The sequence below is a fragment of the Coenobita brevimanus genome, chromosome 36, assembly GCF_032717465.1.
Source record: "Coenobita brevimanus isolate Jiangsu-jjx chromosome 36, ASM3271746v2, whole genome shotgun sequence".
Taxonomy (NCBI): domain Eukaryota; kingdom Metazoa; phylum Arthropoda; class Malacostraca; order Decapoda; family Coenobitidae; genus Coenobita; species Coenobita brevimanus.
Genome location: NC_136989.1, coordinates 2,823,421 through 2,957,407, shown reverse-complemented (window position 1 = coordinate 2,957,407; position 133,987 = coordinate 2,823,421). Strand labels below are relative to the sequence as shown.

Here is a 133,987-nt window from a genome sequence, read left to right as displayed (position 1 = left end):
ACCACCAAGACGACGATCACGACGACCACAACGACCACCACCAAGATGACGACCACGCCGACCACGAGCACCAGGACCACGACCACGACCACGACCACGACCACGACGATGACGACGACCACGACGACCACGACCACGACGACGACCACGACGACGACCACCACCACCACGACCACGACGACGACGACGACGACCACGACGACCACGACCACGACGACCACGACCACGACCACGACCACGACGACCACGACCACGACCACGACGACGACGACGACCACGACCACGACGACGACCACGACGACCACGACCACGACGACCACGACCACGACCACGACCACGACCACGACCATGACGACGACCACGACCACGACGACCACGACCACGACCACGATGACGACGACCACGACCACGACCACGACCACGACCACGACCACGACCACGACCACGACCACGATGACCACGACCACGACCACGACGACCACGACGACCACGACCACGACGACCACGACCACGATGACCACGACCACGATGACCACGACCACGATGACCACCACCACGACGACCACGACCACGACGACCACGACCACGACGACCACGACCACGACGACCACGACGACCACGACCACGACGACCACGACGACCACGACCACGACCACGACGACGACGACCACGACGACCACGACCACGACGACCACGACCACGACCACGACGACCACGACCACGACCACGACGACGACCACGACCACGACCACGACGACGACCACGACCACGACCACGACGACCACGACCACGACCACGACCACGACGACCACGACCACGACGACCACGACCACGACCACCACGACCACGACCACGACCACCACGACCACGACCACGACCACGACCACCACGACGACCACGACCACAACCACGACCACGACGACGACGACCACGACCACGACCACGACGACCACGACCACGACGACCACGACCACGACGACGACCACGACGACCACGACCACGACCACCACGACCACGACCACGACAACGACCACGACCACGACGACCACGACGACGACCACGACGACGACGACCACGACGACCACGACCACGACGACCACGACCACGACCACGACGACGACCACGACGACGACCAGAACGACCACGACCACGACGACCACGACCACGACGACCACGACCACGACCACGACCACGACCACGACCACGACCACGACCACGACCACAACCACGACGACCACGACCACGACGACCACGACCACGACGACCACGACCACGACGACCACGACCACGACGACCACGACCACGACGACCACGACCACGACGACCACGACCACGACGACCACGACGACCACGACCACGACCACGACCACGACCACGACGACCACGACCACGACGACGACCACGACCACGACCACGACGATGACGACCACGACCACGACGACCACGACCACGACGACTATGACCACGACCACGACGACCATGACCACGACGACCACGACCACAACGACCACGACCACAACGACCACGACCACAACGACCACGACCACAACGACCACGACCACGACCACGACCACGACCACAACGACCACGACCACAACGACCACGACCACGACCACGACCACAACGACCACGACCACAACGACCACGACCACGACGACCACGACCACGACGACCACGACCACAACGACCACGACCACAACGACCACGACCACGATGACCACGACCACGACGACCACGACCACGACGACCACGACCACGATGACCACGACCACAACGACCACGACCACGACGACCACGACCACGACGACCACGACCACGACGACCACGACCACGACGACCACGACCACGACGACCACGACCACAACGACCACGACCACAACGACCACGACCACGACGACCACGACCACGACGACCACGACCACAATGACCACGACCACGACGACCACGACCACGACGACCACGACGACCACGACCACGACCACGACGACCACGACCACGACGACCACGACCACGACGACGACGACGACGACCACGACCACGACCACGACCACGACCACGACGACCACGACCACGACGACCACGACCACGACGACCACGACCACAATGACCACGACCACAACGACCACGACCACGACGACCACGACCACGACGACCACGACCACGACCACCACCACGACCACGACCACGACCACGACCACGACGACCACGACCACGACGACCACGACCACGACCACGACCACGACCACGACGACCACGACCACGACCACGACGACGACCACGACCACGACCACGACCACGACGATGACCACGACGACGACGACGACCACGACCACGACCACGACGATGACGACCACGACGACCACGACGACCACGACCACGACGACCACGACGACCACGACCACGACGACCACGACGACAACGACGACCACGACCACGACCACGACCACGACCACGACGATGACGACCTCCATGACGACGACCACGACCACGACGACGACCACCACCACGACGACGACCACCACCACGACGACGACCACCACCACCACGACGACCACCACCACGACCACGACCACCACCACGACCACGACCACCACCACCACCACGACCACCACCACCACCACGAAGACGACCACCACGAAGATGACCACCACCACGACGACGACGACCACCACCACGACGACGACGACCACCACGACAACCACCACGACGACCACGACCACGACCACCACGACGACGACGACCACCACGACGACCACGACCACGACGACAACGACCACAATGACCATGACGACCACGACCACGACCACGACCACGACGACCACGACCACGACGACCACGACCACGACCACGACCACGACCACGACCACGACGACGACCACCACGACGACGACCACCACCACCACGACCACCACCACCACCACGACCACCACCACCACCACCACCACCACCACCACCACCACCACCACCACCACCACCACCACCACCACGACCACGACGACCACAACAACGATGACCACGACGACGATGACCACGACAACAATGACCACCACGACAACGACAACGACCACGACGATGACGGTGACCACGATGACAACCACGACGACGACCACGACCACCACAACGACGACGACGACCACGACGACGACGACGACCACGACCACGACGACGACCACGACCACGACCACGACCACGACGACGACGATGACTACGACCACGACCACGACGACGACCACGACCACGACCACGACGACCACGACCACGACCACGACCACGACGACCACGACCACGACGACCACGACCACGACGACCACGACCACGACGACCACGACCACGACGACCACGACGACCACGACCACGACCACGACCACGACGACCACGACCACGACCACGACGACCACGACCACGACCACGACCACGACGACCACGACCACGACCACGACGACCACGACCACGACCACAACGACCACGACCACGACGACGACCACGACGACCACGACGACGACGACCACGACCACGACGATGACGACGACCACGACCACGACCACGACCACGACCACGACCACGACCACGACGACCACGACCACGACGACGACCACCACCACGACGACGACCACCACCACAACGACGACCACGACCACTACCACCACGACCACGACGACCACCACCACGACGACCACCACCACGACGACCACGACCACGACCACGACGACCACGACCACGACCACGACGACCACGACCACGATGACCACGACCACGACGACCACGACCACGACCACGACCACGACCACGATGACCACGACGACCACGACCACGACCACGACGACCACCACGACCACGACCACGACGACGACCACGACCACGACCACGACCACGACCACGACGACCACGACCACGACCACCACCACCACCACCACCACGACCACCACCACCACGACCACGACGACGACCACGACGACGACCACGACCATGACCATGACGAGGACGACGACCACCACCACCACCACGACGACGACAATGACCACGACGACGACCACGACGACCACGACCACGACGATGACCACCACCACGACCACGACCACGACCACGACCACGACCACGACCACGACCACGACGATGACGACCACGACCACGACCACGACCACGACCAAGACCATGACCACGACCACGACCACGACCACGACGACGACCACGACCACGACGACGACCACGACCACAACCACGACGACAACCACGACCACGACGACCGCCACGACCACGACGACGACCACGACCACGACCACGACGACCACGACCACGACGACCACGACGACGACCACCACCACGACCACGACCACGACCACGACCACGGCCAAGACCACGACGACCACGACCACAACCACGACGACGACCACGACCACGACCACGACGACCACGACCACGACGACCACGACCACGACGACCACGACGACCACGACCACGACGACCACCACCACGACGACCACCACCACGACGACGACCACCACCACGACGACGACCACCACGACGACGACCACCACCATGACGACGACGACCACGACCACGACGACCACGACCACGACGACCACAATGACGTTGACCACGACCACGACGACGACCACGACGACCACGACGACGACCACGACCACGATGACCACGACGACAACCACGATGACCACGACAATGACGAAGACCACGACGACCACGATCACGACGACCACGACGACGACGACCACGACCACGACGACCACGACCACGACGACCACGACCACGACGACGACGACGACGACCACGACCACGACCACGACCACGACGACCACGACCACGACGACCACGACCACGACCACGACCACGACGACCACGACCACGACAACGACCACGACGACCACGACCACGACCACGACGACGATGACCACGCCGACAACGACAACGACGACGACCACGACCACGACCACGACGACCACGACCACGACCACGACCACGACGACCACGACCACGACCACGACGACCACGACGACCACGACCACGACGACGACGACCACGACCACGACCACGACGACCACGACCACGACCACGACCACGACGACAACGACCACGACCACGACGACCATGACCACCACGACCACAACCACGACCACGACCACCACGACCACGACGACCACAACGACCACGACGACCACGACCACGACCACGACGACCACGACCACGACCACGACGACGACCACGACCACGACCACGACGACCACGACCACGACGACGACCACGACCACAACGACGACGACCACGACCACGACCACGACCACGACCACGACCACGACGACGACCACGACCACGACGACCACGACGACGACGACGACCACGACCACGACGACGACCACGACCACGACCACGACGACGACGACCACGACCACGACGACCACGACCACCACCACGACCACGACCACGACCACGACCACGACCACGACCACGACGACAACGACCACGACCACGACCATTACCACAACGACAACCACAATGACCACGACGACCACGACGATGATGACCACGACCACAACGACGACCACGACCACGACCACGACCACGACCACGACGATGACGACCACCATGACGACGACCACCACCACGACCACGACCACCACCACGACCACGACCACCACCACGACCACGACCACGACCACCACCACGACCACGACCACCACCACGACCACGACCACCACCACGACCACAACCACGACCACGACGACCACCACCACGACGACCACCACCAAGACGAGGAGCACCACCACGAAGACGACTACGACCAAGACGACCACAACGATGATGACCACGACGACGATGACCACCACGACGACGACCACGACCACAACGATGACGACGACCACGATGGCGACCACGACGACGACCACGACAACCACAACGATGACGACGACCACGACGACCACGACCACGACCACGACGACCACGACCACGACGACCACGACCACAACGACCACGACCACGACGACCACGACGACCACGACGACCACGACCACCACGACGACCACGACCACGACCACGACCACGACGACCACGACCACGACGACCACGACCACGACGACGACCATGACGACCACGACCACGACGACCACGACGACCACGACCACAACGACGACGACCACGACGACCACGACGACCACGACGACCACGACCACGACGACCACGACCACGACCACGACCACCACGACGACCACGACCACGACCACGACCACGACCACGACCACGACGACCACGACCACGACGACCACGACCACGACGACCACGACCACGACGACCACGACCACGACGACCACGACCACGACCACGACGACCACGACCACGACGACCACGACCACGACCACGACCACGACCACGACCACGACCACGACGACCACGACGATGACCACGACCACGACGACCACGACCACGACGACCACGACCACGACGACGACCACGACCACGACCACGACGACGACCACGACCACGACCACGACGACCACGACCACGACGACCACGACCACGACGACGACCACGACCACGACCACGACGATGACCACGACCACGACAACCACGACCACGACGACGACCACGACAACCACGACCACGACGACGACCACGACGACCACAATGACGTCGACAACGACCACGACGACGACCACGACCACGACGACCACGACCACGACCACGACGACCACGACCACGACCACGACCACGACCACGACCACGACGACCACGACCACGACCACGACGACCACGACCACGACCACGACCACGACCACCACGACCACGACGACCACGACCACGACCACGACCACGACCACGACCACGACCACGACCACGACCACGACCACGACGACCACGACCACGACGACCACGACCACCACGACCACAACCACGACCACGACGACCACGACGACCACGACGATGACGACGACCACGACGACGACCACGACGACCACGACCACGACCACGACCACGACCACGACGACCACGACCACGACGACCACGACCACGACCACGACGACCACGACCACGACCACGACGAACACGTCGACGACGAACACGACGACGACGATGACCACGACGACCACGACGACCACGACGACCACGACCACGACGACCACGACCACGACCACGACCACGACCACGACCACGACCACGACCACGACGACCACGACGACCACGACCACGACCACGACCACGACCACGACGACCACGACCACGACGACGACCACGACCACGATGACCACCACCACGATGACGACCACGACCACGACCACGACGAGCACGACCACGACCAAGACGATGAGGACGACGACCACCACGATCATGAAAACGACGACGTCCACGACGACGACCACCACCACCACCACGACAACCACGATGACGACGACCACGACGACGATGACCACGACGACCACGACGACCAAGACGATGACGACCACGACCACGACCACGACGACCACGACCACGACGACCACGACCACGACAACCACGACCACGACGACCACGACGACCACGACCACGACCACGACGACCACGACCACGACCACGACGACCACGACCACGACGACGACGACCACGACCACGACGACCATGACGACGACGACGACGACCACGACGACGACCACGACGACCACGACGACCACGACGACCACGACGACCACGACCACGACCACGACGACCACGACCACCACGACCACCACGACCACGACCACGACCACCACGACCACGACCACCACCACGACCACGACCACCACGACCACGACCACCACGACCACGACCACCACGACCACGACCACCACGACCACGACCACCACGACCACGACCACGACGACAACGACCACGACGACCACGACCACGACTACGACCACGACGACCATGACGACCACGACGACCACGACCACGACCACGATGACCACGACGACCACGACGACAACCACCACGACCACGACCACGACCACCACAACGACCATGACCTCGACCACGACCACGACGACCACGACCACGACGACCACGACCACGACCACGACCACGACGACCACGACCACAACGACCACGACCATGACCACCACAACAACGACCACGACCACGACCACGTCGACAACGACGACCACAACGAAGACGACCACAACGAAGACGACCACGACGATGACGACGACCACGGCGACAACGACCACGACGACAACGACGACCACGATGACGACGACCACGACCATGACGACGACGACCACGACGACCACAACGACGACGACGACCACAACGACGACGATGACCACTTCGACAACGACCACGACGACGACGACGACCACAACGACCTCGAGCACGACCACGACCACGACCATGACCACGACGACCACGACCACGACCACGACCATGACCACGACGACCACGACCACGACCACGACCACGACGACCACGACGACCACGACCACGACGACCACGACCACGACCACCACCACAACGACGACAACGACGACCACGACGACGACCACGACCACGACTACGACAACCACGACTACGACGACCACGACCACGACGACCACGACCACAACGACCACGACCACGACCATGACGACGACCACGACCACGACCACGACGACCACGACCACGACGACCACGACCACGACCACGACCACGACCACGACCACGACCACGACCACGACGACCACCACGACGACCACGACCACGACCACGACGACGACCACGACCACGACGACGACCACGACGACCACGACCACGACGACCACGACGACCACGACCACGACGACCACGACCACGACGACCACGACCACGGCGACTACGACCACGACGACGACCACGACCACAACGACGACCACGACGAAAACCACGACCATGACCACGACCACAACGACCACGACCATGACCACAACCACGACCACGACCACGACGACCACGACCACAACCACGACCACAACGACAATGACGACAGCGACCACGACGACCACGACCACAACCACGACCACCACCACGACCACGACCACGACCACGACCACGACGACCACGACCACGACCACGACGACCACGACCACGACGACCACGACCACGATGACCACGACCACGACGACGACCACCACCACGACGACGACCACGAGCACCACAACGACCACGACCACGACGACCACGACCACGACGACCACGACCACGACCACGACGATGACGACCACGACCACGACGACCACGACCACCACGACGACGACCACCACCACCACCACGACCACGACCACGACGACCACCACCACCACGACCACGACCACGACGACGACCACGACGACGACCACGACGACCACGACGACGATGACCACGACGACGACCACGACCACGACGACGACCACGACCACGACGACGATGACGACGACCACCATGATGATGACAATGACCACGACGACGACAACGACGACCACGACCACGACGACGACAACCACGACGACCACGACCACGACCACGACGACCACGACCACGACCACGACCACGACCACGACCACGACCACGACCACGACGACGACCACGACCACGACGACGACCACGACCACGACGACCGCCACGACCACGACGACGGCCACGACCACGACCACGACCACGACGACGACGACCACGACGACGACCACCACCACGACCACGACGACGACCAAGACCACGACCACGACCACGACGACGACCACGACCACAACCACGACGACGACCACGACCACGACCACGACGACCACGACCACGACGACGACCACGACGACCACGACCACGACGACCACCACCACCACGACGACCACCACCACGACCACCACCACGACGACGACCACCACCATGACGACAACGACCACGACCACGACGACCACGACCACGACGACCACGACGACCACGACCACGACGACGACCACGACGACGACCACGACCACGACGACCACGACGACGACCACGACCACGACGACCACGACCACGATGACCACGACGACAACCACGATGACCACGACAATGACGAAGACCACGACGACCACGATGACGACGACCACGACGACGACCACGACCACGACCACGACGACCACGACGACGACCACGACCACGACCACGACCACGACGACCACGACCACGACGACAACGACCACGACGACCACGACCACGACGACCACGACCACGACGACCACGACCACGACCACGACCACGACGACCACGACCACGACCACGACCACGACGACCACGACCACGACCACGACCACGACGACCACGACCATGACCACGACCACGACGACCACGACCATGACCACGACCACGACGACCACGACCACGACAACGACCACGACCACGACCACGACCACGACGACAATGACCACGACAACCACGACCATGACGACGACCACGACGACCACGACCACGACGACAACGACCACGACCACGACGACCACGACGACCACGACGACCATGACCACCACGACCACAACCACGACCACGACCACCACGACCTCGACGACCACAATGACGACGACGACCACGACCACGACCACGACCACGACCACGACCACGACGACCACGACCACGACGACGACCACGACCACGACCACGACCACGACGACCACGACCACGACGACGACCACGACCACAACAACGACAACGACCACGACGATGACCACGACCACGACGACGACCACGACCACGACGACGATGACGACGACGACCACGACCACGACAATGACCACGACGACGACCACGACCACGACGACCATGACGACGACGACGACGTCGACAACCACTACGACCACGACGACCACAACGACGACCACCACAACGACGACCACCACAACGACGACCACCACAACGACGACCACCACAACGACGACCACCACGACGACCACGACCATGACGACCACGACCACAACGACGACCACGACCACGACCACGACCACGACCACGACGATGACGACCACCATGACGACGACCACGACCACGACGACCACCACCACGACCACGACCACCACCACGACCACGACCACCACCACGACCACGACCACCACCACGACCACCACCACGACCACCACCACGACGACCACGACCACGACCACCACAACGACCACGACCACGACCACGACGATGACCACCACGACGACGACCACGACCACAACGATGACGACGACCACGATGGCGACCACGATGACGACCACGACGACGACCATGACGACCACAACGATGACGACGACCAGGACGACCATGACGACCACGACCACGACGACCACGACCACGACGACCACGACCACGACGACCACGACCACGACGACCACGACCACGACGACGACGACCACGACGACCACGACCACGACGACCACGACCACGACGACCACGACCACGACCACGACGACCACGACCACGACCACCACGACGACAACGACGACGACCACGACCACGACGACGACCACGACGACCATGACCACGACGACCACGACCATGACGACGACCACGACCACGACCACGACCACGACCACGACCACGACGACGACCACGACGACCACGACGACCACGACGACCACGACCACAACGACGACCACGACCACGACCACGACGACCACGACCACGACGACGACCACGACCACGACCACGACCACGACCACCACGACCACCACGACCACGACGACCACGACCACGACCACGACCACGACCACGACCACGACCACGACGACCACGACCACGACGACCACGACCACGACGACCACGACCACGACCACGACCACGACGACGGCCACGACCACGACCACGACGATGACCACGACCACGACAACCACGACCACGACGACGACCACGACGACCACAATGACGTCGACAACGACCACGACGACGACCACGACGACGACCACGACCACGACCACGACCACGACGACCACGACCACGACCACGACGATGACCACGACCACGACAACCACGACCACGACGACGACCACGACAACCACGACCACGACGACGACCACGACAACCACGACGACCACGACCACGACCACGACGACCACGACCACGACCACGACGACAACGACCACGACGACCACGACCACGACGACGACCACGACCACGACCACGACGACCACGACCACGACGACCACGACCACGACCACGACCACGACCACGACGACAACCACGATGACCACAACAACAAACACCACGACGACCAAGATCACGACGACCACGACCACGACGACCACGACCACGACCACGACCACGACCACGACGACCACGACCACGACGACCACGACGACCACGACCACCACGACCACAACCACGACCACGACCACCACGACCTCGACGACCATGACCACCACGACTACAACCACGACCACGACGACCTCGACGACCACAATGACGACGACGACGACCACGACTACGACCACGACGACCACAACCACGACCAAGACCACGACCACGACGACAACGACCACGACCACGACCACGACGACAACCACAACGACGACGATGACGATGACAACGGCGACCACGACGACGACGACAATGACGACCACGACGACGACGACCACGACGACGACCACGACCACGGCGGCCACGACGACCACGACCACGACGCCTACCACCACCACCACGACGACCACGACCACGATGACCACCACCACGACGACCACGACCACGACCACGACGACCACGACCACAACGACCACGACGATGACGACGACGACCAACACCACGACCACGACCACGACGACGGCCACGACGACGACGACCACCACGATCATGAAAACGACGACGTCCACGACGACGACCACCACCACCACCACGACAACGACGACGACGACCACGACGACCACGACGACCAAGACGATGACGACCACGACCACGACCACGACGACGACCACCACCACGACCACGACCACGACAACCACGACCACGACGACCACGACGACCACGACGACCACGACGACCACGACCACGACCACGACCACGACGACGACCAAGACCATGACGACGACCACGACCACGACGACCACGACCACGACGACGACCACGACCACGACCACGACGACCACGACGACGACGACGACGATCACGACGACGACGACGACGACGACGACGACCATGATGACGACAACGACCACGACGACGACGACGACGACCACGACGACCACGACCACGACTACGACGATGACGACCACGACCTCGACCACGACCACGACGACCACGACCACGACCACGACCACGACCACCACGACCACGACCACCACGACCACGACCACCACGACCACAACCACCACGACCACGACGACCACGACCACGACCACGACGACCACGACGACCATGACGACCACGACGACCACGACCACGATGACCACGACGACCACGACGACAACCACCACGACCACGACAACGACCACGACGACGACAACGACCACGACCACGACCACGACGACCACGACCACGACGACCACGACCACGACCACGACAACGACGACCACGACGACCACGACCATGACCACCACAACAACGACCACGACCACGTCGACAATGACGACCACAACGAAGACGACCACGACGATGACGACGACCACAGCGAGAACGACCACGACGTCAACGACGACCACGACGACAACGACGACCACGACGACAACGACGACCACGACGACAACGACGACCACGATGACGACGACCACGACCATGACGACGACGACCACGACCATGATGACGACGACCACAACGACGACGACCACAACGACGACGATGACCACGGCGACAACGACGACGATGACCACGGCGAAAACGACCATGACGACGACGACCACGACGACCACGACCACGACGACCACGACCACGACGACCACGACGACCACGACGACCACGACGACCACGACCACGACCACGACGACCACGACGACCACGACCACGACCACGACCACGACCACGACCACGACGACCACGACCACGACCACGACCACGACCACGACGACCACGACCACGACCACGACCACAACGACCACGACGACCACGACCACGACCACAACCACCACCACAACGACCACGACCACGACGACCACGACCACGACCACGACCACGATGACCACGACTACGACAACCACGACTACGACAACCACGACCACAACGACCACGACCACGACCATGACGACGACCACGACCACGACGACCACGACGACCACGACGACCACGACCACGACGACCACCACGACGACCACGACCACGACCAAGACCACGACCACGACCACGACGCCCACGACCACGACGACGACGCCCACGACCATGACGACGACGACCACGAAGACAACGACCACGACGACGACCACAACGACGACGACCACGACGACGACGACGACCACGGCGACAACGACCACGACGACGACCACGACTACAACGACGACCACGACGACCTCGAGCACAACCACGACTACGACTATGACCACGACGACCACGACCACGACCACAACCAAGACCACGACCACGACCACGACGACCACGACCACGACCACGACCACGACGACCATGACGACCACGACCACGACGACCACGACCACGACCACGACCACGACGACCACGACCACAACGACAACGACCACGACGACCACGACCACGACCACGACGACCACGACCACGACAACCACGACCACGACCACCACGACCACGACGACCACGACCACGATGACCACGACCACGACGCCGACCACCACCAAGACGACGACCACGACCACGACGACCACCACCAAGACGACGACCACGACGACCACCACCAAGACGACGACCACGAGCACCACTACGACCACGACCACGACGACCACCACCAAGATGACGACCACGCCGACCACGACCACCAGGACCATGACGACCACGACCACGACCACGACCACGACCACGACCACGACGACCACGATGACCACGACCACGACGACCACGACCACGACGACCACGACCACGACGACCACGACCACGATGACCACGACCACAACGACCACGACCACGACGACCACGACCACGACGAGCACGACCATGACGACCACGACCACGATGACCACGACCACAACCACCACGACCACGACGACCACGACCACGACCACGACGACCACGACGACCACGACCACGACCACGACGACCACGACCACGACGACCACGACGACGACCACGACCACGACGACCACGACCACGACGACCACGACGACCACGACCACCACCACGACGACCACGACCACGACGACCACCACCACAACGACCACCACCACGACCACGACCACGACCACGACGACGACCACGACGACGACCACGACCACGACGACCACGACCACGACGACCACGACCACGACCACGACCACGACGACGACCACGACGACCACGACCACGACCACGACGACCATGACCACGACGACCACGACCACAACGACCACGACCACAACGACCACGACCACAACGACCACGACCACAACGACCACGACCACAACGACCACGACCACAACGACCACGACCACAACGACCACGACCACAACGACCACGACCACAACGACCACGACCACAACGACCACGACCACAACGACCACGACCACAACGACCACGACCACAACGACCACGACCACAACGACCACGACCACAACGACCACGACCACAACGACCACGACCACGACGACCACGACCACGACGACCACGACCACAACGACCACGACCACGACGACCACGACCACGACCACGACCACGACGACCACGACCACGACCACGACCACGACGACCACGACCACGACCACGACCACAACGACCACGACCACGACCACGACCACGACGACCACGACCACGACCACGACCACGACGACCACGACCACGACCACGACCACGACGACCACGACGACCACGACAACGACCACGACCACGACGATGACCACGACCACGACCACGACGATGACCACGACCACGACCACGACCACGACGACGACCATGACGACCACGACCACGACGACCACGACCACGACCACGACGACCACGACCACGACGACCACGACCACAACGACCACGACCACGACCACGACGACCACGACCACGACCATGACGACGACCACGACCACGACCACGACCACGACGACCACGACCACGACCACGACGACCACGACCACGACGACGACCACGACCACGACCACGACCACGATGACGACCACGACCACGACCACGACCACGACCACGACCACGACCACGACGATGACATCGACGACGACCACGACCACGACGACGATGACCACGACGACGACGACGACGACAACCACGACGACCATGACGACCACGACCACGACGACCACGACCACGACGACCACGACCACGACGACCACGACCACGACGACCACGACCACGACGACAACGGCGACCACGACCACGACCACGACCACGACGATGACGACCTCCATGACGACGACCACCACCATGACGACGACCACCACCACGACGACGACCACCACCACCACGACCACCACCACGACCACCACCACCACCACCACCACGACCACAACCAAGACGACGAGGACCACCACGAAGATGACTACGACCACGACGACGATGACCACCACGACGACGACGACGACCACGACCACGACGACCACGACCACGACCACGACCACGACAACGATGACCATGATGACGACGACGACGACCACGACCACGACGACCACGACGACCACGACCACGACGACCACGACCACGACGACCACGACCACGACGACCACGACCACGACCACGACCACGACGACAACGACGACCACGACCACGACCACGACGATGACGACCACCACGACGACGACCACGACCACGACGACCACCACCACCACGACGACGACCACCACCACCACCACGACCACCACCACCACCACGACCACCACCACCACCACGACCACCACCACCACCACGACCACCACCACCACGACGACCACGACCACGACGACGATGACCACGACGACCACGACCACGACGACGATGACCACGACGACCACGACGACGACCACGACCACGACGACCACGACCACAACGACCACGACCACAACGACCACGACCACGACGACCACGACCACGACCACGACGACCATGACCACGACCACGACCACGACGACCACGACCACAACCACGACCACGACGACCACGACCACGACCACGACCACGACGACCACGACCACAACCACGACCACGACGACCACGACCACGACCACGACCACGACGACCACGACCACAACCACGACCACGACGACCACGACCACAACCAAGACCACGATGACGACGACGACGACGACCATGACGACGATGACGACCACAACGACGACCACGACCACGACCACGATCACGACGACGACCATGGCGACCACGACCACGACGACTACGACCACGACCACGACGACCATGACCACGACGACCACGACCACGACGACCACGACCACGACCACGACCACGACCACGACCACGACCACGATGACCACGACCACGACCACGACCACGACGACCACGACCACGACGACGACGACGACCACGACGACGACCACGACCACGACCACGACCACGACCACGACCACGACGATGACCACGACGACGACCACGACCATGACGACGATGACCATGATGACGACGACGACGACGACAACCACGACGACCATGACGACCACGACCACGACGACAACCACGACCACGACCACGACGACCACGACCACGACCACGACCACGACGATGACGACCTCCATGACGACGACCACCACCATGACGACGACCACCACCACGACGACGACCACCACCACGACGACGACCACCACCACCACGACGACGACCACCACCACCACCACGACCACCACCACCACCACGACCACCACCACCACCACCACCACGACCACAACCAAGACGACGAGGACCACCACGAAGATGACTACGACCACGACGACGATGACCACCACGACGACGACGACGACCACGACCACGACGACCACGACCACGATGACAACGACGACCACGACCACGACCACGACAACGATGACCATGATGACGACGACGACGACCACGACCACGACGACCACGACCACGACGACAACGACGACCACGACCACGACCACGACGATGACGACCACCATGACGACGACCACCACCACGACGACGACCACCACCACCACCACGACCACCACCACCACCACGACCACCACCACCACCACGACCACCACCACCACCACGACCACCACCACCACCACGACCACCACCACCACCACGACCACCACCACCACCACCACCACCACCACCACCACCACCACCACCACCACCACGACCACCACCACCACCACCACCACCACCACCACCACGACCACCACCACCACCACGACCACCACCACCACCACGACCACCACCACCACGACCACCACCACCACGACCACCACCACCACGACCACCACCACCACGACCACCACCACCACGACCACCACCTCCACGACGACCACGACCAAAACGACGAGGACCACCACGAAGATGACTACGACCACGACGACGATGACCTTCACGACGACGACCACCACCACGACGATGACGACGACTACGATGACAACCACGACGACGACCACGACAACCACAATGACGACGACAACCACGACGACCACGACCACGACCACGACGACGACCACCACCACGACGACGACCACCACCAAGACCACGACCACGACGACGACGATGAAGACGACGACGACCCCGACCACGTCGACGACCACGACGACCGCGACCACGACAACGAATACGACAACGACCACAACCACAACCACAAAGACGGCCACGACCACGACGACGGCCACAACGACGACCACGACGACGACCACCACCACCACCACCACCACCACCACCATGACCAAGGCCACGACCCCGACCACGACGAGCACGACCACGACCACGACGACAACCACGACGACAACGACGAAGACGACGACGACCACAACGACGACCACGACGACGATGGCGACAACGACCACGACGATGACGACGACCACGACGACGACGACCACGACCACGACGATGACGACGACCACGACGACGACCACGACGACGACCACGACCACGACCACGACCACGACCACGACCACGACCACGACGACGACCACCACCACGACGCCGACCACCACCACAAAGACGATCACGACCACTACCACCACGACCACGACCACCACCACCACGACGACGACCACGACCACGACCACGACGACCACGACGACCACGACGACCACGACGACCACGACCACGATGACCACGACCACGATGACCACGACCACGACGACCACGACCACGACGACCACGACCACGACGACCACGACCACGACGACCACGAGTACGACCACGACCACGACGATGATGACGACGACGACCACGATCACGAAAACGACGACCTCCACGACGACGACCCCCACCACCACCACGACCACGACCACGACGACCACCATCACCACGACGACGACCACGACGACCACGACGACGACCACGACGACGACCAAGACGACGATGACCACGACGACGTCCATGACCTCGACGACGACCACGAAGACGACGACGACGACCACCACCACCACCACCATGATGACAATGACCACGACGACGACAACGACGACTACTACCACGACGATGACAACAACGACGACCACGACCACGACCACGACCACGACCACGACCACGACCACGACGACCACGACCACGACCACGACGACCACGACCACGACCACGACCACGACGACCACGACCACGACGACCACGACGACGACCACGACCACGACGACGACCACCACCACCACGACGACCACGACGACCACGACGACGACGACCACGACCACGATGACGACCACGACCACGACGACGACCACGACCACGACGACGACCACGACCACGACGACGACGACCACGACGACCACGACGACGACCACCACCACGACCACGACGACGACCACGACCACGACCACGGCCACGACCACGACGACCACGACCACGACCACGACGACGACCACGACCACGACCACGACGACGACCACGACCACGACCACGACGACCACGACCACGACGACCACGACCACGACGACCACGACCACGACCACGACGACCACGACCACGACGACGACCACCACCACGACGACGACCACCACCACGACGATGACCACCACCACCACGACGACCACCACCACCACGACGACCACGACCACGACGACGACGACCACGACCACGACGACCACGACGACGACGACCACCACGACGACGACCACGACCACGACGACCACGACCACGACCACGACGACCACGACCACGACGACCACGACCACGACCACGACCACGACCACGATGACCACGACGACAACCACGATGACCACGACCACGACGACCACGACGACCACGACCACGACGACCACGACCACGACGATGACGACCACGACCACGACCACGACCACGACCACGACCACGACCACGACGACAACGACCACGACCACGACCACGACCACGACGATCACGACCACGACCACGATGACGACCACGACCACGACCACGACCACGACAACGACAACGACGACAACCACGACCAGGACGAGCGACCACGACGACGAAAATGACCACGACCACGACCACGACCACCACCACTACGGCGACCACCACCACGACCACCACCACGACCACGATCACGACCACCACCACGACCACGATCACGACCACGACGATGACCAAGACCACGACGACCACAACCATGACCAAAACCACTACCACGACGACCACAACCACGACCACGACAACCACGACCACGACAACCACGACCACGACCACGACCACGACAACCACGACCACGACGACCACGACCACGACCACGACCACGACAACCAAGACCACGATTACCAAGAACACGACGACAACAACCATGACCAAAACCACGACCACAACCACGACGACGACCACGACCACAACCACGACCACGACCACAACCACGACCACGACAACCACGACCACGACAACCACGACAACCACAACCATGACCACGACCACGATGACCACGACTACGACCACGACCACAACCACGATGACGACCACAACCACGACCACGACCACGACACCACCACACGACGACCACAACCACAACGATGACGACCACGACCACAACGACCACGACCACGACGACCACGACAACCATGACAACGACCACGACAACGACGATGACCACGACAACGACGACGACCACGACCACGACCGACAACGACCACGACCACGACCACGACGATGACGACAACCACGACCACCACCACCACGACCACTCCCACGACCACGACCACGACGACCACGACCACGACCACCACGACCACGACGATGACGACGACCACGACGACGACCACGACCACAACCACGACCACGACGACGACGACCACGACCACGACCACGACCACGACGACGACCACCACGACCACGACCACCACGACGACCACGACCACGACCACCACGACAACGACCACGACCACAACGACGACCATGACGACGACCACGACGACCACGACCACGACCACGACCACGACCACGACCACGACGATGACCATGATGACGGCCACGACCACGACGACGACGATGAATACGACGACGACGAATACAACAACGACCATGACGACCACGACGACCACGACGACGACCACCACGACGACCACGACCACAACGACGATGACCACGCCGACAACGACAACGACGACGACCACAACCTCGACCACGACGACCACGACCACGACCACCACGACGACCACGACCACGACCACAACGACGACAACGACCACAACGACGACAATGACCACGACTACGACCAAGACAACGACCACGACGACGACTACGACGACGACCACGACCACGACCACGACGACCACGACCACGACCACAACGACGATGATGACAACGATGACGACGAAGACGACCACGACCACGACGACGACCACGACGACCACGACCATGACGACGACCACGATGACCAAGACCACGACCACGACCACGACCACGACGACCACGACCACGACCACCACCACGACCATGACCACGACCATGACCATGACTACCACGACCACGACCACCACCACGACGACGACAACGACGACCACGACGACGACGACGACCACGACCACGACGACGACCACGACGATGACGACCACGACCACGACAACGACAACGATGACGACCACGACCACGACAACGACAACGATGACGACCACGACCACGACCACGACGACGACCACCACCACAACGATGACCACCACCACAAAGCCGACCACAACGACGACCACGACCACGACCACGACAACCACGACGACGACCACGACCACAACGACCACGACGACGACCACGACCACGACAACGACCACGACGACGACCACGACCACGACGACCACGACCATAACCACCACCACGACGACCACGACCACGACCACGACCACAATGACGACCACGACCACGACACGACCACCAACCACGACGACCTACGACCACGACCACGACGACCAACGACCCGACCACGACCACGACGACCACCCGACGACAGACTACGACCACGACGAACGACGACCGATGATGACCACACGACCACGACCAACGACAACGGATGACGCGACCACGACCACCGACGACCACGACGACGACCACCACCACATGACCACGACCACCACCACGAACGAAGACCACCGACGACCACGACCACGACGACCACGACCACAACGACGACCACGACAACCACGACGACGATGACCACGCCGACAACGACAACGACCACGACCACGACCACGACGACCACGACCATGACCACGACTACGACGACCACGACCACGACCACAACGACCACGACCACGACCACAACGACGACGACAACGACCACAACCACGACGATGACCACGACTATGACCAAGAGAACGACCACGACAACGACTACGACCACGACCACGACCACGACGACCACGACCACGACGACGATTATGACAACGATGACGACGAAGACCACAACGACGAAGACGACCACGACCACCACCACGACCACGACGACGACCATGACGACGACCACGACGACGATGATGACAACCATGACGACCACGACCACGACGACCACGACCACGACCACGACCACGACCACCACGACGACGACCACGACCACGACCACCACGACCACGACCACCACCACGACCACCACCACGACCACCACCACGACGACCACCACCACCACCACCACCACGACGACGACGACGACGACCACGACCACCACGACCACGACCACGACGACGACGACCATGACCAAAACCACGACCACGACAACGATACGACCACGACCACGACGAACCACCACGACCACCACGACCACCGACCATGACCAACCACGACCACGACACGACCACGACCACGACACGACCACGACGACGCCAACGACGACGACACCACGACCACGACAACCGCCACGACAACGACCACGACCACGACCACGACGACCACGATCACGACGACCACAACCACGACCACGACCATGACGACCACGACCACGACGACCACGACCATGACGACCACGACCACGACGACAACGACCACGACCACCACCACCGAGACGTACGCGCGACCACGACCACGCCACGATGACAACGACGACGACCACTACCACGACCACGACGACGACCACTACCACGACCACGAAAACGACCACGACAACGATGACGACCACGAGCACGACCACGACAAAGACCACGACCACGACGACAACCACCACCACAACGACGACCACCACCACAACGACGACCACCAACGAGAACACCATGACGACCACGACACCGACCGACAGACGACCACCACCATGACCACCATCACCACAACCACAACGACGATGACCAACGACCACCACCACCACGATGACCACGACCACGACCGACCACGACAACGACCACCACACCACCACGACCACGACCCACGGCGACCACGCGATCACGACATGACGACCACGATCACGACCACGACGATGACCAAGACCACGACGACCACAACCACGACCACGACCACGACCACAACCACGACCACGACGACCACGACCACGACAACCACGACCACGACCACGACGACCACGACCAAGACCACGACGACAACGACCACGACCACGACCACGACGATGACCAAGACCACAACGACCACAACCATGACCAAAACCACGACCACAACCACGACGACGACCACGACCACGACCACGACCACGACCACGACCACGACCACGACAACCACGACCACGACAACCACGACCACGACAACCACGACAACCACAACCACGACAACCACAACCATGACCACGACCACGATGACCACGACCACAACCACGACCACGACACGACCACAACCACGGCACAACCACGACTACGACCACGACCACGACTACGACCACGACCACGACCACGACGACCACGACCACGATCACAACGACCACGATCACAACGACCACGATCACAACGACAACCACGACCACAACAACCACGACCACGACAACCACGACCACGACAACCACGACCACAACGACCACGACCACACGACCACCACGACCAAGACCACGACCACACCACTGAACCACGACCACGCACGACCAAACGACAACCACGACCACCACGACAACGACTACCACGACCACAACCACCACGACCACGACCACAACAACAATGACGACCACGACGACGACGACGACCACGACGACCACGACCACTACCACGACCTGAATACCGACAACGACCACGACCATGACCACGGCGACGATGACCACGATGGCCACGACGACCACGACGGGCCACGACCGCGACCATGACCACCACGACCACGATGACCACGACGACCCACGGCGGCGACCACGACTACACGACAAGACCACGACCACCGACCACGACCACTGACCACGCCACCAAGACCACGACGACGACCACACCCATGACCACGACCACGACCACGACGATGACCACGACTACGACCACGACCATGACCACGACAACGACGACCACGACCACGACGACCACGACCACGACTCGACCACGACAACGACCACCACCGACGACGGACGCACGACCACGATCATGACGGCCACGACCACGACGACGATGATGGCACCACGACGACGATGACGACCACAACGACAACGACCACATCACGACGACGCACGAATGACCACGACCATAAGACGACCACGACGACCACGACCACGACCACGACCACGACGACCACGACAGCTAATGACGACAACCACCTAACGACCATGACCACGACCAACGACCATGACTACCACGTCCGACAACCACGACTACCGACCACGACCACGAAACGACCACGGCGGCACGACCACGACGACCACGCACGACGACCACCGACCACTACCGACCACCACCACGACAACGACGACGACGATCGATCCGCGACGACCCCACGACCCGCGACCATGACGACCACCACCACGGCGACGACCACCACCACGATCACGCACGACCATAGACGACCACGACCACCACCCACGAACCAAGACGACGACAACGACCACGATGACCACGACACGACTACGACCCACCACGATGACGACCACGACCACCACCACGACAACGACGACCACGACGACGACCACCACCACGAAGACAACGACCACCACAACGACGACAACGACCACCACAACGACGACAACGACCACCACAACGACGACGACCACGACCACGACGACGACCACGACCACAACCACGACGACCACGACCACGACCACGACGACGATTATGACAACGATGACGACGAAGACCACAACGACGAAGACGACCACCACCACCACCACGACCACGACGACGACCACGACGACGACCACAACGACCACGATGACCACGACCACGACCACCACCACGACCACCACCACGACCATAACCACGACTACCACGACCACGACCACCACCACGACGACGACAACGACGACGACCACGACCACGACAACTACGACCACCACGACCACGACCACGACAACGCAACGGACGACGACAAACCACCACGACCACGACAACGACCACGACCACGACGACAACCACCACCACAACGACGACCACCACCACAACGACGACCACCACCACAACGACCACGACCACGACCACGAACCACGACCACGACCACGACCACGACCACCAAAACGACCACGACGACGGCAACGACCTCGACGACAACCACGACCACGACGACCGCCACGACCACGACCACGACCACGACGACCACGATCACGACGACCACAACCACGACCACGACGACCACGACCACCAAGACCACGACCACGACCACCACCACGACCGAGACGACCACCACCACCACGACCACGACCACGACCACCACACCACGACCACGACGACGACCACCACCACGACCACGACGACGACCACCACCACGACCACGACGATGACGACGACTACGACCACGACGACGACCACGACCACCACCACGATGATGACGACCACCACCACCACGACGATGACGACCACCACCACCACGACGACCACCACCACCACCACGACCACCACCACCACCACGACCACCACCACCACCACCACCACGACGACCACCACCACCACCACCACCACCACCACCACCACCACCACCACCACCACCACCACCACGACCACCACGACCACGACCACGACCACGACCACGATGACGAACACGGCCATGACCAAGACCATGGCCACGACCACGACCACGGCCACGACCACGGCCACGACCACGACCACGACCACGACCACCACCACCACCACCACCACCACCACGACCATGACCACGACCACGACGACGACCACGATGACGAACGGCGACCACCATGACCACACGACCACGACCACGACTACGACGACCACGACAATGACCACGACGACGACGACCACGATGTACGACCAACCACGACCACGCAATGCACCACGACCACCACCATACCACGACGACGACCACCACCACCACGACGATGACAACGACGACGACTACCACCACCACGACGATGACCACGACCACGACCACGGCCACGACGACCACGACGACGGACCAATTACCAATGACGACATTTACGACCACGACCACGACGACCACGACGATCGACCACGGCCACGACCACGACGACGACGACGACGACGAACATGGCCACGACCAAGACCACGGCCACGACCATGACCACGGCCACGACCAAGACGACGACTACGACGACGAACACGACCACGACCATGACCACGACCACGACCAAGACCACGACCACGACGGCCACGACCGACCACGACGACGACCACCACCACCACGATGATGACGACCACCACCACCACGACGACCACCACCACGATGACCACCACCACGATAACGACCACCACCACCACCACGACTACGACCACCACCACGACCACGGCGACGACCACGACGATGAAGACCACGACCACGACGACCACGACCACTGACCACCACACGACCGAACACCACGACCACGACGACCACGGCCACCACACGACCACGACCAACGACCACGACCATACTACGGCCACGAAGACCCACCGACCACCATGACCACGACCACGACCACCGACCAACCACGACGACGACCACGATGACCACGACCACGCACGACCACGACCACGACCACGACCACGATGGCGAACACGGCGACCACGACCACGACCACGACGACCACGACCACGACGGCCACGACCACCACACCGACCACCCACCCGACGACATGGCCACTGACCACGGCGACACCACGACGACCACGGCCACCACGGCGATGACCACCACGACAACGACGACCATGACCACGACCACCACCAATGACCATGACCACGACCACCATACGACCACCACCACGACCACGACCACGACCACGACCAGGAAGACCACGACCACGACCACGAACCTGACGACACGACCACGACCCGACCACGACGACCACCGACCACGACGACCACCACGGCACGACGAACACACGACCACACCACGACCACGACTGACCAACGACCACGACCACGGCGATGATGACGACACGACCACGACCACGACCACGACAACCACGACCACGGTAGCGACGAACCACGACACCACCACGACGACGACGACCACGACCACCACCACGACTACGACCACCGACCACCACGACCACGGCACCACCACGAATACACCACCAACGACCACACCACCACGGCGACCACCACGACCACGACCACCCCGACCACGACGACCACAACGACCACCACGACGACCACCACGACCACCACGATGACCACGACGACGACCACGACGACCACGACGACCACGACCACGACGATGACCACCAAGACCACGACCACGACCACGATGATGACCACCACGACGACGACGACCACGACGACGACGACCACCACCACCACGACCACCACCACCACCACCACCACCACCACCACCACCACCAAGACCACCACGACCACCACCACCACGACCACGATGACCACCACGACCACCACGACGACCACCACCACACCACCACCACCACCACGACGACCACGACCATGACCACGACCACGACCACGACCACGACCACGACCACGACGACGTCCACGACCACGACGACGATGACGACAACGACCACGACCACGACCACGAAGACCACGACCACGACCACGACCACGATGACGACGACCACGACCACGCACGACCGACCACGACCACGACGAGCGACCTATACCACTACCACGACCACGACCACGACCACGACCACCACGACCACCACGACTACCAGGACGACCACGACCACGACCACGACGACCACGACCACGACCACGACGACATCACGACGACTGCCACACGACGACAACCGACGACGACGACCACGACCACAATGACGGCCAAGACAACGAGGACGACGAACACGACGATGACGACCACAACCACGACCACGACGATGACGACGCACAACGGCGACCACCACGACCACGACCACCACCGACCACGACCAACCACGACCACCACCGACGACCACCACCACCACCACCACCACAACCACCACGACCACCACCACCGACCACCACACCACCACGGACCGACCACCACCACCATACACCACCACCACACGATGACCACGACCACTACCACCATCACCACCACCACGACCACCACCACCACCACGACCACGCACACCCACACACGACTACGACCACGACGACAACCACGGCCACGACCACCATGACGACGACCACGACCATGACCACAACCACGACGACCACGACGACGGGACCACGACGACCACGACCACGACCACGACCACGACCACGACCACCACCGACGGCGATGATGACCACGACCAGACGACCACGACCATGACGACGACCACTACCGACCACGACGGCACGTGACGACCACGACAACCGAATGACCACTAACGCACGACCATGACCACGACCAGACGACATGACCAAGACGACGACAATGACCACAACGACCCACGGCGACGACCACGACCACAACGACCACGACCAACACGACCACGATACGCATGACCACGACCAAGGACCACGACCACGACCACGACCGACCATGGCCACGACGACCAAGACCACGACCACGACGACCACGACCACGACGACCACGACCAAGACTACGACGACCACGACCACGACAACCACGACCACGACCACCACGACCACGACCACGACGACGACCACGACCACGACCACGACCACCACGACCACGACGACGACCACGACCACGACGACCGCCACGACCACGACGACGACCACGACCACGACCACGACGACGACGACCACGACGACCACCACCACGACCACGACGACGACCAAGACCACGACCACGGCCAAGACCACGACGACCACGACCACAACCACGACGACGACCATGACCACGACCACGACGACCATGACCACGACGGCCACGACGAAAACGACCACGACGACGACCACCACCACGACGACGACCACCACCACGACGATGACCACCACCATGACGACGACCACCACGACGACGACCACCACCATGACGACGACCACGACCACGACCACGACGACCACAATGACGTTGACCACGACCACGACGACGACCACGACGACGACGACGACCACGACCACGACGACAACCACAATGACCACGACAATGACGACGACCACGACGACCACGACCACGACCACGACCACGACCACGACCACGACGACCACGACCACGACGACCACGACCACGACGACGACCACGACCACGACCACGACCACGACCACGATGACGACCACGACCACGACGACCACGACCACGACGACGATGACGACGACGACCACGACCACGACAATGACCACGACGACGACGACGACCATGACGACGACGACGACGTCGACAACCACTACGACCACGACGACCACAACGACGACGACCACGACGACCATGACGACGACCACCACCACGACGATGACGACCACCACGACGACGACCACCACCACCACGACGACCACCACCACCACGACGACCACCACCACGACGACGACCACCACCATCACGAAGACAACTACGACCACAACGACCACGACGACGATGACCACGACGACTACGACGACGACTACGACACTGATGACGACCACAATGACGACCACGAGGACGACCACGACGACCACAACGACGACAACGACCACGCCGACAACAACGACCACGACGACCACAACGACCACGACGACCACTACGACCACGACGACCACTACGACCACGACGACCACGACCACGACCACGACGACGACCACCACCACCACGACGACCACCACCACGACCACGACCACGACGATGACCACGACCACGACGACGAAGACAACGACGACCATGACCACGACGATGACCACGACGACGACCACGACGACGACGACCACGACCACGACGATGACGACGACGACGACCACGACCACGACGATGACGACGACGACGACCACGACCACGACCACGACCACGACCACGACCACAACCACGACCACAAAGACGGCCACGACCACGACAACGGCCACTACCACGACGACGGCCACAACGACGACGATGGCCACGACAACAACGACGACAACGACGACCACCACCACCACCACGACCACGACCACCTCGACCGCAATGACCATGACGACGACGACCACGACGACCACGACCACGACCACGACCACGACGACCACGACCACGACGACCACGACCACGACCACGACCACGACGACCACAACCACGACCACGACCACGACGACCACGACCACCACGACCACGACGACGACCACGACCACGACCACGACCACGACGACCCTGACCACGACGACCACGATGACAACGACCACGACCACGACCATGACGACGACCACGACCACGACGACCACGACGACGACCACGACGACCACGACCACGACGACCACGACCACGACGACCACGACCACGACGACCACGACCACGACCACGACGACCACGACCATGACGACCACGACCACGACGACCACGACCACGACGACCACGACCACGACGACCACGACCACGACGACCACGACCACGACGACCACGACCACGACCACGACCATGACCACGACCACGACGACGACCACGACCATGACCACGACCACGACCACGACCACTAAGACAACGACGACCACGACGACGACGACGACGACGACCATGACCACGACGACGACGACCACGATGACGGCCACGACCACGACGACGACCACGACGACCACGACGACCACGACGACCACGACCACCACGACGACCACGACGACCACGACGACGACCACGACCATGACCACGACCACGACGACGCACGACGACCACGACCACGACGACCACCACGACGACCACCACGACGACCACGACCACGACGACCACCACCACGACGACCACCACCACGACCACGACCACCACCACGACGACCACGACCACGACGACGACCACGACGACGACCACGACCACGACGACGACGACCACGACCACGACGACCACGACGACGACGACGACCACGACGACGACAACGACAATGACCACGACCACAACGACGACAACGACAATGACCACGACCACGACGACCACCACGACGACCACGACCACGACGACCACCACCACCACGACGACCACCACCACGACGACCACCACCACGACGACCACGACCACGACGACGACCACCACCACGACCACCACCACGACGACCACCACCACGACGACCACAACCATGATGATGACAACGACCATGACGACGACGACGACGACGACGACCACGACGACGACCACGACGACGACGACCTCGACCACAACCAAGACCACGGCAACGACCACGACGACGACCACAACCACGACGACGAAGATGACGACGACCACGACCACGACCATGACGACCACGACCACGACGACAATGACCACAACCACGACGACCACGACCACGACGACCACGACCACGACGACCACGACCACGACGACCACGACCACGACGACCACGACCACGACGACCACGACCACAACGACCACGACCACAACGACCACGACCACAACGACCACGACCACAACGACCACGACCACAACGACCACGACCACAACGACCACGACCACGACCACGACGACCACGACCACGACCACGACCACGACCACGACCACGACCACGACCACGACGACAACCACGACCACGACGACGACCACGACCACGACGACGACCACGACCACGACGACGACCACGACCACGACGATGACCACGACAACGACGACGACCACGACGACGATGACCATGACGACGACGACAACCACGACGACGACAACCACGACGACCACGACGACCACGACCACGACGACCATGACGACGACCACGACCACGACGATGACGACCACCATGACGACGACCACCACCACGACGACGACCACCACCACGATGACGACCACCACCACCACGACTACGACCACAACGACCACGACCACAACGACCACGACCACGACGACGACGACCACGACACTGATGACGACCACAACGACGACCACGATGACCACAACGACGACGACGACCACGACGACCACGACGACCATGACCACGACCACGACGACCACCACCACCACGACCACGACCACCACCACGACCACGACCACGACCACGACCACGACGACGACGACCACGACCACGACGATGACAACGACGACGACCACGACGGCGACGACGACAACGACCACGACCACGACGATGACGACGACGACGACCACGACCATGACCACGACCACGACGACGACCACGACCACGACCACTACTACAAAGACGGGCACGACCTCGATGACGGCCACGACCATGACGACGACCACGATGACGACGACGTCCACGACGACAACGACGACAACCACGACGACCACCACCACGACGACCACCACCACGACGACCACCACCACGACGACCACCACCACGACCACCACCACGACGACCACCACCACGACCACCACCACCACGACCACGACCACCACCACCACGACTACAATGACCACGACGACGACGACCACGACCACGACTACGACCACGACGACCATGACCACGACGCCCACGACCACAAAAACTACGACCACGATGACCATGACCACAACCACGACCACGACCACGACTACCACGACGACAACGATGACGACGACCACCACCACTACGACGACCACGACCACGACGACCACGACGACAACGACGACCACGACGACCACGACCACCACGACGACCACGACCACGACCACGACCACGACGACAACGACCACGACCACGACCATGACGACGACCACGACCACGACGACCACGACCACGACCACGACGACAACCACGACCACGACCACGACGACCACGACCACCACGACGACGACGACCACCACCACGAAGACGACCACGACCACGACGACGACCACGACCACGACGATGACGACGACCACGACGACGATGACGACGACCACGACGACGATGACGACGACCACGACGACGATGACGACGACCACGACGATGACGACAACGACGACCACCACGACGACGACGACCACCACGACGACGACGACGACGACCACGACCACGACCACGACCACGACGACGAAGATGACGACGACCACGACGACGAAGACGACGACGACCACGACCACGACCACGACCACGACCACGACCACGACGACGACCACCACCACGACGACCACCACGACGACGACCACGACCACGACGACCACCACCACCACGACGACCACCACCACCACGACGACCACCACCACCACGACGACCACCACCACCACCACCACGACGACCACCACCACCACGACCACCACCACCACGACCACCACCACCACGACCACCACCACCACGACCACCACCACCACGACCACCACCACGACCACCACCACGACCACCACCACCACGACCACCACCACCACCACCACCACCACGACCACCACCACCACCACCACCACCACCACGACCACCACCACCATGACCACCATCACCACGACCACCACCACCACGACCACCACCACCACGACCACCACCACCACGACCACCACCATGATGACGACCACGACCACGACCACGACGACGGTGACGACCACGACCACGACCACGACCACGACGACCACGACGACGACGACCACGACCACGACCACGACGACGATTACGACCACGACCACGACCACTACCACGACGACGACGACCACGACCACGACGACAGCCACGACCACGACGACGACCACGACCACGACCACGACCACGACGACGACCACGACGACGACCACGACCACGACCACGACCACGACGATGACCTTGACCTCGACCACGACGACCACGACCACGACGGCCACGACGACCACGACCACGACGGCCGCCACGACCACGACGACGACCACGACGACGACCACGACCACGACGACGACCACGACCACGACGACGACCACGACCACGACGATGACCTTGACCTCGACCACGACGACCACGACCACGACGGCCACGACGACCACGACCACGACGACAACCACCACCATGATGATGACCACCACCACCACGACGACCACGACGACCACGATCACCACCACGACGACGACGACCACGACGACGACCACGACGACGACGATGACCACGACCACGACGACGACCACGACCACGACGACAGCCACGACCACGATGACGGCCACGACCACGACGACGGCCACGACCACAACGACGACGACGATGACGACCACGACAACCACCACGACGACAACGACCACGACGACCACAATGACATCGACCACGACCACGACGACGACCACTACGACGACTACGACCACGACCACGATGACCACGACGACAACCACGACGACCACGACAACGACGAAGACCATGACGACCACGACCACGACGACGACGACGACGACGACGACCACGACCACGACGACCACGACCACGACGATGACGACCACGACCACGACCACGACGACGACCACGACGATGACCACGACGACCACGACCACGACCAAGACCACGACCACGACCACGACCACGACCACGACCACGACCAAGACCACGACCACGACGACGACCACGACCACGACGACCACGACGACCATGACGACGACCACAACGACGACGACGACAACGACCACGATGACGACGACCACGACGACCACGACCACGACCACGACAACGACCACGACCATGACCACGACCACGACGACGACGGCGACTACCACCACCACCACAACCACTACCACAACCACGACCATGACCACGACCACGACGACGACAACGACCACGACCACGACGACGACAACGACCACGACCACGACGACTACCACCACGACCACGACCACGACCACGACCACCACCACGACCACGACGACGACGATGAAGACGATCACGACGATGACGACGACCACAACGAGGACGACAACTACAACCACGACCACGACCACGACGACGACCACGGCTATGACCACGACGACGACCACGACCACGACCACTACGACGACGACCACCACCACCACGACGACCACCACCACCACCACGACGACCACCACCACCACCACGACGACCACCACCACCACCACCACCAGAACGACCACGACGACCACGACGACGACGACGACGACGACGATCACGACTACGACGATGACGATGACGACGACCACCACCACCACGACCACGACCACGACCACGACCACGACCACGACCACGACGACCACGACCACAACCAAGACCACGACCACGACCACAACCAAGACCACGACCACGACCACAACCAAGACCACGACCACGACCACGACCACAACCACGACAACGAAGATGACGACGACCACGATCACGACGACGACCATGACGACGACGACCACGACGACCATGACCACGACGACCACGACCACAACGACCACGACCACAACGACCACGACCACAACGACCACGACCACAACGACCACGACCACAACGACCACGACCACGACGACCACGACCACGACGACCACGACCACAACGACCACGACCACGACCATGACGACCACGACCACGACCACGACCACGACGACCACGACCACGACGACCACGACCACGACCACGACGACAACCACGACCACGACGAAGACCATGCCCACGACGACGACCACGACCAAGACGACGACCACGACCACGACGACGACCACGACCACGACGACGACCACGACCACGACGACGACCACGACCACGACGACGACCACGACCACGACGACGACCACGACCACGACGACAACGACGACCACGACGACGACCATGACCACGACGACGACCACGACCACGACGACGACCACGACCACGACGACGACCACGACCACGAAGACGACCACGACCAAGACGACGACCACGACCAAGACGACGACCACGACCACGACGACGACCATGACGACGATGACCATGACGATGACGACAACCACGACGACCACGACGACGACGACCACGACGACCATGACGACGACCACCACCACGACGATGACGACCACAATGACGACGACCACCACCACGACGACGACCACCACCACGACGACCACCACCACCACCACCACGACCACCACCACCACGACCACCACCACCATCACGAAGACAACTACGACCACAACGACCACGACGACGATGACCACGACGACGACGACCACCACCACGACGACGACCACCACCACCACCACGACCACCACCACCACGACCACGACCACCACCACGAAGACGACTTTGACCACGACGACCACGACGACGATAACCACGACGACGACGACGACGACCACGATGATGACGACCACAACGACGACGACGACCACGACGACCACAACGACCACGACGACCACAACGACCACGACGACCATGACCACGACCACGACCACGACCACCACCACCACCACGACCACCACCACCACCACCACGACCACCACCACCACCACGACCACCACCACCACCACGACCACCACCACGACCACCACCACGACCACTATGACGAAGACGACGACGACCACGACGATGACCACGACGACGACCACGACCACGACGACGTGATGACGACCACGACCACGACCACGACGATGACGACGACAACGACCACGACCATGACCACGACCACGACCACGACCACGACTACAAAGACGACCACGACAACGATGACGGCCACGACCATGACGACGACCCGACGACGACGACGCCCACGACAACAACGACGACAACGACGACCACCACCACCACGACCGCAATGACCATGACGACGACGACACGACGACGACGAAGACGACCACGACCACGACCACGACGACCATGACCACGACGACCACGACCAAAACGACTACGACCACGACGACCACAACCACGACCACGACGACCACGACCACGACGACCACGACCACGACGACCACGACCACGACGACCACGACCACGACGACCACGACCACGACGACCACGACCACGACCATGACGACGACCACGACCACGACGACCACGACCACGACCACGACCACGACGACCACGACCAAGACGACCACGACGACGACCACGACCACGACGACCACGACCACGACGACCATGACCACGACGACCACGACCACGACGACCACGACCACAACAACCACGACCACTACGACCACGACCACGACCACGACGATGACCACGACCACGACGACGACCACGACCACGACCACGACCACGACGACCACGACGACCACGACCACAACGACCACGACCACAACGACCACGACCACAACGACCACGACCACGACGACCACGACCACGACCACGACCACGACCACGACCACGACCACGACCACGACGACCACGACCACGACGACCACGACCACGACCACGACGACCACGACGACCACGACCACGACCACGACGACCACGACCACGACGACGACCACGACCACGACCACAACGACCACGACGACGACCACGACGACGACCACGACGACCACGACCACGACGACCACGACCACGACGACGACCACGACCACGACGACCACCACCACCACGACCACCACCACGTCGACCACCACCAACACGACGACGACCACCACCACCACGATGACCACAACCATGATGATGACAACGACCATCACGACGACGACGACGACCACGACGACCACGACCACGACCACGACGACCACGACCACGACCACGACCACGACCACGACCACGACGACCACGACGACCACGACCACGACGACCACGACCACAACCAAGACCATGACCACGACCACAACGACGACCACGACGACGACCACAACCACGACGACGAAGACGACGACGACCACGAAAACGACGACTACGACCATGACCACGACCACCACGACCACGACCACAACCACGACGACCACGACCACGACGACCACGACCACAACGACCACCACGACCACGACCACGACCATGACGACCACGACCACGACCACGACCACGACGACCACGACCACGACGACCACGACCACGACGACCACGACCACGACGACCACGACCACGACGACCACGACCACGACGACGACCACGACGACGACCACGACGACAACCACGACCACGACGAAGACCACGACCACGACGACGACCACGACCACGACCACGACCACGATCACAACGACGACCACGACCACGACGATGACCACGACGACGACGACGACCATGACGACGATGACCATGACGACGTCGACAACCATGACGACCACGACGACCACAACGACGACGACCACGACGACGACGACGACCAGCACCACGACGATGACGACGACCAGCACCACGACGATGACGACCACCATGACGACGACCACCACCACGACGACGACCACCACCACGATGACGACCACCACCACCACGAAAACAACTACGACCACAACGACCACGACGACGACGGCGACGACCACGACACTGATGACGACCACAATGACGACCACGACGACGACCACGATGACCACAACGACGACGACGACCACGACGACCACGACGACCACGACGACTATGACCACGACCACGACGACCACCACCACCACGACCACGACCACCACCATGACCACGACCACCACCACGACCACGACCACGACAACGATCACGACCACGACGACGATGACAACGACGACGACCACGACGACGATGACCACGACCACGACCACGACCACGACCACGACGATGAGGACGACGACGACCACGACCACGACTACAAAGACGGCCACGACCACGATGACGGCCAGGACTATGACGACGACCACGATGACGACGACGGCCACGACGACAATGACGACCACCACCACCACGACGACCACCACCACCACGACTACAATGACCACGAAGACGACGACACGACGACGACCACGACCACGACCACGACCACGACCACGACGACCATGACCACGACGACCACGACCACGACGACCATGACCACGACGACGACGATGACGACCACGACCACGACCACGACCACGACGACCACGACGACCACGACGACGACGACCACGACCACGACCACGACGACCATGACCACGACGACCACGACCACGACCACGACGACCATGACCACGACGCCCACGACCACGACGACCATGACCACGACGCAAACGACCATGATGACTACGACCACAACCACGACCACGACTACCACGACGTCAACGACGACGACGACCAAGACCACCACCACGACGACCCTGACCACGACGACCACGACCACGACCATGACGACGACTACGACCACGACGACCACGACCACGACCACGACGGCCATGACCAAGACGACCACGACGACCACGACCACGACCACTACGACCACGACCACGACCAAGACCATGACCACGACCACGACGACCACGACGACGACCACGACCACGACGACCACGACCACGATGACCACGACCATAACCACGACGACGACGACGACCACGACGACGAAGACGACGACGACGACCACGACGACGATGACGACGACCACGACGATGACGACGACCACGACGATGACGACAACGACGACCACCACGACGACGACGACAGCCACGACGACGACGACGACGACGACTACGACCACGACCACGACGACGACGATCACCACGACGAGGACGATCACCACGACGACGACGACCACCACGACCACGACCACGACGACCACCACCACGACCACGACCACCACCACGACCACCACCACCACGACCACGACCACCACCACCACGACCACCACCACCACGACCACCACCACCACGACCACCACCACCACGACCACCACCACCACCACCACCACGACAACCACCACCACCACGACGACCACCACCATGATGACGACCACGACCACGACGACGATGACGACCACGACCACAACCACTACCACGTCGACGACGACGGCCGCCACGACCACGAGGACGGCCACGACGACGACGACGACGACGACGACGACGACGACCACGACGACGACCACGACTACGACGACGACCACGACCACGACGACCACGACCACAACCTCGACGATAACCTTGACCAAGACCACGACAACCACGACCACGACGGCCACGACGACCACGACCACGACGACAACCACCACCATGACGATGACCACCACCACGACGACGACCACGACGACGACCACCACGACGACGACGACGACGACGACGACCACGACCACGACGACGGCCACGACCACGACGATGGCCACGACCACGATGTTGGCCACGACCACGACGACGGCCACGACCACGACGACGGCCACGACCACGACGACGACCACGACCACGACGACGGCCACGACGACGACGACCACGACGACCACAACGACGGCCACGACCACGACGACGACGACGACTACGACGACTACGACCACGACCACGACGACCACGACCACGATGACCACGACGACCACGACCACGATGACCACGACGACAACCACGACGACCACGACAACGACGAAGACCATGACGACCACGACCACGATGACGACGACGACGACGACGACCACGACCACGACGACCACGACGACGACGATGACGACCACGACCACGACCACGACCACGACGACGACCACGACGACGACCACGACGACCACGACCACGACCACGACCACGACCACGACCAAGACCACGACCACGGCCACGAAGACGAACACGACCACGACGACCACGACTACGACGAAAACGACCACGACGACCACTACCACGACCACGACCACGACGACCACGAAGACGACCACGACAACGACGACGACGACGAGCACGACCACGACGTCGACAACGACCACGACCATGACCACGACCACGACCACGACTACCACCACGACCACAACCACTACCACAACCACGACCACGACCACGACCACGACGACGACAATGACCACGACCACGACGACGACGAGTACCACCACGACCACGACCACGACGACCACCACCACTACGACTACGACGACGAAGACGATCACGACGATGACGACGACCACGACGTGGACGACGACTACGACCACGACCACGACCACGACAACGACCACGACCACGACCACGACCACGACCACGACCACGACCACGACCACGACGACCACCACCACCACGACGACCACCACCACCACCACGACGACGACCACCACCACCACCACGACGACCACCACCACGACGATGACGACGACGACGACCACCACCACCACCACCAGAACGACCACGACGACGACGACCACCACGACGACGACCACGACCACGACGATGACGACGACAACCATGACGACGACGACGACGACGACGATGACCACGACCACGACCACGACCACGGCCACGACGACCACGACGACGATGATGACGACCACGACCACGACCACGACGACGGCCACGACCACGACCACGACGACGGCCTCGACAACGACGACGATGACGACGACGACGATGACGACCACGACGACGACCACGACGACGACGACGACGACGACGACGACGACCACGACGACCACGACCACGACGACGACGACCACGACGAAGACGACGACGACCACAACGACGAAAACGACGACCACGACCACGACGACCACGACGACGACGACGACCACGACGACGACGACGACCACGACCACGACCACGACCACGACCACGACCGCGGCCACGACCATGGCGACGACGACGACCACGACCACGAATACGACGACGACGACGACGACCACGACGACGACCACGACCACGACGACGACCAACACCACGACGACGACCAACACCACGACCACGATGACAACGACGACCACGACGACGACGACGACCACGACGACGACGACGACCACGACCACGACCACGACGACGACGACAACCACGACGACGACGACGACGACGACGACCACGACCACGACATTGACGACGAAGACGACGACGACGACCAGGACCACGACGACGACGACGACCACGACGACGAAGACGACGACGACCACGACTACGACTACGACCACGACGACGACGACCACCACGACCACGACGACCACCACGACGACCACCATGACGACGACCACCACCACCACGACGACGACCACCACCAAGACCACGACCACCACCAAGACGACGAAGTAGACTCCGTCTTGTCAATCTCTGATTTTTATCTTTAAACTTACTAAGGAATTTCAGTGGGTTATGATCGGTATAAATGACTATGGGGTCAAAACCAGAACACAAATAAAATGAAAAATGCTGTAAACCCAAAATCAAGGCCAAAAGCTCTTTCTCAATAGTTGAGTAGTTCTTTTGAGGTGGAGTGAACTTCTTACTGTAATAAGATACAGGATGTTCAATACCCTGATCATCCTCTTGCAAGAATTGAAAAGTTAAGAACAAATCTCCTGTAATAACCTACCATTCCCAAAAATCTTTGTAGCTCTTTCATACTTTTAGGTCTGGGAAGATCACTTATAACCTGAACCTTAGCTGCTGGTGGTGCAACATGTCCATCACGAATTACGTACCCAAGGTACTGAACTTTAGCTTGACCAAACTCACACTTTGATAAATTAGCTACAAGATTAGCCTGAACCAAACGCTCAAGAAATTTACTGACATGGCATAGGTGATCTTTCCAGTTGTCACTGAAGATTAATACATCATCAATATAAACAACACACCCTGCCAAACCCTCTGTTACAACATTCATGAGCTTCTGAAAGGTGGCTGGTGCATTCTTCATACCATATGGCATTACAGAACATGCAAAAGTCTTTTCCTAGTGTTACAAAACATGAGATCTCCCTAGCACGTTCAGTCATAGGTACTTGCCAGTATCCCTTTAACAAATCAAACTTGCTCATGTACCTAGCCTTTCCGATCTTGTCTATGTAATCTTCCACGCGAGGGAGAGGGTAAGTGTTTGTTTTGGTTATCTGATTAACACGTCTGTAGTCGATGCAAAGCCGCTGTGACCCACCTGGCTTAGGGACTAGAGTGACAGGAGAACTCCACTCGCTCTGACAGGGCTCAATCATCTTGTGGTCCAACAGGTAGCCAAGCTCCTTCTGGATGAGAGGAACTTTCACTGGGTTCACACGGTAAGGAGGCAATTTAATTGGCTTTGCGTCTCCAACATCGACATCATGCATCAACACAGTGGTTCTTCCTGGAGTGGCACGGAACACTTGCGGGTACTCCTGCAGTAATGCCGAAAACTCCTGCCTTTCCTCGGGAGGTAGATGAGAAAGCTTAGTCTGGAGATCATTCATGATATCAGGATTCTTCCCCAAACTATCACTCAGGCTCATACTGCATGGGAGAACTTCACTTGCAAACTCGGGTGGAACAGCTACAGTGCAGACTGGGTTACTTTCGTCCCGCCTGTGATATAACTTTAGCATGTTGATGTGACAAAGTTGCTTGTTCTTTCTACGATCTGGTGTGGCGATGACATAGTTGACATCACTGAGTTTCTTCTCCACGAAATAAGGACCACTAAACTTGGCTTGAAGAGGTTGCCCATGCACTGGTAGCAGAATCAAAACCTGATCTGGCTGAAAGTGGCGTAACCTGGACTTCTTATCATACCAAGTCTTCATCTTCTCCTGGGCAGCTCCTAAATTCTCTCTTTCCAGCTGTAAAGCAGTGGACAGCCGTTCTTTGAACTTCATCACATACTCCAGCAGGTTGACGTCATCTTCCTCCGACAGCCAGCATTCCTTGAGTAACTTAAGGGGTCCTCTTACTTCATGGCCAAACAGTAGTTCAAAGGGTGAGAAGCCAGTGATTCATTTGGAGATTCTCTTGCGGCAAACACAACGAATGGAAGACCTTTATCCCACTCTTTCTGATGTTCCAAACAGTATTTCTTGAGCATCGATTTGAGTGTTTGATGATATCTCTCCAACGCGCCTTGGGTCTGAGGATGGTAAGCTGAAGACGTGATCTGGGTGATGCCCAACTCTTTCAGAGACTGCTTGAAAACATTTGACATGAAATTACTTCTCCGGTCTGACTGTACCTCCTTGGGCAGACCAAACTTTGTGAAGAACCCTAGCATTTCCTTAACCACGTTCTTTGCTGAGATATTTCTAAGTGGAATGGCTTCAGGATAACGAGTAACCATATCAATCAGGGTCAACACATAAGAAAATCCTGAAGAAGTCTGAATAAGAGGGCCCACAATATCCACCAACACACGGGTGAATGGCGCCTCAAAAGGAGGAATGGGAACTAGAGGTGCAACCTTTTCGGTCTGATTACACTTCCCCACAACTTGACAGGTGTGACAAGACTTACAATACCAGGAAACATCCCTGAAGATACCTGGCCAGTAGAAGTGTTTCAAAATGCGTGCCACAGTCTTCCTCACTCCAAGGTGTGCCAAACTGGAATCATGAGCCACTCTAATGATATCCTGCCTATAAACACGAGGGATGACAACTTGATGTACAGACGTCGGAATAAGTTCGTTTCATTTTCCGTGGACTAAGGCGTTTGTAACACTGCTCGATGGAGAGATATCCCCTCCTCCTCCCTTCCTCATAGTCCCACTCTCCCACCCAACCCCCCCACTTTTCTCTCCGACCCCATAGCCCCACCCGGTACCTTCCCTACTTTCGCTCACAGCTAGCTAGGGGTTTCTTTACTTCAAGCACCTAATTACGTGGTCCGAACAATTAATAAAGGAATAATACAGTATACATCGTAAACCAAGTTAGGAAAAGGTTTACTATACTGTGTGTGTGTGTGTGTGTGTGTGTGTGTGTGTGTGTGTTTGAGAGAGAGAGAGAGAGAGAGAGAGAGAGAGAGAGAGAGAATAAATCTGCTGTGATTAAATGTTGCAGTAGTAGACACCTCTTTCACGCGCACACACACACACACACAGAAAGAGAGAGAGAGAGAGAGAGAGAGAGAGAGAGAGAGAGAGAAATAAATAAATAAATAAATAGCAGTAGTAGACACCTCTTTTACACACACACACACACACACACACACACACACACACAGTGAGAGAGAGGAGTTACAGGGAAAAGTTAGGATGTTAATGAATATGCAGCCCATACTGTGGAGATACTTCTTGTTGCCTGGGAATGCATATCCAATTCACATTTATTCTAGTGTAAGATCCTGCCGATGAATCCCTTAAACTTCTCTACTGTAGTGTTAACATCGTCCATGTTGAGTCAGTTCCACATGTGGAGCAGATCTTGCACGTGAAAAAGTTTTCACGTAATTCTGCTGGTAATTTTTTTTTTTTTCATTTACATCTTCCAACCATGGTTGTGTGCCGAGTCCGTGTTAAGAGTAAGCAACTTTCTATGTAATGATTGTGAAACCCATTCAGATTTTAAAAACTTTAATGAGCTGACCTAGTAGTCTACGAGTTTCTACTAAAAAAGTCCCACAGCCCTCAGGCGAGCCTGATACCATAGTGTCCTGAACGTCGACTAAGATGTATGCCTTTTTCAGGCGACCAAAATTCCACAGCAATGCAGGAAGTGGCCGTATTAAGAAGATACAGACTGTGAGAACAATCTCTTTATTCCTAGAAAGAGAGAGAGAGAGAGAGAGAGAGAGAGAGAGTAAAATGTGTATGATGGGGAAGAGAAAGAGAGATGGAAAGAAGAGTGAGAAGGAAAGTAGAAGAGAATACTGCAAGAGAGAGAGAGAGAGAGAGAGAGAGAGAGAGAGACTTGGAATGGTAAGAACAATCAGGAGAAATACTGATAAAAAAAAGTGACTGAGAGAAGAAGCTGAAGCAGAGAGGAAGTGAACACGCAGGTGAAAAAAATGGAACAATGTTATAGGAGTGACACAGGGACGGCAGCACACACACACACACACACACACACACACACACACACACTTTCTGAATATTTGTCGACCTATCTGTCTGTGCCTGTCTGTGTACTCCCTCTCTCTCTCTCTCTCTCTCTCTCTCTCTCTCTCTCTCTCTCTCTGGATCCTTTGTCTCATCCCCAGTTTCCTTTTCCTTCTTTTCCCCTTCTTTATAGCTATCCGCTCAGTCCCTACCTTCCTCCCTCTCTCTTTCCTTTCCTTCGTCTCTCTTCCCCTTTGTCACTCCCTCCTTACCTCACTCGTCTTTTCTTTCTCCCTCCCTGTTTCACAACTTTTACTTTTTTCGTCTGTCACGTCTTACCTTTTTTTCTCCATTACTCTCTCCGTATTTCTTTACTTGTACTAAATCCATTTCCTTTACTGTTTTCTTCCCTCAGTAGTAACTGCATGCTCTTTTTCTCTTCTCTCTGCCTCTCCCTGTCATCCAAAATCTCTTCTTTCATTCCGCTCTTCCCACTGTCTTTCCCGTCCTCTCTCCCTCTCTCTCCCCTTGTCTTCCCTTCGTAACATCCCCCTCCTCTTTCTTGGCCCCCAAATTAATCTATTTTCTTCCCACCCTTAATCTCTACTTTCTCTCCGCAAATTTCTCTAATTACTCTGTTTCTCTTCCTCCCTTTTTACTTGAATGTTACATTGTTTCTACTCAGCCTCAGTGCTTTCATCTTATCCTGCTTAGTTCCTTCCCTGCATCATTGCCAGAAAAACACACTTTCTTCCTCCTCCCTGTTACCTTGCCTCCTTCTCTAATTTTTCTCATTATCGTTCTCAGTATTCCGTTCCGTAGCTCTCTTTCCCACTTTCTCCTTTTGTTTTTCCTATTTCTATGTTTGCTCCATTCCATTTTCTCTCAGCTGTCTCTCCTTTTTCTCTACTTTCCTGTCTCCCAGTCTTTCCATTCACATCTCCCTTTTCTCTCTCCCTTTCACACTGCTTGTATATCATTTCACCTCTCAGTGTCTCTTCCTCTCACTCTCCATCTCCTTTCTTAGCTCTCGTTGTTCTCTCCTTGCCTCTCCCCTTCTTATTTTCTCCTTAACTGTCCTCTCATTCTCATTTTTCCACTTCCTGTCCCTCTCCGCCTGTCGCTCCTTGTCTTTTAACTCTCTCTCTCTCTCTCTCTCTCTCTCTCTCTCTCTCTCTCTCTCTCTCTCTCATACACACACACACACACACACACACACACAGTGTAGTACACCTTTTCCTAATTTGGTTTATGATATAATTATACTGTACTATTCCTTTACTAGTTGTTCAGAATACATGTAATTAGAGAGGTGCTTGAAGTACTGAAACCCCTAGTTGGCTGTGAGCGAGAGTATGGAGGGTACCGGGTGGGGCTATGGGGTTGGAGAGAAAAGTAGGGGGGTTGGGTGGGAGTGTGGGACTATGAGGAAGGGAGGAGGAGGGGATATCTCTCCAATCGATCAGTGTTACAAACACCTTAGTCCACGGAAAAGGAAACGAACTTATTCCGACGTCTGTACACCCGAAAGCACTAATCTCTCTCCCCTGGTAGCCGGAGCCGCGGCCAGTGAGCGACCAGGCGATCGATCACCCCACATTCACGGCCCCTCCCCAACCCAGTGAAAGCTTTGGTGGATTGATGTGGAACGGCTAAAGCTTTGATGTTATAGTGTCATGGTCGTTTATATAGACAATCAGAACCAGTAGGGGTAAGTGTAAAAAGGCATTTAATGTGTAATACTGTGCTGTTATCCACAATATATGAGAACGGCACGAAAATGAAAGAATATTTACGATGTATTGTATTATTGTCTATATACTTACATACTATATTATAATATTAAAAATAGGTCTAGGACAGTGAACAGCCCCTGATAAAGGATACGATGTTTCTCATACATTCTCGCTCCCACCCCCTCCATTCTTCTCTCAGGGTTGCTGTCTCCACCAAACGCCTCCCGTACCCTCTCATAGCCCACTCCCACCCATTGTTAACCAACATCAACAATGATAATGATAAAATGATCAGTCAGTTATTGGTCATATTGATATTATCATACAGCTTTGTACTAAGCACCAATAAATCAAAAACATACAATACTCCGGTATACCTGCCAGCTATTTCATCCTGTTGAAAGCTGTCTCATGACAAACGCACTGCAAGTTGGACCTTGTGTTTCAAGGACATACGTTTGTTTATTGCTAATACAGGTTGTGTGGTTTTGAACGTCCATTAACTCATATGAACGTAGCAGTTTAAGCCTTACAGTATAATCACATAAGGTTTATGTTCCTTTCATTACTGGCTGAAGGAAACGAATCAGAGATCGGCTCCGACGAACCACAAGTTCTCTGTTTTAACGAAAATGTATGGACCTCTTGACACAACAGTGATACAGTGTCATTATTATACGACTGACCCACATTCAGTCATATACCTAGTGATATTGTGTCACTGTTGTGACAAGAGGTCGGTATACTTTCGTTAAAACAGAGAGTTTGTGGTTCGTCAGAGCCGATCCCAGAGTCGTTTCGTTCATCTAATAATGACAGGAACATAAGCTTACGTGTTCATAACGTAAGGCTTAAATTGCCACGCTCATAATTATGAATTATTGGACGTCCAAAACCACACAACCTGTATTAACGATATACTAACTTATGTCCTTGTTACACAAGGTCCAACTTGCAGTGTGTATGTCACGTAACAGCTTACAACATAAAGAAATGGTTGGCAGGTATACCGGAGAATTATGTTATTTATTTGCTTCTGCTTCATACAGAGGTGTATGATAATATATGATCAATACCTGACGGATCATTTCATCATTATGCTGGTTAACAATGGGTGGGGGTGGGGGATAATAGGGTATGACAGGCATTTGGTGGAGACAGCAACCCAGAAAGAAGGATGGTGGAGGTTGGAGCGAGAATGCATGAGAAAAGACCATATCTTTCAACAGATGCTGTTCACTATTCTATACTCATTTGTATACTCATAAGTATATAGTACATTTTCGTGCCATTCTCATATGCTGTGGATAATAGCACAGTATTACACATTAAATGCACTTGTATACTTACCCTGACTGGTTCTGATTGTCAGTAAAAACGATCATGACTAACATCACACGCTTTAGCCGTTCCACATCTTTCCAACAAAGCTTTCTCTGAGTTGGGGAGGGGCTATGGATGTGGGGTGTTCGATCGCCTGGTAGCTCATTGGCCGCGGCTCCGGCTACCAGGGGGGGAGAGATTAGTGCTTCCGGGTGTACAACCTCCCACTCACAGTCTGCTGATGCTGTTGGGAGTCTCCACTTCCTCAAGTACTCCTGACTTTACATAATAACAAGTAGAAGAACCAGCTGACTCTTCCTCACTGCAAGCAGAGTTAGCTAGACCTTTCAACTCAGGGTCAGCAACCTGCAACCCAACCAACTCTTGACGAGACAAATTATCAACACTACGGGGTACTGCCTCATCTGGTGAGTGGTCCAAATTAGCAAGAAAAGTGTCAGCTAGGATTACATCATCATCATCATTATCCTCTAAGTCACCAGTAACTTTAGACTTATCCCTAGTTACAGCACATGCAGGGAACACATCAGGGACATCACAATCCTGGGCCGCAGCCACTGGCTCACTAGACAGCTGAGGAGCTGGACACACGACTTCCACCAATATCATTTCCAAGTAAGAAAGTTACACTTGACATTGGGAACGTCTCAACCAACTCAACCATAACGGAACCATTAACAAAACCAGACTCTAAATTCACTCTGCACAGAGGGACAGAAGTAATTATTCCCTACACCTTGAAAGATTACAGTTTCATCAGAGGAATTAACATTAGAGCCTAGAACACTGGTCAGCATAAGGGATTGGCAAGCACCTGTATCACGATATATTTTAACTGATTTCCTGTCATTACTGTCCAGAGGACTGACAAAACCATCAGACAGGAAATTAACACATGAACTCTTGAGAGTGTCACCCACGTTACTGCTCAAAAGAGGAGCTCCATCATGAGAATTTAGGTTACACCTCAAAGCAGGTTCAGTTAACTCAGTTAAGGAATTCTGGGAACTCTCAAGGGTGGACACTAGACCAATTGACTGAATATTCAAAGACTCCTTTTTGTTCACATCACGCTGTCTCCTGAAACATTTCTCCATAGTATGACCAAGCTTACTACAATAAGTACATTTACTTTTCTTAAATCTAGAGGTGAAGCTGGTATTTACTTCCTGAGAAACATCATCTTTATTCTCTTTCCTGTTACCTGTACTCTGAGTAGAGGCAACGTCTTTACTCAGCTTTCCCTTTTTCTTTAGAATATCTCTTGTGAGTGAGAACATATCAGCAAAAACTGCAGCATCTGACAAATTATCTATTCTTCTCTCATCAAGATATAGGCTTACATCTTTACTAATACACCTTTTGAAATCCTCCAGCAAAATCATCTGCTTAAATTTACCAAAATCAGAATCCACATTCTTAGAATTTAACCACTGCTCTAACAGATCTTTCATTTTTGCATACTCAACATGGGATTGCTTATCTTGCTTATAAGTTGTCCTAAATTTTACTCTATAGGCTTCAGGAACAAGCTCATAGGCCTTAAGAATCAAGCTTTTAACTACATCATAATTATCACATTGATCCTGAGGCAAAGATGCATAATTTAATTGAGATTTACCGGTGAGAACAGTTTGAAGGAGCACTGGCCAATACTTTTTGGGCCAATTAAAACCTGTAGCTACCCTCTCAAACAACTGACTACTTTGTTAAATCAGATTCATTAAAAGGAGGAACAAGTTTAACATTTTTAGCCACATCAAAATCATCAGAGCTAGATGATCCAGTTCCACCTTGTTTCATGCGATACTCATGGTTTGCCTGATTCCTAGCAAGTTCAACTTGTGCCTCAGCCTCCTTAGCACGGGACTCATAAGGACAATGCAGGGCTAGCTGTAACTTAGCTAATTCAATCTGCGTTTGCTCATTTGGAGGAGTTACATTGAACAAGCTTTCATTAATCATGTCAACAATTTGATCTTTAGAATGATGAGAGCGAACAACAATTCCCAATTGTTGAGCAACAAGCTTAAGTTCATTCTTTGTTCTGTTTTCAACATCACACACTGTTTGCACATGACAAAAAATCTTTGGCTTCATCAAGCGTAGTGATAGTAGACATCATGAATAAATCACAGTCACAAAATATCAAGCAATATCCTTATGATAATATACTGAATATCCTGATATGAGGTCGCCAAATTTATGTTACGGAACAGAGAAAGATAATGTACACTAAGTGAGAATACTAAAAATCACTACTGTCCCGTAAAGTTCCAGGTTTGGTAAAATTACAAGTTAAAGTTTAATGCTCAAACTAACAACAAAACATTCAGGACTCATAAGGATAATGTAATGGCAAAAAACAGGTTAAATATATGGTTAACTGCAATAGCCTCTATTAACACGAAATTAACAAGAGTAAATTTATCTGTCAGCCCTGATAAAATGAAATACCAGATAATACTCAGTGAAGGCAAGATATATTATTACGGATACAAAATGTTATTAATGATGGCTGACAATAAGAACCTTACATGAATTACAAAAACCTCACTAGGCCTAAGAATTAACACCTTATGCTATCAGAGAAATTACCAATATGCCGGGAATCGAACCCGGGACTCTCAGGTGAGAGCCAGGCAGCATACCACTACACCACGACCAGGTAAAAGTTAACTCACGTTGTCACAATCTTGTATCCAACGTCCCTCCGCCCCCACTGTAGGCATCAAGAGGATGAGTTAACCCCCTGGCACTCGGGCAAGTAGATGCTTTTAATCTATCCCAAACACTTACGGCAAGTCAGAATGAAGAGAGAACCTGTATTTTTTTCACAGGAAAAATCATCAGAGAAATTACCAATATGCCGGGAATCGAACCCGGGACTCTCAGGTGAGAGCCAGGCAGCATACCACTACACCACGACCCACAGTGGGGGCGGAGGGACGTTGGTTACAAGATTGTGACAACGTGAGTTAACTTTTACCTGGTCGTGGTGTAGTGGTATGCTGCCTGGCTCTCACCTGAGAGTCCCGGGTTCGATTCCCGGCATATTGGTAATTTCTCTGATTTTTCCTGTGAAAAAAATACAGGTTCTCTCTTCACCTTATGCTATACAGTACAAGAAAAAATGCAACAACACCCATACTCAAATTACACAGCTGCTAGATGGTTGGAGACTTCCTGAGCACTCATAATAATAACAACTGTACAGGGGAGGACAGAGATGTGAACAAAATGAGTAGATCTAAGTGGCAATTAATGTAGAAACTGAGCTCATTATATAGGGGCTGGCAGAGCTTTTAAGAAGGACGCGCAAATGAAGCCAGAGGGGACAAGGAGTTGACACTCCTGCTCTGAACAACAGAAAGAACGACTTACTCTACTATAAGGGAGGACGGGGGGAGTGAGGTAGAACACGCTCGTGCAGCACGCAAAGGATGATGTAATCATAGGCTATGTAACAATATCTAAAACTGATATACGATATAAATACCACAGTATTTACCTCGAGGGAAAATATAAAGTTATTCTTAAATCAATTTGTAGTATCTTCTTACACCTATTTTTTACTTAACTCCCTGCTTTATGTTTTGTAATCTGCAAAAATACTTTTCTTTTCCTCGACCTGTCTTTTTATCCCTAACTTCTCTCTCGACATTTCATTCATCACATTAGTCAGGTCCTCCTCCTAAAATTACTTAAGATAATATATTGCCACAAAATTTATCAACCCTATCAACAACCATATCATTATGCAATTCCATATAGCATTGTGGAAAACAATACGTATGTTAAACAGTTTTTAGAACCAAAACGTGTCAAAGAATTTGATATTTTGCTCTCCATCTGATGTCACCAAATTCTTACAGGGTGATCTTTTAAATGATCACCCCAAAGAGTAGCCAAATTTTTCCATACGAACAATACTGGTCTTCTGTATCATAAACAATTGAAGTATTAATTCCCAGTAGATATTTCTGGACTCTGTATATTACAAACGTAGTTCATTTGTCATAACATCATTCACTATAACCTTGGTTTTTTCATGGAAAAAATGGAACAAGCCTTGTTACGGTAAAAGCAACGGATTTAGGAGTATTTACACACTATTATACTGTAGTGATAATAAAAACGCATAATGGAGGGCGAAAACACACGATGTACTCTAAATTAGTTGGGAAACATACAAATTTGTATCTAAAATTCAGGAAAGAGTTTCGTTTCATTGGAGACGTGTAAACAACTTGGAAATTCAGAGATAAAACGGATATTAATCTTATCTGTAAAACTAGGTCTCCTGAGCAAATTTAAACGTAGAATATTGTCCCAGTATGACGGTTCGTGTCACATAATAATATTCGTGACGGTAAAATCCTGAAATTAAAGAAATGGTTTTACAAGGAAATTATTTAGGCATTGAATATATGATAAACTCATAGTAGAATGTTAAAACGTAGGAATCTATTCTTTTTTATTTTAATACGTATTAAACGTGTCTTAATTGATATAAAGAAGTGGTAATTGTGAACTACTTACGGCTCACAGTATACGACTGTGGATAGTACTAGGGTGACCGTATGAACATGTTTTCCGGTGAAATTAAATATGCATCTTTCCAAAATAAACTCAGAATTGGTTCCCAAACACCCTATTACTTCCAATACTGAAAAGAAACTTCTGAGGAAGAAAATAATCTCATTTCAGAAAGATAAAAAACTGATTCACATTTAAAAAGTACCGAATTCAGAATTGTTTAGGAAAAAGTTGTTTCAATTGATGTCTGGGGTCTTCTATTAAAAAGAGATATTTCAAATAAGAAAGGATTTCTTTTTCACCTGCAGCAGTAGCTCTATAAAACTGCATCGAGCCTCCTGATTTAAGGGAAAAAAAAAATGCACTTAAGGTTAGGCCATAAGCCAGATTGCCTCTCAAAACTGTCATAAATCGTGAGATGAAATACTGATGAACGTGTCTCTCACAACAATTACTATGAGAAAGTATAAATACTATCCCAATACCAAGATATATAATTAATTACCATTTATACCAGTATTCCTAATCTCCTTTGATATTTAGTGAGACAGCGAATAAAAAATGAACATTGCAGAAACACCGATAGAACTATATTTCGTCCGAAGATTATTTGAATTTTTACGTTAGGAAAGGGCTAATTTGTTACTTTCATTTGTGATGGTAAGGTTAGCATTAAAAAATGGTGTAAGTTTTGTTACGGTAAATCCATCCGAATTACCAGTAATTCAAAACTATTATTCTGGAATGATAAAATATAATTGAGGGCAAAAACACGAAATATGCAACTTCCACAAACATACTCTCCATTATCACGGAAGCACCACGAACTGTATATAAAATTCATAGAAACCGTCTTTGAGAGAACGACTCGGAAGAAAAAAATCAGTAAAGGCTAAATGAGCTAAACCAGTGGTTTCACACATTCACCAAAATTAATAGAAAGTATAAATAGTATAAATATATAATGAATCAGCATTTATAGCTTTATTTGACAAGTCCGTAGACATATAGTGAATGACAGCTTCAAAAAAAAAAAAAAAAATGGAGGTCGAGGGAACACTCACTGACCTATAATAATTGTTTCTAGGTTTACATTAGGATTAGGGTCATTTGTGACTTTTATTTTCATCTGTAGTGGTAATTTAATTTAAAAAATTTTAAGAGTTTTGTAACGGTAAAAGCAACGGATTGAAAACTATTATAGTGGTGATAATACAAAACACATTATGGTGGGCGAAAACACAAAATACGAAACTTCCACCAATATATGAAATTGATTCGCAGCAAATAAAGGCCAGTATTTTAGAATTTTAAGCATAAAGTTTCGTTTCATTAGAGATGTGTAAACAACATGAACATTTAAAGATAAAAATGGATATTATAAATAACTAGGTCTTTAAGCCTCCTGATCAAATTTAAACGTGGAATATCTTCCCAGTATGACGGTTCGTGTGATATCTATTAATGAAAGAAAAATCTCCCCGAGATTATAGAAATGGTTTAAAAGGAAATTATTTAGGCACTGACTATATTATAAATATCACAGGAGAATGTAAATCGTAGTTATTCTGAGATATTCCCTTTATAAACATTACTTGGCCCCTCAATACCCCTTTTTTTTTTTTTTTTTTTTGTTCATAGAAAAAAAAAAAAGCGTGCAGAGGTTGACTGGATTTTTAATTTAGGATATGTATGTATTCCTTGTCTATTTTCATGTCATAAACGCGACTTCAATGACAAAAAGGAATGCCAAATGTCAAATAGTTATGGCTAATGGAATACGACCGGCGAGTTCAAAACTATTTTACTGGAATGATGGTATAAACATCTTCAGAGGCGACATTCCTAAATATGCATCTTCCAAAAATGTACCCAGACCTCGTTGGGAAACTCAAAATTACTTCCAATACTGATAAGAAACTTCAGAGGATGAAAAAAAAAACTTACTTTGGAGTCACACACACAAAAAAAAAAAAATTTACAGCTGACATAAAATGTCCTTAAAAACAAGCATATAATGCCGAGATATATAATTAATTACCATTTATACCTGTTTTCATCTCCTTAGATACATAGTTAATGAAGATTGATGGAGCACCGATTGAATTGTATTAGTTTCATCTAATGATTATTTAGATTTTAAAGTTAGGCAAAGGCTCATTTGTGACTTCGTTTGTAGAGGTAAGGGTAGGATTAAAAAATGGTGTAAGTTTTGTTAAGGCAAATCCCACCGCGATACGAGTAATTAAAAACTATTTTACTGGTGATAATAAAAAAAAAAAAATTGAGGTCAAAAACACTAAATATGCAAATTCCACAAATATGCTTTACATTAGCACCGAAGCACTTCGAATTATTTATAAAAATCAGAAAAAGCTTCTCTGAGTTACGACTCGGGAGAAATAAACTCAGTAAAACGGCTGAGGTAAAACCTGTTGTATGAATCTGACAAAAATTAGTACGAGAAAATATAAATACTCTCCCATTGCCGAAATAAGCATTTATAGCTTTATTCGTCAAATCCTTAAACATAGAGTGAATGACAAAAAAAAAAAAAAAAATGGCTGTGAAAACTGAACTGTATTAATGTCGTTTAATGTTTACGTCAGGAAGAGGCTCATTTGTCTTTTATTTTCGTCTATAGTGACGATAATGAAAAAGAAAAGGGTACACACCCACAGAAATCCTGTCCTTTTTTCGAACCCCGTAAATGTGCGAGCAGGTTTGTCGAAGCTGCAGAGAAACTCACGCCTATCTGGGAACAGTGTCAGTGGGGGTTGGGGGTATTGGGGATGGAGAGGGTGGTGCTGTCGTGGGTGAGTTGTATGCTGCAGTCGTGTTATTGTGTAGCTTTTCCTTTTCTTGGCTTTGTTCTATACATACAGTGGAGATGGAAAGGGATAATGAAACATTATATTACTACATGCCAAAACAAACAGCTAAAAAATCGAGTGCGAGCTGCAACAGGGAGGTTCCTCCTGCCCTGCCCGCACACTCTCCGTCCTTCATAATACTGCCTTGGTTCCCACCACCTGACTCCATTTCCTTGGACAGCTGTATAGCACGTAGTCGACAAAACATTACGACATAATAACAAAACAAAGACTTGTCGGTTCACATGTCTAATATGAGGATGTAGCAGAACTTTTTGTAATGGTAAAATCCCGAAATTAAAGAAATGGTTTACAAGGAAATTATTTAGGCATTGATTATAAGATAAACCCATAGTAGAATGATGAAACTTAGGTAATATGAGATACACAATTTATAAACATTCCGTGGGTCCTCATATACGCATTATTCTTGTTAATAAAAAAAAAAAAAAAAAAAAAAGGTTGTAGAGGTTGACTGGATTTTTAATTTGGGAAGAGAATCTATTCTTTTTCATTTTAATACGTATTAAACATGACAATTGATAAAAAGGAGTGGCAATTGTGAACTACTTACGGCTCATATTATGCAACTGGGGATAGTTCAAAACTATTTTACTAGCGTGATGGCCATATAAATATATTTTGGGGCGACATTACTAAATATGCATCTTCCGGAAATCTGCTCAAAATTCGTGGAGAAAAACACAATTACAAAATACTAAAATGAAATTTCAGGATGAAAAAAATCTCATTTTTGAAACACAAGAAATTGATTTACAAAATATAAGATTTGCTTAAGAACAAGAAGTCTCAGATGTGTGGGGTCTCCTAAACGTTCGATATTTAAAATAAGAAAGGATTTTTTTCTTATCTGAAGCAGTATCGCTTGCTGCATCGACCCTCCTGATCTAATGTAAAAAATAAAAGTGCAAACTATGAAGGACGGTGTTAGACCACAAGCCACAATGCCTTGGCCAAAATCTCTGGAAACTGTTAACTCGTGAGAAGTATTGATTAGATTTCTCTTTCACAAAAATTACTATGAGAAAGTATAAATACTAACCCAATACCGAGATAAATAATTAATTACCATTTATACCTGTATTCTTCATCTCAGTAGATATATAGTGAATGACAGCTAAAAAAAAGGAACATTGAAAAAAAACCTATTGAACTATATTAGTTTCCTGAAGATTTTTTGGATTTTTACGCTGGGAAGAGGCTCATTTGTGACTTTTCATATGTAGTGGTAAGATTAGCATAAAAAAAGGGTGCAAGTTTTGTTACGGTAAATCCAACCGCATTACGAGTAATTCAAAAATATTATACTGGTGATAATAAAAACCGTATAATTGAGGGAAAAAGCATTAATTTGCAACTTCCACAAATACACTCTCCATTATCATGGAAGCACTCTTGAGTTGTATATAAAATTCATAGAAACCGTCTATGAATGAGAACATTACTACTCGGGAGAAAAAAAATCAGTAACAAGGCTAAATGAGGTTAACCCGTGGTTTGAAAAGAACACAAAAATTAATAGAAAGTATAAATACTATCCCAGTACAGAAATATATAATTAATTAGCATTTATAGATTTATTCGTCAATGCCATAAACGTAGAGTGAATGATAGCTTCAAAAAATAATGAAGGCTGAGGGAACACTGAATTAACTGTACTAATGTCGTATGAAGATTGTTTGCATGTTTACCTTAATAAGTCTCATTTGTAACTTTTATTTTCATCTGTAATGGTAATTTAATTTAAAAAATGGTGTTCTGTAACTGTTTAAGCAACGGATATAGGAGTAATTGAAAACTATTATAATTTAGTGACAATACAAACCACGTTATGTTCGGAGAAAACACAAAATACGTAACTTCCACCATTTCTTAGGGTGAAAAAAATTCAAATCGTTAGAATTCAGTATGTGGTATCACGTACAATGGAATTCATTCGCAGCAAATGAAGGCCGGTATTTTAGAGTTTTAAGCATAAAGAGTTTCATTAGAGACGTGGTAACAACTTAGAAATTTAGAGATAAAATGGATATTAATTTCATCTGAATAAGCTTCCTTATCAAAATTTAAACGTGGAATATCTCCCCAGTATGACGGTTCGTGTGATATCACTATATTTTTTATGGAAAAATCTCCCCGATATTATAGAGATGGTTTAAAGGAAATTATATATACACTGAGATTGTTATAAATATCATAGGAGAATGTAAAAACGTAGGTATTCTAAGATATTCTCTTTATAATCATTCCTTGCTTCATCAATATGTATTTTTCTTGTTCATTAAAAAAAAAAAAAAAAAGGGTTCAAGAACATCCACCCGAATTGTTGCGTATCTCGTGTAGAGGTTGACTGAATTTTTAATATAGGCTGTGCATGAATTTCCTTTTATATTTTCATACGTCATAAACACTTCATTAACAAAAAGGAATGCCAATTGTGAACTAGTTATAACTGATGGTATACGACTGGGGATAGTTCAAAACTATTTTACTGGATTAATGGTGGTATAATCATGTTCTGGGGCGACATTACTAAATATTCATCTTCCAAAAATGTACACAAAATTCGAAGAGAAACCCACATTTACATTCAGTACTAAGAGGAAATTTAAGGATGAAAAAAATCTCGTTTTCGAAACAAAAAATTGATTCACAAAGAGATCTGACATAAGATGTGCTTAAGAAAAAGAAGTATCAATTGATGTGTGGGGTTTCCTAAACGTTCGAAATATTTCAAATAAGAAAGGATTTCTTTTTCATCTGCAGCAGTACCGCTTTAAAACTTCATCGAGCCTACTGGTTTAATGTAAAAAAAAAAAAAAAAAAAAATGCACTATTAAGGTTTGTTAGACCATAAGAATCACTGCTTTGGCAAAAATCTATAAAAATTGATCTAAGTCTTGAGAAGGAATATTGGTCAGCTCTTGTCTCTAACAAAAATTACTATAAGAATGTATATGACCCAGTACCGAGATAATAATTAATAACCATATATACCTGTATTCCTAATCTCCGTAGAAATATAGTGAATGACAGCTACTAGATGAAGATTGAAGGAGCACCGATTGAACAGTATTAGTTTCGTCAGATAATTATTTGTATCTCTACCATAGGAATAGGCTCATTTGTGAATTTTTATTTGCATAATTCAGGGCAAAAACACTAAATACACTTACAGAAATATAATCTACATTAGCACGGTATTCAGAAAATATATTTTTGTGTGAGAATATTACGACTCGGGAGACAAAAATCAGTAACAAAACTAAATGAGGTAAACCGGTTTAATGAAACTGACAAATTAGTACAAGAAAGTATAAATTTATTCCAGTACCGAAATATATAATTAATCAGCAATTATAGCTTTATTCATGTCAGTAAACATAGAGTGAATGACTACAAAAAAAAAAAAAAATGAAAATGAACTGTATTAATGTCGTCTGAAGATTGTTTCGATGTTTGTTTGGAAGAGGCACATTTGTGACTTTAATTTTCATCTGTACTGGTAGTTTAATTAAAAACAAATGATACAAGTTTCGTTACGGTAAAAGCAACAGATTTTGGAGTAATTCAAAACTATTATACTGTAGTGATAATAAAAACCGCATAATGGTGGAAGAAAACAGAAAATACGTAAAGTCCACAAATGTGTTCTAAATTAGTTGGGAAACATTCAGAACTGTATCCAAAATTCAGAAAATATTTCTTAGAGAAAAAATTTCAAATAGTAAGAAATCAGTAACAATGCTGTGTGTGGTAACACGTGCTATGAAACTGATTCGCAGCAAAAGAAGGCCAGTATTTGAAGGTTTAAACTTAGAGTTTCGTTTCATTAGAGACGTGTAAATGGCTTGGAATATTAAAAAGATAACGAGACTCCTGATCAAATTTAAACGTGGAAGATTTTCCCAGTGTGACGGTTCCTGTGATATCACTATTAAAATTTATGAAGGTAAAATCTCCCAGAAATTATAGAAATGGTTTAAAGGGAAAGTATTTAGGCATTGACTATATGATAAATGTCATAGGAGAATGTAAAAACGCAGGTATTCTGAGATTTACACTTTACAAAAATTCCTTGGTTCTTCATATACACATTTTTCTTGTTCATGATAATTAAAAAAAGAAAAACACGGTGCTGGAATATCCACCTGATTTGTTGTTTATGTCTTGCAGAGATTGGATTTTTAATTTAGGAAGTGAATCTATTCGCTTTTTATTTTCATGCGTCATAAATGGGAGTGTCACTTGTTAACTAGTTACCGCTAATAGCAAACGACTAGGGATAGTTCAAAACTATCTTACTGGAGCGATGGCCGTATAAACATGTTTTGTGATGAAATTACGAAATATGCATCTTCCAAAAATGTACTCAGAATTCGTTGTGAAACGCACAATTATTTCAAAAACAGAACAAACTTCTCAGGATGAAAAGCTCATTTTGGAAACAACAAAAAATTGATTCACTTAAAAAGAGCGGACATAAGACGTGTTTAAAAACAAAACGTTTCAATTGATGTGTGGGGTCTCCTAAGCAATCGGGGTATTTCAAATAAGAAAGGATTTCTTTTTACCTGCAGGAGTACCGCTGTGCATCTACATTGAGTTTCCTGATTAAAAGTACAGAAAAAAAAAATGGAACAGTATTAAGGTTCGTATATGACCATAAGCGAAATTGTCTTGTCCAAAATCTCTAAAAATTGTTTCAACTCGTGAGAAGGAATATTAATGAGCTTTTGTCTCACAAGAATTACTATGAAAACGAATAAATACTATCCCAATACCATTAATACATGTATTCCTCATCTTCGTAGATCTATAGTGAATGACAACAACTAAAAGATAAAGATTGAAGGTAAATATCCAAATGATCAACAGATCATTTGGATATTTACGTTAGGAAGAGACATTTGTGAATTTTCATTTGTAGTGTTAAGTTTAGGATTAAAAAAATGGTGTAAATTGTTAAGGTATATCCAACCGAATAATATAAGGCAAATGCACTAAATATGCAAATTCCACAAATATGCTCTACATTAGAATGGAAAAACCCCAAACTGTATAAAATTATGAAAATATTTCTCTGAGAGAAAATTACGACTCGGGAGAAAAAAATCAGTAACAAGGCTAAACGAGGTAAATACCTGTTATGACTGACACAAAAATTAGTTGGAGAAGAGAAATACTATCCCAGTAACGGAATATATATATATATATATATATATATATATATATATATATATATATGTAGCTGTCATTCACTATATGTTTACGTACTAGACGAAAAAAGCATTTATAGCTACAAAAAAAAAAAAAAATGGTCTGAGCGAATACTGAATGAAATAGATTATTGGTTTCTGAAGATTTTTTGCATGTTTACGATAAGAATAGGCTCATTTGTGACTTCTATTTTCATCTGTATTGGGAATTTAATTTAAAAACAACAAGGTACTATTGCGGACAGGAATTCTTAACCACCCTCGTCCAGCCAACCTGTGTATGTGGCAGCGTCGCATTCACGAGCACAGAAGTTGCCTTCGATGCATTTCTGTCGAAAAATATTCCTTCAGCTTTGGGCTTGTACTAATGGATATAGCAATAGTAATATTTACTTTGAAGGTTTGACTCTGATAACACGAATATATCATACTGATTATTTAATAAGTTTTCTCGTATAGAGCCAAGCAAGTGATAAATATGTATATTTGGTTCCACTCCACGACTTCCTGTAGGTCTGAACCAGCGAACACAGAGTGAACAAGTTCAAAGCATTCATTTGTTAACAGGAGAGAGAGAGAAGAGAGAGAGAGTAGCGGGTGCCCGTGAATTTTAGAGGAATGAGGTGGAGAAATGAGGTGCTCAGCACAGTTAAACAGGGATTTTTCCTTTCGTTTCGGTTGGCTTTCTATGCTTAAATGGCTAAATGAAGTAAATTATGAAATATAACTGGATAACGAAGTGGTAATAGGGTCTGGCTAATGATTGTTTAGTGCAAGGTGTGCACTGTGCAGTGGTAAGCCTGATGCCAGGCAACGGTCGCTGTTAAAAGTTGAATGTTTTAGGTCCCATTTATTTTAAATATCTCCATGTATGTTTACAGTACGTGTATGCCCCTATGGACCTATTTTCACACCATGAATATTTTTATCAATGGACATTTTCACCACTCGGAGCACAATCCCTTATGGACCTATTTTCCTTAATGACTTTTTTTTTTTCCCAAAGACGCCTACTTCCCTACGTAACATGTTTTCCCCCGAACTAATTTTTCTCTGATGTATTTTCTCCATTGATGTATTTTCTCCCCACGGACCAATTTTTCCGTCGACCTTGAATCTCTCCATGGATGCAGGTTTCCTACATGGTCGTATACTCATGGATGTATTTTTCACAATGAACCTATTTTCCCCATAAACCTGTTATCCGACGTGGTTATATCACCCACTGATGCGTGCAGTTGAAACACAGACCTTAACCAACAGAGGTATTGCTCGATGGACCTGTTGAAACTCACTGAATATATATACCTACTTCACCATGATTCCAGAATAATATCCCCTGTGCACCGATTTCCCCAACTCGGACATTAACTCAATTCACCTAATCCCAGTGGCCTGTTTTCTCACAATCCGTTCATCCATCTACACACCCACCCATCAACGCACATATCCACAACCTTAATACAGTATGGCTCAAAAGTAGGACGACACAAACCAGTCTCTTGCCTTGTCCTACAGGTAGCCCCACCACCCACCCCAATTAAACAATGCACGAACCCCACTCCACCCCACTTAACCAGCCCAACAACCCTTTCCCTCCCTCTCGCCCACTCCATTTTGTCCGCCTGTGAAACAACCAGCCAATCCACCCACCCAGTTACCAACCTACCAACCCGCATATATTGCTCCACAAGTCAGATAACCCTCAATTCAACACACACACACACACACACACACACACACGCACACAGAGGCGGGGTGGATTTCCTTACACGAAAGATGAGTCTCACCACTTAACTCTGTCGATAGAAAATAGTACTGGGTTCTCTTTACATGGAGTTTGCCAGGCCATAGATAAGAGGCTTCATTCCGGCTACATACACATGATTTTATGCGATGAGTAAATATGGTGCTCAAGCTAAACAGGGAATTTTTCCTTTCGCTGACGAAGTTTATTTATCCCAGGATAACGTCTACTCGGACAAAATGAAAGATGGGTTTTGTTCTGCGTAACGCCAGTTGACTCAAATAATTTGGCAGGCCGCGTAACTTCTGTTAGATGCCTTATGTTCGCATTTTTTTCTCTCTCTGGTGGTTGGCACCTGGAGATTTTTGGCGAATTCATAAGTATTTTTCTCATTAACGATATTTCTCTCTGGACAGAGGCAAATTACTTAAGCAGCTTTTTGCTAAATCAACAGCATTTATCTCCTAATTCATTATTCAAACGAAATCAATAATATATATTGTTACGGAACAGAGAAAGATAATGTACACTTTAAGTGAGAATACGAAGAGTCACTACTGTCCCGTAAAGTTCCAGGTTCAAAACAAAAGAGTTAGGTAAAATTACAAGTTAAAGTTTAATGCTCAAACTAACAACAAAACATTCAGGACTCATAAGGATAATGTAATGGCAAATAAACAGGTTAAATATATGGTTAACTGCAATAGCCTCTATTAACACGAAATTAGCTAGAGTAAATTTATCTAAGTCAGCCCTGATAAAATGAGATACCAGATAATACTCAGTGAATGCCAGATAAATAATTACAGATACAAACTATTATCAAAAATGACTGACATAACCCAACATTAATCAAAAACCTCACTAGGCCCAAGAATTAACCCTATGCTACACAGTACAAGAAAAAATGCAATAACACTTATACTCAAATTACACACAGCTGCTAGATGTTTGTAGATTTCTTGAACACTCACAATAATAATAACTGTACAGGGGAGGACAGAGATGTGAACAAAAAGAGGAGCAGATCTAAGTGGCAATGATGCAGAGACTGAGCTCATTATATAGGGGCCAGCAGAGCCTGATACAACTTGTAAGAAGGACGCGCAAATGAAGCCATGGGGACAAAGAGCTGAAAATCCCGCACTGTATAACAGAGAGAACGACTTACTCTACTATAACGGTAGAAGGGGGGGACTGAGGCAGAACACGCTCGTGATCAAACATGCAGCAACTGTGCGTTAAAATTACACAAAGGATGATGAAATCATAGGCTATGTAACACCTACCCACAAAGAAAAAGAAATTTACAAAGGAAATTTCTTATTACTCTAAAACAATCTGTCTAAAGTCTAGATAAGCAATCTGCAATAACATTTTCTTTCCCCTTGACATGTTGTATGTCTAATGAATACTCCTGAAGAAGTAGACTCCATCTTGTCAATCTCTGATTTTTATCTTTAAACTTACTAAGGAATTTCAGTGGGTTATGATCGGTATAAATGACTATGGGGTCAAAACCAGAACACAAATAAAATGAAAAATGCTGTAAACCCAAAATCAAGGCCAAAAGCTCTTTCTCAATAGTTGAGTAGTTCTTTTGAGGTGGAGTGAACTTTTTACTGTAATAAGATACAGGATGTTCAATACCCTGATCATCCTCTTGCAGCAAAACAGCCCCAGCTCCTGTATCACTTGCATCAACAGCCATCTTAAAAGGCTTAGCAAAATTTGGAGTAGCGAGCACTGGCTGACTTAATAGAATAGCTTCAAGTTTGTTGAAAGAGGATTCACAGTTATCGGTCCAGACAAATTCAACTCATTTTTTCAGTAGGTCTGTAAGTGGTGATACAAGAATAGAAAAGTTAAGAACAAATCTCCTGTAATAACCTACCATTCCCAAAAATCTTTGTAGCTCTTTCCTACTTTTAGGTCTGGGAAGATCACTTATAACCTGAACCTTAGCTCCTGGTGGTGCAACATGTCCATCACCAAGTACATACCCAAGGTACTGAATTTTAGCTTGACCAAACTCACACTTTGATAAATTAGCTACAAGATTAGCATGAACTAAACGGTCAAGAAATTTACTGACATGGCATAGGTGATCTTTCCAGTTGTCACTGAAAATTAATACATCATCAATATAAACAACACACCCTGCCAAACCCTCTGTTACAACATTCATGAGCTTCTGAAATGTGGCTGGTGCATTCTTCATACCATACGGCATTACAGAACATGCAAAAGCCTTTCCTAGTGTTACAAAACATGAGATCTCCCTAGCACGTTCAGTCATAGGTACTTGCCAGTATCCCTTTAACAAATCAAACTTACTTATGTATCTAGCCTTTCCGATCTTGTCTATGCAATCTTCCACGCGAGGGAGAGGGTAAGTGTCTGTTTTGGTTATCTGATTAACACGTCTGTAGTCGTTGCAAAGCCTCTGTGACCCACCTGGCTTAGGGACTAGAGTGACAGGAGAACTCCACTCGCTCTGACAGGGCTCAATCATCTTGTGGTCCAACAGGTAGCCATGCTCCTTCTGGATGAGAGGAACTTTCACTGGGTTCACACGGTAAGGAGGCAATTTAATTGGCTTTGCGTCTCCAACATCGACATCATGCATCAACACAGTGGTTCTTCCTGGAGTGGCACGGAACACTTGCGGGTACTTCTGCAGTAATGCCGAAAACTCCTGCCTTTCCTCGGGAGGTAGATGAGAAAGCTTAGTCTGGAGATCATTCATGATATCAGGATTCTTCCCCAAACTATCACTCAGGCTCATTCTGCATGGGAGAGCTTCACTTGCAGACTCGGGTGGAACAGCTACAGAGCAGACTGGATTATTTTCGTCCCGCCTGTGATATAACTTTAGCATGTTGATCTGACATAGTTGCTTGCTCTTTCTACGATCTGGTGTGGCGATGACATAGCTGACATCACTGAGTTTCTTCTCCACGAAATAAGGGCCACTAAACTTGGCTTGAAGAGGTTACCCATGAACTGGTAGCAGAGTCAAAACCTGATCTGGCTGAAAGTGGCGCAACCTGGACTTCTTGTCATACCAAGTCTTCATCTTCTCCTGAGCAGCTCCTAAATTCTCTCTTGCCAGCTGTAAAGCAGTGGACAGCCGTTCTTTGAACTTCATCACATACTCCAGCAGGTTGACGTCATCTTCCTCCGACAGCCAGCATTCCTTGAGTAGCTAAAGGGGTCCTCTTACTTCATGGCCAAACAGTAGTTCAAAAGGTGAGAAGCCCAGTGATTCATTTGGAGATTCTCTTGCAGCAAACACAACGAATGGAAGACCTTTATCCCAGTCTTTCTGATGTTCCAAACAGTATTTCTTGAGCATCGATTTGAGTGTTTGATGATATCTCTCCAACGCTCCTTGAGTCTGGGGATGGTAAGCTGAAGACGTGATCTGGGTGATGCCCAACTCTTTCAGAGACTGCTTCAAAACATTTGACATGAAATTACTTCCTCGGTCTGACTGTACCTCCTTGGGCAGACCAAACTTTGTGAAGAACCATAGCATTTCCTTAACCACGTTCTTTGCTGAGATATTTCTAAGTGGAATGGCTTCAGGATAACGACTAGACATATCAATCAGGGTCAACACATAAGAAAATCCTGAAGAAGTCTTAGGAAGAGGGCCCACAATATCCACCAACACACGGGTGAAAGGCGCCTCAAAAGGAGGAATGGGAACTAGAGGTGCAACCTTTTCGGTCTGATTACACTTCCCCACAACTTGACAGGTGTGACAAGACTTACAATACCAGGAAACATCCCTGAAGATACCTGGCCAGTAGAAGTGTTTCAAAATGCGTGCCACAGTCTTCCTCACTGCAAGGTGTCCTGCCAAACTGGAATCATGAGCCACTCTAATGATATCCTGCCTACAAACACGAGGGATGACAACTTGATGTACAACCTCCCATTCACAGTCGGCTGATGCTGTTGGGGGTCTCCACTTCCTCATAAGTACTCCTGACTTTACATAATAACAATTAGAAGCACCGGCTGACTCTTCTTCACTGTAAGCAGAGTTAGCTAGACCTTTCAACTCAGGGTCAGCAACCTGCAACTCAACCAACTCTTGACGAGACAAATTATCAACACTACGGGGTACTGCCTCATCTGGTGAGTGGTCCAAATTAGCAAGAAAAGTGTCAGCTAGGATAACATCATCATCATCATCATTATCCTCTAAATCACCAGTAACTTTAGACTTAGCCCTAGTGACAGCACATGCAGGGAACACATCAGGGACATCACAATCCTGGGACGCAACCAATGGCTCACTAGACAACTGAGGAGCTGGACACACTTGATTTCCACCAATATCATTTCCAAGTAAGAAAGTTACACCTGACATTGGGAGTGTCTCAACCAACCCAACCATAACGGAACCATTAACAAAACCAGACTCTAAATTCACTCTGCACAGAGGGACAGAGAAGTAATTATTCCCTACACCTTGTAAGATTACAGTTTCATCAGAGGAATTAACATTAGAGCCTAGAACACTGGTCAGCATAAGGGATTGGCAAGCACCTGTATCACGATATATTTGAACTTATTTCTTGTCATTACTGTCCAGAGGACTGACAAAACCATCAGACAGGAAATTAGCACATGAACTCTTGAGAGTGTCACCCACGTTACTGCTCAAAAGAGGAGCTCCATCATGAGAATTTAAGTTTCCCCTCAAAGCAGGTTCAGTTAACTCAGTTAAAGAATTCTGGGTACTCTCAAGGGTGGACACTAGACCAATTGACAATATTTAAAGACTCCTTTTTGTTCACATCACGCTGTCTCCTGAAACATCTCTCCGTAGTATGACCAAGCTTACTACAATAAGTACATTTACTTTTCTGAAATCTAGAGGTGAAGCTGGTATTTACTTCCTGAGAAACATCATCCTTATTCTCTTTCCTGTTACCTGTACTCTGAGTAGAGGCAACGTACTTACTCTCAGCTTTCCCTTTTTCTCTAGAATATCTCTTGTGAGTGAGAACATACTCATCAGCTAAAACTGCAGCATCAGACAAATTAACTATTCTTTTCTCATCAAGATATAGGCTTACATCTTTACTAATACACCTTTTGAAATCCTCCAGCAAAATCATCTGCTTAAATTTACCAAAATCAGAATCCACATTCTTAGAATTTAACCACTGCTCTAACAGATCTTCTTTCATTTTTGCATACTCAACATGGGATTGCTTATCTTGCTTATAAGTTGTCCTAAATTTTACTCTATAAGCTTCAGGAACAAGCTCATAGGCCTTAAGAATCAAGCTTTTAACAACATCATAATTATCACATTGATCCTGAGGCAAAGATGCATAAGTTACTTGAGCTTTACCGGTGAGAACAGTTTGAAGGAGTACTGGCAAATACTTTTTGGGCCAATTAAAACCTGTAGCTACCCTCTCAAACAACTGAAAATACTTTGTTAAATCAGATTCATTAAAAGGAGGGACAAGTTTAACATTTTTAGCCACATCAAAATCATCAGAGCTAGATGATCCAGTTCCACCTTGTTTCATGCGATACTCATGGTCTGCCTGAATCCTAGCAATTTCAACTTGTGCCTCAGCCTCCTTAGCTTTTGCCTGAAATTCAGCCTCCTTAGCCTGTGCTTGAAATTCAGCTTCCTTCACACGAGACTCCGCCTCCTTAGCCTTTGCCTCCTGCAGGGCTAGCTGTAACTTAGCTAATTCAATCTGCGTTTGCTCATTTGGAGGAGTTACATTAAACAATCTTTTATTAATCATGCCAACAATTTGATCTTTAGAATGATGAGAGTGAACTGCAATTCCCAATTGTTGAGCAACAAGCTTAAGTTCATTCTTTGTTCTGTTTTCTATATCACACACTGTTTGCACATTTGACAAAAAATCTTTGGCTTCATCAAGTGTAGAAATAGTAGCCATCATGAATATATCACAGTCACAAAATATCAAACAATATCCTTATGATAATATCCTGAATATCCTGATGAGAGGTCGCCAAATTTATGTTACGGAACAGAGAAAGATAATGTACACTTTAAGTGAGAATACGAAGAGTCACTACTGTCCCGTAAAGTTCCAGGTTCAAACCAAAAGAGTTAGGTAAAATTACAAGTTAAAGTTTAATGCTCAAACTAACAACAAAACATTCAGGACTCATAAGGATAATGTAATGGCAAATAAAGAGGTTAAATATATGGTTAACTGCAATAGCCTCTATTAACACGAAATTAGCTAGAGTAAATTTATCTGTCAGCCCTGATAAAATGAGATACCAGATAATACTCGGTGATGCCAGATAAATAATTACAGATACAAACTATTATCAAAAATGACTGACATAACCCAACATTAATCAAAAACCTCACTAGGCCCAAGAATTAACCCTATGCTACACAGTACAAGAAAAAATGCAATAACACTTATACTCAAATTACACACAGCTGCTAGATGTTTGGAGATTTCTTGAGCACTCACTATAATAATAACTGTACAGGGGAGGACAGAGATGTGAACAAAATGAGGAGCAGATCTAAGTGGCAATGATGCAGAGACTGAGCTCATTATATAGGGGCCAGCAGAGCCTGATACAACTTGTAAGAAGGACGCGCAAATGAAGCCATGGGGACAAAGAGCTGAAAATCCCGCACTGTATAACAGAGAGAACGACTTACTCTACTATAACGGTAGAAGGGGGGGACTGAGGCAGAACACGCTCGTGATCAAACATGCAGCAACTGTGCGTTAAAATTACACAAAGGATGATGAAATCATAGGCTATGTAACAATATATATATATATATATATATATATATATATATATATATATATATATATATATATATATATATATATATATATATATATATATATATATATATATCACAAAGCAAGGCAAGTTTTTGTGACTGATGGAAGAAATACACACACTGTGGCCTGGTTTCAATGGATCACATGAATCCAGGGTTTCTCATCCCTTGCATTTCCCTGCGCCAGTCTGCCTCCACCTCATTATTCCAAAATTCACGGGCACCCACCATACACGCTCTCTCTCTCTCTCTCTCTCTCTCTCTCTCTCTCTCTTTTTAACAAATGAATGCTTCGAACTTGTTCAATCTGTGTTCGCTGGTTCAGACCTACAGGAGGTCGTGGAGTGGAACCAAATATACATATTTATCACTTGCTTGGCTCTATACGAGAAAACTTATTAAATAATCAGTATGATATATTCGTGTTATCAGAGTCAAATTTTCAAAGTAAATATTACTATTGCTTTATCCATTAGTACAAGCCCAAAGCTGAAGGAATATTTTTCGACAGAAATGCATCGAAGGCAACTTCTGTGCTCGTGAATGCGACGCTGCCACATACACAGGTTGGCTGGACGAGGGTGGTTAAGAAATCCTGTCCGCAATAGTACAAACAACAGTTTTAGGAGTAAATCAAAACCATTATAGTCGTAATAAAACCGCAAAACGGTGGCCGAGAACACAAAATACGTAACTTCCACAATTGTACTCTGAATTAGTTCGGAAACATTCAGAATTGTATCTAAAATCCAGAAAACATCACAGCGTGAAAAAATTTCAAATCGTAGGAAATGGGTAAAAATGCTGTATGTGGTAACACGTACGGTTGCGAGCAGATGACTCGAGGCCACCTAGTCCACCAAGAAGTTGGTGTTTTATCTGGCAACAGTGGTAGCTGTGGACTTGACCGAGATTCAGTCTGCTGTTCAGGCGAAACAAACCCAGTGATAATTTGTCAATTGGCTGTTCTAATTGGTCTCCAATCAATATTATGTAAGTAAACGTATAATACTGTTAATGATAAACGTGTCATAGATGTGGTAGATATATTTATAACCATAGTATTACAACTGGCATCCATTCATGTGACACGGGTATCCCGAGCGTGCAGCTCCATCACCACCTTGGTTTGTGATAGAGGCACCACGTGATGTCACGTATTGGGGGTGGAACTAGTTGACCCGTTCATGATAAACATTTAAACGGAGTAATCGTTCGACTTTATCACTCGAGTATTAAAGAAACATTGTTTTTCTCTGTCAAAACAAACCTATTACATCTCATATACGTTAAATACGGCAGCCAACCACTTGCTCCCTCACCCCCCTCCCATCCCACATTCCACCTCGTCCCCCCCTTCCTCACCCACCACCCTCAATATACCTCCCACACACCCCTCCCCTTGTTCCGCCTACTGTGGTGTGAACCTTTAACTGGCTCATCTGGTTTGGAGTCAGAGGTCGACGAAAGTGAGGTTAACAGTGAGGGATGACTGGCATGACGGTGTTTTTGGTGATAATGCTGGGTTGCGGGAAAGCCGATAACTCTACGGCATATCTCTTCCAAACTGGTAAAGGCTGTTTGGTTCATGAGGATAGTCGAAAAAAAAAAAAAATACCGATATCCGTGTGTCTTATATGAATGAACGCACCATTATTTGGATGCCTGTGTTGTAATACTGTTATAAATATATCTACTACGTATATGACACGTTAATCATTATCAGTATTATACGTTTTCTTGCATGTTATTGATTGGAGACCAGTTAGAACAGCACATTGACAAATTATCACTGGGTTTGTTTCGCCCGAACTGCTGACGGAATCTCGGTCAAGTTCACAGCTACCACTGTTGCCAGATAAACACCAAGATGTTGGTGGACTAGGTGGCCTCGGGTCATCTGCTCCCAACTGATCAAAGTCAAAAGTCGTGACGCGGTTTTGTCCTATTATGTGCAAAACTTGAAACATTATGAAAGCTCTATCTCAGTTACATGTTCGTGGTTGGCTAGCCTGACTTCCTGAAGCTTCATATCTGCTGCTGATGGGATGAATGAACCCATGATATTCCGAGGCCTTAACATCGACTTGCAAGAATTGCTGAGCCCGAACTTCGTATGAGAGACGAAATGCCAAAGGTTAGGCGGTGATCACCTGACATTTCATCTTGCATATTACCAAAAAAAGGAAGCAGAGCTACTATAACATGGTAAGGAGAGGTCAAACAACATGCATCCAACTAAAAGTAATATAAGTGGAATGATCTTCCTTTATTTATGGGAAACGAATCCTGAACAGAAAGCTCAAACATTTGGTATAGGCATAAACATAGAACCGTCATCGTTCAGGTCGTCCTCGTCTTACCACACCCCTATAGGACCAAGAAATAATCACAACTATGGAAGCAGGACCCGCAAGCAGTGTTTACTCGGTAAGAAAGAAGTGAACCTGGAATGAAGCACATGAACAACTGTGCGCAGAGTTCGGTTGTCTGGTCTATGAGTTCGAACTCCTCTGTGGGATTCAGTTTGCCAGCCATTCTAAAAGAAAAAAAAAAAAAAAAGAATAACTTTGTTCTCATGTGATGAATGTTATTTTTTTTTTATAACTAATAATGTGTCAGGTCATAATTATCAACTTGATTAGCTAATATACAGTTAATAAAGATGGAGAACTGACTTCCGAACACATGTTTAGCTAATTGATTTGTAAAATTGCGAGTGTGGTCATAAAAAAAAATACAAGAAGCTTCATAAATACTAAATAAAAACGCAGTCAGAAAAATTTAATAATTGTGTAGATTAGTTTCCTCGCTACAAAAAAATTATACGCTGACATCCGCAGGCCGGTCATCTAGAGCAAATGGCAACTCGTCAGTGCTACCAAACTATCGTTCGACACAAAGACGACTGCTCCAAAACTTTAGTCTTTGACCAGATATTTTCACCAAATTTCACTAAACGACTTTTGTCTTTGTACGATGAAATTGATTCGCATCAAAAGAAGGCCCGCATCAAAAGAAGGTTTTAAGCATGAGTACCGTTTCATAACGTGAAAACAACTTGGAAATTCAGAGATAAAACGGATATTAATTTTATCTAACTAGGATTTTAAAATGTCATCTTCAGCCTCCTGATCAAATTTCTTCGTGGAATATTTTCCCAGTATGACGGTTCGTGGGATCACTATTAATAAATATCTCCCAGAAATTATAGAAATGATTAAAAAGGAAATTATTTAGTATTGAATACATGATAAATGTCATAGGAGAATGTAAAAACGTAGGTATTCAAAGGTATACAATTTATAAAGATTCAATGGTTCCTCATATAGGGTGCTCGAACGTCCACCGGAAACTGTTGGGTAATTATTGTTGAGATTGACTGGATTTTTAGTTAAGGAATAGAATCTATTCGCTTTCTCATTTTAATACGTCATAAACATGACCATTGATAAAAAGGAGTGCCAGTTGTGAACTAGTTGGATGTTTGTATACGACTGGGGATAGTTAAAAATTTTTCATGAGTGATGGCCGTATAAACATGTTTTGAGGCGAAATTATTGAGATGCATCTTCCAAAATGTGTATTAATTCGTTGGGAAACGCCCAATTACTTCCAAAACTTTGAAGAAACGTCTGAGGATAAAGAAAACATATTTCATAAAAGATGTAACAAGAAATTGAGCTGACATCAGATGTGTTTAAGAACAAATACTTTCACTTGATGTCAGGTCTCCTAAACAAGTGAGATATTTCAAATAAAGGATTTCTTTCTTATCTGAAGCAGTAACGTTTTAAAGCTGAATCGACTGCCCTGATTTAATTTAAAAAAGAGAAGAGTGCACACTACGAAGGATATCCACATTGCCTTGGCCAAAATCTCTCAAAACTGTTATATCTCGTGAGAAGGAATATTGATGAGCCTTTGTCTTTCACAGAAATTGCTGTGAGAAAGTATAAATACATCCCCAGTACCGAGATATATAGTTAATTACCATTTATACCTGTATTCCTCATCTCAGTAGATATATAGTGAATGACAGCTAAAAAAAAGGAACATTGAAAAAAAACCTATTGAACTATATTAGTTTCGTCTGAAGATTATTTTGATTTTCACGCTGGAAAGAGGCTCATTTGTGACATTTCTTTTCATTTGTAGTGGTAAGGTTAGCAAAAAAAAAAAAAAAAAGGTGCAAGTTTTGTTACAGTAAATCCAACCGCATTACAAGTAATTCAAAATTATTATACTGGTGATAACAAAAACTGAATAATTGATGGCAAAAACATTAAATTTGCAACTTCCACAAATACTCTCATCATCATGGAAGCACTCCGAATTGGATATAAAATTCATAGAAACCGTCTATGAATGAAAACATACCGACTCGGGAGAAAAAAAAAATCAGTAACAAGGCTAAATGAGGTAAACCTGATGTTTGGAACTGACTCACAAAACTTAATAAAGTATAAATACTATCCCAGCATTTATAGCATTATTCGTCAATTCCGTACACATAGAGTGGGTGACAGCTTAAAAAAAAAAAAATGAAGGCTTAAGGAACACTGAATGAACTGTACTAATGTCGTCTGAAGATTGTTTGGATGCTTACAGTAGGAAGATTCTTATTTGTGACATTTTTATCTGTAGTAGTAAATTTTAAAAAATGATTTTTATAACGGTAAAAGCAACGGATAAAGGAGTAATTGAAAACTATTATACTGTAGTGATAATACAAACCACATTATGTTGGGAGAAAACACAAAATAAGCAACCCACCAATTTAGTCCAAATTAGTTGGGAAACAGAATTGTATCTAAAATTAAGAAAACAATTCTTAGCGTGAAAAAAAAAAATCAAATCGTAAGAATTCAATAACAATTCCGTAATCAAGTACGATGAAACTGATTTGCAGCAAATGAAGGCCGGTATTTTAGAGATTTTAACATAAAGAGTTTCGTTTCATTAGAGACGAGTTAACAACTTGTGAATTTAGAGATAAAACGGATATTAATTTTATCTGAATAACTAGGTCTTTAACCCTCCTGATCAAATTTAAACGTGGAATGTCTTCCCAGTATAACGGTTCGTGTGATATCACTATATTTATGAAGGAAAAATCCCCGAAATTATAGAAATGGTTTAAAAACAAATTGATTAGGCACTGACTATATTATAAATATCATAGGAAAATGTAAAAACGTATGTATTCTGGAATATTCTCTTTATAAACATTCCTTGCTTCCTCAATATGCATTAAAAAAAAAAAAAAAAAAGCGTGCAGGAACATCCAACTGAATTGTTGTATATCTCGTGTAGAGGTTGACTGGATTTTTAATTTAGGATCTGTATGTATTCCCTTTTCTATTTTCATACGTCATAAACGCGACTTCATTGACAAAAACGAATGCCAATTGTAATCTAGTTATGGCTGATGATATACGACTGGGGATAGTTGAAAACTATTTTACTTTGGTGATGGTCGTATAAACATTTCCTGGGGCGACATTACTAATTATGCATCTTCCGAAAGTTTACTCAAAATTCATGGAGAAACGCACAATTACATGGAATACAGAGGAAATTTCTCAGAATAAAAAGATTTCACTTTGGGGAAAAAAAAAAAAACTCACAAAGAGATCTGACATAAGATGTGCTTAAGAACAAGGTTTCAATTGATGTGTGGCGTTTCCTAAATGTTCGAGATATTTCAAATAAGAAAGGATTTCTTTTTCATCTGCAGCAGTACCACTTTAAAACTGCATCAAAAAATAATAATTGCACACTATTAAGGTTCGTGTTAAACCATAAGCATCACTGCCTTGGCCAAAATCTATAAAAATAAATTTAAATCGTGAGAAGGATTATTGGTCAGCTTTTGTCTCTAACAAAAACTACAATAAGAAAGTTTAAATAATATCCCAATATCGAGATATAAAATTAATAACCATTAAAACCTGTATTCCTAATCTCCGTAGAAATACAGTGAATGACAGCTACTAGAAGATGATGATTGAAGGAACACAAATTGAACAGTAATAGTTTAGTCTGATAATTATTTGAATTTCTACTCTAGGTATTGGCTCATTTGCGTCTTTTCATTTGTAGTAGTAAAGTTTGGTTTAAAAAATGGTGTAAGTTTTAACAAATCCAACCGCATTACGAGTAATTCAAAACTATTTTACTGAAGTGATAATAGAAACCGCATAATTGAAGCCAAAAACACTAAATATGCAACTTACAGAAACATAATCTACATTATAGTGGGAAACACTACGAATTTTATTTAAAATTCAGAAAATATATTTCTGAGTGAGAACATTACGATTCGGGAGAAAAAAAAAAAAATCAGTAACAAGACTAAATGAGGTAAACCCGTTGTATGAAACTGACACAGAAATTAATAAAAGTATAAATTCTATTCCAGTACCAAAATATATTAATCAGCACTTATAGCTTTATTCTTCAAGTCTGTAAACATAGAGTGAATGACAACTACAAAAAAAGAAATGAAAATGAAGGCTGAGCGAACACTGAATGAACTGAAATAATGTCGTCTGAATATTGTTTGGATTATTACGTTTGGAAGAGGCTAATTTGTGACTTTTATTTCCATCTGTAGAGGTAGTTTAATTAAAAACAAATGACACAAGTTTCGTTACAGTAAAAGCAGCAGATTTAGGAGCAATTCAAAACTATTCTACTGTAGTGATAATAAAATCCGCATAATGGTGGGAGAAAACACAAAATACGTAAATTACACAAATGTATTTTAAATTAGTTGGGAAACATTCAGAACTGTATATAAAATTCAGAAAATATTTCTTAGCCTGAAAAAATTTCAACTCGTAAGAAATCTGCAATAATGCTGTATGTGGTAACACGTGCAAGGAAACTGATTTTCAGCAAAATAATGCCGGTATTTGAAGGTTTTAAGCATAAAGATTATCGTTTCATTAGAGACGTGTAAACGGCTTGGAATATCAGAAATAAAATTATTACTTTTATCTGTATAACTAAGTCTTTAAAAAGATATCTTGGTTCTCCTGATCAAATTTGAAGGTTGAATATTTTCCCAGTATGACGGTTAATGTGATATCACTATCAAAATATATGAAGGTAAAATCTCCATGAAAAGATAGAAATGGTTTAAAAGAAAATTTTTTAGCACAGACTATATGATAAATGTCCTAGAAGAATGCAAAAAGACAGGTATTCTGAGATATACACTTTATAAACATTCCCTGGTTATTCATATGCACATTTTTCTTGTTCATGATAATTTGTGACTTTTCATTTGTAGTGGTACGGTTAGGATTAAAAAATTGTGCAAATTCTGTTAAGGTATATCCAACCGCATTACCAGTAATTCAAAAACTGAATAATATAAGGCAAATGCACTAAATATGCAAATTCCACAAATATCCTCTACATTAGAACGGAAAGACCCCAAATTGTATATAAAATTACAAAAATATTTCTCTGAGAGAACATTACGACTCGGGAGAAAAAAATTAGTAACAATGCTGAGGTAAATGCATGGTATGACACTGACATAATAATTAATAGGAAAAAATAAATACTATCCAAGTACCGATATATATCTATAGTCAGCATTTATAACTTTATTCGTCTAGTTCGCAAACAGAGTGAATGACAGCTACAAAAAAAAAAAAAAAAAAAGGAAATAATGAACGTCTGAAGTTTGGTTAAGTTAGGAATAGGCTCATTTATGACTTTTATTTTCATCTGTAGTGGTAATTTGTTAAAAAAATGGTATAAGCTACAGATTTAGGAGTAAATCAAAACTATTATACTGTCGTGATAATAGAGACCGCATAATGGTGGCCGAAAACACAAAACACGTAACTTCCACAGTTGTACTCTGAATTAGTTGGGAAACAGAATTATATCTAAAATCCAGAAAACACTTCTTAGCGTGAAAAATTTTCAAATCGTGGGATATCTGTAACAGTTTTATGTGGTAACACGGACGATGAAATTGATTCGCATCAAAAGAAGTACGGTAATTAAGGGTTTTAAGCGTGACGAGTATCGTTTCATTAGAGACGTGTAAACAACTTGGAAATTCAGAGATAAAACGGACATTTTTATCTTTATAGCTAGGTCTTTGAAGTGGCTTCTTCGGCCTCGTGATCAAATTTAATTGAGGAATATTTTCCCAGTATGGCAGTTCGTGTTATATCAATATTGATTAAGGTAAAATCTCCCCGAAATTATAGAAATGTTTCAAAAGGGGTATTGACTATATAGTAAATGTCATAGGAGAATGGAAAAACGTAGATACTCTAAGATAGAGAATTTATAAAGATTCAATGGCTCCTCATATAGCATTTTCCTTGTTTATGATAATTAAAAAAAAAAAACAGGGAGCTTCAACGTCCACCTGAACTGTTGGGTATGTATTGTTGAGGTTGACTGGATTTTTGATTTAGGAAGTGTCTATACACTTTCCTATTTTAATACGTCATTGATAAAAAGGAGTGACAATTGTGAACTAGTTAAGGCTGTTTGTATATGACTGGGGATAGTTAAAAACTATTTTTCTGGAGTGATGGCCGTATAAACATGTTTTGAGACGAAATTATGAAATATGCATCTTCCAAAATGTGTACTCAGAATTCGTAGGGAAACCCCCAATTACTTCCAAAACTCTGAAGAAACTTCTCAGGATGAAAAAAATATATTTCATAAACGATGTAACAAGAAATTGATTGACAATGAGAGCAGACATTAGACGTTTTTAAGAACAAACAGTTTCAATTGATGTGTTGGGTCTCCTAAACAAGTGAGATATTTCAAATAAAGAATTTCTTTCTTATCTGAAGCAGTACCGATTTGAGGCTGCATCGACCGTCCTGATTTAATTTAAAAAAAGAAAACAGTGCACACAATGAAGGATGGTGTTAAACCATAAGCCTTGGCCAAAATCTCTCAAACCTGTCATAACTCGTGAGAAGGAATATTGATGAGCCTTTGTCGTTCACAGAAATTACTATGAGAAGGTATAAATACTACCTCAATACCGGCGTATATAATTAATTACCATTTATACTTGTATTTCTCATCTCAGTAGATATATAGTGAATGACAGCTAAAAAAATAAACATTGAAGAAAAACCCATTGAACTATATTAGTTTCGTCTGAAGATTATTTTGATTTTCACGCTGGGAAGAGGCTCATTTGTGACTTTTCTTTTCATTTGTAGTGGTAAGGTTAGCATAAAAAAAAAGGGTGCAAGTTTTGTTACGGTAAATCCAACCGGATTACGAGTAATTCAAAAATAATATACCGGTGATAATAAAAACCGTATAATTGAGGGAAAAAGCATTAAATTTGCAACTTCCACAAATATACTCTCCATTATCACGGAAGCACTCTGAGTTGTATATAAAATTCATAGAAACCCTTTATGAATGAGAACATTAGGACTTGGGAGAAAAAAATCAGTAACAAGGCTCAATGAGGTAAACCCGAGGTTTGAAACTGCCACAAAAATTAATAGAAATAACATCTTCAATTCTGCTACCTCCAACTGTGCCTCCTGTCTTTTTGTCAGTGGTACTGTCTCCATTCCGTACAACATGGCTGGCCTTACTACAGTTATAAACTTTCCCTTTCATTTCTGCAGAGACCCTTCTGTCACAGATCACTCCTGTCACCTTTCTCCACCCACTCAATCCCGCATGCACTCTCTCCGTTCCTTTGTACAGTTGACCCTAAGTATTTGAATTCATCTATCTTTGTCACCTCTACACCTTGCAGCCTCACGGTTCCCCTGTCATCTCTCATTTACACACATGTACTGAGTCTTGCTTCTGCTTACTTTCATTCCCTTTCTCTCCAGTGCGTATCTCCATCTCTCCAGCTCTGCCCCAGTTTCCTCCCGGCTCTCACTACATATCACAATGTCGTCCGCAAACATCGTTGTCCACGGAGGCTCCTGTCTAATCTCATATCAATCTGTCCATCACCATTGCAAACAAGAAGGGACTCAAAGTCGATCCTTGATGCAATCCCACCTCCACCTTGAAACCCTCTTTCCTACTGCACATCTCACTGCTGTTACACTATCGTCGTACATGTCCTTCACCACCCTCACGTACTTCTCTGCCACTCCTGATTTTCTCCTCTCGGTACCCTATCATAAGCCTTCTCCAAGTCTATAAACACACAACGCAACCCCTTCTGGCCTTCTCTGTACTTCTCCATTACCATTCTCAAAGCAAATATGGCGTCTATAGTACTTCTCCCTGGCATGAGACCAAATATCTCCGCAGACCCTCACTTTTCTTCTCAGCCCATCTTCCACCACTCTTTCCCATATCATCATTGCATGGCTGATCAGCTTTATACCACTGCAGCACCGCACTTCACCCTTGTTCTTGAAAGTCGGAACTAGAATACTTTTTCTCCACTCCGGCATCCTCTCACCCTCCAGGATTTTGTTAAGCAATCTGGTAAACCACGTCACAGCCATCTCTCCTAAGCTCCTCCATGCTTCCACTGGTATACCATCTGGGCCCACTGCCTTGCCATCCTTCATCCTCTTCATGGCATTCCTCACTTCCTCTCTGCTGATGTCTTGCACTTCCTGACTCGCTACCTCCAACTCTTCCAACCTTCTCTCATATTTTCTTTATTCATCAACTCTTCGAAATACTACCTCCACCTTCTTAGTACACTCTCCTTACTTGTCATTACATTGCCATCTGCATCCTGAATCATTCTAACATGCTGCACATCCCTCCCAGCTCTGTCTCTCTGCCTGGCTAATCGGTACAGGTCTTTTTTCCCTCGTCTACTATTCAACTTCTCGTACAGCTTCTGATATGCATTTTCTTTTGGCTATGTTCCTCTCCTTATATTCCCGAATGCTTTCTTCGTCTCTGTCTATCTACAGTTTGTTCTTCTTTGCCTGCTTCTTCCTATTTATGCTATCCTGTACTTCCTCATTCCACCAGCAAGTCTCCTTGTCTTCTCTCCTCTGTCCCGATGTCACCCCAAGTACCTTCTTGGCTTTCTCCCTCACCACTTCCGAGATAACTGCCCATCCGTCCTCGTCTTCCCTGCCTTGGAAAGCTTGGCTCACCTCATCCCTAAATTTACTACTGACGTCTTGCTCCTTCAGCTTCCACCACCTAATCCTTGGTTCAGCTCTAACTTTCCTCCTTGTCTTCGCTTTCAGGCTCATCTTTCCAACCAACACCCTATGCTGTCTTACTACACTCTCCCCTGGCACTACCTTACAATCACTAAATTCTTTCAAATTGCATCTACTGCAAAGGATGTAATCTATCTGCGACCTTTCCTCACTCTTATACGTAATCCTGTGCTCCTCCTTCTCCTTGAAATAAGTGTTTACTACAGCATCTCCATCCGTTTTGAAAAAATAAAAAAACCAACTGACCCTCAGCGTTCCTCTCCCCGACACCGTACCTGCCTATCACCTCATCACCACTATTTCCTTCTCCAACATGCCCACATTATCCACATTTACCAAGGTAAAACTCACTCTGAAAGACAATAAATAGTTTACAAAAAAATATTTAGGTACTGATTATCAGATATATAACAAGAGAAAAAAGTAAATACAGCTTTTCTGAGGCAATTTATAAATTAACATGCTCACATATGCTGTTTTATTGTTCATAATGGGATTTTAAAAAATTGCTTGACCTCTCGTCGGTCGTGTTGAGATTATCTGGATATTTAATTTTCGATGAGTATTGTCTTTTTTTCATTCATGATAAAAGGTAGTGCCAATTGTGATTTAGTAACGGATGTTAGGATTCGCTTCTGGGTTAGTTTTAAACTCTTTTACTGGAGCGATGGCTGTATTATTGGTCCAAATCGCTAAATACGCGTGTACTCAAAATTGATGGCAATACACTCATTTCCAAAACTCAGAAGATATTTCTGAGGGAGAAAAAAATCAAATTTAAGAAACATACAATAACAAGAAATCGAATGACTCGGGAAGACACCTTGCTTGTGAGGGTTTAAGAACAATAAGTTTGAATTGATGTGGCGGTCACCGAAACAAACGAGAATTCTATATATTTTTTTTTTTTTTCTGCAATAGAAGTACCTTGAAATTACACAAAGACTCTTGAGTGAATATAAAAAGTATATTTGAACATTAAGAAGGATCGTGTTACACCCTAAGCCACATTTCTTGTCAACTGATATGTCGTGAGATGGAATAATTAGAAACGTCACGAAGAAAATTGAAATAAATATAAAATCTATCGCAATAGAGATATACTGTATAGTAAATTCCCATTCAGAACTTTATTCCCCCTCCCCGTAGACATATTGTGCATGACAGTTACAAATAATCCAGGCTGAAGGACCACTGAATCTATTGCATTACTGTCGACTGGAGATTGTTTTTTTTACTTTACCAAAAGGGTCATTTGTTACTCTTTTCACTTGTTCTGGCTACTTTAGGTTAAGAAATCTTCAAGTTCTTTTCTTAACGTAACAGCATCCGCTTTATTTATAACTGAAAAGTATTATAATCGTTATTAAAATCCGCATAAAGGAACACATTGAAAATGCATCTTCCACCTACGTGCTCTAAATTAGCTGGAAAACACTTCCAGATATCAAAAGTTTAGAAAACATTCCTGAGGGTTAGGAAATGCCGTCGGAAAAAAAAAAAATTAATAAGACCAAATGAGGTAATATGTAAGATTAAACCGATTTACAGTGGAAACGGCTTTAATTTTTTTTTTTTTTTATACCAAGGGACATGTAAAATAGACACGGAAAATAATGTAAATACCTGTAAAATTAGAGATAAAAGGGATCTATTATTTTTCTATTTAACTCTGTTTTTAAAGCATCTTAAGCTCACTGATCGAATACAAAAATGGAGTATTTTCGCAGTATGAAGGTTTGTGTGATATCATTATCCATGTTTAGCTAGGAAAAGTCACACCGACAGGCAATAAATCGTTCGCGAGTAAATTATTTAGGTACTGATTAGCTCATATATAATATCAGAAATAAGTAACTCCATAGCCGACCTGAGTTATACAATTTATAAACATTACTTATTTCCTCATTACGGTATTTAATTGCTCATTATTTGTTTAGAAAAATAATCAAGGAGAGTGAACGTTGACTTGAAGTGCTGTCTGTCGAGTTGAGGTTTTCTATGAGTTTTGTCATATATTTACATCTTTTTTTTCATAGAATGTCTTCAAGGATAAGATTTAGTGCAACTGTGAACTACTTACGGATGAAAGCATAGGCTTTTGGGGTAATTTAAAGCTGTTTTACACGGTAGATGGCTATATAAGGTTATTATTGCTCAAAATCGCTAAAAATGCATTTCCTACGAATGAACTCAAAAAACTTGAAAAAAACTCCCAATTAAATCCAAGCCAGAATAAATTTTTGAAGGTGAAAAAAAAAAAATTCGATACGTGCAGTATAAGAAGAGGTAGAATCTGAGGGTTTAAAAAAAATAAGATTGAAATGATGTGGCAGTCACCGAAAAAAGAAAGAAACCAGACGATTTTTTTTTTTTTTATCTGCAGTATAAGTACTTTCCTATTACATAGACACTACGAGTTGAATAAAAAAAAAAAAAATCCCTCATGAAGGTTATTATTGCATGAAGGTTATTATTGCATGAGCCACATTTCCGATGTAAAAATCTCTCAAAACGATGATATCTCGTGAGATGGAATATTGATGAGCTTTGCTTCTCACCTAAAAATATGTACCAGAAAGTATAAACACTTTCAATACCGAGATATATAATAAACTTTTATAACTTGATTCCTTATCTCCGTAGATATACAGGGTGTTCCAGAAATATGTGCCGAAAATCAGGGGATGTATTCGTGACATAATTGAATGTAAATTACTAAATGACCATATTAGCAAATCTCAATAGTTGTCTAGTTACAGCATCTAACAGGTCTGCTTGAATGTTTTTGACTCCGGGAATTGCTCGTAAATGAAACATTTACCAAGGACAACGATGTATTAACAAAATAAAACAGTATTTCCAGTATGACTAACATTTACGGTAAATGTTCAAAATTCCGCCCTCCTTGCTCGATGCACGCTGCAGCCCGTCGCAGAAGTGACTGACGCACACGTTCGAAGACCCCAGGATTGTTTCGTACACGTGCCGCTCTGTTCTCCACACGGCGCCACAATTCCTCACGGTTTGGAACGTCTGTAGCGTACACTTCGCTTTTAATGTGTCCCCACAGGTAGAAGTCCAGGAGAGTGATGTCAGGAGACCGAGGTAGCCATGACACTGGGCCGCCTCGCCCAATCCATCGTCCAGGAAACACATCATTTAAGTAATCCCTTGTAATATGCCAATAATGGGCCAGAGCACCATCATGCTGAAACCACATCCTTTTCCGTATTCCAATGGGCACATCCTCCAGCAGCAGTGGTAGTGTGTCCTCAAGAAAACGTCTATGTTGCACCATTCAGCCGCAGGGGTAGAAGGTATGGACCAGTCAGATAGTCATCAATGATGCCTGCCCATACATTGATTGTAAATCGTACCTGATGACCTCGTCAAGCCATTACATGTGGGTTGTCACCAGATCAAGTATGCCAGTTCTGTAAATTAATGGTGCCATCTCTCCCGAATGTTGCCTCATCAGTAAATAGCACAAGTGCTGGAAATTGACCGTTTTCAGCATGCCTCCTTAACAGTCACTGGCAAAACTGCATCTTTGGAAGATAGTCCACATCAGTTAAAACTTGTACTTTCTGATGGTGGTATGGATGTAGATGATGTTGATGTAGAGTTCGCCACACTGTCACCACTGGCAGCTGCAGAGCATGAGCAATCTGTCGAGTACTTATTTTAGGATCATCCTCAAACATTTGTAGTATCCGGTCCTCCATGTTGTCCATGTGAATGTCCCGTGGTCGTCCTCTGTCACCCGGAATTGCGCGTTGACGAACGGTACCAGTCTCACGTATACGACGATCAACTGCGAGAAATGTTCGCCAGGGTGGCACTCTGCGGTTCGGATAACGTTCCCTGTACAGCCATACTGCTGCCGCAGCACTACCCCTAGCTTCACCCAGTGTCAGGTGCATATCTGCATAGTCACCATTGCAGTATTGCTCCATGTCTGCTTGCGTGTGGTTCTCTAAAACTGATTGATCCACACGTTCAGCTTTCGATCTCTGGTAGACGGGTGTTGCTGGGTGAGAACACCCGTCCTTCCACTACCCCTCGACATCACCTTGCTGGTTCGCCACCCCCACCCTTCCTTCCTCATACACCATCCCCACTCAACCACCCAACAACACCTTTGTCGTTAATGGCATGTTACCATGTAAAGGGTGATAACACTATCTGATACTGCACACACGAACGTATCATTACGATTCTCATTACTAATGTACAGGCTATCACATACTGTACATTCTACAGTTTTCGGCACATTCCTGACAAACTTGTCAACTTTGCTGTGGCCGTATTACTTTATGGTCGTTAAGCAATTTCACATCAGACATTTTGTACAATCCCTGGATTTAAACACATTCCTGGCAGACCTCTGAGGTGCTGTAACTCGAAAACTATTGAGAATTGCCAACATGGTCATTTAGTAATTTACATTCAATTATGTGTCAGGAGTACCTCCCCTGATTTTCGGCACATATTTCTGGAACACCCTGTATATTGCATGACAGCTCCAAAAAATGCAGGCGGATGGACCACTGATTGAATCCCATTAATGTCGTCTGGAGATTGGATTTTAACGTTAGGAAGAGGGTTATTTGTGACTTTTTCATATGTTCTGGTAACTTTAGATAAAGAAATGTTGTTAGCGTAAAAGCATCAGCCTTATTCATAATTCAAAACTATTATACTTGTGTTCCTAAAACCACGTAATTCATGGCGAAAAAAATAAAAATGCATATACGACAAATGGACTCTAAATTAGACGGGAAACATTCCCAGATGTATGTAAAACTCAGAAAGCATTCCATAGGGTGAGAAATATCCCTCACGGAGAAAATAAGTCAGTAACATCAAAGGAGATAATACGTTGAATAAAATCAATTTAATGGTGAAGAAGGATTTCATTTGAGGGTTTTAAAAATCAAAGACTTTTTTGAGTAAACCCGTAAAAATTGCTTGGGAAATTAGAGATTATACCGATATTTTTATCTGTATAACTAGGGTTTTATAGTGGCATCTTGAGCCTCCTGATCAAATATAAATATGAAATATCATCTCAGTATGACGGTTCGCGTGATAGCATTATCCAGATTTCCAAAGATAAAATCACTCCGAGATGCAACAAATCATCTACGACAAAATTGTCTGGGTATATAACGTTAGACAGCAAATCCATAGCCGTACTGATATACATAAGTCGTAAGCATTATCTATTTCCTCATACGTGCAGTAATATTGTTCATAATGGGACTAAAAAAAATTTGTGCCTAAGTTTTGAGTTGAACTGTTGTCTGTCGTGTAGAGATTAACTGGATATTTAATTTTCGATGAGTATTTTCCTTTGTTTTTTTATTCATGTTAGCCATGACTTCAAGGATAAAAGGTAGAGCAATTGTGAATTAGTCATGGATGATAGCATTCGCAATGAGGGTAGTTAAAACTATTTTACTTGAGCCATGGCTGTATTATTTATCCAAATCGCTAAAATACTCATTTTCCACAAGTGTACTCGACTGATTGCAAAACACTCCCAATTATTTCCAAAAGTCAGAAGCCAAAAATTAAAAATATTTAATAAACATACTGTACAACAAGAAATCGATTGACACGGAATGACAGCTTGCGTCTGAGGGTATAAGAACAATAAGTTTGAATTGATGTTTCGGTCATCGAAAAAAACGAGAAACTTCAAATGAGAATTCTTTTTATCTGCAATAGAAGTACTTTAAAAGTACATAGAAAGTCCTGATTGAAAATTATAAGAAAAAAATATTTGAACATTGAAAAGGATCGTCTTACACCATAAGCCATATTTCCTAAGTCAGAACTGTGATACCTCTTGAGATGGAATAGTTATGAGTTTTGGCTCACGTAAGAAATTGTAAAAGTATAAAATGTATCACAATACTGATATAAATTTCCATTCATTACTTTATTCCCCATCTCCGTTGACATAGTGCATAACAGCTACAAAAACTCCAGGCTGATGGAGCACTGAATCAACTGCATTAATCTCGTCTAGAGAGGTGTTTTTACGTTAGGAAATGGGTCATTTGTGCTTTTTTTTCAATTGTTTTGGCAACTTTAGGTTAGGAAATCAAGTTGTTTTCTCAAGGTCAAATCATGAGCTTTATTAATAATTCAAAACTATTATACTTATTAAAAATCGCATAATTAAGGTGGAAAACACTAAATATGCAGCTTCCACTAACGTGCTCTAAATAAGCTGGGAAACACTCCCAGATGTCTAAAAAAAAGTATAGAAAACATTCCTGAGGGTGAGAAAGTTGTCTCGGAAAAAAAAAGTAACACCAAATGAAGTAATATGTAAGATTAAACCGATTTACAGTAACATATGCTTTCATTTTGGGTTTCTTGTACTAATACAAAAAAATGGAGTATTTTGGCAGTATGAAGGCTTGTGTGATATCTTTATCCACATTTAGCAAGGAAAGCCACACCGAAAGGCAATAAATCGTTTGCAAGAGAATTATTTAGGTACTGATTATCTGATATAAAATATCAGAAATAGGTAAATACATAGCCGTACTGAGATATACAATCTATAAACATTACTTATTTCCTCATATAGGCTGTTTTATTGTTCATAACGGGTCTAAAAAAAAAGTGTTGACGTCTATCGAGTTGAGGTTAACCTGATATTTAATTTTCGGTGAGTCTATTGTCAAATTTATTTTCATTTTAGCCACGACTTCATGGACAAAATTTAGTGCCAACTATGAACTACTTACGGATGATAGCATTCTCTTTGGGGTTAATTTAAAGCTGTTTTTACAGGAACCATGGATGTATAAGCTTATTATTTGTCAAAAACGCTAAAAATGCATTTCCTAATGTTCTCAAAAACGTCAAAAACTCTCAATTATATCCAAAACTCACAATATGTTTCTAGAGGTAAAAAAAAATAAAATAAATAAATTGACCTTCACGTAAGAAAAGGTGGCATCTGATTGTTTAAGAACAATAAGTTTGAAGTAATATGGCGGTCACTGAAACCAAAAAGATCATTCAAATAAATCTTTTTTATATGCAGTAGTACTTTCCAATTACATAGGGACTAAAGATTGAATGTAAAAACAAATATCCATATGAAGGTGGATACTGTTACACCATAAGCCACATTTCCGAAGTCAAACTCTCTCAAAACGGTGATAACTCTTGAGATTGAATATTGATGATCTTTGGCTCTCAAATAAAAATATATGAGAAAGTATAAACACTATCGTAATACCGATATAACACTATCGCAATTCCTTTTGTAACTTCATTCCTTATCTCTGTAGATATATAGTGCATGACTGCTGCAAAAACAGAAGGCTGAAGGACCACTGAATGAACAGCATAAATGTCGTCTTGAGATTAGATTTTCTCGAGTTTATTAGTGAATTTTTTCATTTGTTGTGGTAACTCTAGATAAAGAAATCGTCGTTTGATACTTTAAAAGATTCAACCTTATAAATAATTCAAAACTATTTGTAGTTGAGTTCCTAAAAACCGCACAATTGATGGCGAAAAATCACAAAATGCATCTTCCACAATGTTAATGTACACCCGCGAACCAAAGTTTCGGTACCCCCCCTGATGGAAGGAAGTGGAAGTCAGGGTTAGAGAGAGGGCAGGTGAACGGATAACCGTGAGTGGTACTTTGGAACTGAGCTACGAGGCGAATAGTGAGAAACCCAATGACACTGGATTCGAAATATTTCCATGCTATTCACCTGCAAAACGTTATGCGTTCGCAACATACATACTGTAACATATAACAGACTACTGTGTTATCATGGTGTCCTGTGATACTGACCTGTTTCGGATTCTCATCACACAAATAAAGCACCGAGCCACTTGTATATAAGTTGCAACTTGTCATTATAACTGCAGTCATAATTTTTGTGAATGTTGTCCCTGGATTGTATATAGCTATAATATAGAATGATTGTGAATTTAATGTTGATTTTCACAGTAGTTGTGCGGATGGTTATATATGTGGCAATTATTTTATGTGGACAACTAAACCACATTGTGATGGACAGCGGAGAGCATTTGCCAATAATTTACTATAACCAGATGAAATTAGATGCAAACAACACAAAATATTATGAGAACGAAGACACAGCTGTGGTATCCTGCTCCGCCTTGTTATCAAGGCCTTAACTATGGCATCACCTCATATGTGTATTATTTTCCTTCAGTCTCCCTCATTACTCTTACTTCCCGGTATCCTCTTACTGCGAGTCGTCATATTCCTTGGAGGGTTTCTTGTCGTCCGGTCCTATAACTCGTACTGCATTACATTATTTCTCGCATCATCACTCCCAAACAACGTTAGCCAAAGACTGCTGAATCTGTTAATACCATTATTGCCACTGCCACTACTATTCCCCCTTTCCCCATTGTGTCTACTGCAATTCCCCTCACAGTACTACTACTGCTACTCCTATTACTACTCCACTATAAATGTGTATAATAATACATGATTGTCCTTATGTGTCTGTTAATCATATTGTCCCTGTCCCACCGTCGACAACTAGTCACTGACCCGGCACCGTTACCCCAGTTGCACCCTACCCCCCTCTCTCCCACCCGCCATGAGCTCTATTCCTCTCCCACTCCGAACCATTTTACCCCTCACCTCCTTCTTGGGCCACCAGGCCTGTTGTTCACCTTTTATCGGTGAATATACGTGGCATGCATTAATAAGAATAATTATAAAATTGACAGCAACAACATACATCTGCAGTATTCCGAACATTACATAATTATAAAAGTCGCAGACCCAAACGTGCCTATATTATGGAGCTCTGATATATTAACCATAGAACCGACTACAGACCGTTTCTATCACTGCCACTGGACCTTACCTGTAGCACTTCACCATAGTAATAAAACCCACTGAAGTCCTTTGTGGGATAACTACACGTTTGGGAAAAATAACCGCACAACATGCCTACAACCCATTAAAATACATCTGTGGCGTTTCACTGACATTCATTAAATTGCCTAGAAGTTTGCGGACAAACACACGGCTGGACATAGACTGAGGCCGAATGTCTCTCATCGGTATATGACAACCTGACAAAACTATTACGATCCTGCTTTGTAGGTGTCACCATAATAATAATAATAATAATAATAATAATAATAATAATAATAATAATAATAATAATAATAATAATCGTAGTAGTAGTAATAGTGGTAGTGGTAGTAGTAGTAATAGTAGTATTAATAGTAGTAGTAGTAGTAATCACATGTTAATATCCATGATACAGAGGAGGACAAACACCATAATCTCCCTGATAAAACAATTGAATACAGCTGACATATAAAACCAACCATTGCCATAATATGCTGTAATGGTAGGGTTATAGTAATACTAAATTAATGTTTGACCGCAACCCAACCTTCTATCATGGCAAACAGATTCTGCATTGCGTCGACATATGCTATTCCAGTGTGTGTCCTCGGTATCGTGCCTAACATGATTAAATATAATAATAATTATTATTATTATTATTATTATTATTATTATTATTATTATTATTATTATTACACCTGCAATGCAGGATCACAAGAGTTTTGTCAGGTCGTTACATACCGATGCGAGACATTCTGCTTCTGTCTGTCTGTGTCCAGTCGTTTGTTTGTTTGTCCACTATCTTCTAGGCGTTTTGATGGATGTCAGTGAAACATCATATGCTTATTTTAGTAGTTTGTAGGCATGCTGTGCAGTTATTTTTCCCAAACACGTGTAGCGATCTCACAGAGGACTACAGTGAGTTGTATTACCATGGTGAAGTGTATTACGGAACAGAGAAAGATAATGTACACTTTAAGTGAGAATGCTAAAAATCACTACTGTCCCGTAAAGTTCCAGGTTCAAAACAAAAGAGTTAGGTAAAATTACAAGTTAAAGTTTAATGCTTAAACTAACAACAAAACATTCAGGACTCATAAGGATAATGTAATGGCAAATAAACAGGTTAAATATATGGTTAACTGCAATAGCCTCTATTAACACGAAATTAGCGAGTAAATTTATCTAAGTCAGCCCTGATAAAATGAGATACCAGATAATACTCAGTGAATGCCAGATAAATTATTACAGATACAAACTATTATCAAAAATGACTGACACAAAACCCAACATCAATCAAAAACCCCACTAGGCCCAAGAATTAACCTTATGCTACACAGTACAAGAAAAAATGCAATAACACATACTCAAATTACACACAGCTGCTAGATGTTTGGAGATTTCTTGAGCACTCACAATAATAATAACTGTACAGGGGAGGACAGAGATGTGAACAAAATGAGGAGCAGATCTAAGTGGCAATGATGCAGAGACTGAACTCATTATATAGGGGCCGGCAGAGCTTGATACAACTTGTAAGAAGGACGCGCAAATGAAGCCATGGGGACAAAGAGTTGACAATCCTGGTCTGAACTCCAGAAATGACGACTTACTCTACTATAACGGTAGAAGGGGGGAACTGAGGCAGAACACGCTCGTGATCAAACATGCAGCATACTGTGCGTTAAAATTACACAAAGGATGATGAAATCATAGGCTATGTAACAAGTGCTATAGGGAAGATGCAGTGGTAATGATAAGAACGGTCTGTGGTCGGTTTTGTGGTTAATATATCAGTGCTCCGTAAGATAAGCACGTTTGGGTCTGCAGTTATTAAGTGTAATGTTAGGAACACTACAGTACACATCTACGATGTTGTTGTTATTATTATATTATTTATCGCCTACCTTTAGAAGGCGGAGCGATCATGTTTTTAACTGCATCTGTGTGTGTTCCTATTATATCTCATGAACGGCTTGAGCTATCAACATGAAACCTTCAGCGTATCAAGATATGGCCAAAATCTTGGAGTTCGAAAATGGCAACTCGGGGTCAGAGTCAAGGTCACCACACTAACTGCTAAAGGTCAGTTAGTTTTTATTGCCTGCCTATATCACCATTAAATCTCATGAATGGCTTGAGCTATCAATATAAAACCTTCATGGTATCAAAATATGGCCTAAAGTTTGGACTTGGCAAACAGAATATTTTAGAGGGCGATTACCGTTTAGCTCTCAAATGCCTTCTTTTTTATTATTAATGCATGTCACGTGTATTCACCGGTAAAGGGTGAACAACAGGCCTTCTGGCCCAAGGATGAGGTGAAGGGTAATGTGGTGTCGGAGTGGGGAAGGAGTAGAATCCATGGTGGGTGGGAAATGGAGTAGCGGTGCCGGGTCAGTGACGAGTTGTCGACGGTGGGACAGGGACAATATGATTAACAGATACACACATAAGGACAATCATATTTTTTATTATACACATTTATAGTGGAGTAGTAATAGGAGTAGCAGTAGTAGTACAGTGAAGGGAATTGCAGTAGACACAATGGGAAAGGGGGAATAGTAGTGGCAGTGGCAATAATGGTATTAACAGATTCAGCAGTCTTTGGCTAACGTTGTTTGGGAGTGATGATGCGAGAAATAATGTAATGCAGTACGAGTTATAGGACCGGACGACAAGAAACCCTCCAAGGAATATGACGACTCGCAGTAAGAGGATACCGGGAAGAAAGAGTAATAAGAGGCAGACTGAAAGAAAATAATGCACGTATGAGGTGATGCCATAGTTAAGGCCTTGATAACAAGGCGGAGCAGGGTACCACAACTGTCTTCGTTCTCATAATATTTTGTGTTGTTTGCATCTAATTTCATCTGGTTATAGTAAATTATTGGCAAATGCTCTCCGCTGTCCATCACAATGTGGTTTAGTCGTCCGCATAAAATAATTGCCACATATATAACTATCCGCACAACTATTGTGAGAATCAACAAAATTCACAATCATTCTATATTATAGCTATATACAATCCAGGGATAACATTCACAAAAATTATGACTGCAGTTATAATGACAAGTTGCAACTTATATACAAGTGGCTCGGTGCTTTATTTGTGTGATGAGAATCCGAAACAGATGGGTCAGTATCACAGGACACCATGATAACATAGTCTGTTATATGTTACAGTATGTATGTTACGAACGCATAATGTCTTGCATGTGAATAGCATGGAAATGTTTCGAATCCAGTGTCATTAGGTTTCTCACTATTCGCCTCGTAGCTCAGTTCCAAAGTACCACTCACGGTTATCCGTTCACCTGCCCTCTCTCTAACCCTGACTTCCACTTCCTTCCATCAGGGGGGGTACCGAAACTTTGGTTCGCTGGTGTACACTAAATGAGCTGGAAAACACTCCCAGATATATCTAAGATTCATAAAACATTCCTGAGGGTGAGAAATATAGCCCGACGCCCTAATCTCGCAAAGGGTGGCCGCAGACAAAACGCCTCCAAGTAGCTCTGTCACCCACCATTTGACTGACTTCCCCCCAGCTCACCCTCCCCTCTCTCATATACCTCAACTCCATCCCTCCACCTCATCATTCGTCAACCTGTCCATGTCACTCCACATGCTCCTCTCAAGTAACATTTCCACTGCTCTCACTCTTGACTTGTTTCCCTTTTGCAAGGTCCACGCCTCGCTTCCATACGTCAGGGTAGGGATCACAATACCATCATGCAGTGACAACTTCCATACTCACCTCCCTATTTCTCATCACTGCTTTCAGTGAACCAACAACCTTCCTTCCCTGCTGTACCCTTTCACGCACTTCATCCCCCAAAGTTCCATCCTTGCTCATCACACTACCCAAGTACTTGATTCCACTCATTTTCCATATCCTCACCATCCAACCTCACTGTACATTCTGTGACTTCATTCCTCTGAAACACTAACTTTAGGGGGGGGGGGGGACCTGTACTGTACACAGGAATAATAATCATCTGATAAATTACCAATATGCTGGGAATCGAACCAGGGACTCTCAGGTGAGAGCCAGGCAGCATACCACTACACCACGACCAGGTAAAAGTTAACACGTCACGTTGACCCCTGGCACTCGGGCAAGTAGCTGCCTGGTTCTCACCTGAGAGTCCCTGGTTCGATTCCCAGCATATTGGTAATTTATCAGACCATAACTTTATTTTACATTAACTTTCAGCATCCTCCTCCTACACACTGTCCCAAATTCATTCACCAAACCTTGCAACTCCCATTCATCTTCACTCAACAATATTGTATAATCAGCAAACAGCAACACAGGAATCTTCTAAATCTCACCCTCATTCATTAGAGCCACCCCCACATCCACTGCCCTGCCTTGCACCTCCTTCACAACCACATCCATGTATATATTAAACAGCCATGGAGACATCATACAACCCTGTTTCAGTCCAACATTGAGATCAAAGGACGCACTCATCTCACCATCCACTCGCACCGTAGTCCTAGCTCCGTACATACTCTTCACAGCATTCAACAATTTCCCCTCCATCCCATATATTCCTAATACCTTCCAAATACCCTGCCTATCTATTCTGTCATAAGCTTTCTCCAAGTCCATGGAGCCAGCATACACTTTCTTCCCCTTCTCTAGATACTTCTTGACTAAACATTTTAGAACAGATATCTGATCTACACACCGTTTTCCCTTCCTAAATCCCCCTTGTTCCTCTCCAACTAGCTCCTCTTTCATATGCCTAACCCTATCAATGAGTATTCTACCATATATTTTACCAGTCACACTAAGAAGGCAGTAACAACGTTAAAAGCGATAATACGTAGAAAAAAAATCAACAGGTAAAGAAGGCTTTCATTTGAGGGTTTAAATTTCAAAGAGATTTGTTTGAAGACACAAAAACTGCTTGGAAAATTAGAAATAAAACCGATATTTTTATCTGTATAAGTAGGGGTTAGCATTTTGAGCCTCTTGGTCAAATATAAAAAATGAAATGTTATCTCAGTATGGCGGTTCGTGTTATATCATTATCCAGACTTGCCAACACAAAATCATTCCGAATGGCAAAAAATTGTTTACAACAAAATTTTTTGGGTGTTGATTATCAGATGTATCACATAAGAAAAAAGTAAATCCATAGCAGTACTGATATGCACAATTTATAATCATTACCTATATCCTTATATATTGTTTTATTTTTCTTATTGGTAAAAAAAAAAAAAATCGGGGTTCCGGAGCGTAGACTTATACTGTTGTCTTTTGTGTTGAGATTAACTGGATATTAAATTATCGATGAATCTCGTTATTTATTTTTTCATCCGAACTATCCATGACTTCAAGGATAAAAAAAAAAAGTGCCAATTATGGCCTAGTTACGGATGATAGAATTCGCTTTGGGATTAGTTTAAAAATATTTTTCTGCATTTTTTTTTTTTATGCAAGGAAGAAGGAACCAAAGGCCATGAGCCCGCAGTAACAGTTCCCTCCAAGAGAAAAACAAAATACAATAGAGAGCCAAATTCAAGATCCGATCATTTTGAGATGCCTGGACACACTGCGTTTGAAAGACTGGAGATCATATGCAGCAGGAAATACAGATAGAAGGAGACAGTTCCAGAGCTGACCTATCGCATAAATGAAGGACTGGGAGTAACGGTTAACTCTTGCATAAGAGAGTTGGACAGAAAAGGGATGAGAGTTTGCTGCCAGACGGGTGCTACGCGCCCGTCGTAGAGGTGGAGGAATGCAAGCAGACAGTTCAGAGGAGCAGTGACCATTAAAGTAGCGATAGAAAAGAGATAAAGACGCAACAGTGCGGCGAAGAGACAGAGTTTGAAGGGAGTCAGTAAGAGGAGGAGAGTTAATGAGACGAAAAGCCTTTGACTCCACCCTATTGAGAAGAGCTGTATGTGGGGAGCCTCCCCACACATGAGTTGTACTCCACACAGGGGCGGATAATACCCCTGTATAGAGTCAACAATTGTCCAGGGGTAAAGAAAGAGCGGAGTCGGCTTAGCACACCCAATCTCTTGGAAGCAGATTTTACGAGATGTAATATGATCTTTCCAAGATAAGTCCCGAGTAAATGAAACCCCAATCATGTTCAAGGATGATGCAGGATTAAGCTGAATATTATTAAACATTAATGGGTATACCTGTGGAAGATTTTGTCGGGTTGATAGGTGTAAGAACTGAGTCTTAGATGCATTAAAGACAACCATATTATTTTTACCCCAGTCAGAGATACGAGCCATAGCCTCATCCCTTGTTTGTTGAACTGTTGAGATGGGCGTTGCGGGAACCGAATGGAAAGATGAAGGGTGGAGTCATCAGCGTATGAGTGGATAGGGTTAGATGTACAGTCGCCAAACTTTCCACCTGGGCCACCCCGCCACGAGAGGTGGGTAAGGGGTGCTGGCAACAGTGTAGGCTATCTGTTTGTTCGTGTGTACATGCTTGATGAAAGTTCGGATCATCACCTCTCGTTTTCCATAGTGAACCTCAGTCAAAGTTCATCCCAGTAATCAGTCGACAATTTTTAGGCGATAGAATTTCAAAGGAGCTTCTTGAAAGTGTTGGATAATGCAAGTATTGAAAACAATAAGTAAACTAATTCAAAAGGCCGCATCTTTACATATATTATATATTTAAAAAAATATTCTTTTTCATTATTACATGATAAACCCATGGCTAAAAAATGTCTACTGCATATTGGGGGGGAAGAACCGTCGTGTGACCGGCTCTTATGGTTGAAAAGTAGATACCTGTGTCTGACTTCGTTTTGCATTTAGCCAGTCCTGGGCCGGTCTCGATTAAACCTATTGAAATACCATTCTTGATCCGAGACATGATTAGACAAGTTAGGTCATTTCGTTACGGGATTACTCATTGGGAGGATATTAATTTAAACTAAGTAGGAGAGTTAGGAGCTGTAGATGTCGGAGGTTGAAACTCGTTCGTTGAGGCAGAATACTGCCTTGAGTCAGCTAGTCATGAGTCAACCTTTCGTTAACAATAGAAAACCTAAGCATCTCATCACTTAATCATTACGTGGATCTCTGTGCTTGCAGTGCAAACACGGCAATTGTTTTAATAGTTGATATATATTAAATATTTGAAACAGTACTCCTGGGTGACGTGGTAGTTAACGCTTCCGCCAGGCGATCCGTGTGACGTGGTTCCACCCCCGTCAGGAGAGATGGGTTTCTCCTATTAAACACCAAGCCCTTGTCTTATGACCTAGGTCTTGGTAGCAGCCAGTCAGCAACCAACATCACATATCCTCGCACTCCGGACCTCGGTGACGGGGGCTAAAGCGAGGTTCGCGGGATAAAAAAAAAAAAAAAAAAAAAAAGTGTTCCAGCCTGTAATGATAATTTCATGTTCGTTATGTTGCATTTACCAATCACATAAGTAATATCACAGGCAATGGTGATATTAATGTCCCAACAATTCATGAATCAATAAAATTAAGCTTAAAATGACTGGAAGCTTTTGCATACTGTGGTGAAGAGATGGTGTCTTCATCTTGCTATAATGCGAGATAATGTTGTTCGATGAATAATCGATGAGCATGTAAATGTGTGACCGCACATATAAGCGGCACCGCTCACAATCAGTTTTCCTTGCAATGTGTAATTCAGTCATACGTTAGACGAATGGACTATAAAGATGTGCTGTAATGATCATAGTCATATGAAAAATGTTACGGTAAATCATTATCATAGCTGATATAATAACCACATTCAACAAAAGTATGCATAAATTCTCTGCCTGCTGAGGTGACAGTATTTTAATCTCCTACCTCTTCGTGGTGCACCACAGAACACATGAAAACATCTGCCTGAAGTACTACCAACGAGGAAATAAGCAACCGTTAACAGTGTCTGAACATCATCCTAATGTTTATTGGTCAGTGTCATTCATGGTGTGAATATGGCAGGCAATTTTACTTGTAACTGGTTGTAGATGTTAGGTAAATACATTCATCTTCAACCTATACTGATAATGGTATCAAGTGATAACCCTATGAAATGGAATTACTGATATAATAAGAGAGTGTGAGAGAAAGGCTTGGAGTGATTCCAGTATTTAGTGCATTAACATGTTATTGTAACAATGTAAAAACAACATAGAAAATAACATGTTTAGTATTGTTAAAAATGTAAATATTTGGTAGATTGCCAATGGATCTCAAAAACTAGTTCGGCAGTTATTGTCACTGGCGGTATGAATAACGTAACCCCCTCCCCTCAACGTCCTGCACCTGCCCTGGACTTCACTATGCCAAGCTCCCCCCTTAAGCAGCTCTCCCACCGGCTCGACCAGTTGCAGGAAACCGGTCGCATGGAATTGTTGCATGTCACAGGTTGCACGGACCAAGGCCAAATATGTATAGTATAATATATATTATTGTATTATAAATAAAAGTTTATATTTTATAAGAATATTATGTTACTTTATTATAAAATGTATATAGTCATATATCTTTGGCCTTGGTCAGCGCGACCTGTGGCACACAATAATTTTCCGTGCGACCAGTTTCATGCAACTGGCTGAGCCGATGGGAGAGGCGCCTTACTCCTGAGACATTTTTCTCACCACCTAACTCCGTACCCAGCCATCTATGGGATGAACTCTGACTCTGACAGAGGTTCACTATGGACGAAGAGAGTTGATGATCCGAACTTTCGTCGAGCATGTACACACGAACAAACATATACACTGTTGCCAGCACCCGTTACCCACCTCTCGCGGCTAGGTGGCCCAGGTGGAAAGTTTGGCGACTGTACAGCTTAGATCATTGATGAATAAAAGGAAGAGAGTTGGTGATAGGACAGAGCCCTGAGGAACACCACTGTTGATAGATCTAGGAGAAGAACGATGGCCGTCTACAACAGCGGCTATAGAACGACCAGAAAGGAAGCTAGCGATGAAGGCACCGATAGAAGGATAGAAACCGTAGGAGGGCAGTTTGGAAATTAAAGATTTATGCCAGACTCGATCGAAAGCCTTTGAGATGTCAAGTGCAATGGCAAAGCTTTCGCCAAAGTCCCGAAAGGAGGATGACCAGGAGTCTGAAAGGTAGGTGAGAAGATCGCCAGTAGAGCGTCCCTGACGGAACCCATACTGACGATCGGAAAGAAGGTTGTGATAGGAAAGATGCCTTAAAATTTTTCTATTAAGAATTGACTCGAAAACTTTTGAAATACAGGACGTTAAAGCAATTGGACGATAGTTGGAGGGTTGGGAGTGGTCACCCTTCTTTGGGACTGGCTGAATGAGAGCAAACTTCCAGCAAGAAGGAAAGGTACAAGTTGACAAAGGCGAAAGATTTTGCCTAGGCAGGGTGTAAGCACAGAAGCACAGTTCTTGAGAACAACAGGAGGGACTCCATCAGGCCCATATGCCTTGTTAGTACTGAGGCCAGTGATGGCAGAAAATATAACTGAAGAAATTTTAATGTCAGCCATGAGGAAGTCAGAGGGGAGAAGTGATGGAGGAACAGCACCAGAATCGTCTAAGGTGGAATTGGAGGAGAAAGTCTGTGCGAAGAGATCTGCTTTATCAGTAGAAGAAATAGCTATAGAACCATCAGAGTAGAAAAGAGGAGGGAAGGATGATGAGGTAAAGTTGTTAGAAAGATTTTTGGCAAGGTGCCAGAAGGAGCGGGAAGAATTCGAGTTGGAGAGTTGAGAGCATTTAGTATGGATGAAATTATTTTTAGTAGAGCGAAGAACAGACTTAGCACGATTCCGGGCAGAAACATAAAGATGTGATTCAGGGGTGGGATGGCTCCGGTACCTTTTGTGGGCCTTCTCATTGTTGCGGACAGCATTAGAACAAGCGTGATTAAACCAAGGCTTTCTTGCGTTAGTCAAAGGATATGAGAAAGGAATGTATGCTTCCACGCCCGAGAGAATAACCTCCGTAATGCGCAAGGCACGCCAGATGGCTCACGGCCATGGAAGCAATAATCATTCCAGGGAAAATAAAAGAAGTACTGCCTGAGGGCCTCCCAGTCCGCAGTTCCAAAATGCCACAGGCGACTTTTCCCTGGAGGGTCCACAGGCCGTACCGGAGTGATAGGACAGGTTAAGGTAATAAGGTTGTGATCGGAGGAGCCCAACGGAGAGAAAAGATTAAGAGTAAGCAGAAGGATTAGTTGTGAGGAAGAGGTCAAGTATGTTGGAGCTCTCTCCAAGGCGGTCAGGGATACGGGTAGGGTGCTGTACAAGCTGCTCTAGGTCATTAAGGATAGAAAAGATGTAGGCTTGTTCACCAGGTGGATCCGTGAAAGGAGAGGAGAGCCAAAGGTGGTGGTGAACATTGAAATCTCCAAGAATGGAGATTTCAGAGAAAGGAGAAATGGACATGTGTTCCATCGTAGAAGTAAGATAGTCGAAGAATTTTTGATAGTAGAATTAGGGGATAAGTAAACAGCACAGATATATTTAGTCAGAGATTGACAGGAAAGCCGAAGCCAGAGTGTGGAGAATTCAGAAGAATCAATTTCAGGAACACGAGCAAGATAAGTCGTTGCGTATGTATACACAACAGCCACCTTTGGCTTTGAAATGAGTATAGAGAAAGTAGGATACAGAAAAGGGTTTGCTGTCAGTTGCCTCAGACAGCTGAGTCTCCGTTAGAAAAAGAAGGTGAGGTTTAGAGGAGAGGTGGTGCTCAACAGAGCGAAAGTTAGATGAAAGGCCTCGAATGTTGCAGAAATGAAGAAGAAGAGAGTCAGCAGTGGTTCCAGGCACCTCGAGTCGTCACCGGCAGAGGGGCAGATGGCGGGGGCATTTATGGCCCCCCCCCCCTGGGGACTCCGAGGCTTGATTAATCGACGCCATTTTTGGTGAATTTTGAATAGGAAGTGTAGTGTGTACTGTGCATGTAGTTTGAAGACAGAGAAATTTGTACTGGAGAGCATGCTGGCCTACTCTCTGTGTAACTGAGACACTGAAAAAGTTCAGTAAAGGGGGATGGTCAGGAACTAGTCCTGAGGGCTGATGAAACGGGAGCTCCAGCACTCCCTGTCATCAGCTTTCCATCCACCTCGGGAGTACTGCCCTGCTCGACTGGTGCTACAGTCTACTCCTCAGGCTGTTTTAACTGATAAAAATATTGGTCCAAATCGATAAATATGCATTTTCCACAATTGAACAAAAAACTGATTGCAAAATACTCCCTAATAATTCTAATACTCTGATGACGTTTCCGATGGTGTAAAAAAGCACATTTAAGAAACAAACAACAAAAGAAATCCATTGACACGTAAAGAATGCTTCCATCTGATGGTGTAAGAACTATGAACTGATGTGGCGATCACCGAAACAATCGTGAAACTTCAAATGAAAATTCTTTTTTATCTGTAGTATACGTACGTTAAAATTACATATAGGCTCCTGAATGAATGTAAAGAAAATGTATTTGAACATTAGGAAGGATGGTGTTACGAGATAAGCCGCATTTCCGAAGTGAAAATCTCTCAAACTGTGATATCTCGTGAGATAGAATATTGATGAACTTTTTGTTATTGCCTAGAAATTTTTACGAGATAGTATAAACTATCGCAGTTCCGAGAAATATAATAAATTAACATTTATAGATCTATTCCTCATCTCCGATGACATATAGTGCATGACTTCTATAAAAAAAAAATGCAGGAAGAAGGACCACCTAATAAACTGTATTACCGTCGTCTGGAGATTGGATTTTTTCGTTAGGAAGATGTTCATTTGTGACTTTTTATTTCGTGACAGCTTTAAGTAAAGAAATTGTCGTTTTATTACTGTTAAAATATCCGGTTTATTGTTCATTCAAAACTATTATACTTGAGTGTTCCTATAAACATCATTTCTGATGAAGAAAGCACTAGTTACGCAAATTCCCCAAATGTACTATAAATAAGCTCGGAGAAACCCTCCCAGAGTTATCTAAAATTCAGAAACATTCCTGTGGGTGAGACAAGCCCATCTGGGGAAAAAAAATTCAGTAACAACATCAAATGAGGTAATATGTAGGATCAAATCGATTTACAGGTAAAGCGGACTTTCATTTGAGTGTTTGTAAGAACAAAGTGTTTAATAGACTCGTAAAAATTGCTTGGAAAATTAGAAAAAAAGGGAAAATAATTTTTTTCTCTATGGTTTTAAAGTGGCATCTTAAGCCTTCTGATCAAATATAAAAATGAAGTATCTTCGAAGTATGACGGTTCGTGTGATTTCATTATCCACATTTCTTCATCTTCTCCTTTCGGCTCTCCCCTTATGGGTCGCCACAGCGGATCACCCGTCTCCATCTTTGTCTTCTGCATCTTCTCTTACACCTACCACCCGCATGTCCTCCTTCACTATATCCACAAACCTTCTCTGTGGCCTTCCTCTCTTTCTCCTGCCTGGTAACTCCATTTCCTGCATCCTCCTCCCGACATACACCTCATCCCTTCTCCGCACATGTCCAAACCATCTCAGTCTCGCCTCTCTAGCTTTGTCCCCAGACTGACACGTCAGCTGTCCCTCTAATATGGTCATTTCTAATTTTGTCCAACCTCGTCACTCATAGTGATAAACGCAACATCTTCAATTCCGCTACCTCCAACTGTACCTCCTGTCTTTTTGTCAGTGGTACTGTCTCCATTCCGTACAACATGGCTGGCCTTACTACAGTCTTATAAACTTTCCTTTTCATTTCTGCGGAGACCCTTTTCTCACAGATCACTCCTGTCACCTTTCTCCACCGACTCCATCCCGCATGCACTCTCTTTTTTACCTCTACCACACTCTCCGTTACTTTGTACAATTGACCCCAAGTATTTGAATTCATCTACCTTTGCCACCTCTACACCTTGCAGCCTCACGGTTCCCCTGTCATCTCTCTCATTTACACACATGTACTGAGTCTTCTGCTTACTGTCATTCCCCTTCTCTCCAGTGCGTATCTCCATTTCTCAAGCTATGCCTCAGCTTCCTCCCGGCTCTCACTACATATCACAATGTCGTCCGCAAACATCATTGTCCACGGAGGCTCCTCTCTAATCTCATGTCAATCTGTCCATCACAATTGCAAACAAGAAGGGACTCAAAGTCGATCCTAGATGCAATCCCACCTCTACCTTGAAACCCTCAGTCATTCTTACTGCACATCTCTGCAGTTACACTATTGTCGTACATGTCCTTCACCACCCTCACGTACTTCTCTGCCACTCCTGATTTTCTAATACGGTACCACAGTTCCTCTCTCGGTACCATATCAAGCCTTCTACAAGTCTCCATCACCATTCTCAAAGCAAATATGGCGTCTATAGTACTTCTCCCTGGCATGAGACCAAATTGCTCCTCGCAGATCCTCACTTTTCTTCTCAGCCTAGCTTCCATCACTCTTTCCCATATCATTGCATGGTTGATCAGCTTTATACCGCTGCAGCACCGCACTTCACCCTTGTTCTTGAAAGTCGGAACTAGAATACTTTTTCTCCACTCCTCCGGCATCCTCTCACCCTCCAGGATTTTGTTAAACAATCTGGTAAACCACGTCACAGCCATCTCTCCTAAGCTCCTCCATGCTTCCACTGGTATACCATCTGGGCCCACTGCCTTGCCATCCTTCATCCTCTTCATGGCATTCCTCACTTCCTCTGCTGATGTCTTGCACTTCCTGGCTCACTACCTCCAACTCTTCCAACCTTCCCTCTCATATTTTCTGTTCATCGACTCTTCGAAATACTACCTCCACCTTCTTAGTACACTCTCCTCACTTATCAGTACATTGCCATCTGCATCCTGAATCATTCTAACATGCTGCACATCCCTCCCAGCTCTGTCTCTCTGCCTGGCTAATCGGTACAGGCCTTTTTCCCCTCGTATACTATTCAACTTCTCGTACAACTTCCGGTATTCATTTTCTTTTGCCTATGCTCCTCGTCTCCTTGTATTCCCGAATGCTTTCTTCGTCTCTGTGTCTATTGTTACATAGCCTAATGATTTCATCATTAATGTACAGTATGCTGCATGTTTGATCACGGTTCACCACGTGGCTTCCATAGTGACCAGGCTTGCGTGTTCTACCTCACTCCTCCCTTCTCCCCCTTATAGAAAAGTCGTTCTTTCTGTTGTTCAGAGCAGGACTGTCAACTCTTCCTCCCCTGTGCCTTCATTTCCGCGTCGTTCTTGCAAGTTGAATCAAACTCTGCCTGGCCCCCTATATAATGAGCTCAGTCTCTGCATTAGTTGCCACTTAGATCTACTTCTCATTTTCTTCACATCTCTGTCCTCCCCTGTATAGTGTATTATTATTTTTGTGAGTGCTCAGGAAGTCTCCAGCCATCTAGCTGCTGTATAATTTGAGTATAAGTGTTGTTACCATTTTTCTTGTGCTGTGTGGCCTGGGGCGTTGGTTTGTGGGCCTGGTAAGGTTTCTGTGATTCATGTAGAGTTTTTGATGTCAACCAGTATTAGTAATATTTTGTATCTGTAATAATATTATATCTTACTTTAACTAAGCATTATTCGGTTCTCTCATTTATCAGGGCTTAGATAAATTTGTTCTTGCTAAATTCATGTTAATAAAGGCAATTGCAGTTAACCATATATGTAACCTGTTTTGCCATTACATTAACCTTATGAGTCCTGAATGTTTAGTTGTTAGTTTGAGCATTAAACTTTAACTTGTAATTTTACCTAACTTTTGTTTTGAACCTGGAACTTTGCGGGACAGTAGTGATTTCAGTATTCTCACCTGAAGTGTTCATTATCTGTTCTGTAACAAATTTGGCGACCTCTTATCAAGATATTCAAGATATTATTATGAGTATTGCTTGATATTTTGTGACTGTGATTTATTCATGATGTCTACTATTACTACGTTTGATGAAACCAAAGATTTTTTGTCATGTGCAAACAGTGTATGTTGTAGAAAACAGCACAAAGAATTAACAAGCTTGTTGCTCAACAATTGGGAATTGCTGTTCGCTCTAATCACTCTAAAGATCAAATTGTTGGCATGATTAATAAAAGCTTGATTAATGTAACTCCTCCAGATGAGCAAACGCAGATTGAAATAGCTGAGTTACAGGAGGCTCGTGCTAAGGAGGCTGAGTTTCAGGCTCGTGCTGAGGCTGAGTTTCAGGAATATGCTAAGGAGGCTGAGTCTCAGGTTAGTATTCAGGAGGCACAGGCACAGGCACACACTCAGGCACAAATTGAACTTGCTAGGATTCATGCAGACCATGAGTATAGCATGAAACAAGGTGGAACTGGTTCATCTACCACTGATGATTTTGATGTGGCTAAAAATGTTAAACTTGTCCCTCCTTTTAATGAATCTGATTTAACAAAGTATTTTCAGTTGTTTGAGAAGGTAGTTACAGGTTTTGACGGAGAAAGTATTAGCCAGTACTTCTTCAAACTGTTCTCACCGGTAAAGCTCAAGTAACTTATGCATCTTTGCCTCAGGAACAATCTGATAATTATGATGTAGTTAAGAGCTTGATTCTTAAGGCCCATGAGCTTGTTCCTGAAGCCTATAGAGTAAAATTTAGGACAACTTATAAGCAAGATAAGCAATCCCGTGTTGATTATGCAAAAATCAAAGAAGATCTGTTAGAGCAGTGGTTAAATTCAATGAATGTAAATTCTGATTTTGACAAATTTAAGCAGATGATTTTGCTGGAGGATTTCAAAAGGTGTATTAATAAAGATGTAAGCCTATATCTTGAGAAAAGAATAGATAATTTGTCTGATGCTGCAGTTTTAGCTGATGAATATGTTCTCACTCACAAGAGATATTCTAAAGAAAAAAGGAAAGCTGAGAGTAAGTACGTTGCCTCTACTCAGAGTACAGGTAACAGGAAAGAGAATAAAGATGATGTTTCTCAGGAAATAAATACCAGCTCCACCTCTAGATTTCAGAAAAGTAAATGTACTTATTTTAGTAAGCTTGGTCATACTACGGAGAGATGTTTCAGGAGACAGCGTGATGTGAACAAAAAGGAGTCTTTAAATATTCAGTCAATTGGTCTAGTGTCCACCCTTGAGAGTTCCCAGAATTCTTTAACCGAGTTAACTGAACCTGCTTTGAGGGGTAAATTAAATTCTCATGATGAAGCTCCTCTTTTGAGCAGTAACGTGGGTGACACTCTCAAGAGTTCATGTGCTAATTTCCAGTCTGATGGTTTTGTCAGTCCTCTGGACAGTAATGACAGGAAATCATTTAAAATATATCGTGATACAGGTGCTTGCCAATCCCTTATGCTGACCAGTGTTCTAGGCTCTAATGTTAATTCCTCTGATGAAACTGTAATCTTACAAGGTGTAGGGAATAATTACTTCTCTGTCCCTCTGTGCAGAGTGAATTTAGTCTGGTTTTGTTAATGGTTCCGTTATGGTTGGGTTGGTTGAGACACTCCCAATGTCAGGTGTAACTTTCTTATTTGGAATGATATTGGTGGAAGTCAAGTGTGTCCAGCTCCTCAGTTGTCTAGTGAACCAGTGACTGCGACCCAGGATTGTGATGTCCCTGATGTGTTCTCTGCATGAGCTGTCACTAGGGCTGTCTAAAGTTACTGGTGACTTAGAAGATAATGAGGATGACACTTTTCTTGTTAATTTGGACCACACACCAGATGAGGCAGTACCCCGTAGTGTTGATAGTCTCGTCAAGAGTTGGTTGAGTTGCAGGTTGCTGACACTGAGTTGAAAGGTCTAGCTAACTCTGCTTGCAGTGAGGAAGAGTCAGCTGGTGCTTCTACTTGTTATTATATAAAGTCAAGAGTGCTAATGAGAAAGTGGAGACCTCCAACAGCATCAGCCGACTGTGAATGGGAGATTGTACATCAAGGTGTTATCCATCGTGTTTGTAGGAAGGATATCACTAGAGTGGCTCATGATTCCAGTGTGGCAGGACACCTTGAAGTGAGGAAGACTGTGGCACGCATCTTGAAACACTTCTACTGGCCACGTATCTTCAGTGATGTTTCCTGGTATCGTAAGTCTTGTCACACCTGTCAAGTTGTGGGGAAGTGTAATCAGACCGAAAAGGTTGCACCTCTATTTCCCATTCCTCCTTTTGAGGCGCCATTCACCCGTGTGTTGGTGGATATTGTGGGCCCTCTTCCTCAGACTTCTTCAGGATTTTCTTATATGTTGACCCTGATTGATATGGCTACTCGTTATCCTGAAGCCATTCCACTTAGAAATAGCAAAGAACGTGGTTAAGGAAATGCTAGGGTTCTTCACCAAGTTTGGTCTGCCCAAGGAGGTACAGTCAGACCGGGGAAGTAATTTCATGTCAAATGTTTTCAGGCAGTCTCTGAAAGAGTTGGGCATCACCCAGATCACGTCTTCAGCTTACCATCCCCAGACCCAAGGAGCGTTGGAGAGATATCATCAAACATTCAAATCGATGCTCAAGAAATACTGTTTGGAACATCAGAAAGACTGGGATAAAAGTCTTCCATTCGTTGTATTTGCCGCTAGAGAATCTCCAAATGAATCACTGGGCTTCTCACCTTTTGAACTATTGTTTGGCCATCAAGTAAGAGGACACTTTAAGCTACTCAAGCAATGCTGGCTGTCGGAGGAAGATGACGTCAACCTGCTGGGGTATGTGATGAAGTTCAAAGAACGGCTGTCCACTACTTTACAGCTGGCGAGAGAGAATTTAGGAGCTGCTCAGAAGACGAAGACTTGGTATCATAAGAAGTCCAGGTTACGCCACTTTCAGCCAGGAGATCAGGTTTTGATTCTGCTACCGGTGCATGCGCAACCTCTTCAAGCCAAGTTTAGTGGTCCTTAATTCGTGGAGAAGAAACTCAGTGATGTCAACTATGTCATTGCCACACCAGATCGTAGAAAGAACAAGCAACTTTGTCACATCAACATGCTAAAGTTATATCACAGGCGGGACGAAAATAACCCAGTCTGCACTGTAGCTGTTCCACCCGAGTCTGCAAGTGAAGTTCTCCCATGCAGCATGAGCCTGAGTGATAGTTTGGGGAAGAATCCTGATATCATGAATGATCTCCAGACTAAGCTCTCTCATCTAGCTCCCAAGGAAGGGCAGGAGTTTTCGGCATTACTGCAGGAGTACCCACAAGTGTTCCGTGCCACTCCAGGAAGAACCACTGTGTTGATGCATGATGTCGATGTTGGAGACGCAAAGCCAATTAAACTGCCTCCTTACCGTGTGAACCCAGTGAAAGTTCCTCTCATCCAGAAGGAGCTTGGCTACTTGTTGGACCACAAGATGATTGAGCCCTGTCAGAGCGAGTGGAGTTCTCCTGTCACTCTAGTCCCTAAGCCAGGTGGGTGACAGCGGCTTTGCATCGACTACAGACGTGTTAATCTGATAACCGAAACTGACACCCTCTCCCTCGCGTGGAAGATTGCATAGACGAGATTGGAAAGGCTAGGTACAGTCACGCGTACTAATTTCTGCCCAGGGGTTACCCCTTCCTTCCCCCCTCTACCCTGGACAGAGGGAAGGAGGGAATCGCGAACAAGTCTACCCCGTCTTTTGCCCCCAACTCCCCCACCCTCCACCTCCATCTGCCAGTTACTGATTAGACGCAAATTTTCTCATGTCCTGTAAACATGACTAAACTGTCGTCGCACACGCTTTCAACGGCCAAGATTTGGACTATATTTTTAGGATAGATTATTACCGTATTGAATTGCATTCTCAAATTGAAAATATTCACCATCATTGTAATCCAGAGTCGTCCGCTGCACAATTCTGGGTTCCAGTTCTTACCTTTTCACTTTCCCCAGCTCTCTCTCTCTCTGAATTTACTTTTCCCACTCATTAAATTTTTATAACTTTCTCTTTGCATCTCTCCCCCTCTCTCCCTTCTCTCTCGTTCTTTGTCTTAAGTCTTACCCGTCTCTCACCCCTCCCTTCCCCCACCTTAGGCCTGATCAGCAGTGAGTTATACCGTCACCGCTCGTTCGTATATCGTGTGCAGGCAACATTTATCACTCACAGGTCAGATGTATGGATATATTTCTCATTATGTGCCAAGTTCAAATAGAGAACACCAGATCAATATTCGTAATTTTTATTAGAGTGACCGTTTCACTTCACATAGCTGGGTAGCTGGGTTTATAAGGTGCACACACACACACACACACACACACACACACACACACACAGGACAATTTTGCACAGCGTGGCGACTACAAATATAGTCATTCTAACAACTGGATCTGCTGGCTCCAAACGTTCCCTGTCCCAATCAAACTCCTCATTCAATAACCGGTTATTGAATGAGGAGTTTGACTGGGACAGGGAACGTTTGGAGCCAGCAGATCCAGCTGTTAGAATGACTATATTTGTAGTCGCCACGCTGTCAGTGCAAAATTTAAGTCCTGTGTGTGTGTGTGTGTGTGTGTGTGTGTGTGTGTGTGTCTGTGTGCAGTTTATAAGCCCAGCTACCTAGCTATGTGAAGTGGTACGGTCACTATAATAAAAATTACGAATATTGGTCCGGTGTTCTCTCTTTGAACTTGGCACATAATGAGAAATACAATTATATACATATTGTTACATAGCCTATGATTTCATCATCCTTCGTGTATGCTGCATGTTTGATCACGAGCGTGTTCTACCTCACTCCCTCCGTCCTCCCTTATAGTAGAGTAAGTCGTTCTTTCTGCTGTTCAGGGCAGGATTGTCAACTCTTTGTCCCAATGGCTTCATTTGCGCGTCCTTCTTACAAGTTGTATCAAGCTCTGCCGGCCCCTATATAATTAGCTCAGTCTCTGCATTATGGCCACTTAGATCTACTCATTTTGTTCACATCTGTCCTCCCCCTTACAGTTGTTATTATTGTGAGTGCTCAGGAAGTCTCCAACCATCTAGCAGCTGTGTAATTTGAGTATAACATCGCATTTTTTCTTGTACTGTGTAGCGTAAGGTGTTAACTTGTAGGCCTAGTGAGGTTTTTGTGATTCATGTAAGGTTCTTATTGTCAGCCATCATTAATAATATTTTGTATAATAATGTATCTTGCATTCACTGAGTATTATCTAGTATTGTCATTTTATCCGGGCTGACAGATAAATTTACTCGCTAAGTTCGTGTTAATAGAGGCTATTGCAGGTAACCATATATTTAACATGTTTTTTGCCATTACAATATCCTTATGATTCCTGAATGTTTTGTTGTTTGAGCATTAAACTTTAACTAGTAATTTTACCTATCTTGTTTTGAACCTGGAACTTTACGGGACAGTAGTGATTTTTAGTATTCTTACGTAAACTGTACATTATCTTTCTCTGTTTCGTAACAAATTTGGCGACCTCTTATCAGGATATCCAGGATTCTATCATAAGGATATTGCTTGATATTTTGTCTGTGATTTATTCATGATGTCTACTATTACTACTCTTGATGAAGCCAAAGATTTTTTGTCAAATGTGCGAACAGTGTCTGATGTAGAAAACAGAACAAAAAATGAACTTAAGCTTGTTGCTCAACAATTGGGAATTGTTGTTCGTTCTCATCATTCTAAAGATCAAACTGTTGACATGATTAATGAAAGCTTGTTCAATGTAACTCCTCCAAATGAGCAAACGCAGAGTGAATTAGCTAAGTCACAGCTAGCCCTGCAGGAGGCTCGTGTTAAGGAGGCTGAGTTTCACGCACAAGTTGAACTTGCTAGGAATCAGGCGGAACATGAGTATCGCATGAAACAAGGTGGAACTGGATCATCTAGCTCTGATGATTTTGATGTGGCTAAAAATATTAAACTTGTCCCTCCTTTTAATGAATCTAATTTAACAAAGTATTTTCAATTGTTTGAGAGGGTAGCTACAGGTTTTAATTGGCCCAAAAAGTATTGGCCAGTACTCCTTCAAACTGTTCTCACCGGTAAAGCTCAAGTAACTTATGCATCTTTGCCTCAGGATCAATCTGATAATTATGATGTAGTTAAGAGCTTGATTCTTAAGGCCCATGAGCTTGTTGCTGAAGCCTATAGAGTAAAACTTAGGACAACTTATAAGCAAGATAAGCAATCCCATGTTGAGTATGCAAAAATCAAAGAAGATCTGTTAGAGCAGTGGTTAAATCGAAAGAATGTGGATTCTGATTTTGGTAAATTTAAGCAGATGATTTTGCTGGAGGATTTCAAAAGGTGTATTAATAAAGATGTAAGCCTATATCTTGATGAGAGAAGAGATAATTTGTCTGATGCTGCAGTTTTAGCTGATATGTTCTCACTCACAAGAGATATTCTAAAGAAAAAGGGAAAGCTGAGAGTAAGTACGTTGCCTCTACTCAGAGTACAGGTAACAGGAAAGAGAATAAAGATGATGTTTCTCAGGAAATAAATACCAGCTCCACCTCTAGATTTCAGAAAAGTAAATGTACTTATTTTAGTAAGCTTGGTCATACTACGGAGAAATGTTTCAGGAGACAGCGTGATGTGAACAAAAAGGAGTCTTTAAATATTCAGTCAATTGGTCTAGTGTCCACCCTTGAGAGTTCCCAGAATTCTTTAACCGAGTTAACTGAACCTGCTTTGAGGGGTAAATTAAATTCTCATGATGAAGCTCCTCTTTTGAGCAGTAACGTGGGTGACACTCTCAAGAGTTCATGTGCTAATTTCCAGTCTGATGGTTTTGTCAGTCCTCTGGACAGTAATGACAGGAAATCATTTAAAATATATCGTGATACAGGTGCTTGCCAATCCCTTATGCTGACCAGTGTTCTAGGCTCTAATGTTAATTCCTCTGATGAAACTGTAATCTTACAAGGTGTAGAGAATAATTACTTCTCTGTCCCTCTGTGCAGAGTTAATTTAATCTGGCTTTGTTAATGGTTCCGTTATGGTTAGGTTGGTTGAGACACTCCCAATGTCAGGTGTAACTTTCTTAATTGGAAATGATATTGGTGGAAGTCGTGTGTCCAGCTCCTCAGTTGTCTAGTGAACCAGTGGCTGCGACCCAACATTGTGATGTCCCTGATTTGTTCACTGCATGTGCTGTCACTAGGGCTAAGTCTAAAGTTACTGGTGACTTAGAGGATAATGATGATGTTACCCTAGCTGACACTTTTCTTGCTAATTCGAACCACTCACCAGATGAGGCAGTACCCCGTAGTGTTGATAATTTGTCTCGTCAAGAGTTGGTTGAGTTGCAGGTTGCTGACACTGAGTTGAAAGGTCTAGCTAACTCTGCTTGCAGTGAGGAAGAGTCAGCTGGGGCTTCTACTTGTTATTATATAAAATCAGGAGTACTTATGAGGAAGTGGAGACCCCCAACAGCATCAGCCGACTGTGAACGGGAGGTTGTACATCAAGTTGTCATCCCTCGTGTTTGTAGACAGGATATCATTAGAGTGGCTCATGATTCCAGTTTGGCAGGACAACTTGGAGTGAGGAAGACTGTGGCACGCATTTTGTAACACTTCTACTGGCCAGGTATCTTCAGGGATGTTTCCTGGTATTGTAAGTCTTGTCACACCGGTCAAGTTGTGGGGAAGTGTAATCAGACCGAAAAGGTTGCACCTATAGTTAACATTCCTCCTTTTGAGGCGTCATTCACCCGTGTGTTGGTGGATATTGTGGGTCCTCTTCCTCAGACTTCTTCAGGATTTTCTTATGTGTTGACCCTGATTGATATGGCTACTCGTTATCCTAAAGCCATTCCACTTAGGAATATCTGAGCAAAGAACGTGGTTAAGGAAATGCTAGGGTTCTTCACAAAGTTTGGTCTGCCCAAGGAGGTACAGTCAGACCGGGAAGTAATTTTGTCAAATGTTTTCCACCAGTCTCTGAAAGAGTTGGGCATCACCCAGATCACGTCTTCAGCTTACCATCCCCAGACTCAAGGAGCGTTGGAGAGATATCATCAAACACTCAAATCGATGCTCAAGAAATACTGTTTGGAACATCAGAAAGACTGGGACAAAGGACTTCCATTCGTTGTGTTTGCCGCTAGAGAATCTCCAAATGAATCACTGGGCTTCTCACCTTTTGAACTACTGTTTGGCCATGAAGTAAGAGGACCCCATAAGTTACTCAAGGAATGCTGGCTGTCGGAGGAAAATGACGTCAACCTGCTGGAGTATGTGATGAAGTTCAAGGAACGGCTGTCCACTACTTTACAGCTGGCGAGAGAGAATTTAGGAGCTGCTCAGAAGACGAAGACTTGGTATGATAAGAAGTCCAGGTTACGCCACTTTCAGCCAGGAGATCAGGTTTTGATTCTGCTACCGGTGCATGCGCAACCTCTTCAAGCCAAGTTTAGTGGTCCTTAATTCGTGGAGAAGAAACTCAGTGATGTCAACTATGTTATCGCCACACCAGATCGTAGAAAGAACAAGCAACTTTGTCACATCAACATGCTAAAGTTATATCACAGGCGGGACGAAAATAACCCAGTCTGCACTGTAGCTGTTCCACCCGAGTCTGCAAGTGAAGTTCTCCCATGCAGCATGAGCCTGAGTGATAGTTTGGGGAAGAATCCTGATATCATGAATGATCTCCAGACTAAGCTCTCTCATCTAGCTCCCAAGGAAGGGCAGGAGTTTTCGGCATTACTGCAGGAGTACCCACAAGTGTTCCGTGCCACTCCAGGAAGAACCACTGTGTTGATGCATGATGTCGATGTTGGAGACGCAAAGCCAATTAAACTGCCTCCTTACCGTGTGAACCCAGTGAAAGTTCCTCTCATCCAGAAGGAGCTTGGCTACTTGTTGGACCACAAGATGATTGAGCCCTGTCAGAGCGAGTGGAGTTCTCCTGTCACTCTAGTCCCTAAGCCAGGTGGGTGACAGCGGCTTTGCATCGACTACAGACATGTTAATCAGATAACCGAAACTGACACCCTCTCCCTCGCGTGGAAGATTGCATAGTCGAGATTGGAAAGGCTAGGTACAGTCACGCGTACTAATTTCTGCCCAGGGGTTACCCCTTCCTTCCCCCCTCTACCCTGGACAGAGGGAAGGGGGGAATCGCGAACAAGTCTACCCCGTCTTTTGCCCCCAACTCCCCCACCCTCCACCTCCATCTGCCAGTTACTGATTAGACGCAAATTTTCTCATGTCCTGTAAACATGACTAAACTGTCGTCGCACACGCTTTCAACGGCCAAGATTTGGACTATTGAATTGCATTCTCAAATTGAAAATATTAACAATCATTGTAATCCAGAGTCGTCCGCTGCACAATTCTGGGTTCCAGTTCTTACCTTTTCACTTTCCCCAGCTCTCTCTCTCTCTCAATTTACTTTTCCCAATCTTTAAATTTTTATAACTTTCTCTTTGCATCTCTTTCCCTCTCTCCCTTCTCTCTCGTTCTTTGTCTTAAGTCTTACCCGTCTCTCACCCCTCCCTTCCCCCACCTTAGGCCTGATCAGCAGTGAGTTATACCGTCACCGCTCCTTCGTATATCGTGGGCAGGCAACATTTATCTCACAGGCAACATTTATCTCACACAGGTCAGATGTATGGAAAGCTAATTTTATATATATATATATATATATATATATATATATATATATATATATATATATATATATATATATATATATATATATATATATATATATATATATATATATAATTGTATTTCTCATTGTGCCAAGTTCAAATAGAGAACACCAGACCAATATTCGTAATTTTTATTAGAGTGACCGTTTCACTTCACATAGCTGGGTAGCTGGGTTTATAAGCTGCACACACACACACACACACACACACACACACACACACACACAGGACTTAAATTTTGCACAGCGTGGCCACTACAAATATAGACATTCTAACAACTGGATCTGCTGGCTCCAAACGTTCCCTGTCCTTGTCAAACTCCTCATTCAATATCCGGTTATTGAATGAGGAGTTTGACTGGGACAGGGAACGTTTGGAGCCAGCAGATCCAGTTGTTAGAATGACTATATTTGTAGTCGCCACGCTCAGTGCAAAATTTAAGTCCTGTGTGTGTGTGTGTGTGTGTGTGTGTGTGTGTGTGTGCAGTTTATAAGCCCAGCTACCTAGCTATGTGAAGTGGTACGGTCACTCTAATAAAAATTACGAATATTGGTCTGGTGTTCTCTCTATGAACTTGGCACATAATGAGAAATACAATTATATACATATTGTTACATAGCCTATGATTTCATCATCTTTCGTGTAATTCTAAGGTACAGTATGCTGCATGTTTGATCACGAGCGTGTTCTACCTCACTCCCTCCGTCCTCCCTTATAGTAGAGTAAGTCGTTCTTTCTGCTGTTCAGGGCAGGATTGTCAACTCTTTGTCCCAATGGCTTCATTTGCGCGTCCTTCTTACAAGTTGTATCAAGCTCTGCCGGCCCCTATATAATTAGCTCAGTCTCTGCATTATGGCCACTTAGATCTACTCATTTTGTTCACATCTGTCCTCCCCGGTACAGTTGTTATTATGGTGAGTGCTCAGGAAGTCTCCAACCATCTAGCAGCTGTGTAATTTGAGTATAACTTATTGCATTTTCTCTTGTACTGTGTAGCGTAAGGTGTTAACTTGTAGGCCTAGTGAGGTTTTTGTGATTCATGTAAGGTTCTTATTGTCAGCCATCATTAATAATATTTTGTATAATAATGTATCTTGCATTCACTGAGTATTATCTAGTATTGTCATTTTATCCGGGCTGACAGATAAATTTACTCGCTAATTTCGTGTTAATAGAGGCTATTGCAGGTAACCATATATTTAACCTGGTTTTTGCCATTACATTATCCTTATGATTCCTGAATGTTTTGTTGTTTGAGCATTAAACTTTAACTTGTAATTTTACCTATCTTCTTTTGAACCTGGAACTTTACGGGACAGTAGTGATTTTTATTATTCTTACGTAAACTGTACATTATCTTCCTCTGTTTCGTAACATAAATTTGGCGACCTCTTATCAGGATATTCTGGATACTATCATAAGGATATTGCTTGATATTTTGTCTGTGATTTATTCATGATTACTATTAATACTCTTGATGAAGCCAATTTTTTGTCATGTGCGAAGTGTGATGTAGAAAACAGAACAAAAAATGAACTTAAGCTTGTTGCTCAACAATTGGGAATTGTTGTTCGTTCTCATCATTCTAAAGATCAAACTGTTGACATGATTAATGAAAGCTTGTTCAATGTAACTCCTCCAAATGAGCAAACGCAGATTGAATTAGATAAGTTACAGCTAGCCCTGCAGGAGGCTCGTGTTAAGGAGGCTGAGTTTCACGCACAAGTTGAACTTGCTAGGAATCAGGCGGACCATGAGTATCGCATGAAACAAGGTGGAACTGGATAATCTAGCTCTGTTGATTTTGATGTGGCTAAAAATGTTAAACTTGTCCCTCCTTTTAATGAATCTAATTTAACAAAGTATTTTCAGTTGTTTGAGAGGGTAGCTACAGGTTTTAATTGGCCCAAAAAGTATTGGCCAGTACTCCTTTAAACTGTTCTCACCGGTAAAGCTCAAGTAACTTATGCATCTTTGCCTCAGGATCAATCTGATAATTATGATGTAGTTAAGAGCTTGATTCTTAAGGCCTATGAGCTTGTTGCTGAAGCCTATAGAGTAAAATTTAGGACAACTTATAAGCAAGATAAGCAACCCCATGTTGAGTATACAAAAATCAAAGAAGATCTGTTAGAGCAGTGGTTAAATCGAAAGAATGTGGATTCTGATTTTGGTAAATTTAAGCAGATGATTTTGCTGGAGGATTTCAAAAGGTGTATTAATAAAGATGTAAGCCTATATCTTGATGATAGAAGAGATAAATTGTCTGATGCTGCAGTTTTAGCTGATATGTTCTCACTCACAGGAGATATTCTAAAGAAAAAGGGAAAGCTGCAAGTACGTTGCCTCTACTCAGAGTACAGGTAACAGGAAAGAGAATAAAGATGATGTTTCTCAGGAAGTAAATACCAGCTTCACCTCTAGATTTCAGAAAAGTAAATGTACTTATTGTAGTAAGCTTGGTCATACTACGGAGAAATGTTTCAGGAGACAGCGTGATGTGAACAAAAAGGGGTGTTTAAATATTCAGTCAACTGGTCTAGTGTCCACCCTTGAGAGTTCCCAGAATTCTTTAACCGAGTTAACTGAACCTGCTTTGAGGGGTAAATTAAATTCTCATGATGAAGCTCCTCTTTTGAGCAGTAACGTGGGTGACACTCTCAAGAGTTCATGTGCTAATTTCCAGTCTGATGGTTTTGTCAGTCCTCTGGACAGTAATGACAGGAAATCATTTAAAATATATCGTGATACAGGTGCTTGCCAATCCCTTATGCTGACCAGTGTTCTAGGCTCTAATGTTAATTCCTCTGATGAAACTGTAATCTTACAAGGTGTAGGGAATAATTACTTCTCTGTCCCTCTGTGCAGAGTGAATTTAATCTGGCTTTGTTAATGGTTCCGTTATGGTTAGGATGGTTGAGACACTCCCAATGTCAGGTGTAACTTTCTTAATTGGAAATGATATTGGTGGAAGTCGTGTGTCCAGCTCCTCAGTTGTCTAGTGAACCAGTGGCTGCGACCCAACATTGTGATGTCCCTGATTTGTTCACTGCATGTGCTGTCACTAGGGCTAAGTCTAAAGTTACTGGTGACTTAGAGGATAATGATGATGATGTTATCCTAGCTGACACTTTTCTTGCTAATTCGGACCACTCACCAGATGAGGCAGTACCCCGTAGTGTTGATAATTTGTCTCGTCAAGAGTTGGTTGAGTTGCAGGTTGTTGACACTGAGTTGAAAGGTCTAGCTAACTCTGCTTGCAGTGAGGAAGAGTCAGCTGGTGCTTCTACTTGTTATTATATAAAATCAGGAGTACTTATGAGGAAGTGGAGACCCCCAACAGCATCAGCCGACTGTGAACGGGAGGTTGTACATCAAGTTGTCATCCCTCGTGTTTGTAGGCAGGATATCATTAGAGTGGCTCATGATTCCAGTTTGGCAGGACACCTTGGAGTGAGGAAGACTGTGGCACGCATTTTGTAACACTTCTACTGGCCAGGTATCTTCAGGGATGTTTCCTGGTATTGTAAGTCTTGTCACACCTGTCAAGTTGTGGGGAAGTGTAATCAGACCGAAAAGGTTGCACCTCTAGTTAACATTCCTCCTTTTGAGGCGTCATTCACCCGTGTGTTGGTGGATATTGTGGGTCCTCTTCCTCAGACTTCTTCAGGATTTTCTTATGTGTTGACCCTGATTGATATGGCTACTCGTTATCCTAAAGCCATTCCACTTAGGAATATCTGAGCAAAGAACGTGGTTAAGGAAATGCTAGGGTTCTTCACAAAGTTTGGTCTGCCCAAGGAGGTACAGTCAGACCGGGAAGTAATTTTGTCAAATGTTTTCCACCAGTCTCTGAAAGAGTTGGGCATCACCCAGATCACGTCTTCAGCTTACCATCCCCAGACTCAAGGAGCGTTGGAGAGATATCATCAAACACTCAAATCGATGCTCAAGAAATACTGTTTGGAATATCAGAAAGACTGGGACAAAGGACTTCCATTCGTTGTGTTTGCCGCTAGAGAATCTCCAAATGAATCACTGGGCTTCTCACCTTTTGAACTACTGTTTGGCCATGAAGTAAGAGGACCCCATAAGTTACTCAAGGAATCCTGGCTGTCGGAGGAAGATGACGTCAACCTGCTGGAGTATGTGATGAAGTTCAAGGAACGGCTGTCCACTACTTTACAGCTGGCGAGAGAGAATTTAGGAGCTGCTCATAAGATGAAGATTTGGTATGATAAGAAGTCCAGGTTACTCCACTTTCAGCCAGGAGATCAGGTTTTGATTCTGCTACCGGTGCATGGGCAACCTCTTCAAACCAAGGCTAGTGGTCCTTATTTCGTGGAGAAGAAACTCAGTTCCCAGAATTAAATTCTCGACATACCAGATCGTAGAAAGAACAAGCAACTTTGTCACATCAACATGCTAAAGTTATATCACAGGCGGGACGAAAATAACCCAGTCTGCACTGTAGCTGTTCCACCCGAGTCTGCAAGTGAAGTTCTCCCATGCAGCATGAGCCTGAGTGATAGTTTGGGGAAGAATCCTGATATCATGAATGATCTCCAGACTAAGCTTTCTCATCTAGCTCCCGAGGAAAGGCAGGAGTTTTCGGCATTACTGCAGGAGTACCCACAAGTGTTCCGTGCCACTCCAGGAAGAACCACTGTGTTGATGCATGATGTCGATGTTGGAGACACAAAGCCTTACCGTGTGAACCCAGTGAAAGTTCCTCTCATCCAGAAGGAGCTTGGCTACTTGTTGGACCACAAGATTATTGAGCCCTGTCAGAGCGAGTGGAGTTCTCCTGTCACTCTAGTCCCTACGCCAGGTGGATCACAGCGGCTTTGCATCGACTACAGACGTGTTAATCAGATAACCAAAACAGAGACTTACCCTGTCCCTCGTTTGGAAGATTTCATAGACAAGATCGGAAAGGCTAGGGACATAAGTAAGTTTGATTTGTTAAAGGGATACTGGCAAGTACCTATGACTGAAAGTGCTAGGGAGATCTCATGTTTTGTAACACCAGGAAAGACTTTTGCATGTTCTGTAATGCTATATGGTATGAGGAATGCTCCAGCCACTTTTCAGAAGCTCATGAATGTTGTAACAGAGGGTTTGGCAGGGTGTGGTGTTTATATTGATGTATTAATCTTCAGTGACAACTGGAAAGATCACCTATGCCATGTCATTAAATTTCTTGAGCGTTTGGTTCAGGCTAATCTTGTAGCTAATTTATCAAAGTGTGAGTTTCAAGCTAAAGTTCAGTACCTTGGGTATGTAATTGGTGATGGACATGTTGCACCACCAGAAGCTAAGGTTCAGGTTATAAGTGATCTTCCCAGACCTAAAAGTAGGAAAGAGCTACAAAGATTTTTGGGAATGGTAGGTTATTACAAGAGATTTTTTCTTAACTTTTCAATTCTTGTATCACCACTTACAGACCTACTGAAAAAGGGAGTTAAATTTGTCTGGACCGATAACTGTGAATCCTCTTTCACCAAACTTAAAGCTATCCCATTAAGTCAGCCAGTGCTCGCTTCTCCAAATTTTGCTAAGCCTTTTAAGATGGCTGTTGACGGAAGTGATACAGGAACTGGGGCTGTTTTGCTGCAAGAGGATGATCAGGGTATTGAACACCCTGTATCTTATTACAGTACGAAGTTCACTCCACCTCAAAAGAACTACTCAACTATTAAGAAAGACCTTTTCGCCTTGATTTTGGGTTTACAGCATTTTTCATTTTATTTGTGTTCTGGTTTTGACCCCATAGTCATTTATACCGATCATAACCCACTGAAATTCCTTAGTAATTTTAAAGATAAAAATCAGAGATTGACAAGGTGGAGTCTACTTTTTCAGGATTATTCACTAGACATACAACATGTCAAGGGGAAAGAAAATGTTATTGTAGATTGTTTTAGAGTAATAAGAAATTTCCTTTGTAAATTTCTTTTTCTTTGTGGGGAGGTGTTACATAGCCTATGATTTCATCATCCTTTGCATAATTCTAATGTACAGTATGCTGCATGTTTGATTACGGTTCGCCACATGGCTTCCGTAGTGTCCAGGCTTGCGTGTTCTACCTCACTCCTCCCTTCTCCCCGTTATAGTAAAGTCGTTCTTTCTGTTGTTCAGAGCAGGACTGTCAACTCCTCGTCCCCTGTGCCTTCATTTCCGCGTCGTTCTTGCAAGTTGAATCAAGCTCTGCCGGCCCCCCGTATAATGAGCTGTCTCTTCGTTAGTTGCCACCTAGATCTACTCATTTTGTTCATATCTCTGTCCTCCCCTGTATAGTGTATTATTATTTTTGTGAGTGCTCAGGAAGTCTCCAGCCATCTAGCAGCTGTATAATTTGAGTATAAGTGTTGTTACCATTTTTCTTGTGCTGTGTGGCCTGGGGCGTTGGTTCGTGGGCCTGGTTAGGTTTTTGTGATTCATGTAGAGTTTTTGATGTCAGCCAGTATTAGTAATATTTTGTATCTGTAATAATGTTATATCTTTAACTGAGCATTTATTCGGTTCTCTCATTTATCAGTTGTTAGTTTGAGCATTAAGCTTTGACTTGTAATTTTACCTAACTTGTTTTGAACCTGGAACTTTGCGGGACAGTAGTGATTTTAGTATTCTCACGAAGTGTTCATTATTTCTCTGTTCCGTAACGCTATCTATATTTTTCTTTGCCTGCTTCTTCCTATTTATGCTATCCTCTACTTCCTCATTCCACCAGCAAGTCTCCTTGTCTTCTCTCCTCTGTCCCGATGTCACTCCAAGTACCTTCTTGGCTTTCTTCCTCCACTTCCGAGATAACTGCCCATCCGTTCTCGTCTTCCCTGCCTTGGAAAGCCTGGCTCACCTCATCTCTAAATTTACTACTGAAGTCTTGCTCCTTCAGCTTCCACCACCTAATCCTTGGTTCAGCTCTCACTTTCCTCCTTGTCTTCACTTTCTGACTCATCTTTCCAACCAACACCCTATGCTGTCTTACTACACTCTCCCCTGGCACTACCTTACAATCACTAAATTCTTTCAAATTGCATCTACTGCAAAGGATATAATCTATCTGTGACCTCCTTCCCTCACTCATACGTAATCCTGTGCTCCTCCATCTCCTTGAAATAAGTGTTTACTACAGCCATCTCCATCCGTTTTGAAAAAATCAACAACCATCTGACCCTCAGCGTTCCTCTACCCGACACCGTACCTGCCTATCACCTCATCACCACTATTTCCTTCTCCAATATTCCCACATTATCCACATTTACCAAGGTAAAATCACTCCGAAAGACAATAAATAGTTTACAAAAAAATATTTAGGTACTGATTATCAGAGATATAAAAGGAGAAAAAAGTAAATACAGCTTTTCTGAGATGCAGTTTTTAAACTAACATACTCATATAGGCTGTTTTATGGTTCATAATGGGATTTAAAAAAATTGGGTGATTGAGTTTTGACGAACTCTCGTCGGTCGTGTTGAGTTTACCTGGATATTTAATTTTCGATGAGTCTATTGTCTTTTTTTCATTCATGTTAGCCGTGACTTCAATGATAAAAGGTAATGCCAATTTTGATTTAGTAATGGATGATTGGATTAGCTTCTTGGGTAGTTTTAAATTTTTTCACTGGACCGATGGCTGTATTATTGGTCCAAATCGCTAAATACGCATTTTCCACACGTGTACTCAAAACTGATTGCAATACAATCAACTATTTCCAAAAAGAAGATTTCAGAGGCAGAAAAAATCAAATATAAGAAACATGCAGTAAAACAAGAAATCGAATTACACGGAAAGACACCTTGCTTGTTAGGGTTTAAAAACAATGTTTGAATTGATGTGGCGGTCACCGAAACAAACGAGAAACTTCAAGAGAATTTTTTTTTTCTGCAATTGAAGTACTTTAAAATTACTAAAAGACTCCTGAGTGAATAAAAAAAGTATACAGTATTTGAATATTAAGAAGGATCGTGTTACACCGTAAGCCACATTTCTGAAGTCAAAATGTTTAAAAACTGATACGTCGTGAGATGGAATAATTAGAAACTTTGGAGGTCACGAAGAAAATTGAAATATGAAGTATAAAATCTATCGCAATACTGAGATACGTAGTAAATTCCCATTCAGAACTTTATTCCCCCTCCCCGTAGACATATTGTGCATGACAGTTACAAATAATCAAGGCTGAAGGACCACTGAATCTACTGCATTACTGTCGACTGGAGATTTTTTCATTTTACCAAAAGGGTCATTTGTTACTCTTTTCACTTGTTCTCGCTACTTTAGGTTAAGAAATCTTCAAGTTCTTTTCTTAACGTAACAACATCCGCTTTACTTATAAGTGAAAAATACTATACTTATTAAAATCTGCATAATGGAAAACACTGAAAATGCAACTTCCACCTAAGTGCTCTAAATTACCTGGAAAACTCTCCCAGATCTCAAAAGTTTAGAAAACATTCCCGAGGGTTAAAAATGCTGTCTCGGAAAAAAAAAATCATTAATAACGCCAAATGAGATAATATGTAAGATTAAACCGATTTACAGTACAAACGGCTTTTATTTGGTGGTTTTCATACCAAACGACGTGAAATTGCCATGGAAAATAGATTTTCCAACTACAAGGAAAATTAGACGAATTGGATTTTTTTTCTTTTTTTGCCTCTCTGGTTTTAAAGAGGCATCTTTAGCCTCCTGATCAAATACAAAAAATGGAGTATTATGGCAGTATGAAGGTTTGTGTGATATCTTTATCCACATTTAGGAAGGAAAAGTCCCATCGAAAGGCAATAAATCGTGTTCAGGAGAATTATTTAGGTACTGATTAGTTGATATATAATATCAGAAATAAGTAAACACATGGCTGTACTGAGATATACAATCTATAAACATTACTTATTTCATATACGCGGTTTTATTGTTCATAACGGGTCTAAAAAGTGTTCCGATCGTTGTCTATCGAGTTGATATTTAATTATCTGTGAGTCTATCGTCTTATTTATTTTCATTTTAGCCACGACTTCAAGGATAAAATTTAGTGCCAACTATGAACTACTTACGGATGATAGGATTCGCTTTGGGGGTAATTTAAAGCTGTTTTACAGGAGCCATGGATGTATAAGCTTATTATTTGTCAAAAACGCTAAAAATGAATTTCGTTCGAATGTCAAAAATTTTCTATTATATCCAAAGCTCAGAATATGTATCTGGAGGTGAAAAAAAAAAATTCGAGAAACAGTATAAGAAATTGAATTACACGTAAGAGGTGGCATCTGCTTAAGAACAAAAAGTCTGAAATGATGTGGCGGTCACTGAAACAAAAATCATTCAAATGATAATTTTTTTATATGCAGTAGAAGTACTTTCCAATTACATAGAGACTAAAGATTGAATGTAAAAAAAGAATATCCACATGGAGGTGGATACTGTTACACCATAAGCCACATTTCCGATGTCAAAATCTCTTAAGAATATACGAGAAAGTATACACACTATAGCAATACCGAGATATATATTAAACTACCTTTCATAACTTCAGTCCTCATCTCTGTAGATATATAGTGCATGACCTCCAAAAACTAAAGGTCGAGGGACCACTGAATGAGCAGCATAAATGTTGTCTGGAGATTGGATTTTTACGATAAGAAGAGGGTAATTTGTGATTTTTTTCATTTGTTGTGGTAACTCTAGATAAAGAAATAGTCGTTTTGTTACTTTAAAATCATCAGCCTTATTGATAATTCAGAACTATTTGTACCTGAGTTCCTAAAAACCGCACAACTGATGGCGAAAAAACTAAAAATGCATCTTCCACAAATGTACACTAAATGAACCGGGAATCACTCCCAGATGTAACTGATTCATAGAATATTCCTGAGGGTGAGAAATATCCGTCAAGGAGAGAAAAAGTCAGTAACAACATTAAAAGTGCTAATACCGATATTACTTTTATCTGTATAACTAGTGTTTTAAAGTGGCATATTGAGCCACATGATCAAATATAAAAAATGAAATATTATGTTTGTGTGATATCATTATCCAAACTTACCAAGATAAAATCACTCCGACTGGCAACAAATCCTTTACAACAAAATCGTTTGGGTATTGATTATCAGATATATCGTTTTAGAAAAATGCAAATAAATAGCCATACTGATATACACAATTTATAAGCACTACCTAATTCCTCAAATATGCATTTTATTTTTCATATTGGTTAAAAATAAAAGGGTGCCGGATCGTAGACTCGAACTGTTGTCTGTCTTGAGATTTACTGTATATTATTTTATCGATGAGCCTCGTCTTATTTATAGTTTCATCCATACTATTCATGACATCAAGAATAAAAAGAAGTGCCAATTATGACCTAGTTACGGACGATAGAATTCGTTTTGGGATTAGTTTGAAACATTTTTCTTTCCCTAAGGCTGTATCAACTTATTAATGGTCCAAATCGATAAATATGCATTTTTCACAAATGAACACGGACTGATTGCAAAACACTACCAAATATTTCTAATACTATGACGTTTCTGATGGTGTAAAAACCACGTTTAAGAGACACAATAGAAGAAATCCATTGACACTTAAAGAATGCTTCCATCTGATGGTGTAAGAACTATAAGTTTGAATTGATGTGGTGATCCCCGAGACAATCGTGAAACTTTAAATGAAAATTCTTTTTTGTGTATAATAAGTTAAAATTATATATAGGCTCCTGAATGAATGTAAAAAAATATATGATTAGGAAGGATGGTATTACGGGATAAGCCACATTTCCGAAGTGAAAAACTCTCAAAACTGTGATATCTCGTGAGATGGAATGTTGGTGAACTTTTTGCTATTACCTAGAAATTTTTACGATAGTATAAACTAACGCGATCCCGAGAAATATAGTAAATTACCATTTATGAATTTATTCCTCATCTCCGTTGACTGCTATAAAAAAAAAAAAAATGCAGGAAGCAGGACCATTTAATAAACTGTATTACTGTCGTCTGGGGATTGGATTTATACTTTTTTCATTTCTTGAGATAGCTTTAGGTAAAGAAATCACCAAGTCGTTTTGCTACAGTTAAAATATCCGCTTTGTTGTTCATTCAAAATTATTATACTGGTGTTCCTATAAATATCATTATTGAAGACGAAAGCACTAGTTACGACACGTAAAAATTGCTTGGAAAATTAGAGAAAAGGGATATTATTTTTTTCTCTGTAATTATGGTTTTAAAGTGGCATATTAAGCCTTCTGATCAAATATAAAAAATGAAGTATTTTCGAAATATGACGGTTCGTGTGATATCATTATCCACATTTACCAAGATAACATTACTCCGAAAGACAATAATTTGGCGAACAAGAAAATTTAGGTAGTGATTATCAGATATATAACAAGAGAAAGACGTAAATACATAACTTTTCTGAGGCAATTTATGAACATATATATGCAGTTTTTTTTTTTGTTCATAATGGGTTTAAAAAAAGAAATTAGGGTCCCTGAGTTCTGAAATGAACTTTTGTCTGTCGTTTTGAGATTAACTGGATATCTAATTTTCGATGAGTATTGTCTTTTATTTCATTCATGTTAGCTGTGCCTTCAAGGATAAAAGGTAGTGCGAATTGTGAATTGATAGCATTCGCTTTGGGAGTAGTTTAAAACTATTTTATTGGAGCGATGGCTGTTTTATTGATCCAAATCGCTCAATACGCATTTTCCACATATGTACTCAAAACAGATTGCAAATAACTTCCAATTATTTCCAAAACTCAGAAGACATTGCTGAGCGTGAAAAAAAAAAATTAAGAAACATACAATATAACAAGAAATCGAATGACAAGGAAAGACAGCTTCCGTCTTAAGAACAATAAGTTTGAATTGATGTGGCGGGCACAGAACCAAACGGGAAACTTCAGGAGAATTTATTTATTTTTTCTGCAATAGAGTACTTTAAAATTACATAAATACTCCTGAGTGAATATAAAAAGAAAAATATTTGAACATTAAGAAGGATCGTGTTATACCGTAAGCCACATTTCCGAAGTCAAAATGTTTAAAAACTGATACGTTGTGAGATGGAATAATTAGAAACTTTTCCTGTCACGAAAAAAATTCTCTTGAGATGGAAGAATACCTAGAAACTTTTGCTGTCACGAAAAAAAATGTAATAGGAAGTAGAAAACCTATCGCAATACCGAGATATATAGGAATTCCCATTCAGAACTTTATTCCCCCTCCCCGTAGACATATAGTTTATGACAGAAATAATCCAGGCTGAAGGACCACTGAATCAACTGCATTACTGTCATCTGGAGATTGTTTTTTTTACTTTACCAAATGGATCATTTGTTACTCTTTTCACTTGTTCTCGCTACTTTAGGTTAAGAAGTAGTCAAGTTGTTTTCTTGACGTAAAAGCATCCGCTTAATAAATAATTCAAAACTATTATACTTGTTATTAAAAACCGCATAATTGAGGTGGAAAACAATGAAAATGCAGCTTCCACTTCCGTGCTCCAAATTAGCTAGGAAACACTCGCAGATCTCAAAAATTTAGAGAACATTCCTGAGGGTGAGAAAGTTACGTCTCGGAAAAAAGAAAAAGAAAAGTAGTAACACCAAATAAGGTAATATGAAGAATTAAATTGATTTACAGTAAAAACAGCTTTTTTTTTTTATTTAAATATCAAATGACGTAAAATAGACATGGAAAATAGACATGTAAAAACTACCTGGAAGATTAGATAAATAGGAATTTTTTTCTTCTGTATGGTTTTAAAGTTGTATCTTAAGCTTCCTGATCAAATACAAAACATGGAGTGTTTTGGCAGTAGGACGGTTTGTGTGTTATCATTATCCACATTTACCAAGGTAAAGTCACACTGACGGGCAATAGATCGTTTACAAGATAATTATTTAGGTACTGATTATCTGATATATAATATCAGAAATAAGTAAATACATACCCGACCTGAGTTATACAATTTATAAACATTACTTATTTTTTCATATACGCAGTTTTATTGCTCATAATTTGTCTAGAAAAAATCAGGGTGAGGGAACGTTGACGAAGTGGTGTCTGTCGAGTTGAGATTAATTGGATATTGAATTTTCGAAGAGTCTATTGTCATTTATTTACTTATTGTGTTTTTCGTATTAGCCATGACTTCAAGGATAAGATTTAGTGCAACTGTGAACTACTTACGGATGACAGCATAAGCTTTTGGGATAATTTAAAGCTATTTTACAGGATCGATGGCTGTATAAACTTATTATTGACCAAAATCGCTAAAAATGCATTTCCTACGAATGAACTCAAAAACTATTGTGAAAAACTCTCAATTATATCCAAGACAATACATTTCTGAAGGTGGGAAAAAAAAAAATCGAGACATACAGTATAAAAAAAAAAATTGACACGTAAGAGGTAGAATCTGAGGGTTTAAAAGCAATAAGATTGAAATGATGTGGCTCTCACCTAAAAAAGGAAGAAACTTTAGACGGTTTTTTTTTTTAATCTGCTGTTGAAGTACTTTCCTATTACATAGAGACTCCAAATTGAATGTAAAAAAAAAAAAAACTCCATATGAAGGTGGATACTGTTACACCATAAGCCACATTTCCGAAGTCAAAATCTCTCAAAACGATGATATCTCGTGAGATGGAATATTGATGAGCTTTGCTTCTCACCTAAAAATATATGAGAAAGTATAAACACTATCGCAATACCGAGATATATAACAAACCTTTTATAACTTCTTTCCTTATCTCAATGGATATATAGTGCATAACAGCTCCAAAAAATGCAGGCGGATAGGCCACTGAATGAACCGCAATAATGTCGTCTGTGGATTGGATTTTAACGTTAGGAAGAGTGTCATTTATGACTTTTCTCATTTGTTGTATCTTTAGATAAACAAATCGTCGTTTTGTTACTGTAAAAGCATCAACTTTATTGATAATTCAAAACAATTATACTTGATAGTTCCTAAAAACCACACAATTGATGGCGAAGAAAATAAAAATGCATCTACCACAAATGTACAGACGTCGGAATAAGTTCGTTTCTTTTTCCGTGGGCTAAGGTGTTTGTAACACTGCTCTTTGGAGAGGTATCCCCTCCTCCTCCCTTCCTCATAGTCCCACACTTCCACCAAACCCCCCCACTTTTCTCTCCGACCCCATAACCCCACCCGGTGCCCTCCATACTCTCGCTCACAGCCAGCTAGGGGTTTCTGTAGTTCAAGCACCTCTCTGATGACGTGTAGTCCGAACAACTAATAAAGCAATAGTACAGTATATGTCATAAACCAAGTTAGGAAAAGGTTTATTGCACTGAGAGAGAGAGAGAGAGAGAGAGAGAGAGAGAGAGAGAGAGAGAGAGAGAGAGAGAGAGAGAGAGAGAGAGAGAGAGAGAGAGAGAGAGAGAGAGAGAGAGAGAGAGAGAGAGAAAGAAATCTGCTGTGATTAAATGTTGCGGTAGTAGACATCTCTTTTACACACACACACACACACACACACACACACACACACACACACACAGGGAGAGGGAGAGAGAGAGAGAGAGAGAGAGAGAGAGAGAGAGAGAGAGAGAGAGACTTGGAATGGTAAGAACAATCAGAAGAAATACTGATAAAAAAAAGTGGGTGAGAGAAGAACTGAAGCAGAGAGGAAGAAAACTATCTATATTGCCAGACGCCATAATCCAGTAAGGGGTGGCCATTTGACTTTGAGTTAGTTGTTTTACGGGGAGGGGCACTAACCCTCCACCACCACTTGTTGACACGTAGGGAGCACGTATGGTTTGGTTATATGGTTACTACCCAGCGTTGTAAATGGTTTCTTGGCTTACGGGAAACCATTTGACTTGTCACTCACTTTACGTAAAGCCACCTGCAAAGGAAAGAAAAGCAATAAGAAGTGACAGGAAAGATGGAAAACACGCAGATGAAAAAATGGAACAATGTTATGAGTGACACAGGAACGGAAGCACACACACACACACACACACACACACACACTTTCTGAATATTTGTCGACCTATCGGTCTGTGCCTGTCTGTGTGCTGCCCCCTCCCCTCTCTCTCTCTCTGGATCCTTTGTCTCATCCCCAGTTTCTTTTTCCCTCCTTCCCCTTTCTGTATAGCTATCTACTCAGTCCCTACCCTCCTCTCTCTCTCTCTCTCTCTTTCCTTTCCTTCGTCTTTCCCTTTGTCACTCCCTCCTTACCTCACTCATCTTTTCTTTCCCCTTCCCTGTTTCATAACTTTGTCTTACTTTATTCAGCTGTCATCTTACCTTTTTTTCTCCATTACTTTCTCCTTATTTCTTTACTTGTACTAAATCCATTTCCTTCACTGCTTTCTTTCCTCAGTAATAACTGCACGCTCTTTTTTCCTCTCCTCTCTCCGTCTTTCCCTGTCATTCGAAATCTCTTCTTTCACTCCGCTCTTCCATCTGTCTTTCCCTCCATTGTCTTCCCTTCTTATCATCTCCCCCCTCTTTCTTGCCCTAAAAATTAACCTATTTTCTTCCCACCCATAATCTCTACTTTCTCTCCCCAAATTTCTCTAATTTCTCTGTTTCTCTCCCTCCCTTTTTACTTGAATGTTACACTCGTTCTACCCAGCCTCAATGCTTTCGTCTGCTTAGTTCTTCCCCTGTTTCCTAAAAAGTAACACTTTCTTCCTCCTCCGTTACCTTGCCTCCGTTTCCAATTTTTCTCATTATCGTTCTCAGTATTCCGTTCCACTGCTGTCTTTCCCACTTTCTCCTTTTGTTATCCCTATTTCTATGTTTGCTCCTTCCCCATTTTCTCCAAGCTGTCTCCCTTTTTGTCTCTACTTCCTTGTTTCCCAGCCTTTCTATTTTCATCTCTTTCCCTTTCATCTCCTCTTTCCCATCTCCCACTGTTCTTTGTCACTTTTCTTAGCTTTCTTTGTTCTCTCCTTGCCTCTCCCCTTCTTATTTTCTCCGTAACTGTCCTCTCATTTCTCATTTATCCACTCCCTCTCCCTCTCCGCCTGTCTCTCTCTCTCTCTCTCTCTCTCTCTCTCTCTCCAACACGCACACACACACACACACACACACAATGTAGTAAACCTTTTCCTAACTTGGTTTATGATATATACTGTACTATTCCTTTATTAGTTGTTCGGACCACGTATTTTAGATGGTGCTTGAAGTACAGAAACCCCTAGCCGGCTGCGAGAGAGAGCATGGAAGGTACCGGGTGGGGTTATGGGGTCGGAGAGAAAAGTGGGGGGGTTGGGTGGGAGTGTTGGACTATTAGGAGGGGGGGAGGAGGGGATACCTCTCCATCGAGCAGTTACAAACACTTTAGTCCACGGAAAAGGAAACAAACTTATTCCGACGTCTGTACCCTACATTAGCTGGGAAACATTCCCAGATGTATTTAAAATTCAGAAAACATTTCTGAGGGTGAAAAATATCCGTCACGGAGAAAATGTCAGTAACATGAAAAGAGATAATACGTCGAATAAAATCAATTTACTGGTGAAGGATTTCATTTGAGGATTTTAAATTTCAAAGACATTTGTTTGAATAATGTAAAAACTACTTGGAAAATTAGAGATGGAACCGATATAATTTTTATCTATAACTAGGGTTTTAATGTGGATTCGAGTCTCCTGATCAAATATAAAAAATGAAATATCTCAGTATGACGGTTCGCGTGATAGCATTAGCAAGATTTACCAAGATAAAATCACTCCGACAGGCAACAAATCATTTACAATAAAATTGCTTGGGTATTGGTTATCACATATATAATGTTAGAAAAAGCAAATTCATAGATGTACTGATATACACAATTTATAAGAATTACCTATTTCCTCATATGTGCAGTTTCATTGCTCATAATTTGTTAAAAAAAAAAAAAAAATCAGGGTACCGAAGCGTTGACTTGAACTGTTGTCTGTCATGTTGAAATTACCTGGATATTGAATTTTCGATGAGTACATCGTCTTATTTATTTGTTCATTCATACTATCCATGACTTCAAGGATACAAGGTAGTGCCAATTATGAACTAGTTACGGATGATAGCATTCACTTTGGGGTTAGTTTATAACTATTTTTCTGGAGCTGTGGCTGTATAAACTTATTATTGGTCCAGATCGATAAATATGAATTTTCCAAAAATGTGCACAAAATTGATTGCAAACCACTCCCAATTATTTCCACAACTCAGCAGATATGCCTCATGATTATGAAAAAAAAAAAAAAAAAAATCCACTGACGTAAAGAGAGCTTGCATCTGATGGTGTAAAAACAAATTCCGAACTGATGTGGCGGTCAGCGAAACAAATGTGAAACTTCAAATGAAAATTCTTTATCTGTAGTAGAATTTAATATTACACAGTCTCCTGACAATGTAAAAAAATATATTTGAATATTATGAGGATGGTGTTACAGGATAAGCCGCATTTCCGAAGCGAGATCTCTCAAAACTATGATACCTCGTGAGATGGAATATTAAGGAGCTTTTGGCTATCACCTAAAAATTTATACGAGAAAGAATAAACTATCGCAATACCGAAAACTATAAAATATTACCATTTATTACTTTATTCATCATCTCTGTAGACATATAGTGCATGACCGCTATAAAAAAAATGCAGGATGAAGGACCACTTAATAATCTGTATTACTGTCATCTTGAGATTGGATTTTTACATTAGGAAAAGGTTCATCTGTGACATTTTCAATTTCTTGAGATAGCTTCAGGTGAAGAAATCGTCGTTTTGTTACTGTAAATGCATCCGCTTTATTGATAATTCAAAATAATTATACTTGAGTGTTCCTATTGAGGACGGAAGCATTAATCATGCAACTTCCAAAAATGTACTCTATATTAGCTTGGAAACACTCCCAGATGTATCAAAAAAATTCAGAAAACATTCCTGTGTGAGAAAATCCCGTCTCGGAAAAAAAATTCAGTAACATTATATGAAGTAATAAGTAGGATGAAATCGATTTTCAGGTAAAGAAGGCTATCATTTGATTGTTTGCAAGCCCAAAAAGTTTGAGTAGACACTTAAAAACTGCTTGGGAAATTAGAGAAAAGGGATATTATTTTTTTTCTCTAACTCTGGTTTTAAAGTGGCATCTTGAGCCTTCTGATCAAATATAAAAAATTGATTTTCTCGAAGTATGACGGCTCGTGTGATATAATTATCCACATATACCAAGGTAAAATCACTCCGAAAGACAATAAATAGTTGACAAGAGAATTATTTAGGTACTGATTACCAGATATATAAGAAGAGAAAAAAGTAAATACATAACTTTTCTGAGGCAATTTATAAACATAATCAAATAGGCTGTTTTATTGTTCATAATGGGTGTAAGAAAAATAGAGTGCCTGAGTTTTGACGAACTGTTGTCTGTCGTGTTGAGATTAACTGGAAATATAATTTTCGATGA

The 133,987-nt window shown here is 46.5% G+C and overlaps 4 protein-coding genes across 4 annotated transcripts in view; all 4 read left to right on the top strand.

The window, feature by feature from the left end:
* LOC145396307 (uncharacterized) overlaps positions 1-8,678 on the top strand; it is a gene marked incomplete at both ends in the record, with an annotated part of 13,751 nt that extends 5,073 nt beyond the window's left edge. Inside the window, 5 exons of the mRNA XM_080269708.1 lie at positions 4,150-4,484; positions 5,562-5,798; positions 6,126-6,452; positions 7,887-8,012; positions 8,334-8,678. Of these exons, the coding sequence (XP_080125834.1) occupies positions 4,150-4,484; positions 5,562-5,798; positions 6,126-6,452; positions 7,887-8,012; positions 8,334-8,678 (1,370 nt within the window). The remainder of the gene's footprint in view (positions 1-4,149; positions 4,485-5,561; positions 5,799-6,125; positions 6,453-7,886; positions 8,013-8,333) is intronic.
* Positions 8,679-13,913: 5,235 nt separating this feature from the next.
* LOC145396306 (uncharacterized) lies at positions 13,914-27,584 on the top strand (the record flags this gene model as incomplete). The annotated part of the gene is made up of 16 exons (XM_080269707.1): positions 13,914-14,108; positions 14,472-14,645; positions 15,033-15,191; positions 15,972-16,031; positions 16,362-16,485; positions 16,753-16,913; positions 17,409-17,503; positions 17,705-17,897; positions 18,771-18,871; positions 19,577-20,051; positions 20,557-20,814; positions 23,801-23,936; positions 23,984-24,320; positions 26,166-26,317; positions 26,431-26,712; positions 27,523-27,584. Coding segments are annotated over 16 exons (2,964 nt in total), but the record flags the coding sequence as incomplete, so codon positions are not given.
* LOC145396304 (uncharacterized) lies at positions 27,581-35,190 on the top strand (the record flags this gene model as incomplete). The annotated part of the gene is made up of 5 exons (XM_080269706.1): positions 27,581-27,754; positions 27,866-28,048; positions 32,362-32,529; positions 34,084-34,554; positions 34,918-35,190. Coding segments are annotated over exons 1-5 (1,269 nt in total), but the record flags the coding sequence as incomplete, so codon positions are not given.
* Positions 35,191-37,764: 2,574 nt separating this feature from the next.
* Positions 37,765-84,893, top strand: LOC145396303 (uncharacterized; the record flags this gene model as incomplete). Its single annotated transcript, XM_080269705.1, has 8 exons — positions 37,765-37,932; positions 38,227-38,649; positions 39,166-39,268; positions 39,377-39,474; positions 40,611-40,725; positions 40,915-41,268; positions 41,503-41,648; positions 84,792-84,893. Coding segments are annotated over 8 exons (1,509 nt in total), but the record flags the coding sequence as incomplete, so codon positions are not given.
* Between the last annotated feature and the right edge of the window lie 49,094 nt (positions 84,894-133,987).